Raw genomic sequence first — 123,312 nt, 5'->3', positions numbered from 1 at the left:
TGGTCATCCATTGCATAGTTGGTTACCATACCGATGGCCATTCCTAGTTCGGGGGAGGGTTAGGTTTAGGCATCGGGACGGGACGGGTAGGGGGAAGGTTAAGATACTGATCGACAAGTGTCTGTATCGGGTTGGGTTTGGGATGCTGCCGGTCAGAATCCTGACCGTAGCAGGTAAGCTTCCTAAAACTAACACTGAACTCTTCCCTCGCTAGTGCCTAACACTAACCTCCGATACTTACCTTCGGGATGCCGGTGGTCGGGATACTGGAGCCGGTATCCCGATGCTGGTATCTTGACAGTCTGCATTCCGTACGCCGACTACATTTTGCCTATATCCTAACCCTGTCGGGATTTTGACTACCAGAATCCCGTATCCTATCCCCTGAACATGATTTGGACCAATCGGGAACCTGGCCCAGATGGCTTCTATCCATATGTGCTAAGGGAGCTAAGTTCTGTAATTGATGTGAAGAATTTGGGTTTTGCCAAAGAGTCCTGTGTCCTTCTGACAAGTTTTAGGCGGTATCAATTGCAGGACGAGATTGTAAGCTTGATTCAGAGAAACAGATTCTTCCCACTGCTTGTAACGCACAGAGGATATGCGACAATATGCTAATGTTGCGGATGCCAGGATTTGTATTGAGATGCCCACAGGTGCCATCACACATCCAAGTAACCCCGTACACAGATGTCTATAATCGTCCATCTGAGTAACCCTATGAGCGCGCAGAATGGCTGCATGAGCCGAGACGTGTTTTGTGCATACGGAATCACTGATGCAGGGAGAAACACGCCTGTGGTTTTGGCGGCACACCCTGTGATCTCCACCAAATGGCTCTTAACTGTCAATCACTCTGCAAGTAAGGAGTCGCTGCTTGCGCTAATGGACTTTGATGCACGGAGCAGCTTACCGATAATCGCTCAGCTGCGTTCATATTGGTATTGCGTTCTTCACTGAATCAGGCCCTCTGCCATTTAGAAAAGACAGATGTATTACTTAGTGATGGGTAACATACCGAACAACTACTACGGCACTAATGCATCTCCTCATATTGTACTTAAGCCAATAGGCACTGATGCACTAAATAATCCAGAATGTCCATATGAACTGCACACCAGAGATGTGGATTTGGGTAGAACATCAACAATTCCACAGGAACTGCATGTGCACTTCCCCTTCCAGGCCAGATAAGGTCGCAGCTTGGAGGAGAAGGGCTTCTCTCTCTTTTTAAATGAAATCTACCCGGTACACAAACTCCCTTTGGCTTGTTTACCATACAGAGCAGGCCTGAACACTTGGATAGATGGATGTAAATTGCAGATAGAATGTCACTCCCATTGTGTGCATACTATTGATAATCTGTATGTTACAGAAGGTATATGGTGCAATAGTCCAGCATCCAGAACAGGAGGTGATGCTGCAAAGCTCATGTTTCCAATAAGACAGACCACAGGAGGGATTGCACACAGGGTAAAGACCATTTGTGCTGGTCTTTTTTGGGGACAGGTGGGTACCCTGGTGCATGGCACTGTGGGGACAGGTGAGTATCTGTAAATGACATTGTATAATGTTATTGAAAGTTTATACTATGAAATGACGTCTATGAGGAGAGACAGGAAATATATAAGTCCTGAGGATGGCACAGGAGGTGGGGGTAGAGGGTGAGGGCACCCTCTGCACAGTGTAGGGTAGCAGCCAGCCTGGAGATTGTGCATGTGATGACCCACTCATCGCCTGGGCGCTGAGTACCGTCCCCCATGCGGCATGGACTCTGTAGTAAGTACACCAGCAGCATCACTAAGCACAGCGCCGCCAGCAGGCAGCATACAGCATATATGTGTCACTGTCAGCGCTCTGAGTGCGGGGGCCGTGTCTAATGACCTCAGAATAACACAGTGCTCTTCCACCAATCAGCGAGGGGCTTTGTTATTTTCTTTAGCAATGAGCGAGCAATGACAAGTCGGGCGAGCCAATCATGCGGCGCAGTCTGATGATGACTGGCCAATGAGGGCGAGAGGGGGCGGGGCGATTGGCGCCTGTAGCGTACACTGCATCAGTGTCCGCTCACTCGTCCAGCTGCGGCGGCTTCTTACTGATCCTCTGCTGCAGGATGGCGACAGCGGCGGCCGCAGCCAGCAGCGCGGAGAGGGGAGTGCTGGTGAGTGTCTGTGACCCCCTGGCTGGCTGTGGGTGTATGTGTGTATATATATATATATATATATAAATATTTTGCAGTGGGGCTGCAGATCAGACACCTTGCCTGGGTGAGCTTACACTCTGCCTGGTTGTGCCATGACACCTATGACCTGTATTTGTGCACAGCTGCCTATATGTGTGATTATTACATACCTGCCTGGTTAGTACATATCCTGTTTGGCTATATGTTAGATTGTATATGCATTTTTTTTATTATTGCATTTTAGAAGGAGAGAGAAAAAAAACCCAGCCATCTGCAACGCCTGCTCTTCCATACTGTGACTGTCACACACACACACTAGGTTTACCGGTGGTTGCTTGGCTGCAGTGCAATAGGTTCAGATGACTGCTGCATACCTACACCACATAGTGGCAGCATATGTGTGTGTGCATGTCACACGTGTGGCCGTACACGGCTGAGCTGGTAGCAAGCACTTAGTAAATGAGATGAAGTAGTTGTAGGTTATTCGTGTTAAACTGACGCCAGTACTAGCCGGCGGTGCCACCTCTGTTCTCTCGTAGTAGGTGAGGGTCTTCATCTGGTATGAACCTTCCCATAGATGCCTATCCTGGGTCTGGTGTGGTGGTTGGGGGGGTATACTGGTAGTGCGGGAAGTGGCTGATACACTACCATCACTCCCTGTAGCATACTGTGTCTGGGGTGTGTCCATTCTGTGTATCAGGTGTGTGATGTTTGTGTACATAACATCCCAAACTCCCTGGTAAGGGTCCATCCATGCCTTGGTTCCTGATGCCCCCACGGCTAATGACTATATGAGGAAGTCGCTGCACCCGGTGTGTGCTGGCGGCCGGGCTAGATGCTTATCATTGCAATGACTAGAGGACAGCGGGGCTCAGACTGAGTGGATGCTGCCACCCTGTCGGCAGATGGATGTGTCTCTGGGCTCCTCTTAGCCCATTGTTACTGACCGTGCCATGTATTGATAACCAGCCTCCAGCCAACTGTGCACCCCCCCCCATCCCCCATTGTAGAACCACTTACTTCTGGGTGGCATTCATAGCTGCTGCAGAACGTCTTTACAGGCAGCTGTGGCTAGTTCACTCCGACTGCTGACGCCTGGTTGCTGGGTGGTAGAGAGAATGGTGACTGGATGCTGGGCTCAACACAGGACAACCGGGGGAGGGATTCGAGTCTTGGCTCTTATTTATAGGTTACATAAATACAGGGGCTATTGGTGTCTTGCAGGAATAAGATCTTTAGGCATGCAGATGGTCACTGCTGATGAGAGGATATTACACAATGTACATTGGGCGTCACTGGCCTATATATACAGTGCAATACACACAGATGGACTGGTCCCATCCGGCCATCTGTCCCTTTAAAACCAGTCCTGGCCGATTCACTTATTTCCCATGTGAATCGGATGGAACATTGTTCTCCATTTATCACTGTATACAGCGGTAGGAGTCTCGCTGTGCGTAGATGTCGGTGTCATGTATATTGGTTACGTGCTGTTATATACCCATCTGATAACTTGTATACAGAGGAGCAGAGCGGCATTTGTTACCACTTAGGAGCGTTACTAATTGGGCAAGGCAAAACCCAGGAGTCAGGCGGTCAATGTGCTTTAATTACTCATGTGCTTGTAGTAGTTCCTGATGGGCTCTATAAAAGGATTTTGCTGGCTTCTACATGTGACTGACTGGCTCCCGTTGTCCTTAGCAATGTGTCTGATTTTGAGCAATGGTGGAACTGTACTGTACCCCTGAGATCTGGTGACTGTGGAGGCCATTGGAGTGCACTGAGCTCCCTGTCCCGAGAGGACGTGCGCTGTGTGACATGGCGTGTTCACCTGCGCACACTGCCGTTGAATGATGGGCAGACCGCGGCCATAAATGGATGCACATGATCTGTAACAATACTGAAGTAGGCTGTAGCATTTAAATAATGGCAAGAAAACATATCCCCCCTCACTATTACACCCACCTCACCAGCCTGAATTGCTGACACATGACAACCTTATGCGTGTCGCAGCAGAAATCAATATTTGTCAGACCGGCTGCCATTTGTCCAGTATACATCTGTCTAGTGTTGGTGACCCTGTGCCCACTGTAGCCTCAGTTTCCTGTTCTTAGCTGACAGCAGTGGCACCTTTTGTGGTCTTCAGCTGCTGCAACCCATCCACTTCAAGGTTCCACGTCCCCTGTGTAATGCGATGCTCTTCTGCATACCATGGTATTTGAGTAACTGCCGTCTTCCTATCAGCTTGAACCAGTCTGGCCATTCTACTGCACCCTCTCTTTTAACAACAGAACTGACGCTCACTGGAGGTTTTCTGTTTTGCGCACCACTCTTTAGAGACAGTTGTATATGTGAAATCCCAGGTAATCAGCAGTTTCTGAGATACTCGAAACACTCCTCCTGGCACCAACAGTCATTCCACGTTCAGTGACTTTGAGCACATTTTATTTCCCATTCTGTTGTTTGGGCTGAACAACAACTGAACCTCTTGACCATGACTGCATGGTTTGTTTGTTTTTTTGCATTGCGTTGCTGCCACAGGACTAGCTGATTAGATGTTTGCATTAATCAGCAGGTGTACCCACTAAAGTAGCCTCTAAGCTTGTATGTGTGTGTGTGTGTGTGTAATATATAGCGTTCCCGTTAGGCTGTTTCAGCGGGGCCCTGTGCCCTGCACTCTTTTGGCATCTATTCTACCTGTCAGCAGTGCTTGGGGGCTGCCCGGCATGTCCGTAAGTGCCGGGTACGACCCCAAGAGTGACAAAAAGGTGACTCGTCTTATAGACATGCCCCCTTTTCAATGACCACGCCCCTTTTCAGTTCAGTCGTTCAGTGTAGGGACATCCATCATCCCCGTACATGCTGAACCTGACATGATCGTCAGGTTGACCAGCATGTACGGGCGATGATAGATGTTGGAAACGAGCAGCGGGATCGCGCATGGCTGGACGTTTCCGACCTAAATGTGCCCTATACATGCGAGATTTGCAAGCGATTGCACGATAACGACTCCATTATCGTACAATTGCCTGCAAATATCGCTAAATGGATACCCCCCTTAAGTGAGATGTTCTCTAGTCTGCAAAATCTCTGATATACCTGTGTATTTAGTATTTTATCTTGCTGCTACTTCATTTTTTTTTTTTTTAATTATTTGTTTTAATTTTTTTACAGACTGTTTTCTAAAGATCGATAACTGTAATCTGATTAGAGGATATAGCATTAAATGATTTTTAGTTTCTTTTTATTTTTTAAATTGACTTTTGTAAGTTTTTTTTTTTTTTTTTTTTGGCAAAAAAAAATTGTAAAGTATGTTTGTTTTGGGGGTTTTTTTGCATGTACTTCTTATGTGTTGCCCTTTTATCAATGCCCTATTGTACAGCTAATGCGCATGAAGACAAGTTCAGCAATTAGTGGTATAGTCTGAAATTTTAATTCCAAAGTTTAAAAAAATTTTTTTTTTTTTTTTTTTAGAACTCCATTGTGGGGAGAGAGCCTCCATTGAGTCCTACTACTAGTGCACTTCTTACCTACTAATTAACGAGTCATAGCATTTAAAAGCAAGGTATCAGCATACGAGAGGCCCTAACGTGTAAAATATAGCCCTCGTCCTATCAAATTGTTAGTTAGACTCGCTTCAATAGCGTCTGTGACTGGTACCTCCTTAATGCTTAGTAGGCCAAAGATTTCTAGCCCTCTGCATACACCTGGCACCCTCTGCCAGGGATGTGAGCGGACTGGGATAGCGTTGGTGCCACGCCATCTGACAGGTCTTGGCGTACGTCCTTTTTTTTTTAGGACTTTGCTGTTGAGTGTTTTGTCTTTTCGCTCTGCAGAGTTTTGTTAGTGCTGAGATTTGGCGTCTGTGCTGCTGATCCCTGTAGCAGCTCCTGTTCCGTCTCTGTGGACGGCCAGAGAATTGCTGTTTTTGATGCAGATCTTATATGGAAAACATATGTGGTAAATGTCAGCATTCCCCTTACTCTCCACATGCCTCAGTCACCTGAAAGTAATTCCTGGGTCACGTGTCACATGAGATGGCTTATTGGTGCTTTGTGTTCCTGATCTGTCTTGGTCTAGTCAGGGCTTTATGGAGTGCTGCTTTTGTGGGAGATATATGAAATGTTTACAAAAACTGGCGTTTTGCCTCTTTTTCCCCTTCCTTTCCTGCACTTTAATAGCGTGTCCGATAATCAAAATAAATAGGGTCTTGTACCCACCTCTCTCTGTTTCGCCGTCCTTGCATACAAAGGCTCTTGTTTGGCGTGCCTCCGCCTGAAAAACACTTCACAGGAGCAACTGGTCATTCTAAAACCTACGGCTGTTCTATGGGCTTGCTCCTGGGTCTTGCAAAGTCTATTTATGATAAATGTCCTATCCTAAACCTGAGAGTGCGCTAAGGGCGGTATTCAATTGTTTTAGCGCGCCCGTTCTCCAGTCTAAAGTGACGGGAGATCGCGGGGCGCAGAATGGGTATGAAATACCGCCGGCCGCATGGTTCGAGACTCGTCAGCGTCAGGCCGACATCAGCAGAGTTCCGAGCAGCGGAAGCCCGACAGCGCTGGACATCCCGATCGTGGATAGGTGAGTATTTACTAACCTAACCCCCCCTAACCCTCCTTAGGGGTGCCTAACCCTAACCACCCCCTTCCTCGCTGCCTAAACCGAAGTCCCTCTAAACCTCCCTCCCCCTAGCCTAACCCTCCCGGGGGGGTGCCTCACCCTAAGTCCCCCCCCCCCGGGAGCCCTAACCCTCCCCCCCGCGGCTGTCCGCTCGCGGCGCCCGGCATCACTACGATCGGGATGCCGGGCGCCGGTCTCCCGGCGTCGGGGAAATGCGGGCGTCTACATCTAGACGCCCGCCATTTCAACCTTGCCGGGATATGACAGTCGGGAAGCCGGCTGCCGCGGGGTGCTATTCAATTGTTGCAAAGTGGCCTAGTTCAGCCGCGTAAAGCAACTACCCCCGACCAAAGTGCTGGGCGCGACCGCGAAAAAAGTGATGTTTGTGCGCGCAAACATGTCACTTTTCGCCCATTTCATCTCGCACCCCGCTGGGGCTGCGAGCTGAAATGGTGCGCCGGCAGCTGATTGCGCCCGACAGGAGAAACAATTGAATAGCTCCTGTAGGGGCCTATCCATTAGGCGACCTGAAAAACTGAACAGCTAATGTTCAGTACTTCAGGCCGCCTAGGTGCGGTGCCCGCACTGAACGGCGTTCACTGAACGTCATTCAGTGCAGGAGACCGACCTATTTCTGAACTTGCCGAACCTGACGAGCGTTGTCAGGTTGACGGGCATGTTCCACAGATGGTCGTGGTCGGCAAGGACCCAGCGTCCTTGCCAGCTATCCATTAGATGACTTTCTGAACGTTTCGACCAAAACCTCCTGGTTTTGGATGCATCGTTCACAAAGCAGTCTATTGGATAGGCCCCTTAAGAGACTGGCTAAGCCGTGTCACTGCCGTCTGTCTGGATGTCACTGTTTAGGCCTCATTGTTCCATCATGTTTTATGTAAACACTTGAAGTGTTACTTGGCCCATTTTCCACAGCAGATACAGGATAGAAGGAAACCTGCCCTTTGCATTTGTTGGCTGATTTGATCGTTCGTTTTGCATCTTGCACTTGTGTGGTGGTCGTTCCGTCTCCTATAAATGTGTAATTCGCATCCTATTGTATCACCGCGCCATGTATGACGGAGGTCAATGAAGACAAATTGCAGTTGGATGATCATTGCAGGTCTTCGTGTTCCTGCGGCGTTATCCCAGTCTGTAGATCTACAGATATGTCTGAGGTTGTGTCATAACAACTGGGATTTATGTGTCCTGCAAAACCTGCCTCTTATTGGTGTCTTCTGATTCTTATCTGCAGATATCAATGTGCAAATAAAAAATGTAAAAATAAATCATGTAATAGGTGAAATTGATTTATTGCAATTTTCAAACTTTTTTTTGTGTGTGTTCTTTCTGGATGTCGATTTGCACTCAAGGTGCCTACACACTTGGCGATGTGCTCACGAAACGACATTGGGCACGATTCTATTCTATGCGATGTGAATAGCGCCGGGAGTGAGCTCCCGGAGCTATTCAATACACCGCGCTGACAAGTCCGACTAGGATTTCTTCTCGCATCCCCCCGGGGATGAGAGCAGAAATCCGACAAAAGTCCCGGCGCGAGGCTGTTTTCTGCCCTTAGCGCCGGGAAAACAGCATCGCGCCGGGAAGTTGGGTCGGGGAATGCCCGTCATCGCGCCTTAAACAGGGTGTTTAGTCGCGAGAACGGGCATTCTCCGACTAAACACTGCGCACAATTGAATAGCTCCTGGAGCTATCTCCCGGCGCTATTCGCATCGCATAGACTAGAATCGTGCCCTTTTGTGTCTGATTTCCCCTTGAACTCTCCCCAGCAGCTCCTCGGCAGTCGTGGGCACGATTTGGTGTTAAAAACTGTCCAATGTGACAAACGATCTATCGTACCTCCCAACTATTCCAGCGCATCGTGACTGAGATTGGCAGATCTGCCCTACAGCACAGCAGATCTGAAGATGCGATGTACGACCGGCGGGGACGCTCATCGTGATCGTGAGTGGACACTCACGATTTGGGCATATTTTACGCGATTTGTTGTCACGAAGCGTTGGAATCCGGCAAATCGTGTAAAATATCGCTAAGTGTGTAGGCACCTTCAGACTTTATCTCTTTAGTGGTATCAGAATATTGTGTTTTTTTTAAAAAATTTTAGTCTAGTATAAATTAGAATTGACAACTATAATAATATGGCTATTGTAGAACGTTTCCCTATTTGCAATGGGCACGATTCTATTCTATGCGATGTGAATAGCGCCGGGAGATAGCTCCCAGAGCTATTCAATTGTGCGCAGTGTTTAGTCGGAGAATGCCCTTTCTCGCGACTAAAGACCCTGTTTAAGGCGCGATAACGGGCATTCCCCAACCTAACTTCCCGGCGCTAAGGGCAGATAACAGCCTTGCGCCGGGACTTTTGTCGGATTTCTGCTCTCATCCCCGGGGGGATGAGAGAAGAAATCCTAGTCGGACTTGGCAGCGCGGTGTATTGAATAGCTTCGGGAGCTCACTCCCGGCGCTATTCGCATCGCATAGAATAGAATCGTGCCCTATATTTGAATTTGAACAGTAATGATCGCATCGTGCATCAGCAATTTCCTTTTCTGTGTATAGCAGTTAAAAAATATGAATACAGGTGAAGACGCAAAGGCCTCAGTCTGCTCACTGCCCACACAGTGGGGTGATTGAGATTTTTTGGCTCTGGGTTGGCTGCGAGTGGCGTGTAACCTTGTATAGCTGACACAATACATAGAGGACGATCGCCTGAGTCCCAATTCAATTACCTCTTTTGAAAGAAGTCTTTGTTATATGCTTTAATTATGCAGTATCCTCTGTAAAAAGGTTTGATTGTAAGTAATGGGTCAATGACACAACTACTAGTGAACTTTCGAGCAGTCTAAAAAAGATGTTCCTCTTAAATTAAGCAGGTTAATGGCTGATTGATAAGGAAAAGGGAATTTTTGTTTACCAGTTAAACCCTTTTTTCTGAGTCCGTGGGGGACACTGGGACCATGGTATAGGACAGGGGTGGGCAATTAGCGGCCCTCCAGCTGTTCTAGAACTACACATCCCAATATGCTCTGCCACAGTTTTGCTATTTGGCCATGCTAAAACTGTTGTGGGGCATGCTGGGTTGTGTAGTTCAACAAGCTGGAGGGAGGCTTATTGCCCACCCCTGGTATTGGAGGCGCTGCAGGAGTCTGGGCACCAAAGAGTTAACTTATTTGGAAGCAGCACAGACTCCTCCTCCCCTATACCCCGCCTGAAGCCCGGGAAGCCAGTTAAACTGAGCAAGCCCAAGGAACAGGAACGTAGGAGAGGAGAAGATGGGTACACACGCACATACACACCAACTGGTAAGGGACCGGGTGCCGTAACGGTGAAACCCCCCCCCCCCCCCCCAGCCAGCCAGGGGCGAGAGGGTTGGTGCCCACTGTCCCCCATGGACTCAGAAAAATGGATATAGCAGGAAAGACAAAAATCCTTTTTTTTTTCTTCTTCTTTTTCTTCTTCTTGCTTTCGTCCACTATGTAACACTGGGACCAAGGGACATCCCAAAGCTGTTCCTTCAAGGGATGGCACACTCCTGTGCGCTGCGCTAAGGACCCGAAGCCCAAAAGCCAAATCTGGTGAGGCAAAGGTGTCGGATCTGTAAAACTTAATTAAAGCATTTGCAGAGGACCACGTGGCCGCCCGACAGAGTTGCTCTGCAGAGGCACCATGGCGAGTCACCCACTGCAGGTCCCCATGGACCGTGTGGAATGAGCTGTCACTGAGTTTGGCCTTTTTGTCAAAAGATAAGCCTGGCGAACCGTTGGGCGCAACCAAAGAGCCCAAGTTTGTTTCGAGGCTGGCCAGCCACGCTTGTGGAAGTCATATAGAACGAATAATGAGTCCGTCTTCCGAATGTCTTTGGTCCAGTCGACACAAGTGTGAAGGGCTCGGACCACGTCCAATGTGAGGAGAGAATGACCCAAGTCCGCAGTACCTGAAGCCTAAAGGGACCACAATCTCCTGATTCATGTGAAAACGTCATACCACCTTCAGACGATGGCCCAGGCGGGTATGAAGGACAGTGCGGTCCGAATGGAAAACCAGGAAAGGTGTGCATGGGATAACGCACCCAAGTCCGATACTCTGCGGGCTGAGACAATAGCTAGTAAGAAAAATGCTTTTCTCTACAGCAAGCTTAGATTGACCGAATCCAACGGTTCAAAGGGGGATTGTTGAAGCGCTCTCAACACTAAAGGCAGGTCCCACGGAGTCACCGGGTTGAATCTTGGAAAGGTGGAAAATACATGGATCCCATTATCGTGTATGTTTGCCATACACTATAACACATCCTTGCTGAGGAAGGCTTTCTGGCGTGGATCATGGTCCGGATAACTGAAGTAGAACAACCTTTAGCCCTTAGGATCGAGGTTTCAATAGTCACCCCGTTAAAGCCAGTCTGGCGATATCGACATTGAGGAATAGAAGATCTGCCTGGAGTGGAAGACTCCACGGAGAGACTGTGGATAAACTGTGAAAGTTGTACCAAGCCCTCCTTGGCCAATCCAGAGACACCCTCCTGCTTTAACTTCCGAAGGACCCGGGGGAGAAGAGCAATCGGTGGAAAGATGTAAACGAGTGGGAAGTTCCATGGCACCATGAGCTCGTCCACTAAGAAGGCTCCTGGGTCTCTGGATGATACGGCTGACTTCCTTCACTGGACTTCTGGTGCCTTCCTAATGTTTTATGTAAGCTACTGTCTTTTGCATTGTGTGATTGTATCTTCATCGCCCTGTGTTGAAGAAAGGGCCGTGCCAGACAAAAAGCACTGTAGACCACTCGAAGTTCGAGGATGTTGATCGGTAAACTTGCCTCTTTAGTTATCTACTGTCTCTAAAAGTTGTGACTTCCAGTGATGGCTTCCCAGCCTTGAAGGTTGGCATCCTGGATCATGAACGGACGACCCCTGTTGAGGCTAGATGAGTGGAGCCACCACGGCAGAGAATGGCAGCCATAACAGCCATGAGCTTCGTGAGCACCCGAGGTGCCGTAGACCGTCCAAAAGGCAAGGCCCGAAACTGGATGTGGTCCATCTGTATCACAAAACGCAGAAACCGCTGATGATCATCCCGGATAGGCACATGCAAGTAGGCATCCTGTATGCACAGGGAGGCCATATAATCGGCTGGCTCCATCACTTGTATGATGGAATGGAGTGACTCCATCCTGAATCTGGGGCCTAAGAAACAGGTTAAGTGTCTTCAGGTTGAGGATGAGGCGGAAGGAGCAATCTGTTTTTTGAACAAGGAACAGATTTGAGTAAAAACCTGTCTTTCTTTGGGTAGGAGGAACCAGAACCATCACCATGGAGGCAAAAAGGGCCCTGATGGAAGTTCGGAGGTCGGCTGCCTTGCCGTCATCAATTGGAAACCCGGTGGAAAAACTGAACTGGAGGGCCTTCCTGTTATGAAGCCTCTTACCCAGGTGTCCTATGTTGTTTCCAACCATACGTTGGTGAAGCAAAGAGGGAGGTCCCAGGTGGGGGCCTGTCCTGTCATGCTACTAGTGTATCAGCTGGCTTAGGAGGCTGGCGGCGACCTCACCAAGTTCTGATGGCTTCTGGACTTTTGGTGGAAGAGCCCTAAGCTCTGGAAGAGGGCTGACCTCTGACCTTTTCCCTGTTGGCGAAAGGATCAAAAGGAAAAACCTTTTGGCCTTCGGTGCTGCCAAGGGAAAGCTGACCTAGAAGCCTCTACAGTGGCGAATGATTTTTTTCCACTTCAGTACCAAAGAGAACATCCCCAGAAAAGGGGAGGGCATTCAATGCTGCCTTGGACTCTGTCTGCTCGCCAAGTGCAAAGCCATAATGTTTGTCTAGCTGTCACCGAGGAAGCCGAGACTTTGGAGGATAGAATGCCCGAATCAATGGCGACCTCACCCAGATAAGTTCCGGCCGCCCTGATGTTCTCCGCAATAGAGGTCTGAGCGACAAGCTTCTGAACGGAATCTATGAAATCTGGCCAGCGACCCCAGGCTGGATGCAAAGCCGCACCCGCATTGGCAAAAATGTATTTACGAAAAATTTTCCAGGTTTCTGTCCATGGAGTCCTTGAAGCCACATTGGGAATGGGCAGTGTGGTGGACTTCACTAACCTTGCAATGTGTGCATCTACAGGAGAGGTGGATTTTCATCTTTTACGATCCTCTGGAGGAAAGGATAGAAGGATTAGATCCATCTGGACACCAAGAATTTCGACGTGGGATGCGACAAGGCATCCACCAGAATATCCTTCAGTTGAGCAGATGGAGGGAAAACGGCTTGTTCCTACTTCTTAAGTTTGGAGAGGCATCCGTATCTTTGATAAGTAAGATAGACAACTGCTTTTATCAAGGCCTCCACATTGACCTGTATTAGGTGCTCGTCCTGAGCCGAGGAGGATTCAACATCCGACGTCCGGGACAACTCTCCTTTCTCCGAGGAGTCACCAGACTGGGATTCCTAGCCCAAGTGAAGAGGCATAGAGCCCTCACATCGGGTTGTTTTGCATTTAGCCAAGGGCTCCAGCATATGATGTAGAGAGCTGGAGACCTGCACCAAGCCTTTGACCGACTGGGACAAACCTTGAAACCAAGCAGGCTCGGAGAGGGCTGGCTGTCGATTCATGAGAGTAGGCTGCGAAGAGGTCCATTGCTGTCCCCTGTAGGATGAGAGGACGGGGGGCCCTGGAAGCCCGCCAGCTGAGGCTCCAATTTCCTCATGGCTAGCGACAGGTAGACCGCCCACACAGGTTCTTGTGGGGGGGGGGGGTCACTCATCCTATGTCTCGGCAGAACACTGGGCAGTGTGATCCTGAGCCAAAAATTTTAGTTTTTCCTTACAGGCTTTGCTGGTATAAGGCACTTGAGCACCCCTCTCCCGGGAAGTCTCTGCAGACAGTGGCAGGTGGGGAGTTTGACTGGGGCGGTACACCTGTCAAACCTGTCGTGGAGCAGAGGACATGGTTCCCCTGCAGAAGAACGACACACCATAAATAAAAAGCCGGGTAAACACTAGACGATAGGTCATCCGATCGGGCTGATTGGACGATATATTGTTCACATCGGGAATTATGTACCCAACATAAGTGGCGTGTGGGGGCTAGATCACTTGGAGACCACAAATAAAGGAATAATTGGTCTAGTGATACTAAGTTACTGTATGCCCCAAGTACAGCGTTTCCTGACTACTGACTGAAATATGTAGGCAGTAATGTGGACTATCCTTATTTTCAAAATAAGAAATGGGTATTTTAGGCAGAAAAGTTATCAATACAGATAACTTATGAGAAAAGTACCAAACCGTTTGTCTATATAATACTAGACTAAAGCTGGGTACACACTAGGTGGAACGGCTGACCTATCTGATGCTTAGTAAGTGTATACACACCAATTCGTCTGTCCGATATGCCGGGTTTGACCGCTGAAATGGGCAGGCATTTAAATCGCCCGCCTAGTTGAGCCGTCAATCACCTACGGGTCCCGCAGCACGTGTAAGGGTGATCGGTGGGTCGCCCATACACATCAGCAGATGACAGATGTATCTTTCAGATATGTCTGTGAACGATGTAGTTCAGACATATCTGATGTACACCCCCAGCGATGCACTATAGATAGATATATCACCGTTTGTACGGGCGATATATCTGTGTGTACCCAGCTTGACATGAAAAGGTTAAACTAGTGTAAACTAGCTAGTTAGAGACTACGGCGGGGAGCCCAGGACAGGAACCAGGCAAAGGGTGGGCCTGGAGAGAACGGGGAAAGGAGCTAACCCCAGGGACCTTCCTTTTAATATGTCCCTGTCGCAGCTGCTCCATAGTGGTCTAGCGGCAACACAGACAGGACTTTGCACCTGCCGCCGGGGTGGGCAGCCGCCGACGGCGTTTGCCGCTGAAAGACCAGGCTGTGGCTGCTTCCCTGTATCCAGGAGGTGGTGTCCGGCGGCGCAGACAGAAGGGAGAGCGCGCCGTATGTGGGCGATGGAGCGGTCAGCGGCATCGTATATAATGCTGGCCACTGACAGCCCAAAAGAGAAAAAAAAAAAGTTAACAGGCTAAAAAAAAGTGCCCTCTTCCTTGAGGCACCAAAATGAACTGACTTCCTTGTGCTTCAGGCGGGATATAGGTGAGGAGGATGCTTTCCAAAGAAGTTAACTCTTTGGTGCCCAGGTTCCTTCAGCTACTCCTATACCATGGTCCCAGTGCACGAAAGAAAACTAGACCACGCACCTGGAGGCATGGTAATTTCCTTCTACCCTAGAACTGTCTGTTCCTCAGAGGTCTATTTATTAAAGCCCTCCATATTTATTTATTTGTGTGCACTGTTCTCTGACGCATGTCCAGAGAGAGAACACTCTGCCTACGCTCCGCGAATAGTGCTGCGTTCAGCTCTGCGTCAGCCCCATAGCCGGAAGCTACAACTCTGTTCTCCACGCCTGCACTGATGGGAAAAGTAAAAAGCTTAGAAGCCTCTCAGAGCTTCCCCAGTGAGGCTTTCTCCTACGCCCATCAGCTGTTTAGATGGAATAAGTGACTGCACCAGGCAGGAATCGCTGAACAATGAACCTCCCATTGACGTGCAATGACTCTACTTTTGTTTAGCAAGCAGACCTGTACAATACATATAATTGGTAATTCTCCTTTAGCGTGCTGGGAGAGCAGTGCGTATCCACATGCCACACCTCAATATATAGCTTGTTAGATGTCATGGTCTCGTGATATCCCATCCGCTATAGTGATGACCTGCCCTCCTCATGCAGGTCATCGAAAAGCTTCCATAGGTCTCCGGGCAGATTCCACGCGTCCTTCCTAGATAGCAGAAAGCTGGGGCCGCTTTCTGTGGGACACCACTGTTACCGCAAGGGTGATCAGAAATGTTCTTGCACCCTTACTGTCGAGACTGCGTTGGAGGCACATAACTTGGGTCGCATTCTCCCAAGGCCGCCAGGTCACATTGACCCGTGGAAGGACCCCAAACTATCTGCTCGTCAGCGAGGGAGGTTTTGTTTTTGTGAAGGATGTCCTATGTCAGGGCTCGACAAATCCCAGGGGCCAGGTTGCCATGGCTACTGGATTTTGCAGTGAGGGAGGAAGCAGATCCTCATCAGCTCCGGCGGAGATTCGTGCCTATAGTATTGCGGCGTTCATATCATGCACAGGAGTGCATGTGCTGAGTGTCGACTGCTGTACCTGTGTCCGTCCCGGCCTGTGCTGACGACTCCTCTCCATCCTGTCCTGCTCTGATCCCTGCGGTCTGTCCCAGTCTACGCTGTTCCTCCTGTATGTCCCGGCTGTCTACGGTCTCCTATCTCTGGCTGCATAGAGCTCTCCGTTAGTAGGGTCTATGCGTGGCCAGGGATTGCGGAGCGGCTTCAGAGGGATAGTGGTGTGCCCACGAGGGGAGGGGGGTTTTGTTGTACTTTCTGGCACCATTATTTTTTGTGAAATGTGGTCTGTTATTACTGGAGGGTGGAGCAGGGGAGCTGTGCAGAGCAGTGAGGGGGCCTCCATTTTACTGTATCCATTCAACTGTGACCATTTTGTGGACTAGTATAGTGTGTATAACACACAGAGCTGTGCTCCTTACTCACTCCTGTAACTTTTTTTTGGGGGGGGGGCGGTGGTCTGGCTCCTACACTTTCATCCTGGCTCCTAGATTGTAGAAAAATTTGTCGAGCCCAGTCCTATGTACACTTATACAAGAGTGTAAACAAGATGAGATCACTGTGTCAAAGTCAGTCTCATGGGTATATTGGCAGTCCCATGATGGGTATTGGTTGGTTACCCATCTGTCAGTGTGCTGCCAAGGGCTCAGCCTGCTCTTGGCTCCGCTTGTGGTTTCCTGGGCGTATTTCTGTATCTGCAGTCGGTGGACAGCAGAGGTAACAAACTTCCTGCTTAACCATCATCCTCTTCCTGTACAAGGGTCTTGCCCACTGTTGGTCAATTCTGACTACTGCTCTCTGGTGGGCAGTGCACCCTGCTGATAACCCAGCTGCCACGACTATAATGGGCACTGCCAGTGCTGGAGGAATTTGTACTGCTATATGTGTAAGGGGTGCTTTGCAGCGAGGGGTATATATCACCCATTGAGACGGTCTGAGCACTGCCACCATCTTATACCCGCCCTAGCTTGTGTAGAACGTAGATATTTAGTTGGGTAATTTAAGTGCGTGGATGCTTGAAAATAATATGTAAGCAGACCAGTCCTATCTTTTGTGGACAGACCTATTAATGGAGTCCACTTTGTACCAGTTTATAACTATTGGCCTCACGCCTCAGTGATGTCACCAGTTCCAAGTGAGTTAATAGACCACCGTCTCATAAATGTTGGTTCAGTTCACAAAATAGCTGCAGCCACTCTGCTGTAGGGCATCGATGTGCAATATGGGGCCCTCTAAGTCTTTGCCTGTGGCCCCCAGGTTCTTCCTGCTTTGTCAGATTTGTTTGTTATAGCGTGTGTCCCTTGTCTTTATCTTTTTTATTATTGATTTAAATACCTTTTTAGATTAGGATAATATGTGTCCTTTTTGAAGGTCAGAGGACCACTGGTGGAGGGGATCCAGTCATTCAGTGTACACTGTTCAGTCATGCATGACTGAAGGGTTAAGCCGGGAGCAGGCCTACTGTTTATGTACACATGAGGTGTTGCAGATTTGTCTGGTTATGTCTATACTGTAGTGGAAAAAACACAACCGGCCGAACCAGCGTCTTCATGTGTGGTGAGCGCATAGTGACTATGATCAGCTAGAGGAAGCCTGGCGTTTGAATTCTGATGCCTGGGAAGGGCATCACGGTGGTACAGTGGTTAGCATTACTGCCTGTCTGCCCTGAAAATTTGCAAAACACTCAGAAGTGAGGCGTTGCCTTAAGTTCAGATCTGAGGCTTTACTAAAACTTCTTAAAAGGGGGAATGGAGATGTTGCCCCATGGGCAGCCAATCAGATTCTAGCTATCATTTATCTAGTGCAGCAGTTCTCAAACTGTGGGTCGTGACCCCAAAGTGGGTCGCGGCCATCTCAGCTTGGGGCCGCGACTCACATGGGGTGAGGTTGATGACCCCTCTGAGGAGAGTGAAACCAGTTGAACTGTCTGTTATTTCAGACTCCTCGGATCACTGGCTGAGAGATCCGAGGAGTCATCAGGCAGCCCTGCCCCCACCCCAGTGCTCAGCTTCTCTTTTCCTCCTGCCCAGCAGCAGAAACTGACAAACAGGCAGCAAGCCTCAGCAGCAGACAGACTCAGAGGAGCCAGCTGCCGGACTCTCTCTGCAGTCTGTGCAGATGTTGTTAAGTAAGTGCAGCCTGGGGGACCGCTGCTGCCAGGGTGGGGGGACACAGAATGTGTGTTGATTGCTGTGTAGGGAGAAGAAACTTCCCCAGGAGGAGGAATGAGGGGAGTGCTGAGCACAGACCCTATGGGGTAACAGGGGAGCACACAGTGTGGGAGATGGAGGGAGGGGGGGGACAGAAAAAAACAAATTTATTAAATACCCATTGCCTCCCCCATCATCCACTGCCTCCCCCATGAAACACACTGCACCCTCTGTATTTCTCATCTACTACCTCCCCCTGTCACCCACTGGTTCTCCCTGTTACCCACTGTGTCCTATGTTACCCTTAGCCTCCCACTACCTACCCCGTCACTGACCGTCTTCCCTGCCACCCTTTGCTGCTCCTTGCCACCCACTGCCGCCTCCTGTCACCCACTGCCATCCTCTGCTTCTCCTTGCCACCCACTGCCTCTCAATCACCCACCGACACCCTCTGCCTCCTCGTCACCCTACTTCTCCCTATTACCCACTGCCTCCTATGTCACCTATTGCCTCCCCAGTCACCCACTGTCTCCCCAGTTACTCTCTGCCTCACCTTGCAGGGACAGGGGCTTCCAAAGGAGCTCGTCCCTGCAATGTCTAAATGAAATGATCGCATTAGCGCAGTGGCGTAAGTTCATACCAGATGCCCGGGGGCAAGTTATAATTTGGTGCCCCCCCTAAAACAAAAGGGAAAATAAATGTGGTGCATATCTATCACTTATGCACAAATACACTAATATAGAATAGCCTTAAGTGGGGTGACTGTATTGTGGGCAATAGAGGAGGCGCCTCCATTGTCTCCCATAGTTCTGCCCCTGTATTAGCAGATACCTCACTTCAGTTACCATAGTGCTACTGTGCGTGAGCGGTCTGCTGACCATGCACGTGTGGCAGTCATTCTGCAGTAACTTGCTGGGGTCCTGTAATAATTTTTATTGTTAGACGGGGTCCCAGAGCAAAAAAGTTTTAGAACCCCTGATCTAGTGCATTCTCCATGATGGCTATGATACTATTGGTTGCAGTGAACGTTGTCAGACACTTGTACAATAATACCTAAAACGCTTTGGTTTGGAGAATGGCGCATTTGACATGTATAACAATTAACAAACATTCCCCATCCTCCATGCAAAGCACAAACACACTTAATTACACAAACAAGGCTACTAAAGTATGCGTAGGTCTGTTTTTCTCTTCCACCCCCCAGTCTTTGTGTACAAGCCCCAAATGTAGTCCTTCAGTGCTGCCTCATATGTATCTGCCTTGTATATAATTCCACCATTTTGTCACCATTTCTTTGTGGTAACTTCTCTCACTACCAACGATAGAGAGTGATAACAATGGCAGCGAGGTAGATTTGTGCTGCCAACAGCCTCACAGGAACAATTATATAGCAGCAATACAATGACACTGCGCTCCAGGGAATCCTGGCAACCTGAACAATCCTACACAAACAATGCTTCAACCTGTCTTGGCGCAATCCAAAATCGGGGCATGGCATATAATGTATCCTGAGACGTCTGCAGAGAATATCGCATACAATCATTTAAGCTGGGTACACACTAGACGATATTTTGGACGATTCGATGATTTCCAACGGATCGGAACTTCAAATCGTCCAGTGTGTACGCACTATCGCGCCCTCCCGTGAGTCGGATCTGTTGGTCGGCACTACGCGCTGCTCAGTCTGGGGATGTCGTGAACATCGTGCAGCGTGTACGTAACGTTGCGCGATATATCGTTTGCAAGACTGTGCGCAGTGTGTATGCACTATATATCGTTTGTCCGGGAGTTCGTTGATGATATTGCATCGTTTGCACCTCATCTAATGTGTACCCGTAATATGTTATGTATATTTAGATTCCCAAGAAAGTTTTCAAACTCCTGTATGTAGTAACAAAAGCGGAGACTCGCTTTGTATAATTATATACTTAGCTCATCTAATTCTTCTCTTCTGCTCTATCTGCCTACCAACTGTTGTGCCATTTCCCCTTCAAAACTCATAGGGCTCGATTCTATTCAGCGTGATGTAAATAGCTCCGGGAGTGAGCTCCGGGAGCTATTCAATACACCGCGCTGACAAGTCCGACCTAATGATTTCTTCTCTCATCCCTCCGGGGATGTGAGAAGAAATCCGACAAAAGTCCCGGCGCGAGGCTGTTTTCTGCCCTTAGAGCCGGGAAAACAGCCTCGCGCCGGGAAGTTAGGTCGGGGAATGCCCTTTATCGCGCCTAAACACCCTGTTTAAGGCGCGATAACGAGCCTTCCCCGACCTAACAGCGCAATGAATTGAATCGTGCCCATAGACATCGATTGTCAGCATATTTGCACGCACAATTTAAAACTGCAATAATAAATATAAAACCAGTAGCTTTTTACATTTTAATATTATTGCTGTTTTAAATTCTGCTGGCTGACCCCGCCGGCAGTCGATGGCTTTGAAACCCCGCTGCTATGTCCCTGGTGTATTCCATTGGATTTTGCCTCCTATGCTTAAACCTCTAGATCCGGTGTTAGCGGACCTGTCGTCTTTAGACTGCCAGCACCATCCTATGAGGTCTGCTGTAAGATATTGTACTATTCAACTCCGTATATGGTGGTTATAGGGTTTGGTGAGTTCTCTGAGGCCAGCACCAACCTCTCGGAGCTCCCAAACGCGCTGTGCCGTCAAGTGTTAGAGACAAAGGGGGGTTTTTAAGTACCACGTATATAGAGGTCCTACGGCAGGACTGCTCAGCATTCGACTTTCCTGCTGTTGTGGAACTACACATCCCAGCATGCCCTGCAGCAGTTTTGCTATTAGGGAATGCTAGAGCTGTGGTAGTGCATGCTGGGATGTGTAGTTTCGCAACCTGATACGGAATAGTTGTGATCTCACGCACGACACTGCGGCCTATACCAGCTAATCCAGCTCTCTCCTGCAAAGGCAAACGCAGGATTTCTAGAGGGGTGTTTCCAAATGCTGGATTTTAGAGCGAATGTGGCCAGTCCATGAAGAGGGCATAATTATCACTTATCCAGCTTTAATATGCGCCATACAAAGTGTATTGTGTGTCATAATTCCAGCATATACAGGACCAGCAATCAGTAAGCCATTAGATGCGGCAGTAGGGTCATTCTGCCTGAGCTGAGTGTTTTTATGTCACACGTAGGCACCATTCCAGGGCATGGGAGCAAAGTAATAGTCTGTGGGAGCAGCAGAAGAGCCTAGCACTGCTCTGGCCATGTATGTACATATTGGTCACCTTATGCACTGGATAACCGTATCAATAATTAACCCTATAGATGGTCTATAGCAGTGCAACTCTAATGTTTTCCCGATCTCCTAGTTCAGTAGTTCTCAAATTGGGTCCACAGGATCCCACACCGTTCACGTTTTCCAGGTCACCCAGCAGGTGCACAGGTGTATTTATTACTCACTGACACATATAAAAAAATGTCTGTGAGGAGACCTGGAAAACATGCACTGTTTGGGGTCCTAAGGACCAAGTTTGAGAACCTGTGTCCTAGTTGGTACACAGGTGTAGTCATCACTGGTTGACACATGCTAATAGATCTACAGGTGGTGTAAATTATTTTGTTTGTGATACTGAGGAGAACATGTAGTACTAGTAAAATTGTATTATTATACTATTTCTTTTGTGGTCATGGTATAGACTGGGGTGGGGTTTTCCAGGCAACCGCAACCCCCCCCCCTTGCGTTTGCCTATGTCCTGTGACAATCAATTAAAAACGAGAATCTCTTGCGCTGCTGTCTTGGCCCCTCCCCCTGCCCAAAATCCCGGGTTGCCCTTGCTGTCCCTCTTGCTAATTCAGACCGTGGCTCGTGGTGTCTATAGCATAGGCTGCAGACGTTTTTTTTTTTAATTCTTAGTGTAACCCAGTCATCCAGCACTGTGCAGCCTCAGGCCTAGTGCTCTGACCTCCGGCTATGGTGTGATAACATGATCTTTGTACTAAACCTGCAATCTGCCGTCTCTCTTCTAACAAGATAACCAGCTTCCGCTGCACTCGAGTCGCTGGGACCATAATCTCACTGATCTAAGTCACGAGGAATATATATTGGTGGCTGTTTTATCGCAGAAGACTTGGTAATGCTTAGAGCAGTGGTTTTCATCTCTGTCCTCAGGACCCCACAAAGGTCACGTTTTCCAGGTCACCCAGCAGGTGCACAGGTGTATTCATTACTCAATGACACATTTTAAAAGGTCCACAGGTGGAGCTAATTATTTCTCTTGTGATTCTGTGAGGAGACCTGGAAAACATGCACTGTTTGGGAGTCCTGAAGAACCTTGTGGCTAAGATTCTGCACTGATCCACGCTACTGTGTGTCTTCATTATCCTTTCCCATTGCAGGTATCCTGGGACACAGTTTCCCGGTCACAAACAAAACTGACAACACAATGGTGCTGTAATCTGTTGCTGTGAATCTGTCTATGACCCCCCTCCCTCCCCCAAAACCTGTTTTGTTTTTTTTTGTTCTCCATATTAATCTCCATGTAGACTTGTCTGTTATCCACACTGTGTCTAATTGGCATTAAATTGGCTGTTTCTCTGCCTTTGACCCAATCCGTTACTATCAGGCATTGCCTAAAACACATGAACAATGAATATATTGTTCAGTGTTGGCCTAATATGCCATTGCAACTCTGTATTAAGATCATATTATAGGCATTCTCCATTACAGACCTCACTAGGCCAATGCCCTGATGCAGACCTAGAAGCCGAGCTTTGCCCTTGTGCATAAATCCACCAATACGTGCAAAGCAAGTCTGTCAAAGCTGTTAGTCCTTCGGTGCCTGCTCGGCAAGGGATGCCCCTATACCCTAACATGACAGCTGGCGGCAGATGTGTTAGAGCACACCGAGCATGGGCTCTTTATTTTATTTTTTCTATTCCCTTTGTCTAAGGGGCAGCAGCCAGACATTCGCCCTCTGTGTGCCTGTGTTGCTCTATTGTCCCTTTCGGCAGATTGCCTCCTCCCTTAGACTGTGTATTGCAGTTTGTCTATAAACTCCTTTTTCCCCCCTCATTTCTATGTCTGGGAAGGGAAATGCTCTCTGGGCCCGCCATGACCATGGGTTTGCGGTGGTGAAGGTTTATGCTTGCTCAGAGTTCCCTTGTGCCAGATCAAACACAGGTGCCCTCTGTGCCAGTGTGCAAAGAGAAGGGTCAGTGTCTCTACCCGCCTGTGGCTGCTCCAACTGAGCCCTGCCTGTGCTTGAGCTCACACTCTGGCAGTGTCTGGGCTCTCCTGGATTGGCGTTTCCTATCCATTGCTGCTGCCCTCAAGGAGAACACTGGTAAGAAAACACTGTCTATTTTCATGGCGGCAGGCGCTTCGCTCAGGCCTGTCCTGGGTTCCACCTGTGTAACAGAGGCTGTTGAGCGTTTGGACAGTCCTGCAGGAAGAAGGCCGCAGGTCAGGCAGCCCCAGATAGAAATTGCCTCATACTACCTGGGAGAAGCTGACATAGATGCAGAGTTGTTGGGGGGGCATAGATTTTGATCTCTGCACTCACCGGGGCCTATGGCTGCAGTCTTGGCAGGCTGACACAAACCAAAAGTGGGCCGCTCGTCCCTCCCTCCTGCCACTGCTAGGCCTCAGGACCTCTAACGTTGTTCCCTGCGAAGCTCAGCAAAAACATGAGCAGTCCTGGGCATCTCGCAGTCCATGCCGGGCAGGTCACCCCCCTATGTTTTATGGTCTTGTCCTTGTTAACTGTGGGCAGTGTTCTCTATTCTGTCCCTTTTTTATATTCTCCGCCAACGTCCTTTTGGGCACTGTTGGCTAAAAGCTGGATGGCGAGGCAGACAATCGACTATAGACTGAGAAGAGCCAAAGTTAATGCTGTGACTATGGAATTGCCCAGGCTGCTCGTGTCACTTACCATCCCTAGTGTTCCGTTTTCCTCCTATGGAATTTATTTTTTAGTAGGGTAAAAAGCTTATGCATAATACACCAATCTTCCCACTACCTCCCCCCCTGGTGACGCACAAAGGGTAAATGTTCTATGCTGCGGTTATTCAAAGCCACCGATTATCAGCAGCTTTGGCTGATTTAAAACGGCGACAGAAATTAATGCTAAACAGGCTGGATTTAGCTTTAATTCCTGTTGCCGTTTTAAAACAATTGGTCAAAGCCGCCAATCACTGTTTGTTTTTTTTTTTTTTGTTTTTTTTTAAACTGCGGTGTAGTAAATTTAGGCAATAATGATTTGAATGAATCTCTGATAACGGGTGGGTGAGTATTTATACTTTATTTTTTTTTTTTCTTGAAAAATCTATCCATTTATTTTTGTCGGAGAGTCTCTTGCTCCTTTCCAGCGCTGATCCGCCTACTGACGCCTGAGATTAGATGCTTTTCATCACTCAATTTACTGTCAACACAGAGCCTATGTACAAACACTGCTCTCCCTGCAAGGGAATGTGGCCTGTTCATACTGACTAAGTCTGGGTTACCGGGTGTCCTCCCAGAGGCCCTGCTTAAAGCCAAAATAATGACCTTCTCATGGCTCCAGTTACAGACTCTCTGGCCTCATGCGAGACGGCTTCCGGACTATAGACAGAGACAGTAATTAGTTAGACAATGTCTAGATAGACACCAGGTGTTAGACAGTTAATAGTTAGACAAGGATAAAAGTTCGACACAGACAAAAGTTGGACACAATAAAGTTGAAGGGGGAGTATCCACTAGACGATTAAGTTGAACGATAACGATCGTTCGATCATTTGCAAATCGTTTGTAAAAGTGTCTAAAACGAGCAGCGATGCGCGTGCCCACTGGTCGTTTAGACATCTATCATCGGGCAAACATGCTGGACAACCTGACGATAACATCAGGTTGAGCATGTTTCCAGATGATTGATTGACCCTGAACTGAACGACTGCTCATTCAGTGCAGGCTCATCACACGACTGACAAACGATTGATCGATTACCATGTCGTAATCGTGCAGTCATTTTCAGATCTTGTAGTGGATTACCCCCATTTAGACATGTAAAAAGATCGTCTGGGTTAAAAGTTCGATATGAAAAAGATCGACACAAAAATGGTCGACACATTTTAAAAAAAATTTTAGGGTTAGGCACCAGGAGGGGAGGGTTTGAGTTAGGCACCAAGGGGAGGGTTAGGGTGAAGATTAGGGCTAAAAAAAAAAAAATTGTCGAACTTTTGATCCTGTCGAACTTTTTACATGTCTAACTTTAGTGTGTCTGACTTTTGTTTGTGTCTAACTTTTTTCCCTGTCGTAACTATTGACTGTCTAACATCTGGTGTCTATCTAGACATTGTCTAACTATTGACTGTCTATATCTTATACCACACCCGTATGAGACTGCTGAGATATAGAACACAGTTCCCTGTCTCTGCAACATGTTCCTATGAAAGGAATAACTCGCGATACATTCACCTTACACTAGATATGCATACAGCCGATGCAGACCACTCAGTATTCTGGAGGTGATCATAGAGCAGATGGGGCCTTATCTAGAGTTAGGCGCAAATACAACGAAGGCAGCAAATTTGCACCTGAATAAAGCACGTTGCCATTTTATTTCTTTCTCCTGATTGCACACAGCTTTATTTTACAGTTGAGCTAGGACACCCTTTTGGAACGTCATGGTTGGCACAAGCATATATATCTTCTAGGTCGTACGTGAGTAGTGTACATGGACGCAGGTGTAGTGAACGCTGTCCGCTTGCCATAAGCCTTTTCCTGTTGGCAGTAGGCTACCATAGCCGACGCTGCTAAAATTTACTCTGATACGTCCGGAGAGTCCTGTCGTGTGAGCGTGTTTGGAATTCCTCCTCCTCAGACGATTCTTTTGCACCGGGACCTCTCTAGGGGTTGTGGCTGGCATCTTGGCAATGATGGGTTGGGTTTAGCGTGGCAAGGCAGCAGCAGCAGAACAGTGAGCGTGGCTGCTGAAGTTGTCTCTGGAAATGTATGGAGTTTCTGCATATAGCAACAAAAAAAAACCCCTGCAGGTAATCCTGTGTACCTTCTATATGCAAGCCTTGTCATGCTAGACAATTTGTACGTGTGTTATCTCTCTGCGGCTAATCCAGTATATCAGCACGCCGCCTTTATGAATATTGCTCATGAACGTGGCAGGTGGCACAGTAGTAGGCCCCCCCTTTAGGCGCAATGCTTCTAACCTGTGTGACGCAACTATGGGAAAGTAAAGGAGGGGATTATAGCGTGTATGATGCTGAAACTTTTTTTTTTTTACATTGATGTCCGCCTGGGAATGTGGAGCTGTGCTCTGGCGCTAAGGGAGATAGTGACGGCAATGTCGTTACATAATTCAGGCAAGGCTTAGGGCGTGCTTAAGATCATTTAAATAGTTAAACGCTCCCCTCTTCCCCGTTGCCCCAATGAGAAGAGGGGACGTTTCATGAAATCCTCCAAATTGCTGTCTCTCTGCAGGGGCACTAGATGGTCTAAATGTCTCTTATTCAGGGTTTTAATGTTGATGATTTAGGGGTCTGCCGGCGTTTTTTCCTATTGCGATCACTGGAAATGATTGTGAAGCGCTTCAGTGATGTCACTGGTTCCTAGTGAATTGATTTGGTTACAGTGAATGTTGGCCCAGCCCAGAAAATGGCTGCCTCCGCTGCTGTCTACAAAGCCTTTTCTCTTTACTGACCGTCGGTTAATTGGTAACTCTTGTCCATTTTGTGATAAAACGGTAATGTTATTGCGCAGCGTCAGTTGCGTCCTGATACTCACCCGCCCTGTCCTCCATCTTGCAGGAAGAAGAGTTCCGATGGCTTCTGAAGGAAGAAGTACACTCTGTTTTGAAGCAGCTGAAGGATATCCTGAAGGTCAGTACGTGATTCGCTTGATTTTCTCTCACTGACTGATCTATTGTTTAAGAATGCCAAATGTCCAGCGTCCCAGCACAAGATGGTGGAACTCTTGGCCTGATTCAGAGCCGGACGCTCTGACAGAGCGCTCGCTCTGAATCGGGGCCGTCCCTCTGTATTTTTAGAGCGGCCTCCTGGCCGCTCGCATAGCTGTGGGTGACCACCCACAGCTATAGTGAGCGGCCAGGAAGATGGTCGCGATGGTCAAGACCATCGCGACCATCGGGCTTGCGACGAGACCCTTGTGGTAGGGTCTCGTTCCCGCAAGTCCTAGAGTGCTTTCGGCTCTATCAGAGCCGAAAGCACTCCCACTGACATCACTTGTGATGTCAGTGGGGCCGGCCCCAGACGGTAGGCGTTCCCATGGGAACGCCTACGTCTGGCCAGGCACGCCCCCGGGCCGCCCACCAAAGGGGGCGTGCTGTCACTCAACATCGACAGGACGCCCCCTTTGGTACGAGACCCGGAGCGACGGCTTGCCCGTCGCTATCCGGGTCTCGCACATGCGCACGACGGAGCCGGCTCCGTCGTGCGCATTCGCACTGGGCCAACATCGACCCGCTTGCGAGCGCTCAGCGCTCGCGAGCGGGTCTGAATCAGGCCCTCTGTCCAATGTTAATGAGCATCATGATACTGCTTACATAACCACGCCCCTAAAGGCGATGGGTATTTGACGTCGACCCCTTCCTCAGTGGAGCTTAAGCTGGATACACACTATGCGGTCCGGCTTACAATATATTGTCGTAGCGGATCGGAACGATATATTGTACGAATCGTGCACCTGATGACCGGTCATCGCATCGTCCCACCTATAAGGATGCCATGAATGACGCCAAGCTGCTGACTGCGGAGTGTAACGATATATCGCACTGTTGTACACTGGATTGTGTAGTGTGTGAAAGCAGCACGATGTATCATTACTTTGCGTCGTTCTGTTGCTGGGTGCGCACATCGTCTAGTGTGTACCCAACTTTAGTGTCATGTGCCTACCGTGGGAGTAAACCCATGGACATACACTTATGCAGATAGCGTCCTGGTCAGGGTCTAGCCCAAGGCCGCAGCGCTCAGCACTGTGATGCGGAGTCTCGGACCATTTCTTACTGACCGCCGGTGTGTTAATGTGTTTTGCCTTACACAGGAAGCTTCCCGTAGCTTCTCACTCCCCAGCGTAACAGCAGATGGCGCCACCAAGCAGGAGAAGTTTGTGCTGGGAAGCTCCAGGTAAGTGTTGCAGCCTGATAGGGATCAGTAACCTCCAGTTAATAAGTGCCTGCTCGCAGTGATTAGTTAATAATTTGCAGCAGGCTGAATAATGGTATGCTACTTAGGGTGGCTTACTCTAACATGCCTTTTTCAGATGGGTCAGTCTTTTTAGTTTGTTACACTTACGATCCCTATTCATATCCTTATTTACTGCAATCCCACCAGGCATGTATATGTTGTAAGTTGGATACCTGGCTCTAAATGTTAAACATATATTCTATTTTAGACTTTGGATCGGAGGCTCATCTTAAACATCTTTTGATTCAGATAAGATCCTCAAAGATTTATTAGAGAATGTTAACAGCTGGGAATAAATTGTCCGGAATGCCTGAGACTTTGGGTTTTCCTTATACGTTATTTTGAGCACAATTAAACCACTTCCTGGTCTCTCCCACATTGTGTGTGTGTGTGTGTGTGTGTGTGTGTATTCAGTTAGCGACGATTCTGTCGGAACCTCACCTGCCAATCCTTTGCCGGATCTTAAGGCAGGAAAACCTTCCATGTGTTCGCACGCCTCCCTTAAAGGCGCAAGGTTTCCCTATCGCACAGCTGGAAATGTGGGCAGCCGCAATAAGCATGGAACCCTCTCTGCCCATTCAACTTCCCCGTGGTCTGGTTTATTAGTATTGCACATATTCACAGTCAACCAATCGGAACATTTCATTGTCTAACTTGCACTAGTCTGAGATAAAAGCTGATTGGTTGCTATTGTAGCAAATATCCTTGGCCGCCTCCTTTATTAGGCAGGGATTAACAGTAACATTTATGTCGCAGCGTGACTGTTTCCCGACCGCTGAAATTCTTGCGTTAGTGTAAATAAATAAATGTTGTTTTCCCACTCACAGCTGCTAATCCAATCGGCCAGTACCAGCTGACTAGTTAATTCTCTAAATGGACCCAAAAGATTGTTGGATTGCGCTTCAGAGTGAAGCTTAATAAAATATACTACAATGTAATAACCACTTGATTTTGAAACAAAATATTTAGACAAAGCTTCTCTTAGTACTACTATAAATATGTTATGTTTTACTGAGTCAGGACATCCTTTTGTCAACCGGTTTCGCTTCCTTCAGGGACCTTTATCAAGATATGTCTTGATAGAGCTCCCAGAAGGAAGCGAAACCGGTCGACAAAAGGATAATAGTGCCCGCAGACTGCATCCAGGCAATCCAGATATACCTGCTCTGTCACATTGTGTGGACCTGTACCATTTGGAGGACTTGGTTTTACCAAGGTCCATCAGCGTGCATCCAGTATCAAGTGGCTATTACCGACAGTAACCAGATGCAAGTGATCCCCACGGGGGGGGGACCCGGTGCAATCAGTGCCGGGATTCCGCACCAGCCGCTGCAACCAGAGACACTGTGGTTCCCCAGACTCAGGAGGAGAGCCATACAGCGGAGATGCCCTGCCGCCATCCTCCACAGGTTATACGGGGAGGCAGACACTAATGATAGCTTTTCCATTGTATCCCATACACTTAAGCTAAAGGAATCCCAATTTGTGCTTTTCAACTTGCCGGTGAGCATTGCACACTATGGACCTGATTCAGTCCCGCTCGCTAAGGCGCGAACGCTCACTTCCAGGCGATTTTTGCTCAGTGCGCATGCGTATAATTCGCACTGTGCGTGCGCAAGCCAGTCTTTGCGATCTGTTTTTGGTTGCACGTAAGCCACTATCAGGTCGCTACTTTGAGTGACAGCGCCGTTTGTGGGGGGTATCTGGGGAAGGTGCTTGTAAACGGGGGAGTGGTGTTGTGGACGCAGGTGTGTCAGGCCGCCAAAACACCGTTTAAAGGGCGTGCATAATCATCAAAGTAGCGTCATTGTACACGTCACCTGCATGTATTTCAGCCAGCACTGATCGCTGTGCTTGCTACGGGGAAAGGCAACCCCAAGGGCTGCGAGCAGCTCCGATGGCTCTCGATGGTCCCGATTAATCCTACAATTCCTGGAGATGACGTGTGTTGCAAGTGGCAAGGGGGCGTCTTCAGACACTTGCGAGCGCACTTTCTACTTCAGGGTCCATAGGGGGTCCACAGGGTTGACCTTAGGTTGGGAACCAAATCCGGGCACCACGCAGTTAAAGCTTTTAGCTCCCAGGATGCACTTGGGTCCACTCTCCCTATAACCCCACCCCCAGCCAGAGGCACCTCAGTTTAAGTTGTGCCCGGCCGGAGTCGGGTCACCGTTTAGTGCAGTGGGGAGCTGATTAGCAGCCCCTAAGCTATATATTTTTTTCTAAGTACAGAGTTTTTTATTTTTACTTTGGACTTTCAGAGCGGCAGCGTCGGACTGTCCATAGGACGTCTAAGCTGCCGCTCCGTCACCCCGCCGGCGCTGAGACGCCAGTACAGATCTGGGGATCTCAGCGGGACCCCAGAGTCTGTACTAGCCGGACTCTGCGGGCGCCCAGGACTGCTGCCGGATCTATGGGGAGCAGGTAAGGTCGCAGATCACCGCTTGCGGTGATCCGCGCATTTAATATGCAGTCCTGTGCCTCCGGTCTCTGGGGACAGACTGGAGGCGCCGGCAGTGGCGGCGGGCCCTCCATACCCCGTGTGTCCACTAGACCACCAGGGACTTACTGATCGGCGCTGGGAGCCGGCGTCCCGGGAGGTTAATAGCCGGCCAGGGGAGGAAGCATTCCCTGTTACAGCGGCTCCTCCCCTCAGCTCAGCGCGCCTTTCAGTATGTATAGTCTGGCGTCGCTGAGCTGCTTCCTCCGCGGGCCACGCTTCTTCTGAGGTCTCCAGCGGCCATTTTCTTGTGGTGCAGCAGCAGAGCTCCGGAGATGGCAGGGAGTCCAGTCCCCCTGCGTACCTCACCATCAGGTCAGTGTACACAGCGCTGTAGCCTTCCCAGACACTGAATCTGGGTAAGTTGAATGCAGTGTAATAGTGCAATATATTATATGACATGTTTATGTATATATGTATATATCTGCATGGTATGTGACTTATGCTAGTGCTGACTGTCTGTATTTAATTCTCTCACTTGTCAGTGTATATCTATCCCTTTTCTTTATCTGCCCTAATACAGCTGTACTTAGGGTGGTTCTGAGACCTCACATTTATATTCTCGTTGATATTTGTGAGGTTTGTCACAAACTGTTGCGTGCTGCACGTTGCATACGCTGAAAATGGGTCCCTGCGGCTAATTTTAGCATCAGTCAGGACCAGTATAGCACTGCTTGATATTTCCGCCAAGATTGGTCAGATATGTCTGACCAGGAGATAAGTGCGTTATACGGCACCCATTTTTGCTATCCTGCAAGTCATGTGCTGCAGGTGTTAGTGCGGAGGATTTAACTCATAAAGGGTTCTGTGTGTGGCGTCATCTGGTGCCGGCCCCTTTCACGACCCCCTTGGGCGGTTTGTTTTCTCGGGATCCTCTTAATTGCGGATCGCCGGGCGGGCCCCATTGTGGTACCTCACCTGGGGGTTACTTCACCATGCTGCCCTTTTCATCTCAGGGTATCTCGCAGTTTCTTGCACTCTTCCCCTGTGACACAGGCTACCGCTCCCTGCAGGGGTTTTTCGCAGTATATGAATTCCCCCTGGTGCCAAAATAGTCTGTCATTCCCCTTTGCAGGGATTACCACAGCCACCCTGGGTGGTGTCGTTTTCTACGAAACGCAAATTGGCGTGGTTGGCGCCCTGTGGTTACTTCCCAGTTGGCTCTGCGTGAACTGGATACTGTTTTGGGCTCTTTCCCTCTTACACGGGGGGAAGCCTATTTCAAGTATTATTATCCCTGCTTTAGGGCTGGTGGCAGGTCCATTCTGGTTAGAGTGAATGTTGACCTGCACCTGTATCATACACCATCAGTATTGCGTGCCTTCTGGTTCCCTGTTGCTGACTAGCGGGGGGATCGCATGGCGGGACTCTGGCTGTTGTCAGTTATGAGGTATTACAACAGTGTTTGGCCTCCTGTCCCAAATTCCCTGAGGGTCATCACGAGCCCCTCATGGGGTGGATGGGCGTGTTACTCGTCGGATTACAGACGTTACTACGCATCCCATTCCTGCGTGGTCGGATTCTTCTGATCCGTAGGTGGTAACTCTGCCTGAAATCAGTATACTCGCTTTCAGGGGTTGTTACCCATCCTACCAGGGCTATAGCATGGTTGGTTAATACTATTGCATACTGAGCTGATGCATTTGTAATGTTTTTGCCCACCAACACGTCTGAGGTTCAAATGTATTTGGTCGCTCACGTAATATATGCAGTTGTCATAGGTGGACATGCCTATATTGGATACCAGTCTCCTAACTTTCAGAGTTCCAGCTGCGACTGTATCCTCCGTAATACCCTATAGCTGCGCTCTGGGAATGCAGAGGTGCAGATACCATCTATAGGGTAGATCTGGTTGGGTCCTGACCTTGACAGTGGCAGTACAAATTTCCCGCCTTCAGCTATGTCCACTACAGGGCTTCAGACTAAGTCTATTAAGTCTTTTTGTCCTCTGGGTCAGCCTAAAGGTCTGTTTCTTCAACCGAGCAGGCCTGGACTGCCAGCCGATCCTGCTTCTGAACCTACGGATATATCATCAGCATGACGAGACAGGCCTACCACTGGGGGATGGCGATTTTCTCAGTTCGCCCGGTACTAGTGTCAAGTTGCCGTGGCTACGTGGGTAGGAGGGTACGCCCTCTTTGCTCAGGCGGCCTATTTCCAGGTGATGGTGCGCAGGCCCTTATTCGGACCCGAACAGGGCCTTACAAATCCAGAAAGCTATACAGTTGTTGGGGTAAGCGGAGCTAATTGGGCCATCCCCGCTTTCTCAGCGAGGGATTGGTTGTTCTGCTTTCTTTCTGGTGCGGTGGCTGAATGGTCCTCTTTGGCCTACTCTCTGTCTCTATTCCCTGAACCAGTTCCTAAAGCTACCTGGGCTCAGGAGGCAATCCCTATGCTCCATCATACTATGTTTGGACCCTGGGGACTTTATGGTATCACTGGATATACAGGACGCGTGCCTACGGGTACTTACAGAGACCTTGCCTCAGCATGGACTGAGGTTTGCTGTATCACAACACTTACGGTTTTTCGGGCTCTGCCTGTTGGGACTGCTCTCAGCCCCACAGGGGTTTACCAGCGTTCTAGATTTTCTGACAGTTCTCCTGTTCAGTATATCCCAATGCTCCTCTACCTGGATGGCCTCCTGCTCTTAGCAGGATCGCCGGGGTACTTTACAGCCGGGTCAGGTTGACTGTGGCTTCTTCAGGGTGCAGACGTTTAATCAATAGGGAATAAGTCCTCCCTGCATCCCTCTCTGGGTATTCTTCACCTAGGAGCCCTGCTGGATTCTCAGAAGCTGAGAATTCTTCTGCCGTAAGACGGCATCTCCACTCTTCCATTAGGAGTACATGGATGTCTGCGCAGTCGACATATGTCTTTGCACTCTGGGATGCATGGTTCACTATTCAGTGTCTGCCTTTGGAAGGGTGGAATGGACTTAGTTCCATTCCAGGCCTTTCCATAATTGGCTTATCTCCAGATGGAACAAGTTTTTTCTGTCTGATCACTGCCCCGGAGGCAAGTCGGTCCCTTTTCGGGTGACTATGACCATCTCGTCCAGGGTATTCTTTGCTAAGGACAGTATCTGGTTCGCATCCATTTCAGTGCAATTGGATGTCTGTCGATTCCACCCTGTCAATTAACTTGTTGGAACTTTAGCCTGTCTTGGGCCTTCACTCTGGCATAGCCCTTGTTTCCCGGTGAACCTGAAAAAGTTCAGTCCGACAGGGTCAGAACAGTGGCTTCCTTTTTAGCAATACTGTTCGTTGGGTGGCAATGTCAGGTATGTCATACATTCGGACATTGTCTGAGGGTCTCCTCCCGACCATCTCGACAGTGTTCATTTCAGTTGCTCTCCATTGGGAAGCGGGAGTCCTCAGCCGTCACGACGTGCATCCCGGGGACTAGTCTCTTCCCCAAGAGAGGTCTCATTTCCTGGTGAGCAGGGGGGGGGGGGCCCTCCTGAGGTGACACTCATGGCCTTCTGACTCTATCACACTATGGTGTTACGTTCCAACGCTGGGGATTCTGAAGCAACCTTCAGTGACTCTTTGTCGGTGAAGTGGTTCTTCCAATTTGCGTACCTGTGTTCTCCAATCTCCATTCTTCCTCAAGGGAAGTGTTTCAATCGAGACAGAGATGCTTTCCTGCTGGTGGCTCCTGATTGCCCCAGATGTCAGGGGTACTTGGTTTTTCGGAGTCTCTCCATCGATACTCCATTCCTGATGCTTCACTGCCCAGACCTGTTGTCTCAGGGTCCTGGGGTTTGCCTTGGACCTGGGTCGTTTGTCTTTGACTACGTCCCTACAGTGGTCTTACGGCTTCCCTGGCTTTGTCATCGTTGGAATGATTAGAGCACATGGATCAGCTTTTGCTGGGACCTACCACAAACTGTGGCAGCCATAATTCTTATGGTATTATACCTATCGATACGATCCTCTGGTGTCCAGGATTTCCAGATATTCTGGCATTCCTTCCGGCTGGCTTGGGTTTCACCCTCGGCCTGGCCTTCCTGACAGGGCAGATCTCTACACTGTCAGTATGATTAGGATATGGAATTGCTCCGCTCTGATATCCAGTTCATCCTTTGGAGTGTTTTCTGGATTATGCCTCCATTTGTCCTCCCTAGAGACTCCTTGGGAGTTAGTAGTGGTTCTTCGTTAACTCCGGGGAAAGTTAATGGAACCGCTGGTTGTGATAGCCATTACATGGTCTATTGCTTTGGCTTTCTCTCTTTTTCTATCAGGGAGTTTATATCAACCAGGTGAGTGTCGGAATTGGGAGCGTTCTCAGGTGGCTCCCTCTTCTGGAGGGCATCTTGTCAGGGTGTGAGTTGCTCTCACCCTGTGTTTCTTCTTAGTAATTTTCAGGTTCCATATTATTCTGGAACTTATGGTGCGGCCATTCAGTCCCCAGTCCTCTCGGCTGGTGTGGCCTCATTGACTGTGGTCCGGCCTCTGTGGATTTATGTGATCCATTCAAGTTCCTGACGGAAATCGGACTCCTTATTGGTGGTCTGAGATTTCTGGTTTTAACAGGAAAGGATGGCCGGCCTATGGCCATATGTTGGCTGGACGGCCTCGTATGTCTTCTTCAGGGGCCTACCCATGGGTAGGCCTTTCTGTTGTTGCTGCTTGTTTTTTCTCGGGCCATGTAACCCTCGTGGGTGGCTCGCTGTGGCGCCTTAGCTGGTTTGCCTTGCTAGGTGGCCACGTGGTCTTCTGTCCACACCTTTTTAAGGTTCTAGGCATTGTTTTCCTTTGCCTCTCAGGATGCTTCCTTTTTGGCGGCGGATTCTCCTCTCAGCACAGGAGCGTCCCCGCCCTTAGTTGAACTGCTTTGGGACATCCCCAAGGTCAACCCTGTGGACCCCCTATGGACCCTGAAGTAGAAAACAAGAGATATGGTAAGAACTTACCTTTGTTATATCTGTTTCTACGAAGTCCATAGGGTCCACAGGGCGCCCGCCCTGACGCACCTGGCTTCAAATGGGCTGTGTGACTGGTCACCGGTTTTCCGTCTCCCATTTCTGTGAGTATGGTTATCGAGTGTTCCAGTTTTCTCTCTTTTTCTCTCCTCCTCCGGCCTTTGGCTACTTACAAACTGAGATGCCTCTGGCTGGGGGTGGGGTTATAGGGAGAGTGGACCCAAGTGCATCCTGGGAGCTAAAAGCTTTAACTGCGTGGTGCCCGGATTTGGTTCCCAACCTAAGGTCAACCCTGTGGACCCTATGGACTTCGTAGAAACAGAGATAACAAAGGTAAGTTCTTACCATATCTCTTGTTTTGCCGTAGCTCGCTAAAATATAGTGGCGTTCTTATGCAACGCACTGCGAGCACTTCATTTAAATTTCCGGTCCCCTTTTGCCAGCGAGCGGCCGCAACTTGCGAGCGGGTCTGAATGAACTCCTATATGTACACAACTAAACTATACAGGAGACTGTGACTAATTGCATTTCATTAGTGAGCATTTATACTCCAGTTACCTGGTTCCATATTTTACATCGTTTTATACAAGGACCGATTTAAGTCCAAGGGACAATGGGGGAGATGTATGAAGCCCAGAAACTGTATCAGCGCATGTATGTGCGCTGATACCGCTTCTCCCCGATGTATGATCAGGGGTCTGGGCGGTAAATGACAGGGGCGCTGTGCGCCCCTGTCATTATCGGCGCTCCTATCTATAAGATAGCAGCGCCGACGGCAGGGCCATGTACGAACGGTCATAACGCATGACCGTTCGGCCGGCTGTTGCTGTCGTTATCGACAGCTACAGCCTGGCGTTAGCCTATCCCCACAGCAGGGACTGCGCTGTCCCTGCTGCGGCGTCTGCCGGCTCCAGGGCTCCACGCGGGGATCTCGCGATACTTGCGAGATCCCGCGCATGCTCAGTGGAGCCGGCCGGGAGAGCGACACAGGGCACCAGCACTAGGCTGATGCGCTGCTGTCTCTAGCGGGTAGCGCCGGAGGGAGGAGTTAACGCTCCCTCTCTCCGGCCGATGAGATGTTTATACATCTCATCGGTAGTGCTTCCTGCTTCGCCTCGGTAAAGAGGCGAAGCGGGAAGCATTCTAGCGGCACTTAACGTGCCGCTATAATACATCTACCCCACTATGTTATACATGTATGTTTTATTGGGGTAGATGTATTATAGCGGCACTACCGAGGCGAAGCAGGAAGCACTACCAATGAGATGTAAGAACATCTCATCGGCCGGAGAGGGGGAGCGTTAACTCCCCCCTCCGGCGCTACCCGCTAGAGACGGCAGCGCATCAGCCTAGTGCTGGTGCCCTGTGTCGCTCTCCCGGCCGGCTCCACTGAGCATGCGCGGGATCTCGCAAGTATCGCGAATCCCCGCATGGAGCCCTGGAGCCGGCAGCCACCGCAGCAGGGACAGCGCTGTCCCTGCTGTGGGGATAGGCTAACGCCAGGCTGTAGCTGTCGATAACGACAGCTACAGCCGGCCGAACGGTCATGCGTTATGACCGTTCGTACATGGCCCTGCTATCTTATAGATAGCAGCGCCGATAATGACGGGCGCGCAGCGCCCCTGTCATTTACCTCCCAGACCCCCGATCATACATCGGGGAGAAGCGGTATCAGCGCACATAACGTGCGCTAATACCGTTTCTGGGCTTCGTACATCTCCCCCATCATGTGGTAGATTTGTTATTTCATGTGTGTCAAAATTGCTAATTTTTGATTGTGTATTAAATTTGTTATATTTTACTAAGAGAAGCTTTGTCTAAATATTTTGTTTCAAAGTCCAGTGGTTATTACATTGTAGTAACTTTTATTAAGCTTCGCTCTGAAGCGCAATCCAACAATCTTTTGGGTCTATTTGGCTGTGTGTAACCAGTGCCAGAAAGGCAGCAGTTACTTCATTACAAGTTTCCCAGATATCTTTAGTCTCTTGTTAACTCTGACAGTGGTGGAAGTACAAAGTCCGCATTATCTTTGGTCTAAGCTTGGATAACCTTTTTAGCTTTTGCTGCTTAACAGCTAAAAATTCCAAAGTAATTAAGAAGTTTTGAGCCATAAAAGGATTAGCGAAGGCTTACTACACTGATACATTAGTCCTATTATTTACTGGACCGTCTGTGTGCACTATATAAACTACATTAGCCAGCTCGGAGTACTGTGCACAGTGAGCCGGTCCATAAACCCTGCCAGGTCCATCTTCCAGCGTAGGAGTAGATCCTATTGCTATAGCCTCCTCTTTCCTACTCCTGAGATTTGATGGAAAAATTATTAGAATAATACAAAGAAGATACTTATAAACATCTTCATTGTTTATTGTAATCATTTAGTATAGTTGACAGTCACCAGCTTAGTGGAGCTCCCTGGGACTGCAGGGAGACGAGAGATGAGGCAGCAACAGCTCAGCCTCGCTTCTCTATAGTCAGACACTGCTTGCAGAGTTGGGGGCGGGGCCACACCATGGACAGTAATCTGCACAGAAAGAAAGCTAATGGAGGCATGCCTCTGAGTATGGGGGGGCGTGCCTTGAGCACTGATGGACACTTTGGATGTGTCATGTGACCAGTAAGTGCACTGCAGTGTTCAGATCAGAACTCTGGGCCTGATTCAGAGCCACTCGTAAGCGGCAGCTCGTTTGCTCCGAGCGATGTTTGCCCAACTGCGCATGCGTACGGATCGTTATACGCATGCGCGAACCAGTCAGTGCGGCCGAAATTCATGTGCTCGCAAAATAGCGAATGCCTGCTAATTTGAGTGACAGAATGAGGCGTATGTGGGCGGTAACAGGGGAAGGTGCTTGAAAACGGGGAGTGGAGATCAGAACGCAGGCGTGCTTAAAGGTCAAAACGGGCGTTTTATGGGTGTGCATAATTAATACAGCAGCGTCATTGACCACATCACTGGGTTATTTTTAAGCCAGAACTGCTCGCAAAATTGTGGTAGCAAAAACCAACCACAAGAATAGCGAGCAGTTCATACGCTGGTCGATGTACTCGATTAATCTAATAAATAGCAGACATGACGTAGGATGCGAGCGGCCAGGGGGCGTAGTTTCCCAAAAAACGACCGCAAGTTTCGTACGCTCGTTCAGACCTAGAGGTATGAACAGACCGCAAACAGCGAACGGTTCATTTGAATAGCCACCCCTATTTTCAGGACGAGCGAGCGCTAATTGCGTCCGGCTCTGAATCAGGCCCTCAGTCAGCAGCAGCAAAAGAAGACAGTGATGCAGGTAGGAGAATCAATGGACACTGAAACTTAGTGTAGTGAGGGGAGAGTTAAAGTGAGTAAGGGGTGAGAAAGGCTCCCAGCACTCAGACCCATCTCCATGTGTGCCTCCCCATCCATTGACCTCACCACACGTCACTGGTGTATATAGTGCTTAGGTTTATACAGTATACATGTACTATAGTTCTGATGGAAGGTGGCCTGGACTGACACTCATCATTCTCCCTTGGCAGCACAGATCCGGTGAAAGGAGAGCTGACGTTACAAGGAGACACCCTGTGCCAGGCTGTGAGTATCTTCACCAGCGGGTAGGAGTTATGACCTGAGCCTTGTTAGCACTTTTGTGTTGTATTGGAGAATCCCTGCTCTGTTTGCTCTTCTATCACAGTAATGCTGCATAAATAAAGGCTGTTCAGGGCAGCATTAGGTTTCACCCTGATAAAAATAGTTCTTAGAAATAAATTTATAAACCTATATAAAAGGACAGGAATTGTAAAAATGCTAAAATAAAAATAAAACTGCTTTATGGATATTATTCAATGCTTTGACTGGAAAGTCTGTAGCGTTCCCATAAACGGCTATAAGGTGTCGTCCTGCATAACATCAAACGCCAGCAGCTGCCTAGTCATTGGTGTACACAGAGTATAGGAGCACTTAGCTCAGGCTATTATCTCTTTACATTAGGGATAGTAAATGACTATTATCGGTGTATTGGGGTATAAGTGTATTTCGGCGCAGTTTATTAGGTCACAGCTCTGCAAGCATCAGGTCATGGCTCCACTTTCCTGGGGAACCCTGTGTGGACCCTTGTCCCTCTATGACTGCGGTTCTGTCACCCTCTGCTCAGAGGAGAAGGCTCGTCCGTAGCAACGGAGAGCTCTGTACAGAGGTCTCTGCCATAACCGCCAGCACCGGCATCTGATAGACCTCCCGGCATGCTGAGCGCGCGCCCGGCATCAGCTGATGGAGCGGGCTTAGGCCTCGCGGTGGCAGAAACCGACACTGAGCACAACAATAGGAATGCTGAGGAGGAGCGTGGAGGCAAATGAGAGGTGGAGGGTTCTGGTAATGGACGGGGCTAATTATGGAGGGAGTGAATGATGGGATAATGATGCTGAATAGAAGGGTTACTTCATGCATGGGTTTACTGAAGGTTGGGTAATTATTATGATGAAGGGGATATAATGGAGACAGGATGCAATGGTGATGAAGATGAGGGCTTATGGGGAGGGGGAGGGGGATGGGTGGGGTGTGATAAGCTGGGAAGTGTGGGGGATGAGAGGTGAGGTGAGAGGGGGTGCTTTCAGATATCTATATATCTGTTTAGAAAAATTAGGCTGTCTCCTAGATCGTAATAACCATGTCAGGCTCGATTATTACTTTTCACACCCGGTTTCTCTTAAGGACGGTTTCCCAGTCTGTAGTAAACGTCTTCCCTTTGTGTTACATCCTGCTCCACTGCTCGGCTGATCCCAATCTTCTCCACGTTGGAAATGTTTTACAATCGTGTTCGCCGCAGTTGTCCAGAGTATGTTATGTGTCTCCGGGCACCGTATATAACTGGTGTCTCCCGTGTCGTCTTGCAGGAGGTGAACCTGAAAGTGGCGAGGACCAGTCAGCTCCTTCACTTCGCTTTCCGGGATGACAAGCAGTGGAAGATGCAGCAGGTAAAATCAGGATCACGGATCCCTCCCGTAGTTACTGGAACGGGTCAGGCAAGGTTGTAAACGGCTAATCCTGGCCTAGGGGGCAGTGGCCATATTTGGCTATGGACGAACAAGATTCCTCATACGTCTGCTGTCAGGCTTATTGCAGCTACGTCTGCTGTCAGGCTTATTGCAGCTTTGCAGTTAATGTCCTGGGCTGACTTAAGGTGCGTACACACTGTACGATTAAAATGCAGGATATTAACGATAACGTTCATACCGTGAATTTTTCAGTGCCTCCAAACCACCAACGACCTGCAATGCGCGGGCACGTATGGACGATAACTATATTATCCATCACCCGTGCATGCAGGACAACCTGGTCGATATTGACAAGACTACTATCGTTGGCCATCGGTGGTGTGCTGGATTATCGATCATCCAGCACACCTGGGATCTCGTTCAACGATATCGTTATCGTTGACGATCGTCCCGTGGGTATGCACCATTAGTCTGTGGGATTGGTTAGAACACCTGTGTTCAACAGTTGAAAACAGATGTTCACCGGATGGGTTCCCAGCAGCCCCCAGCCCATGTACCCTCTCCATCTACATATGAGCGGCCAATTCCTCCTGTTGGATGTACGGAGCGTGGAGCTGTCCCTACCCCGACACTATAGCCTTTTAAAAGATCTATATAGATAAAAATAGTCAAGAATATCCTAAATAAAATGTAGCATTACAGTTGCCTGCAGCTATTATTATGGTCATTGTTAACTTTTTTCTACTTCAGGGTCCATAGGGTATCCACAGGATACCTTGGGGTATAGGTGTGACGTCAGTCGCAGGGCACCAAAGAGTTAAGCTTTCAGCCTCCCAGGATGCACTAGGTCCCCCTCCTATACCCCGCCCCCGGGCCAAGGCACCTCAGTTTAGTTTGGTGCCCGGCCGGAGTCGGGTGCACCTGTTGGAGTGGGGGCTAGAAGAGCCCCTGAAGCTTTTTCTTCATGCAGCTGTGGCTGCACATCTGGATGAACAGCATGGACAGTCAGTCCTGACGTCCATGCTGTCTTCCCTACACCCCGCCGGTACCAGAACGCCGGTACTGATCCGGGGATGCTGGTGGGCGTCTGGGGTCACAGCTAGCGGTGACCCCAGATGCTCCGGACCATGGCCGGATTCAAGGGGGACAGAGGTAAGCAGCGGGGTCCCGCGGTGGGTCCCCGCTGATCACATGGTCCTAAGTCCCCAGGCAGGGGGCTCCCTGGGGACTGGCTGCAGCGTGGAGCCAGGCGACCAACCTGCGCTTCCACTACCCCCTGGGACAGCGGACCGCAGCAGAGCGGTAGCGCTGCGGCGTCCCAGGGGTTAAATGCATGCCAGGGGAGCGCGCCTTCCCTGTCTCACAGCCGGCGCCTCCCCCGCTGCACACAGCCCTCTCTGCACTGTGCTGACTGGTCCTGTGTAAGCGCTCCTCCCCCAGGCCAGCTTCTCTCTGCTCCTCGGCGGCCATCTTCTCTGCAACGCATGGTGAACGCTGCTGGAAGTCTGGAAGGAAGCATCGTGGTCTGGGTCCCCCCGCATACCTCTCCTCCGCTGTGGCTCAGGTCTGTGTATGCAGCGCTGTGTCCTACCAGGCCCTGTGTCTGTGTAGTTGAGTGATCAGCGCTGTTAGTGCAGGAATTGTTATTTCTCTGCATTGTATGTGACTGTGCTAGCGCTGCCTGTAACTATTCTTCTCTAAAACTGTCAGCTTTATTACTGTCCCTGTTCTTTCTGCTAAAGCCCTTGCGGTGCGGTGCTGCAGGGTGGTCTCTCGCCTATTTAATACTTAATTGGTGAGAGAGGTCACATACGTGGTGCCATCATGTCTGAAAGTGATTTTCCCCTCCGGCTACAGTGTACCACGTGCAAAGTACCGTTAGCGGAGGGGGAGGGTAGCGCGGAGGGCCTTTGCCGGCAGTGTTTGTCCATGGCGCGGCCTATTACGGTTACAGCACCGGTACAGGAGCCGCCCTGGGCTTGTTTCGCTCAGGCGTTAACAGCTTTAGTGGGCCAGTTAGCTCCGCAGCCCGCGTTTACTCCGATGGGTTTGTCCCAGCAGTCTGTGGTGTCGTCACCCATGCAGGGGTTCCCACGACAATTGGTGGTACCCCACAGTCTCCCTATTTCCCCGCTCCCGGGTTCTCAGGAGCCAGCGTGGGTTAACTCCCTGACGAGTTCTTTACAGCACTTGTCGGATGTGTTGCAAGGGGAGTCTGTGATGCGGCCTCATAAAAGGCCGGTGGCATCCCTGTCCGCTCCTTATGAGGATGACGAAGGGACGTCTGATGATGGGGAGATTCTGGATCCTTACGATCAGGAACCTTTCCATACTAAGGACGCTGATGCTAAGTCCAAAGTATATATTCCTGGACTTATTCGGGCGGTCCGCACAGCCTTGGTGATTGAGGACGAAGTTCCCCCAGCGGCTAAATCTAAGTATGCCTTTTTCAAAGATGTGAAGGGCGATGCCACAGTCTTTCCTCTTTCGGGTCAGTTGGTGGACCATTTAGAGGAGGCGTGGAAACAACCTGGCAAAAGATACCAGCCGCAGAGACGCCTGGCGGTGGCTTATCCGTTCGCGGATAATTATTTTGCTAAGTGTGAATCCCCTCCACAGGTGGATTCTCACGTGACCCGTCTTGTACGTAGTGCCACATTGCCGATGCCATCCATGTCCTCCCTTAAGGATGCTACGGACCGCAAGGTAGAAATCTGCCTGAAGTCCGCTTATTCCCTTGCAGGGGGGGCAGCACGGCCGGCTATGGCCATTTGCTGGGTTGCCAGAGCGATGGAGCGCTGGGCGGATTCATTAGAGACTTCTTTTGAATCCGACTGTCCGGCCGAACAAGCGGAGTTGTTTGGCAATCTCCGTGATTCGGCCACCTACATCAACGAGGCGGCTCTAGACATTAGTACTCTGGTGTCTAGAATTTCTTCAGCAGCGGTAGCTGCTCGTCGCACCTTGTGGCTGCGATCCTGGAAGGCGGACGCAGATCCAAGAAAGGTCTGGAAGCGTTGCCGTTTACCAGAGAAGTTCTCTTCGGTCCGGATCTGGATAAGATTGTGGCCACGCTGGCGGCAGCCAAATCTGCTTGTCTCCCGTCGGCCGCTGCTCCTTCTGGTTCTGGACCATCGTCCTTTCGGTCATCTAGGGCCCAGGGCAGGCCCAAACCACAGTCGTTTCCTCGACAGGCTGGCCCTAAGAAATCGGTCAAGCCCCGGAAACAGGCATGGAGTACCAGACGTCCGGCCCCCAAGCCAGATGACAAGCCTGCGGCCTGACGGTCCGGGTCTCCCCTTGGGGGATCCCAGGGTGGGAGGCCGCCTGCTGCAGTTCTCCCGGTGTTGGGCGTTCACTACGACAGACACTTGGGTTCTGGAGGTGGTCTCTCACGGGTACGCCCTCTCCTTCCGGCACAGACCCCCGGCTCGATTCTTCACCACGGGTCTACCATCAGACCGGAACAAGGCTACGGAGCTGCGGAAGGTATTGCACACTATGCTCCAGGCTGGAGTTATAGTGCCTGTTCCATTCTCCCAGAGGGGCCAGGGTTTCTATTCAAATCTATTTTTGGTACAGAAACCCAATGGGTCATATCGTCCGATTCTCAACCTCAAAGCACTCAACAAGTCTTTGCGGGTCCCGAAGTTTCGGATGGAGACCCTACGGTCCATCATTCTGGCGCTGGAACCTGGGGACTACATGGTGTCATTGGACATACAGGACGCTATGGCGGTCATGGCGGCTTCTCTGCGGCTGCAAGGAGTCCGCATGTTGCCGTACTTGGACGACCTGTTATTGGTGGCAGGATCTCCAGAGCTCCTGTTACACCACTTGGACCTGACCATTGCACTGCTGCAACGGCACGGCTGGCTAATCAACTGGCAGAAGTCCACTCTAATCCCGTCTCGGAGGATTCTGCATCTTGGAGCCTTATTGGACTCGGGACAGCAAAGGATCTTCGTGACGGAGGACAAGATCTCTGCTTTACAGTCAAGGGTGCGCAGTTGTCTGCACAGCCGCCGGGTGTCCTTACACTCGGCGATGAGGTTACTGGGCTCCATGGTGTCGGTGTTCGACATGGTGGAATACGCCCAGTTTCACTCCAGACCTCTGCAGCACCTGATCCTGTCCAAGTGGAACGGGCTGCCTCAGTCTCTGAAGTTCCAGACGATTGTGCTCACCCCGGAGGTTCGCCTGTCCCTTGCGTGGTGGTTACAGACGACCCACCTCAACAAGGGACGTCCGTTCTGGGTTCCAAATTGGGTCCTGTTGACAACGGACGCCAGTCTTCGGGGCTGGGGAGCAGTTTCGGGTCCACACTTGTTCCAGGGCAGGTGGACACCGACAGAAGCGGAGCTTCCAATAAATATCTTGGAACTCCGTGCGGTTTTCAATGCTCTCCTGCAGGCACAGCGGTTTCTCCAGGGTCACCCGGTGCAGGTCCAGTCGGACAATGCTACCACCGTGGCCTACATAAACAGGCAAGGAGGAACTCGCAGTCGGGCGGCTCTCGTAGAGGTCTCTCGGATCCTGGTTTGGGCGGAGCGCAATCTTCCGGCCATATCAGCGGTCTTCATCCCGGGAGTGCTAAATTGGGAGGCGGACTTTCTAAGTCGCCAGGACGTTCATCCAGGGGAATGGTCCCTGCACCCGGACGTTTTTCAACTACTGGTGGACAGGTGGGGTCTTCCAGAAATCGACCTCATGGCGTCTCTGGTGGATGCTCTGTCCGTCCGGTGGACGTTCAGGTTCGCATACCTGTTCCCTCCGGTCTCCCTTCCACGGGTAATCCGGAAATTCAAACAGGAAGGAGGGACGCTCCTGTTGATAGCTCCCGCGTGGCCCAGACGGCACTGGTTCTCAGACCTTCAGGGTCTGTCCGTGGACAGTCCTCTGCGGTTGCCGCTACGACCGGACCTTCTGTCTCAGGGTCCTTGTCTTCACCCGGACCTGACTCGGCTGTCTTTGGCGGCGTGGCTGTTGAGACGGCCATGCTGAGGTCCTGGGGGTTTGCCAGCTCTGTGGTGCGTACCATGTTACGAGCTCGGAAACCGTCTTCCGCGAGGATATACCATCGCGTGTGGCATACGTTCTTCCAGTGGTGTCGACCGAGAGGTTATGCACCGCGGGAGTTTCGTCTGTCTCGGATTCTCGCCTTCCTGCAAGCGGGACTAGATCATGGGCTTCGCCTTGCTTCTTTGAAGGTACAGGTTTCGGCCCTATCTGTCTGGTTTCACCGTAGGATTGCTACAATCCCGGATGTGCGCACCTTTATGCAAGGTGTTCTCCGTATTCAGCCGCCCTTTGTTCCACCTGTGGCGCCTTGGGATTTGGCTGTGGTCCTGAGGGCTCTCCAAGGACCGCCGTTTGAACCACTGGGCTCAGTGGATATTAAATGGCTAACAGCTAAGACTGTTTTCCTTCTGGCCGTTGCTTCAGCCAGACGTGTTTCTGAGTTAGGGGCTCTTTCTTGTAGACCCCCTTTCTTGGTTTTTCATGGGAACAGGGCAGTGCTCCGCACTCGGCCCGAGTTTCTTCCCAAAGTTGTTTCCCAGTTTCATGTTAACGAGGAAATAGTTGTTCCGGCCTTTAACTCACCGGGTCTTTCCGTGGGTGAGGCCTCTTTGGATGTTGTGCGGGCCTTAAGGACTTATGTTGACCGCACTTCTTTGTTTAGGAAGTCGGACGCTTTGTTGTCCTCTATGGCTTCTGTAAAAAGGGTTGGCCTGCTTCAAAGCAAACTTTGGCAGCCTGGATCCGTATGGCTATTTCTGAAGCTTATCTTCATGAAGGCCTACCGGTCCCTCCTTCTCTGAAGGCTCATTCCACTAGGTCTGTGGGTCCTTCGTGGGCAGCTCGACGTGGTGCCTCGGCAGTTCAGATCTGCAAGGCTGCTACGTGGTCTTCTGTCCATACCTTCGTGAGGTATTACAGGTTTGACACCTTCGCCTCTCAGGATGCTTCCTTCGGGCGGCGGATTCTCCTTTCTGCACAGGAGCGTCCCCACCCTTAAAGGATACTGCTTTGGGACATCCCCAAGGTATCCTGTGGATACCCTATGGACCCTGAAGTAGAAAATATGAGATATGGTAAGAACTTACCCTTGTTATCTCTATTTCTACGAAGTCCATAGGGTTCCACAGGACTCCCGCCCTGTCGCACCTGTGCTGCAGATGGGCTTTGCTCTGGTCACCGGTTTTCCGTCTCCCTCTGGTGAGAATTTGATTCTTGTATGTGTCCAGATCTTTGTTCTCTCTCTTCCTTCTCCTCCTCCGGCCTATGGCTTGGTAACTAACTGAGGTGCCTTGGCCCGGGGGCGGGGTATAGGAGGGGGACCTAGTGCATCCTGGGAGGCTGAAAGCTTAACTCTTTGGTGCCCTGCGACTGACGTCACACCTATACCCCAAGGTATCCTGTGGAACCCTATGGACTTCGTAGAAATAGAGATAACAAGGGTAAGTTCTTACCATATCTCATATTATATAGCACCACAAGTGCTGTACAGAGAATATGTGATTATTCCTAAACGGCCCTGCACCATTGAAGCTTACAGTCTAAATTCCCATATACGTATACACAGCAGCCAGCCTACCAGTATGCTTTTGGAGTGTGGGAGAAAATCTGAGTACCCGGAAAACATACAAGCTCCACACATATAGGTCCCTGGTTGTAACTCCAAAATCAGTGTTGAGATGTGGCTATGCTAACCACTGTGCCACCTATAAATATTCTCTGCACGTAAGGGGCTACTGACAAGTACGTCGATGGCGAAACAGGGTAACTATACATGTACTGGCAGATCATACCGGAATCACCAGCTGTCTGATAGGGTGTGCTCTCTGTATTCTAGATATGTAGATGGACTCTGTAGATAAATATTTCCTGTAACAAGCAGGACTAGAATGGACAGTAAGATGGCCAAAAGCACAGCTAGGATATCTGCTCCTATGTTGGCTTCCTTTTATTATTTTTTGGTTTTCCTTACCTAGAAGTGTGGGGATATCTATAGCAGTGCTGTCTCGTGTATGTATTACAGAGGTCACTATTATTGCATGTGATTAGTGGGCTTGTTAGGTTAGCTTAGTGATGCGGGTGAGAAATGACTGCACACTCCATAGAAATCGGGGGCTTGGCTGAAGCCACCTCCTGATTGGTCGAGAGCAGCAGTTGGGTGGAGCTACAATTTGTACCAGCCCAGCTAGGAAGTTTAGTGGAGGGGCCGGGACAGGTAAAACCTAGTGTTGGTTACGGGGGAGAATCTCCAGGAATGATTATTAAAATGAGAGAGATGGTAAGAACTTACCCTTGTTATCTCTTTCTTCGAAGTCCATAGGGTCCACAGGGTTGATCTTGGGGTATAGGTTGGGAACCAAATCCGGGCACCACGCAGTTAAAGCTTTCAGCTTCCATGATGCACTGGGTCCACTCTCCCTATAACCCCGCCCCCAAGCCAGAGGCACCTCAATTTGTAAGTAGCCAAAGGCCGGAGGAGGAGGAAAGAAAGAAAGAGAGAGAAGACTGGAACACTCAAGAACCATACTCACAGAGAAGGAGACGGGAAACCGGTGACCAGTAACACAGCCCATATGAAGCCAGGTGCGTCAGGGCGGGTGCCCTGTGGACCTTATGGATTTTGAAGAAAGAGAGCTAACAAGGGTAAGGTCTTACCATATCTTTTTCTTCTGCAGGGTCCATAGGGGGTCCACAGGGTTGACCATGGAGATGTCCTAAATCAGTCCTTATAAGGGTGGGGATGCTTCTGTGATGAGAGGAGAATCCGTCGCCCAAATGAATGCATCCTGAGAAGCAAAGGAGTCCAATGTATAGAACCTAAGAAAGGTGTGGACAGAAGACCACGTGGCCACCTTGCAAGGTAGAACAGCCGAGGGGCCCACAGCCCGAGTAGAATAAGCATTAACAGAAAAGCCTTCCTATGTGTAGGCCCCTGAGATAGACATACGAAGCCATCTAGCCAATGTCTGTTTATCGGCTGGCCATCCTCCTGTGAAATCTGTAGACCACAAATAAAGTCTGATGTCCTGAAGGAATTTGAACGGACCACGTAAATCTGGAGAAGCCAGACCACAGTCAGTGAGGCCACCCCAGCCCCAGAGGGCTGGAGACTGAAATGTCGGTACAATAAGTTCCTGAATAATATGGAGTTAAAAAGCACTTTAGGACGAAATACAGGGCAAGTGCGACTCACAACCCTGTCTTAGTGAAATATCCAGAAAAGGGAGCCACATGAGAACGCTCTCAATTCCGACACACGCCATAAGAAAGAGTCTAAGCTATAAACCACGTAAGGGCTATAAAGACTAGTGGAGGGCACGAAGAACCACTGCCAAATCCCAAGGAAGCCCTAGGGGGGATAAAGGGAGGTAGAATCCAGAAAACACCTTGAAGGAGGGTCTGGATACCCGAGAGTGGAGCAATTCCACATCCGAATCATAGTGACTGTTCAGAGACCCGCTCTTACAGGAAGGTTAGGTGGAGGGCTAGACCCAAGTCAGCTGGATGGAACGCCAGAACTTCTGGAAATCCTAAACACCTGAGGATCGTAGCTACAGGTACGATACCATAAGAATTATGTATGCCACATTCTGTGGTGGATCCCAGCAAAAGCTGGCCTACGCGCGCTAAACATCCTGATGATGACAGAGCCAGAGAAGCCTTAGGACCACAGTAGGGACAAAGTCAAAGACAAACGATCTTGGTTCAGGGAAAGGTAAGGACCCCGAGACAGCAGGTCCGAATATTGAGGCAGCAGGAACGGAGTGTCGATGGAGAGACTCCGAAGATCTAAGTGTCAGTCTGGAACCACCAGCAGTACAGTACCTCTGTCTCGCTCAAACTTCCGAAGAATTCGAGGGAAATCGGAGGAAACGTACACAAATTGGAAGGTCCACTTCACTGACAAACAGTCACTGAAGGTTGCTTCAGTACCCCTAGTGCTGGACTGTAACACCGGTAGTCTGTGATAGAGTCAGAAGGCCATGGGATCACCTCAGGGAGGCCCCCTCTGCTCACCAGGAGTTGAAACCTCTCTTGGAGAAGAGACCAGTCCCTGGGATGCACGTCGTAACGACTGAAGAAAGTCCACTTCCCAATGGAGAACTCCCGGGATGAACACTGCAGAGATGGCCGGGAGGAGACCCTTTGGTCTATGTCAGAATGTGTGACATTCCTGCCATTGCTGCCCAACTCCGAGTGTCTCCTAGATGTAAGCCACTGTTGTGACATTGTCGGACTGAACCTTTACAGGTTTACCGTGAAGTATGTGTTAGGCCAGAGCGAGGGCCCAAGACAGCTTGAAGTTCCAATAAGTTGATTGGTAGGGTGGAACCGACAATCGTCCAACTGCCCCGAAAGGAGTGCGGACCGGTCACTGCGCCCCAGAGACTGGCGTCCGTTCTAAGGATTACCCTAGATAAGATGGCCATAGTCACCCAGATAGAGACAGACTCACCTCCGGAGAGAGCATCATTGTTTGAACAGTGATCCGATGGAGAAACCCGTTCCATCTGGAGAGGATCAATTCTTGCAAAGGCCTGGAATGGAACTGAGCATATTTCACCCTTTCGAAGGTAGACACCCTGGATTCCAGAACCCGCATTACTGAGTGTAATGACACTTGTTGACCGTGGAGACATTTGCACACTCGTAGTTGAAGAGTGGAGATCTTGTGTGACGTCAGAAGGATTCTTCGATTCTGAGAGTCCAGCAGGGCTCCCAGATGAATCATACCCTGTGAGGGATTCAGGGAGGACTTTTTCCCAGTTGATTAGCCATTCGTGCTTGTGAAGGAAAGCAATGGTTAGCTGGAGATGGCTTTAAAGTACCTAGGTGATCCTGCTAAGAGCAGAAGGCCATCCAGATACAGGAGTAGTCGGATACCCTGAACAGGCGGGCTGTCATAAAAGCCATAAATCTGGTAAACTCCGGTGGGGCTGTGGACAGTCCAAAGGGCAGAGCCCGAAAATTGGAAGTGTTGCTGTGGCACAGTAAACCTGAGCTAACGCTGATGAGAGGGCTCTATAGGTACCTGTAGGTACGCATCCTGAGTATCCAGCGATACCATAAAGTCCCAAGTTTCCATAGCTCGGATGATGGAGCGTAGGGGTTCCCTCCTGAACCTAGCCACCTTTAGGAATTGGTTCAGGGATTGGAAATAGAGGATAGGCCAATGAGGACCATTCGGCCTCTGCACCAGAAAGAAAGTAGATTAACCAGTCCATCGCTGAGACAGTGGGGCTGGCATAATTACCCCTGCTTACCGCAAGGACTGTATAGTTTTTTTGATTTGTAAGGCCTTGTTTGGGTCTGAAGAAGGGCCTGTGTAGCAAAACATGTGGGGAGGCTGTCTGAGCAATGAGAGGGCGTACCCATGAGAGACTTCAACTCTTACCCCAGCATCCGTGGTGACTTGACACCAGCACTGGGCGAACTGAAAAAGTAGGTGTATCACTCTGGGATCCCCCAGATGAAGACCTGTCCCCTCAGGCTGAAGGTTTATCCTTAGGTTTAGAAGCAGGGCGCTGGATGTCCAGGTCCGCTCGGTAACGGGCATGGCGGCCCTCGTGGAGGCCGACAGCCTAAGAAAAGACTGGCCTTTAGGCTGTCCCTGAGGACAAAAAGACTCTCAACAGATTTAGTCCGAGGCCTCGGAGTGGGAGTAGCTGAAGGCGGAAATTTGCTGAGTGATACTTCATCTTTGGTCCTCACCTTGACAAGATTGTAGCAACGTTAGATCTCCCCAATATAGGGTATCCATTTTAAGGCCTATATCGGAGTCCACCTCTGTCTTCCATGGGCGCAGCCATAGGGTATGGCTGCGGACGCAGTCGCAGCCGAAACCCTGAAGGCTAGGAGACTGGCATCCAATGTTGTTACTCTAACATATGAAACTGCATTTTAAATGTGAGCAACAAAAGACATCTGATCCCCAGAAGTTTTTGAGGGAAAAAGGTCTCCAAATGCAGCAGCCCAGGACTCAATAGCATTAGCCACCCATGCGATAGCCATGGTTGGACAGGCAACAGCCCCTGAAAGCGAGTATATTGATTTCAGGCACAGTTACCACCTACGGATCCGTAGAATCTGTCAGGGCAGGGATGGGTGGAGTAGTAGTGCTCTTAATCAGACGAGTAACATGAGAATCCACCCCAGGAGGTGATCCCTATTACTTGTAATGACCCTCAGGGAATGGGTAACATGAAGCCCAACGCTTTTGTGGTACCTCTTATCTGGCGATTTCCAGACCCCCGTCATGTGATCCACCCGCTGGCCAGAGAGGGGGAAAAACAGCCAGAGACACTTTAATGCTTAAACTGAGGGTGATTTGATTTATGTGCAGGTCCAGCATCAAAGCAGGGATAAAAATACTTATACATCATCCAGGGCACCCTTGGCTGGCGATCTGTGTTAGACAGCAGTGCAGACTGGGAAGTAACCACCGGGCGTTTATTACGCCATTTTGTGTTTCGTAGAAACGACGTCCACCCAGGGTGGCTGTTGTGGTAATTCCTGCAAGGGAAATGACAGACTGTTGTGGTATCTGAGGGAATTTGAAAAACCCCGGTAGGGAGCTATAGTCTGTGTCACAGGGGTATACAACAAGAACTGAGAAATACCCTGAAGGGTAGCATGTTGAAGCAACCCCAAGTGGGCTACAACTATGGGGGCCGCCAGGCGATCCTCAATGGAGGCCGGCACCTCATACATAACCCTTTCCAAGTCAAATCCTCCGTACTCACACCTGCAGCACATGACTTGCAGGATAGCAAAAATGGGTGCAGTATCGTGCTCTATTTCCTGGTCAGACATATCTGACTAACCACCATCGTGGAAATATCAAGTGGCGCTATGCTGGTCCTGACTAACGCTAAGATTAGCTGCAGGGAACCATTATCGGCGTATTCAACACACAGTTCCATCTAAAATATGGCAACGTACAGTATGTGACAAATCTCACAAATATTGACAAGTATATACATGTGAGGTCTCAGAAGCACCCTAAGTACACCTGTATTAGGACAGATTGTAAAGAAAAGGGATAGATATACACTGACAGGTGAGAGAATAAAGCACAGACAGTCAGCACTAGCATAAGTCACATACAATGCAGAAATAAATATATATATAACATAATATACTGCAAAAGTCACAACATTCAACTGCCCTGATTCAGTGTATGGGAAGGCTATAGCGCTGTGTACACTGACCTAAATGGTGAGGTATGCAGTCCCCCTGACTCACTGTCATCCTAGGAGTTCTCTGCTGCACCATAGAGGAAAATGGCCGTCCGGAGACCTCGGAGGGAGCAGCTCATGGACACCAGACCTTGCGCTGGAAAGGCTCACTGAGCTGGGAGGAGCCGCTAGACAGGGAAGGCTGCTTCCCCTGGCTAGCAATTAACCCCCGGGATGCCGGTTCCCGCTGCCGGCAATAACTCCCTGGTGGTCTAGCGGTCTCACGGGGTATTCCTCTGCAGAGGGGGAGCCCGCCGCTGCTGCTAGCGCCTCCGGTCTGTCCCCGGAGGCAGGAGACTGCAGGATACACAGGCGCGATCTTACCTGTCCCCGTCGATCTGGCTGCAGCCTTGGGATACCTCCAGAGCCCGGCTAGTACAGACCCTGGGGTCCTGCCACGATCCCCAGATCTGTACTGACGTTGCGGCGCCGGCGGGGTGTAGGAGCGGCAGCTTGGACGTCCAATGGGCAGTCTGATGCTGCCGCTCTGAAGAGTTCCAAAATAAAAATTTATCAAACTCAAATAAATAAAAGCTTTGGGGCTGTTAATCAGCCCCCCTGCACATAAAGCTGACCTGACTCCGGCCGGGCACCAACTAAAACTGAGGTGCCTCTGGCTTGGGGACGGGATTATAGGGAGAGTGGACCCAGTGCATCCTGGGAGCTGAAAGCTTTAACTGCGTGGTGCCCGGATTTGGTTCCCAAGGTCAACCCTGTGGACCCTGAAGAAATACAAATTTTAATTATACTGTATGTGTTGTAACTTCAGAAGAAATGAAATATTCATCATTAACCTTTATGCCTCTAATTACTGTAGCTGGTTTGTGTGGTGCCACGGTGCTCGGCAGCACTGAACATTTGGGAAAACGGGACATAAATTAAATAGGGACTGTACATGGGAGACTAAATAAACGCAGACATGAAACAAAGGATAGGATAGGCCCTGATCGCATTCAAAGACCCTCACGCCGGCCCTGTTATAAATTGTAGTGTCCCATTATCTCAATCTGACCTGCCCAGTGTCTTCTATCACCCGAGGAGAGTAGTATAAACAAAACTTCTACTCCTTGTATTGTCCAGATCCAGGACGCCAGGAATCATGTGAATCAGGCTATTTATCTGCTCACCAACAGGGGTGAGAACTACTCTTTCCAAACCGGGGCTGAGGTGCTTAAGGTGAGACGTGTAATAATTTTCATACATGTATATTTATCTTTTATTTTATTTTTTTCTGCTCTTGAGGCCGCATAGGTGTCTTTAAACATGCATGGGTCTTTATTTTCCCTGATTATTCAGTTCCCAATTTCACCAAAGGGTTTTTATTCTTCTTCGTCCAGCACAGACATGGTTGAATAAAAATATTTAGTCAGGTGACCTCTACATCCTCGAAGGCCATTGGCCGCATCTCTCCCCCCGCAGTCTTAATCAGAATTACAGCCAAAGCTACGACCCCTGTCTAATGCTGTGGGGTTTCCTCTCTGCAGCTGATGGACGCTGTAATGCTGCAACTAACAAGAGCTCGAAATCGCCTCACAACCCCAGCGACCATGACCTTGCCCGAGGTGGCCACAAGTGGACTCACGGTAAAAAAATGGCAGCATGTTTTTGTGCAGTGGGGAGACTAGACAGAATCCCAGCCCTGCCTAAATCAGGACTGTTGGGGGAGGTATGTGTGGAGAATGGGTGGGGCTGTATTGGCACAGTGGCGGCCATTTTGTGCCTGTGGTGTCACTAGCTCCTACGGAATTGAATGTGTTACATAAAGACATTTTCTTAATGTAGCCCAAGTTGATGTCCACTGTGTTTTACTCTTACAATAAATCTGTAACTCTTCCATTTATGCTGGTGCAGCTATTGATTTCTATATATCATATCTGTATGTTGAGGTGACAGAATACTGTCTCCATACGGCTTACTGGACTCTTTGTAATCCTTTCAGAAAATGTTCACGCCGACGCTCTCCTCGGACGTTCTCCTCAACTTCTATGTGAATGTGAATAAGCTCTGTTTACTGGTCTATCAGCTACATGCCCTGCAACCCAACTCCACCAAGGTGGGAGATCGTCCTGGATGGTTCAGTAAATTCAGTTTGTACGCAGAGCGCAGAGTACGGCTGCCCTGCAGTGTGATTGTGATGACTAATTACGCCAGTGGTGGGCAACGGGTGAATCCTCCACAAATGACCACTACCAGGCTGCTGCCTATCTAACTTACACTCTGCCCCCCGGAGGATAAGACACGAACTGCGGAGGTCAGGCAGCGCACCAAAGGAGGGGGGATTGCGGTGCGCCCTTCCGCCTCCCTCTGCGGGCAGGATGGAACTGTATAAGTGGGGTCATTTCTGAGGTTTGGCCTCTTGCAGCAAAAATTAGATATGATTCCGTAGACAGATATTTTCCAATGCAGAGGTAGGCAACCTGTAGCGCTGTAGCTGATGTGGAACTACAAGTCCCAGCAGGAGGTTATACTGTGGCATGTAACCGAGCAGCCTGAGAGCCTTCACTGGGAACCACGTTTATATGCTTTAGATCACAGGTTCTCAAACTCGATCCTCAGGACCACAAACAGTGCATGTTTTCCAGGTATCTTTACAGAATTACAAGTGAAATAATTAGTTCCACCTGTGGATCTTTCAAAATGTGTCAGTGAGTAATGAATACACCTGTGCACCTGCTGGGTGATCTGCAAAACATGAAGTGTGTGGGGTCCTGAGGGCCGAGTTTGAGAACCACTGCTTTAGATACAAGATCTAAAGCGCGCAACCAGTAATAGTACATGTCTAGCTTTGGGCTGTTGTGACATGCTGTGGCATTCGGGGGGTCTGAGGGTGTGTGGAGCTATTTTGGGGCAAGGGGGGGATGAGCGCTGTGGCTGTTCCAAAGTCGATTTCTGGCTGTTTTTTGTTAATCCTAAGGGTAATGTATCCCACTCTGAAGTCTGTAATAACATTTTATCTCTTGGTCAATGAGACTATTGACCTTTATTGCAGGAAGCTTAATGTGGCTGATAAAGGATAATCGCTTGAAGTTAGGCAGATAACAGGGTTAAACACACTTCTTCAGCAGTCGGGGGTCACAGATGTTGTTCTATGCTCCACCCCTAGGTGGCAGGATTCCTTCTGCTGTCTTGCTCCTAAATTAGGTCCTTTTTTTTTTTTTTTTTTTTTTTCCCTCTGACCTTGTGCCATACTTTTGGGAAAACAAGTCTATTTCCATGGGGCTGAATGTCTTAATTTTTGTTCTATATTCCCCCCCCACCTATATAGTCTATTTGGTAAGGAAGAGATGGCATGGATACCGAACATTCAGTTGTATATATAGATACTGAATATTTAACTAATCATTGGCTATTTTTTGTCTGCTCCATTCCCAGAATTTCCGTCCAGCTGGTAGCTCTGTCCTGCATAATCCCGGAGCCATGTTGTGAGTAAATACATAGAACTACCTGTGTAAATGTACTGTATATAAAGACTACAACAGAGACCAGTCATCTAAGACCAGATACCTGTCCTGACTCTGTACTACACCAGTCATCTGCCACTGGTACCTCACTGCCCTGACTCTGTATTACACTGACTTGTAAGATGTCACTGGTACCTCCCTGCCCTGACTCTGTATTACACTGACTTGTAAGCTGTCACTGGTACCTCCCTGCCCTGACTCTGTATTACACTGTGACCTGTAATATGATACTGGTACCTCACTGCCCTGACTCTGTATTACACCACAGTGACCTGTCATCTGTCACTGGTACCTCACTGCCCTGACTCTGTATTACACTGACTTGTAAGATGTCACTGGTACCTCCCTGCCCTGACTCTGTATTACAATGACTTGTAAGATGTCACTGGTACCTCCCTGCCCTGACTCTGTATTACACTGACTTGTAAGCTGTCACTGGTACCTCCCTGCCCTGACTCTGTATTACACTGTGACCTGTAATATGATACTGGTACCTCACTGCCCTGACTCTGTATTACACCACAGTGACCTGTCATCTGTCACTGGTACCTCACTGCCCTGACTCTGTATTACACCACAGTGACCTGTAATCGGCCACAGGTACCTCACTGCCCTGACTCTGTATTACACCACAGTGACCTGTAATCACACTGGTACCTCACTGCCCTGACTCTGTATTACACCACAGTGACCTGTAATCGGCCACAGGTACCTCACTGCCCTGACTCTGTATTACACTGACCTGTAATCTGACACTGGTACCTCACTGCCCTGACTCAGATACAGGTTACTGTGGTGTAATACAGAGTCAGGGCAGTGAGGTACCAGTATCAGATTACAGGTCACTGTGGTGTAATACAGACACTGGTACCTCACTGCCCTGACTCTATATTACACCACAGTGACCTGTAATCTGCCACTGGTACCTCACTGCCCTGACTCTGTATTACACCACAGTGACCTGTAATCCGACACTGGTACCTCACTGCCCTGACTCTGTATTACACTGTGACCTGTAATCTGACACTGGTACCTCACTGCTCTGACTGTGTACTACACTACAGTGATAACTCGCCCATATGATTCTGTACTACAGTGATACCTCACCCACCTGTGACCTGTAATATAATCGGGCAGGAATGTGTGGGGATCCCTGAGTCTTAGTGATAAGATTTGTGTACAGACTCACGGTTTGACCTCTGACATTCCATGATTATGGTTTGGTTTTTATCCCAACAGTGAGTTGAACAACCAGCGTTTTGAAGTCAGTAGTGTACATAAAGTGGAGTGTGTGGTTCCGTGGCTGAATGATGCGCTGGTCTTCTTCACCGTGTCTCTTCAGCTCTGTCAGCAACTGAAGGACAAAGTAAGTCTGCGTCATCCGTAGTCACTGCGAGCCTACTGCCATTCTCAAAAGGAACCACAAGCGCTGACAGGAAGCAGCTGGTATAGAGGGTGTCAGCCTCTTATGATAACAACAATATATAATACAAAGTTACCAGCGCTAAATAGTCATAAAATAGTATAATAAAAGTGGATGGTTGAATGAAAAATCACATATTTAATATCACATACTAAAAATATAAAATCACCACAGGTGAACCAATAACAGAAATGAACAATAGATGTATATATTGTGACCTATAGCTCATGGAATGAAAGTCCTGGAGAATCAAGATCTCCGTATTAATGTGGACTACAACTTCCCTTTAAGGCAATATGGATTTACCGGATCCAAGTGTGATGGATGTCACACAATCCCTGGGCAGCGTAATTTGCACAGATAGGGTTAATGTGTACTCCACCTTCTCACAGATAATAAGTCCCTTAGCAGCGTTCTAGTTGCATAAGAATGGGTTCTTGTAAAATGTCCGGATCTCCTTTGTTCCTGCCAATTCCAAGGGAAAAAGGGTCTAAGGGCCTGATTCAGACCCACTCGCGAGCGGCTGTCCGCTCGCAAGTGGGTCGATGGTCTGCACTGCGCACAACGGAGGGAGCTCCGTCGTGCGCATGCGCGAGACGCGACGAGTTAAGGACTTTCCTTCGCTCGTAGTGTCTGATCAAAGGGGGCGTGCTGTCGATGTTGATAGCACGCCCCCTTTGGTGGGCGTGCCGGGGGCGTGCCTGCCAGACGGAGGCGTTCCCAAGGGAACGCCTACCGTCAGAAGCCGGCCCCACTGACATCACTAGTGATGTCAGTGGGAGTGATTTTGGCTCTGATAGAGCCAAAATCACTCCGGGCCTTGCGGTTGAGAAGCTCAACCGCAGGCTTCGGCTCGCAGTGGCGATGGTCAAGACCATCGCGACCATCCTGCACGCTCGTATATGCTGTGGGTGGTGACCCACAGCTATACGAGCGTCCAGGAGGACGCTCCATAATTATGGAGGTGGGCCCTGATTCAGAGCGAGCGCTCTGGTCAGAGCGTCCGGCTCTGAATCAGGGCCTAAGTCCACAAAGTAGGTATCCACAAACTTCCAGAGCTTGGTCAGCATAGACAAATGGCGCTCAACGCGTTTCGCTGGATGTATTATTGCCCAGCTTCCTCAGGAGCACATGGTTAAATGAACATCCATGGCTTGTATACATACCTGATCTAATCTGATCTATTGTTAACACCTGTGTACAATTACATTTAATAGACAAAAGCAAGAAAAAAAACATCCACTTTATAATATAAAAACCCTTAGTTTATTCTAGGCAATCCTATTATATCTCGCATAATAATTAAATAATAAACATCAGACAAAAATATTGTGAAGAAAGACAAACCTCTAATGATGTATAATATTAAAGCTTTCAGAAGTCCCGTCCACATTTAGTTCCGATCACGTGACCCGGAACTCCATATGACCCTTTCCTATAGCGCAGCAACAATCACATGTTCACTACGTCATGTTTCTTATGGACCACTAAACAAGGTTTTGACAGTAGCATATACAAGGGATCTTCTGTAAAGTCATTGCATATAATTCAAACCACTCATAGGTCTATAGGTCGTCCTCTTAAGACGATACCTCCGTCTGTCAGATGTCCCGTCCACGTGATTCTCTCTGATCACGTGACCCGGAACTCCGCACGGTTTTCTATTGCCCGACATTCACATTCATCTATTAACTGTGTCACATAATCAGAGGGCCAATGAAAAAGATGATTAGAATAACCTATCCAAGAGCTCTTCTACATCATCTGGTCATTAGAATATGAATCATGGCTACTCATTGGTCCGGGATCGTTGTCATGGAACCCGAGAGGTAAATCCATGTTGCCTTAAAGGGAAGTTGTAGTCCACATAAATACGGAGATCTTGATTCTCCAGGACTTTCAATCCATGAGATATAGGTCACAATATATACATCTATTGTTCATTTCCGTTATTGGTTCACCTGTGGTGATTTTATATTTTTAGTATGTGATATTAAATATGTGATTTTTCATTCAACCATCCACTTTTATTATACTATTTTATGACTATTTAGCGCTGGTAACTTTGTTTTATATACTGCCATTCTCAGTCTGACCACTGGAGGCACCATTCCTGCTATGCTTAGTTCAAGCAGGAATATGGCTGCTGTCGTTTACCGCAGTGTGTGTTGACAGTCCACAGGTCCGAGCTGCGAAATCCTAATATACACTATTCTGAATTATCTCAGTGTTGGCACACTTTTTTTTTTTTTTAATCAAGAAATATTTAATAGAACACCATTTTCCCTGCACTATCCCCAAAAATAAAAGTAGCATGGTCGATGTTGACCTGATCGGTGTAACATTTCATAAGCGCACCTCTTTATTCTCGGTTTTTATTTGTACCTTTGTACACAAACGGGGCATTGTGTGCTTATCGGTTTGTTAAAAGGCTTCAGTAACCGGCACCTAAAGGAAGCAGCCATTTTGTGAGAGATTGGCGGGAAAGCAACCTGCCTGTTTTCTAGGAACTAATGATGTCACTGAGGTGTGGGGATGGTGCTGTGGTGCCGGTATCTCGTGATGTCACTGGCTTCTAGTAAATTTACAGGGACGTCTGTTCATGCGTATTGGCTCAGTCTCGTTTAGCATTAAAATTAGAACCTGCTTGAAGAGACCATTTGGCACCTAGGCAGAACCACGCTGTGCTACGGAGGGCACATTTTCTGTGCGCTAACAGACTTAGATTTGGAAGGGGGGGGTCCAGTATGACTCAAATTGCAGTGTAAATATTAAACTGTCTGGGATTCGTGTGCATCCTATAAACGCAGGCGGCATTTTCCCTGCACGCAACAAAATCTGTGCCACTATTCAGACACAACGTTCTTTCCTTTACAGATCTCCATTTTCTCCAGTTACTGGAACTTCAGGCCATAGTAAGCCTGTCATCCTTAGTACTGTGCCTCCACTCAAGTACGGTCCTCAACAGCGAAGCATTGAGACATCTCATATGGGTGTGGATGTCTGTACCGAGCATGGACAATGTCACATGGTGACCTCGCTAATGGAGGGGGCTTTTCATGTCCTGCAGGAAATAGGTCTCCTAGGGTCCATGCCCCACTGACACAGCACATTCCGTTCATGGATAATGGAATACGGGAACTTCAGTCATAATGCATGAATGTTGTTATTTTGCTGTATATTTGGCATGTAGTCCTTCCCTTGAATGGATAGTCTGTGTGTCCTTCGCGAAATGGATGGAACCACGTGGGCATTAGTTGCCTATTTAGGAGGATGATCATGATGCGGTTTTCTTGATATTGTTTGTATGATGACGACCAAACAAGCAAGCATGGACCATATGTAACCATACTCTACACATCCATTCCGTCTTTGGGCGAAGACCAGCACCTCCATCTCCAGTTTGCATCTGATGCTCCGATCTCTGTGTAAACCACTAAGTTACCTCCTGGAAGGTAAAAAGTCCTGATTTTATCCCTGTGTTTTGGATTGTATCTCTCTAATATTATGTACAGTAGGGTATTTAAGCATATAGACATTAATCTAAGGTGATTTGTATTTGCCTAAATCTTCGGATTGATGATATACGGATCTTAGACGACGAACCAGATATTCCTAATAAATAACCGGTGTCTCACCTGTCCAATACTGAGTGAGGACCCTCCTTTATAACTATATTTAGAAGAGACCATCACAGTAAAAAGATTTAATACCTAGAAAGTAATCGCAATCCAGTTAGCTGTTTAGATGCACAACGCATATATTTATTAGCAGGAGTGCCAGTTCCTCTGTCGCTGCAAATCACGTTTAAATTGCATAAATGTGTTCAATGCAAACAGTGTGGTATAATTATGTGGAAAAATGTGAAGGGGGTCACTTTAACTTGACTTTCCTACAGTATATAGTTACTTAGTCACTAGAAAAATCATGTGCACTACATATTAGTTTCACTAAATATTTAAAGTGGAAGAACAGATGCTAGACACTTACAGGCTATTGATTTTTGGATCTGTAAAGATGAAACTGCAGTTAGCTTGTTCTGCCACAAGATGGCACTACAATATTGTAGCTTTTTTTTCATGTTTTGTATGGTGTGAATTAATCAGTACTCGGAGTGGACTGATTGTCAGAGAAACCCATTTTAAAGCTGGGTTCACACTGGGTCGAATGTACTGGGCTTGACAGCTCAAATGGGTGGGCATTTAAATCACCCGCCCAGTTGAGCTGTCAATTACCTCCGGATCCCGCAGCATCGGCGGGTATCTTTGATATGTCGGCCATCTGCTGTGCTGCACAGCAGATCGACTATGTCTGTGAACGACATCGTTTACAGACATATCCGCAGTACACAGTAGATGCACAATAGATAGATATATCGCTCTTTCAATGGAATGGGCGATATATCTATCAGTGGTGTACTCAGCTTAAGATCTGCACTTTTAACTGGGTGTTGCCGTTTTCACCTTACATCAAATTTGTTATTTTTTTACCTCTTTATATTCTTTATCTGTCATCATTGAATTGCTGTAACTGCCAGGTAATGCGAAACATTCTAGAATTGTTTTGTATGTAAGCGCCAGGAACAAACTGACTCTAATACTGTACTGCTGGATTACGTCAGTGCTTTCTGTAATAGCTTTGACTGACCTTTTCTATTCAGGGAGCGTATTTTGTGTTCTTCCAATGTAAGTGTACTAGAAATGTTTTGAAATAAAAACAAGTGTGTCCAATTAAAGGCTTCTGTGTAAAGTTGTCTCTGTCTTTCTATATCACCTCCTCCCACATTCTGAACAATTAGTGCCGCTTCAGGCCGCTATCTCCTAGACTCATTACCGTCACACACGTCGGTCTATTTCAGCCACACTGGAATTGAATGCGCAGCGCTGGAAGATACATTTTGCCAAGCGTTTTATAAATGAAAGCTTTTTCCAAAGGCTATGGAACATTAAACTTAACTCGGTTACAATAGTAGATGTGAGCGACAGATATATTTAGGAAATTGGCCCTGACTGTATTAAGCAGTGGCCTAAACAATTGTGCTAGCTAATGTTGTGTGTGTTACAGATGTGCTGTATGGTGGTTCTACATCTAATAAGACTAGCAAAAGGTGAAATTGTAATAATATAATGGGATGTAGGTGATGAAACCATATGAATAGATGAGGTGAGAGTAATGATAGCCGTGTCACAAATTTCTAGTAAAATGAGTACGGTGGCATAGGAAAAGACTAACTAACTTACAAATGATATAGATAGAAGTAAATAATAAGAGTAATACAAATTTGTGCTGCCGTGATCTTTGCAGTGACGCGTTTCGCCAAAAATTATTTCTGAGATCAGGATTGTTTCACTGTCATTTATAATTAACCTATTCTAACTCAACCCATTTCACAATTATATTTAAAGCATCACTTGTCTGATATTTGGGACCAATCAGAAGAAAGTAAACCGATGTAAGACGTTTTTGAAGATATTCTGAAATCGCACTCCCATGGTTTATACATACGGTTGTTAAAAGGTTAAGATACTTTGAGTTTGTATAGTTTGAATTGATTTTTTAACAGCAAGCAATTGTAGGACTCGGGTGTCCTGATGGGAGCAGCGTGTTGTCTAATGAAGTCATTGAATTATGGATTCATTTAAATGACACATTTTCTGCTCCTTGCAGTGCCTCTCTGCTTGTCTTCATGTTTTATTTTGCACTTCTCAAGCAGCAGGCTCTCCCGATGTCCATGCCTGAAACTAATCAGCGACTGCTTACTGCAAACTCTGATCTGCTGCTCCGTGTAACAGGTGCGGAGTCTAATCAGAGCGTAGGAAGAGGCTCAGACGCGTCCCTTAGAGTTCAGGAATTGTTGCCGGGGAAGCTGGCGTTTCTGCACCAGTTTCTAGAAATGTAAAATAAAAAGCAGAATCTTGCAAAAACGTAAATAAGTGTCGACAATTTCCATGTCGGTGTGAAGGTCCGATGCTAAATTGATCAGGTATAAAATATTCATCCGCCGGTCCATCTGATTATGCTCCGGGGGATCTCTGAGGTGTTTTGCGTGTAAGAAATAGTATGCCACCAACATTGCGCTAACCAGCATAGTATACAGTAGGTTTTGGCAGATTATGAGGTGACTACAAGGTAATAACTCCCTAGTGAGTAGAGTATGTGGTGGAACAGGCCGTTTAGCTAAGACGGGACGGGACGTTCCTGCTATAGAAACTTGGAGTTCCAATGTGGCTTTACCAGAGCATGGAAATCCATTCCCCAGTGTATTCGTAAATTAGCATTTTGTGGAATGGTCAGATTAAAGCTGACGATGGTGAATTTGGTGAAGGGCTGGGGGATCACTAGAAGCAAAGTTCTTGGAGCGGAACACCGCAAATTTTGTGACCAAATGTAGAACAAGAACAGAATGGTTTTGAAAATGTTGCTCATCTCTTGTTATTACCTACACCAACAGCCAGAACGTATGTAACAATATATCCCATATTCGATTACGTGGAAGGGTTACCCCCAATGAAGAAGAATTTGTATGGGATATTGCCTATTCAGCAATTATGGTGGCGGTACTTGTACCACGATGCCTGTTTATTTATTACCAGCTATTTATATAGTGCACGCATATTCCGCAGCGCTTTACAGAGAATATTTGACCATCACATCCATCCCTGCCTCAGTGGAGCTTACACTCTATGTTCCCTACCATATGCTCACACACGGGTTCATTTCTTTTTTTTTTTTGGGGGGGGGGGGGGGGCAGTTAACCTACCTGTATAGTTTTTGGAGTTATGTTATTGCATCTCAAGATGACATTAAAAGTAAACTAGTATTTTGAGCTTGTCAGGTGTCGGGTCGCTGGTTATTGTGCAGGCATTTCATCCAAACACCCGGATGACCATACAAAAAGAATGTGAGGTGGGGCGGGCACAGTCACTTACACAGCGAGCATTGCAGCAATACAGGGTGTGTGGAATTGAGGACAAGGTGGGGTGGGCACAGACACTTGCATAGCGGTTGCTGCAGTAATACAGGGGGGGGGTACAAATATTCATTGGTGTGCCTAGGAGGCAGTATGGAAACAATTAGGGAGGGGGCTGGGCCTTAACTGTGGAGACAAAATGCTTGATACATGTATAATGGACATACAGTGAAAAGTGTGGAGAAGTTGCCCGTAGCAACCAATCGGCTCCTTCCTATTTTATAGACTGTACTTTATAGATACTACTTCAAAGCTGATTGGTTGCTATGGGCAACTTCTCTACTGGTCCACTTCTCCACGCTTTTCACTGTTTGATACATAAACCCCCCATATATATTCTGTTATATAATGGACTTAAATTTTGTCTCCACAGATACAGATATAGCCACAGTCATCGTTGCCACGATGCGCACGCACATAATCGCGCAGCTCTCGGTTTTGTACGAGATTTTAAAAAACTGTCCCTTTACCAGTGCCGGGGGAACAGCTCTCCGTCTCGCAGCCTCCTCATCGGGAGTGTTGCTAATGGAATGGTTTGTGTACATTTTTTTTGTGCGGTGTCTCACAGTATACATAGCGCCTGACGCAGCTTTACAAAATAAACAATACGCAACAGTAGTAAAGCGGTCAACAAGATTAAAACATTCTGATTAAGGTGCCTGTCCCCAAACAGCTTACCGTCCAAATGAATTGTTCCTATAAAGGCAGCCAAGTACCAGCTATTCAATCAGTGTTAGCAGCAGTTGCCAGGGGTAATCTCTTGCCTTCTTCTTCCTGGCGCTGACCTACCTGAAGTTGGTAACCAATTCCATAAACTCCAGTTCTAGCTGGCATCGCATTGCATCACGGCTAGGTGACACAGACCGTGTGGAAGTGGCCGGTTAATCTATGGCTGCTGGCACCGATCACAGCAGGAAAAGGATTTTATTTTCGATGTTACAAAAGACGGGAGATAAACAGTCTAAAGATTACTTTACAATGAGGTCTCCATTACTGTACAACCATGATGTCGTAACTTGTAGTAACTGAATAACTTCCCTGCTCTATACAAGCTTGCAGTTGTTTCAGAACGGTCACTTGCTGCTTTTATTTTTTTTTAGTTTAAATCCCTACCATAATAGTCCCAATAAGTAAATTCACTGATTTAATTGTTAATATTAAGGCTTACAATATAATAAAAATACGGTCTGCATTTTGTTTAAAACGGAAGGGAGTTATCTCAAAATCACAGGAAGAAAAAAAAAAAAAAACTTTATTGCTTTACAAACAAAACAAAAAATGTCTGCGTGTAGGTCCCCAACCTGGGACTACGCGCAGAGCCACACATGCTTTCACGCTGCAGCAAATAAAAAACTGCTGTATACCTAAGTTTTCAGTACGCCACAAGCTTTGCGTTTACCATCCAGCACGTTCATGTACCTGAAGAAGTCGCCAGTGACCCATGAAACGCGTAATACTTTGGCAACTGGAATTGCTATATGCCTATAAGATGTTATCTGCTCCAAATATCCTTATTTCTGCATAAATAAACATATTTGAAAGAGATCAACATTCAGGGGACTAGTTACCATCCACTATCATTGGACTATCTGTCCTACTATAAAGAGACAGACCTAGAACATTGGAATTCGTACAGTGAATATTTGTCTAGTGAATCTTATGCAACGTCTTTTAAATCAAAGGGGTCAATCCAATTAGGTGCGAATTGCGAGTAGCGAGTTTGTTTCTTGAATCTCGCAGACTTCTCATGAATGCGCGCTCCCGGGAATTCTCCAATCTAATTAAAAATATCCGTTTGTGGTACTTGCAGCGGAGGGGTGCGAATTGACTGCCAAACGCGATGTGAGAGAAGTGCATGAAAAAGTGGTGAGACCATCCTGAAACCCCCCAAAATTGATAATTTCGTTAGCTGGACCGTATAGAAAGCTGTTTTTGGGCATTAGAAAGCTACTAAAGGTTTTTGAATGGTGTAAAAAAAAATGATAAAAACCAAACGTTTTTGTTTAATCGCAAACGAATTAAACGAAAAATGCAAAAAAGAAAGTAGGAAAAAAGGTGATTTGGGGGCACCTTGAAAAATTTGTAAAAAAACAATATATTAAATTTGGGGTGTCTAACCTAAAGTAAAAGCTGATTTTGGGGTAATTTAAGGACATATTTTTTTTTCTACACCAAAAATAACATGCAATTATTGGACTAGTTAAGCTAAGTGGAAGCTTCCAATGGCCTAATTAGTCATTAAGGGGGGGAGGGGGGGTACAGCAAGGTGTCCTGACATTTTAACCTTGAAATAAAAATGTTCCTTTCCATCTCTGCGAATGGAAAAGTGAGAATTTGCTGGTTCAGTGCGGGTTGCTAATTGGAGTGCAACATTTAATTCGCTATGCAAATTCGTAGAGAAAACAGCAACTCGCACTTAACTGGATTGACCCCAAAGTGTTTTATAGTTGCAATCCACCAATGCAGAATAATAGCTGAAGGGGCCAGGGGCATTTCTACTGAGGAGGGGGCCTGTATGAAGTCTCCGACATGGGCCCCCTCCTCTCCCTCTGGTGGCCGACAGCGCACTGAGCTGGGCGACTAGCTCTGCAATTATAGACTCTGGGCACTAGAGTGTGCCCTGGAGTCTATAGCGCATGCACAAGTCACCGGGAAAATGGCCGCGGTGGTCATTTTCCCTGTACTGCGCATGCGCAAACGTCGGGAAAATGGCCGCAGTGGAAATTTTCCAGCTGTTTTTACAACGCTGCCCCCCCGCGCGCCAGCGTGGGACTCCAGAGAGGTAAGTATACTATGGGTGCGGGGCGGGGCCTCCCTGGACCCAGGGGCCCGTGTGCCCTGGACACCCTGCACCCATTATAGATACATCCCTGGAAGGGACATAGACACATTATATGGCATAGATTACAGATCTACTTAGATGTTATAACAGGTTCTCCCAGTTACAATGTCTGAATGAATAACTAATCTATTAATTCTTATACTGGGAAACTTTGCCTTATGTCTGCAAATCTCTAACTATTGTGACATAACCTGATTGGTCAAGCTATTCTCTGTAAATAGGTACATTTTACAAGCTGTTAAACCCAATTATTTGATAACATAATATTTTATAATGCCTATATTTGTGGATTTTTCACTATTGTAATTGACCCTGGTGTCTTTTTTGCAAACAGCTCCTTCTCCCAGTAACATGCGGTGAGGTCAGTGACCGGGGAGGCACATATGTTAAAAACACTATTTTTATATCAAAACTCTGGAGCATGACAGGGATTATGACAGGGGAGGCTCTGCCTCCATGACTGCACGTCCCTGCCTTCTCCATGTGTCACTAAATCTTTCACCAGACATACATACAAATGTGTTTTCAACATGCTGCTGATTTAATCCGTAGTAGACTCCCAAACAAAAAGGAGATTCATTCTATAACACAAGCGCCATTTTAGTCGTATCAAAATATAGAACTAACTTTAAACCAGATTAAAAAAAAATAAATAAATCCTTTGTAATAAAATTTTTGGATCCGTCCCCCAACACTATTTCTAACAAATCTAATCCAACATGGGAGTCTAAAGGTGCATATCCACTACACGAGAGTGGAACGACTGTACGATTACAACATCGTAATCGCTCATCATCCTGTGCAGTGGATAATGTGCTCACACTGAACCATATGTTGTTCAGAGCAGACACCCTCCCTCATCCCCGAACATGCACAACCTGACGATCTCATCAGGTTGGCCTGCATGTTCAGGTGATGACAACTGCCGCCAACGACCAGCGGGAGCGCACATCGCTGGTCGTTGCCGGCATAATTGCTGCACGATTAATGAACGATAACTATGTCATGACGTTCAATCGCTCATTTTTCTTGTGTAGTGGATACGTGCCTTACCAGCTAAATAGGGGCTACCTAAGTAAGGAATGGCTTTTTGTGAGTGTCCCAGTTTTCTGTTACAAATAATAATGACACATGGTAGATAAATTACTAATAATCAGCGAGCATCTTGGGCACTCTCTCCATTTCCGAAAGGTACAACTGCAGGAAGGAAACTTGTTGGATAGGTTTTCCTGAACGAGCACCTTGGGAGCAGGGGTTTTGGAGCATTTCAGCTTTGTGGTGTCTTATTGGCTATTGGAACCACTGGGATGTTTGCGCCCAATGACAATCACTATAATTCATACAGGCAGCGTGTTGGGTTAAGCCTAAACTCCAGTGAGATCGGGTATGTTTTATAGAGCTCCATAACACCAGATTTAATGCCTGTTGAGTGGTTTACTTAAGGGTTTTTTTCCCCACCCAAATCTGAAATATAAATGCAAATAAAAAATAAAATCTATAAATTTAGCACCACCAGCCTATAGACCGCCGGTGGTTTAAAAGTACAGGTAGCGTACTGACGATCTGCCTGCGGGAGCGAGGATAGCTTTGTTGAAGCACAGCAGACCTCTGCGTTCCCAGTGGATGGGTGAGATACCGGACCCCCGGTAAGTAATAGACCATATTCATGTTTCATTTGTGAAACACCAACCGAAGCTATAGTGGGAGGAGTTACCCTCTAAATTTAGGTTCCACGTCTATGACAAAAACCGATAGACCATTTAGGTGAAACATAGTTTATTTACAAAATGTTATGAATAATCTAGGATATTTCACATTGTGATTAAATAATGTTAGATTTTTCACACTTATTGCAAAAAGAGAGCATTGTTTTTTAAATACATTCTTAAATAGCTGAATAAGATTTCATTAGTATTCTGTAATTTTTCAAGAAACATTGATTTGATGCCTTATCAATATACTGATTTATTCATTTGTCTAAAATGTGCTTTGTTTAACCAATAGAAAAGCAAATCACTAGAAATCCAGCAGCATTATCACGTTTTGCAAATACATGCACTTCAGTTGTGACTGCCGACGTCTACATTGGAATTAGGGCCAGGCAGGAAAATATTTGAATATAATATATTATAAAAAGTATTTTATATCTACTTAACGAGCAGCTATCAGAATACTATTGCAGAAGTTCTATTATTCTCGCTGAGAAGAATAATGTATGTAGCTCAGCAATATTCTTCATTTAATCAAATGGACTTCGTTATGGCTGATGAAAATGGAGGACCTAGAGAGATTCTATTTCATTGGCTCCTCAAGCTGTCCGTCAAAAGCAGAGGTCGTTAGGGCTACGGCTCCATGGCAAGGTTATCAACTCCCACTTTCTGTGTGTATTTTTTCTGCGGAAATAAGCAAGAGACAGTACATTTTACCTCAAATAAGTGTTTCTGGTAAATAATGATCACAGTGCAGTCAGCGCGCCCACCGATGACTTAGGGGGTCTATTTACTAAGCAGTGTTAGGAGACAGAGTGAAAAGTGATAAGGTACCAGCCAATCAGCTCCTAACTGCCATCTCACAGGCTGTGTTTGAAAAATGACAGGAGCTGATTGGCTGGTACCTTATCACTTTTCACTCTGTCTCCTAACACTGCTTAGTAAATAGACCCCATAATAATATTTTGCTCTGAATAAATGATAACCCAGCGGACCCCTTTCAGACTGCTGAATCACATATATAGGAGACCAAGTTATATGTAAACTGCTTAAGGCCAGACACCACCTGGTATTTTATCTATGGAAGTCCGAATGGCCCAGCCAATCACCTGACTTGAATCCAATTGAAAATCTATGGAAAGAACTAAAGATCAGAGTTAATAGAAGAGGCCGCACGGAACCTTCAAGATTTGTGTGGAAGAATGGGCCAAAATCACCCCCGAGCAATGCATGCGACTAGTTTCTCCATACAGGAGGCGCCTTGAAGCTGTCATTACCAACAAAGGCTTTTGTACGAAGTATTACATACACTTCAGTAAGCACGTTCAATACTTTATCCCTGTGTCATGTCACATTATTACACATAACTTCATATATGGACATCTATGGTTTGATTTCTTTGCGTGTGTGGATTGCATGGGCTGTTGCTGACATTTGGTGAAGATTTCATTACAATAGCCCCATTACATGTATATATACTGAGAAAAATGTTGATGTCTTCAATAATTATTTTACTCGCTGTATAAGCAAGCCGTTACCGCAGGTAGTAAGTACTCTGTGTTTCAGGTTACAGGCCTTTCCTAGTCCTTTAAACGGTGAAGTACCTTTTGTTATTTTATGATCTAATACAGTTATCTATCTTTTTTGATAAGAGGTTAATTTTTCTAATCCAGAGATTACTAGGTGTCTCCTGTTATCTTTCAGAGATTAGCACTAGGCCTCTAAATATGACACAAATTAATCTATTGGCAAATACCTTGATAACAGTTAAGGTGCATTGTGTCATTGTTTAGTTATGTGTAGGGAACACTGGGCGGGACCACTGAGCATCGGTCAGGAAACAGGACGTCCGATGTGTCTAGGAAAAAATGTTCATGTTTTCCATAGGCGTGTTTATATTACTTTCACAATTGTTTATTCGAAATAACTTGGGTTGTAGGTTTAGTGATGATGGTTAGTTTAGGTTTTTATTCTTTCTAAGGGGCCATTTTATTAGCAATGTTTTTGCAGGTGAAATACCTTTTCTTTTCTTTTTTTCTTTCTATCTAAACAACTCGCTGTCCTGTTATAGCCAGAGGTGGGGCTGCAGCGTGGTCCAAAATTCAAATGGGGAGTCACACCAAATGCTGCCAAACATCACCGGCCGTTGGTGTGGCTCCCCTATATGAATTTAAAAAAAAAATGCTTTTATTCTTTTGGTTAAAGCATCTTTTATGGTTTAAAATGTTTTGGGTTTTTTTTTGTTTTGTTTTTTTTAATAAATACACTAGCACCCTAGGTATGTGCATGTTTTCTATGTCCCCATTCGGCTGTGGGCAGAAGAGCGTTGTGTTACCTTATTGACGGGGGAATCGCAGTCACAACAGCAGCAGCAGAAACATCGGATGAGAACCAGGACAACCAACAGCAGTATCAGCCCTGTAGGGAGATAACAGACTGGTTTATATGCAGTCATGTTAATGCTGGGACATAACCCGTCACCTTGTCATCAGCTAGTCAGATCTGTGGTCAGATTGCCCAAACATGCCCATGGCAGGATGCATTACTGATCCAGTCTTTCATGACTGGTCAGCATAGCATGAGGGGCAGATGTCCTCAGGGATCACGGTCTGGTGGTTGCTGTATAGCACTATGTCCTATGTACAAGTACGGCTGTCTAACATTTATTTAATGTCGGGTGGTGACCTTGGCTGCAGGACCTAAGAAGAGCAATGAGGTTATAGAGTAGTTTATCCCTCAACACCGTTCCTTTAGCCCCGATAATCAGAATGGTTTTGGCTGCAGGTTTGACATATTAACTTTAATTTAGGACCATAAAGTTATAAAGGAAACATAAAAAGAAAAGCTCTTAGCACCTCATTCTGGTTATTTGTAAATAGAACAGATAAAGATTTGATATTCTTATGTATATATTAATATGAAGCATCTACCTCACATGGTGCGTTTAGCGAGGTGTTATAAGGGGATCAGTATGATTTACCGCCGGTCGCAAATGTCGACAGCGGAAGCCCGGCAGTGAGATCCTGACAGGTAAGTATTTTTCTCTATTTAGTAACCTAACTCTCCCTTAGGGGTTCCTAACCCCCCCCCCGAGAGTCTAAGCCTCTAAGTTCCTAAACCTAACCCCCCATTCCCCGCAGCCTAACACTAAGTCTCCCGGGGGGTGCCTAACCCGCCCCTTCCCCTAGCCCAGTGGTTCTCAACCTTGGTCCTCAGGACTCCACACAGGTCACGTTTTCCAGGTCACCCAGCAGGGGCACAGGTGTCCTCATTACTCACTGACACATTTTAAAAGATCCACAGGTGGTGCTAATTGTTGCACTTGTCATTCTGTGAGGAGACCTGGAAAACATGCACTATTTGGGGTCCTGAGGACCGAGTTTGAGAACCTGTGCCCTCGCCTAACCTTGACATCCCGGGGGGGTGCCTACCCCTCAGTCCCCCCTGGGAGCCCCTAACCTAAACACCCCCCCCCTGCGGCTGCCCGCGCCCGGCTTACCTTCGATCGGTAAGACGGGTGTCGGGCTCCCGGCATACGTCTAATGACAGGCGTCGTGATTTCGACGCTGGTCATTAGACACTTGGGTCGGCTTTTAGACCGTCTGCATCCCGTTATAAGAGGCTGCAGAGTCCTCGAGCATAAAATCCAGGCCCCAGCCTGTACTTTGAGTCTCCATTTACATCTTTTTAGTTGCAGCCAGCCCCCAATAATAAAGAATCCTTATTTGGCTAAATGTATTATTACTGAGTCACTAGGACAGAGGCTCTAACAGGAGGCCGTCCCTGCCATCCGTACAAGTGAAGCCATCGCAACCGCAACCACTTTCTATTTAGGCCAGCTGCGCATGCGCCAAAGTCTGTGGGGCGTAGCCCATAGGTTACAACAGGCTAACGCCATCTAAAGATGGCTTTGGCCATTCCGGGGCCTAGTTCCGGAAGGCGAAGGCAAATCTGACCGCTTCACAGCCACCAAAGAAACTTATGGCGGCTGCTGTCAGAATTGAAGGTCCCTCCATGGCACATTACGTTGATACTTAATATTTGCTGGTATCCCCCGAAAACAGGTGTTTTGGGGGCAAGGGCGTATTTATAATGGGTGCGGGGCACACCGGCCCAGGGGGGGCCCGCACCGCACACTCTGCCCCCATAGCATTACTTACCTCCCCGGAGTCCCACGTCGGCGCAGGGGCTGGCGCTGTAAAATGACTGGAAAATGGCCGACGCAGCCATTTTCCCGGTGACCTACGCATCCTCTATAGACTCTGGGGGCACTCTAGTGCCCAGAGTCTATAACTGCGCTGCCGGCCACCGGACCGAGAGGAGTGGGCCCGTGTCGGAGACTGCACACAGGCCCCCTCCTCTATAGAAACGCCCCTGTTTGGGGGGGGGGTGTCCCACAACTATTTTTTGATACATAGGCCCCTTATTTGCCCTGTTGGTGGCGCAGTTGGGCGTGGTGCAGCTAGCTGCAAGGTGTGGGGGGGGTGATCACACCGCCCCCACCCACCTATTGGGGAGAGTAGCCGTCATTATCCGCGCATATTTGCACCAGCCCTGTCCGCCTGAAAGCCGACAGATCTTTACAGCAATTCTGTCAACAAGCCCAGAGCACACTTACCTTAGGTGCAAACACTTAGGAGTCTATTTACTAAGCAGTGTTAGGAGAAGTGAAAAGTGATAAGGTGCCAGCCAATCAGCTCCCAACTGTCATTTTTCAAACAGCCTGTGAGATGACAGGAGCTGATTGGCTGGCACCTTATCACTTTTCACTCTACACTTTTCACTTCTCCTAACACTGCTTAGTAAATATACCCCTTAGTAACACCAGATAAGTTGCAAGGGTAGATCCAACGGATGGGCACAGAATTCTGAATCGCCCACTATTGCTGTAAGTTGCGTGCCCATGCCAAGTCTGCTAAAAAATGTCGAGATCCCTACGCAGGCAGAATTGCGCGCAGCTAAGAATTAGGCTCCGAGTATTTTAGGAGAATAACCGAAACCATGAAAGTAATAAAAGAGGTTGGTCCTGTACTGGCAGTAGGGCACCGATAGCATTTTGGTGAGTAGCTTCATAAACCAGAATATGTTCATCTACATACAGCATGCCAAGCTGGTGCAAATGCCGAAATAATGTGGCATAGGGACAGTTAGGACTCAAAGGCAATGCAATTTGGATCTATATGGGCTGTGAGACATCCAAATGGCTCGGGAACACTTGTAATGGCGGCACATGGTGAGTGCAATATTACTCTTCTTATCTTGCACCCCCATAGGGTTGTGCATTAAAATAGGTGTATTTGGGCAGCAGTAAATATTGGCAATGTGCACTGACGCACATCGCGACCTAGCATCACTCCGATGACTCCCATGCACCTTGAGGGCAGCCATTTTGTAGCTTGGGACAGTGTTCAGTCTGCCAATCAAAGCACCTCATGGATTGGTGATGTCAGCAGTTCCTAGTGAAGCGATTGGCCGCATTCTCAGGATCTTTATCAAGTTCACAACATGGCAGCCTCCAGTGCGTGTAGGGGGGTGGGTGAAAAGGAACAGTAAACAAGAATAGAAAATGGCTGATCTTATTCAAGAAATTCTTATTTTATGAAATGAAAACTAGCTAACATATAGCTTCAAGCTGACACTTACTGCCTTGTTGGGTGCCTCAAATGTCACTAGGAAATGGGCAGGCCACATTACCATTAATATAATATAATTTATTTAATTATTGATAGTTACCTATATAGTGCACACATATTAAACACAGTGCTTTTACAGAGAATATATGGCCATTCACATCAGTCCCTGCCCCAGACTAAGGTCACTTTTTGTGGGAAGCCAATTGACCTACCAGTATATGTTTGATTTGTGGGAGTTAGAGCTGTGGTGGGAATCGGACCCAAGACCTCGGTGCTGTGATACAACCGTTACGCCATTACCAACCGTGCTGCTCCTAATCTGGCTTTTACACTACAAAATGGCTGCCTCTACTACCCCGTTAGTTGCTTCTGAGATGTCACTATTAAAAGGATCGTTTACATTACCATTAATATGGCCCCATACTACAAAATGGCTCCCTCTCCTGCCTCATGAAGTGCTTGATGATGTCACCAGTTCCTTGGGAATTGGTAGCTGCATTTTCATTAGCCAAGTTTTTATTTTCACAGCGCAGAACCGTTCAGCACTGTGATTTCTGTCCATGGAAAAATGCTGACAAAGTAACGAGGTTGGACATTTTAATTGAATCTTCCAAAACTGCTCTCTGAGAAAGTCTCTGCATTGAAACGTCAGAGATGATTAATTAATAGTCCTCTTAAAATGCAGAGTTAAATTGACCCCATACTGAGGGCCATCTGGTGTTTTCTAAAAATAAAAACTTACATTTATGGATATGTGAGTATGTCTGTGACAGATGGAAACTCCTACTCCTCTCCATAGACACCTACTTTGAGTAACATTTTGCTATGTACCTCTGTATATATGCAGAGTTTATTTCTTTACATTTGTGCGACGGGGAAACCCTTAAGGGGCAAGTTTGTGCCTCTCCCCTGCAGAAGCTCTTTGAAACAAATCTTAACTGCCTGAAAACTGCATAAAAATAATAGAATGAACTAGGGATGTGCAGGCTCGGATAGGTTCGAGTTTGCACGTGGAGTTCGGATTTTTCCCTCCAAAAAAACGGAACTCAGAAAGAGGCAAAACGTCATCTTACATGGACGAACATCATCATTCCTGGACTTGCGAGCCTGCTCATCCCTAGAATGAACAGACTCTGGATCCCACCATTGAGTTAAAGCAGCTTTTAAAATATAAAAATATGACACAACCTTTTTCTCGTGCGTTTACTGGGGGGGGGAGAATAGATTTAACAGACCGATGGGCAATGCATCAAAAGTGTATGGAAAATGCATTTATAAATACATAATCTATATGTGTTTGCAGAGCATATTGGACCCCACGTGTTCCAACCCTTACCCAGGATGCAGTCCGCTTCCCGACGTGGGGGATGGCGGTGGTCTGAATACCAGTATCCCGACCTCCAGCAAGGTAAGTATCGTGGTGTTAGGGGGAGATTAGGGTTAGGTAGCGGGGTTAGGTTTATGCATTAACGGGAGGGTTAAGGTTAGGCACTCCTGGTAGGGAGTGTTAGGATTAGGGTGCGGGGAGGAGGAGGAGGTTAGGTTTAGGCACTGGGGAGAGGGTGTTAGGTTTAGGGTGCGGGGAGAGGGAGATTAGGTTAGGCATCGGGGAGGGAGGATTAGGGTAGGGGTTAGAAAAATACTTATCTATATTCCGTATGGGTGTCGGGATTTCATACCCAACCGTTCTACCCATTTAGAATTCAGGGTTAAAGAGGAGACTGGTGGGTGAGGAGGGAATGGATGTCCATAATTGGGGTGACATTTTGAGCTGGAAAGGGATGACCATCTTTACATGCCAGCTCATTCCTGTCTATAGGCACCAGCTTTACTCACCACAGTCACATCACCGTATCTAGCTGAATTTGATGGCTGAGCTACAGGTCTGGAAGAGGACTGGGCAAGGGGAAATGTGAAAGTACGAGTGTTGGGCCATTGTACTTCCAATGCTCAGATCCCAGGGCTGTAACTAGCAGGCGGGCAAGCGGTGCCGCAGCCTAGGGCGCAGAACCTAGGGGATGACACCGTTGCACCCCTGTGGCACCTGCATTCCAGACTCCCCTCTTCCAGGCACCCTGCAGCCTACAAAGCCCACCGGAGAGCCACCAGAGCATCCTTAGGACTCTATGGGGTCTATGTACTAAGCAGTGTTAGGAGACAGAGTGAAAAGTGATAAGGTGCCAGCCAATCAGCTCCCGACTGTCATCTCACAGGCTGTGTTTGAAAAATGACAGTTGGGAGCTGATTGGCTGGCACCTTATCACTTTTCACTCTGTCTCCTAACACTGCTTAGTAACTAGACCCCTATGCTTGGTCCCCTACTTCCTCATCCCGATGGCACTGACATCTCACCAGGATGCCACGTTTGGGATCGGGGCCGACACAGGGCAGTGGATCGCCCTCCATATAGGCTACTCCCTGCTGAAATCACAGGGATATTAGAAGTCACCTAGGAATTCTGTAATCAAGCAGCCTTGTGCCTTTATGCCTGTCACAGAAATCTATGGTCACTTCTATTGTCCAAAAATAACTTACAGCAAATTTTCCAACATAAACCAGCGATGACATCAGAACTTGATAAGATAGATTATTTACAGTAGTTTATACTAGAGATGAGCGGTTCGGTTTTATTCGGTTCTTTCCGCCAAATTAGCGCAAGTTTAGATTTATCTCATTGGCTATCCAAAAAGCGTGATAGCCGGATAGCCGATAAGATTTGTTTTTCAGAAACCGAACTTCACCGAGTAAAACCGAACTGATCATCTCTAGTTTATACACATAATAACATCACTTGTGTCACCTTTATGGTACAATTGTGTACGACAACTTCACATCTCTGCATTGTAATGACATTAAAGGAAATTGTACACAACTCCCTAAGTATTGTCACTTTACGCGTTTTGTCAGATTAAAGCGTCTGCTCCCAATTGTGAAGTGCAGCAAAGTATGTCGGGGCTATATTGTAAAGGTTTTAGTAGACCTGGACTATTTTCAAAGTACCACTGACTCTAGTAGCCATTGAGTGTTAAGGGTCTGATTCTGCAAGGATCGCTATTCTGCTAGAACGCACGCACCGCAGTTGCTAATATTAGCGGTGAAATGCAAATGTTTGCGATCACATCTTACCATAAGGACACCCACTTCCCCTTACTCACATCCGTGTACTTAGGCAACATAGCGAAATAATCGGTAACATCGGACCCATACGCACAGTTAAGGCAGGTCAGACCTCACTCAGGGACTGCTAACTTCAGAACATGCTGAGCCCTCAGGCTGCGTATGGTGTTGCAGTGGATAATTTATGCATGCCCTTGCAACAGCGTTGCAAAGCACTGGCACTCCCGCGTTCGCCCAGCCACCCCCCAGTCTCCACCCACAAACGGCACTTCCTGTCAATGTGCTCGGGGTCTGCGTAGCCTCTGCAAACGCATTTCCCATGGCAATTGCTAGTACACGCACGGCGATGCATGAGCAATGCGAATTTATTGACCGATTGCGTGCGTCTTTGCTACTGCGATCCTTGCTGAATCAGGCCCACAGTTTGTAACACGGAAGAATAAAGTTGATCTTTGCATTATGCCCTGATGAAACCTGCAAAACATTAAAATTACTAAATCTCACCAATGAATGCAAAAAAAATGGCGGCGGCTGCGATATCCCAGTCCGACTGGAACATCTGTTTGGTAGCGATACGGCCCAGGACATCGTTCCACTGATTTTCCAGCTGCTGCGCAATGTTGGCGGTTGACATATTGGGGCAAGGGTGGTAGTGTTCTCCTCCACCCAGTCACTCTTCTATGAAAACAAAGACAGAATGTTACAATCACATAATTACTAGGTATTTCCCCAAAATAACGGATAAAGACAAATGTGTTTCTATCGTACGTTTTTTTTAATTATTATTATTATATGAGAAAATGACGGAATTTGTATGAGCGCAACACTTCATTGTGCACCAAAGGTGTTTTGTTTGTTTGTTTTTAAATCTTATTTTAAAGGTGCATAATAATCGCATAAAGAGATATAATTTGTATTAAAACAAACAAAAGAAACTAAAATATAAATTTTGTTGAAACAACTAAACTTTATTGTTAAAACAATACAAACGTAGGACGGATTTGCTGTCATAATCTGTTTCTGCAGCTTACTGTCCTAGTGAATGAGAATCCTCTCAGCGAGTATTATGGACATAACGATCTCAATCGCCTCATTCATTTACTGACAAAGCCAATGCTTATTCAGTGTATTAAACATGAGCGGTGGGGACATTGGGCCTCATCCAGAGATGGATGCAAAGCAGATGTTTACGCAGTTGAGCAATTATCGGTGATCCGATCATGAGTCACACTGCGCATACGTCGACTTTCATTACCGTCGACTGTCGCTGCGAGTATTTTCCCGCAGTGTCATTGACACTCAGGGACCGTTTGTGGCTATGGGGAGCGGCAGCTCACGCAGGTGTGCTGTGACCGTTTTCAGGGTCTGCGACTGCCATCCCGCATACAGTTAAAATGTCTCCGGAGTCTCTCTTCCTGCAGGCATTCTGCTTGACCATCTGGTTATTCAGGAGATCAACCGAGCTGCGTCTTTATACACGCGGTTGCTTGGGTTGCAGCTCCGACAGTTGTATATTCTCGCACAGTTGCTGCATATAAATTTGCAGCTGCGGCTTCAATTAGCGTCCATCTCTGAATCCTAAAGGATCCCCCCTTCCCAGGGTCCCCCGTGGCTCGTGCATGCGCTGGCCAATGGCCGCATAGGTACAGAAGAACTCCCGCCTCATAAACCCACAAGTCCTCACACTTCAAAGGAAATCTCTTATCAGGAGAGCTGCCCTTTGCTTAAATCTTCACGCCTATGGCATTATGTATAAAAATGAGGGAAAAGGGGAAATTGGGAAAAAGATTCTGCACAAGAGATTTATTAATTACTGTTGATGTAAATGTAAATTACCAACTATAAATGCAAGTCACTTAGGGGCCTATTCATCAACACTAAAATAACGTTTTTAAGGACATTTTCCTTAAATAACGTTATTTTGGTATTCATGAACAGACTTAACACAGGAGATATCACAGATATCTCTTGCTAAGTTCCCCTGCGTTCATTTCCACACTCCCCATACATTAGTACATTAGTACATTAGTATGGGGATGTGGAAATTATGGTATTCATCAAATTCCGAAAATTATAAATTTTCGGAATTTGATGCAGTTACTATTCGCCACTGTGAGGTGGCGAATAGCAGGTGAAACTTACTTGTATCAGCGTGCGCAGGTCCCCCGACGAGTCCCTCCGGCGCTCTGCTCCGGAGGCTGGTCTGTCATGTGTGCTCCCCAGCAGAGCACAAGAAAGTTTAGAAAAAGAAAAAAAATATATATTTTTTTTCTAATCTGTCATGTGGTCTGCTGGGAAACCACATGACAGACCAGCAGGACGGAGCCGGAGGCTGCTGCGCGGACAGGTAAGTCGGGGGGGGGGGGAAGGTGAGCGGAGGGGGGGTACGAAACTTAACGCATCTGTAGGCAGTGCTGCGCATGCGCTGGTTTTACAGATGTAACAGCGCATGCGCAGCACTGTTTCCAGATGCGATAAGGTAGTGTAGAGAGGGAAAAGTATCTATTTCCCGAAAAGCTGTCATCGCAAAAATGACAGCTTTTCGGAATAGATACTTATGGAGAGGTGGAATGATGAATTCCACCTATAATTAGCTAGAACTCCATGAGAGTTCTAAAGCTAATTATCTCCATTGAATTTTTACGCTTAATGAATAGGCCCCTTTGAGTAAAAAACTCTTTTCATAATTAAAGTGGTTGGCGGTGCTCCCAAAAGTCAAATATTCCAAAACAGAAAAAATATTCCCTGCACAGGCAGGCTGTTTGCTGCGGCACTCTTTAATAATTATATGAAAAATAATGATATGATGAGTTCTAATAAAACAACAATTTTAATGATTCACTCGTTAAAATATTAATGCTACGAGCACTATTTTACAAGACAAGACAAAAGACAAACATTAAACATATCATAATTAAGATTAAAATGGTAAATCCTGTCTGAAGAATACAATACTCTTATTGCAGGAAATTTAATGGGCGAAAATATAAATCAATCTCTCATAAAGAGAGATAAAGGTGGCTGGCAGATACAGACAAGGTACGTATAAACAGATAAAACCAAATAAGCAAGTTGTTCCTTGCTAATAATGACCAACACTGCCTATATATTCAGCATGAACACCTGTAGTTACTGGGCTAACACTGTGATGTAAACCACAAATTATGCCCAACTGTTTCTGAATAATAGGCTGAAATACCTCAATGTTATAATACACAGTTGGGTTAATACTCAGTGCTGTAAAGCTACTAATTAAACCTTGCGGCCAATGTATAATCAAATTAACATAATACCTTTATATTCAGCATAAACAATTGTAGTTTCTGGGCTGACGTTATAACGTAAACCACATAATATGCCCAACTGTTTCTGAATAGTAAGTTGAAATGCCACAATGTCATGAAAATACAATTGGGTTAATATTCAGTACTATAAAGGTACTAATTTGAACCTTGCAGCCAATATATAATCCAATTAACATAATGTGCAACAGTAATTAGGTCACATATATTCAGTGCATGTCAAAAAGAAATATTTCTTAAAATTGTGCATTGATGTAAATAATATCATAGATCAACACTTGGTTGCCATTAAAGGTAGGTATAAATTCCAAATATCAACCATATATCTGATAAACACATTTATGTATAATGCAAAAGGAGTTTTTTGGCTGAAAGAAGGAAAGTAGGCACCTGAGATTACTCTCCACTTCTGCTTTCACTCAGGGTAAGTGCAAGCCGAGTGATGAGAGAGTGGGGAGTTTAGTGTCCATAGAAACAACAGGGTGGTGGTATATGTTAAAGATCCGTGGGTGTTAGATGGGCTCTGTTACCAAAGCATTGCAGAACCCCAAATGCGCCCCAGACCAGTCAATGTACCACCAGAGGGGATAGAAAGGTACCTGTACATTCATGTGTTGCCTGCAAGTAGGAGATAGTCTGTGCTGCCCTTAGCCGCCTGATCAGCTGTAGAAGAAATCTGCAGCAAACAAGTGTATGCTGTAAGGCGTCTGTAGCGTGTAGCACAGTGGCGATCACGTGACGGCGGTCAGCTGATCGGGCCTAGGATGACGCGCGTTTCGCCCGAAGCAAATGTATTAGCAAACGCCAATATGCATGCCATCATTGGCGGGCGGCATCTCTTCCAAAATGCCATGCTTGATGCATCCCGCCCAGAATATGATTGGTTGCTGTGGGTAACATCAGCACTTTTTTATCTTTATAAGCTCTAGTAAATCGAGCCCTTGGAACGCTGCAGATTGATTCCATCCCTTTGGCCAATCACGTCGCCCTCTGTTTTCAATGCTACATTTAGAACCAAAACCGGCATAACCACAAAGTGTACAGGTAAAAGGGGGGAGGCGGAGTTGGACCGGGGCCCCTCCAACAAGCCCGGGTCCAGGTAATTAGTACTCGCCCCCCTCTCTTGGCGACCCTGCTGGTTAGTGCTGGAAAACAATAGGTCAAGGAATGGGTAACATGGATTATTTTTAAGTTTAAGGGGTCTATTTACTAACAAGTGTTAGGAGACAGAGGAGCTCATTCAGACCCGCTCGCAAGTTGCGGCCACTCGCTGGCAAAAAGGGTCCGGAAATTTAAGCGAAGTGCTCCCAGTGCGTCGCGTAAGGACACCCACTATGTTTTAGCGAGCTACGGCAAAGTGCGCCCGCAAGTGTATATAGACGCCCCCATGCCACTCGCAACACACGTCATCTCCGGGAACTGTAGGATTATTTGGGACCATCGAGAGCCATCGGAGCTGCTCGCAGCCCTTGAGGAAGCCTTAACCCGCCGCAAGCACTGTAAGTCTGCGCAGGCGTCATAGGAGGCCATTGTTCAGACAGAGAAATTACATGTGCCATTCGGCTGCTGCAAGTATCGATGACGCATCCAAAGACACATCGAAGCGGATTTCCACATGCGCAAATCGCTGCAAGAGGACGTCTCCGTTTTATAGAAACCAGTTGTGGCATTAGCATAACGACGCAGGTGCGTCTCCCTGCACGTCTGAATTAGGCGCTATATATATATGTTTGTTGAAGTGATCTCTTCTGCTTTTTTTTTAATTATTTTTATAATTTTGAATTTTTCTTAATTTAAGGATCTAAGAGGTTTTGAGATTACCATGAGAGAAAAAAAAGGGGGCAGACTAGATGGACCAAGTGGTACTTATCTGCCGTCAAATTCTACGTTTCTATGTTATTAGAATTCTTTTAATACTGAGCGCGGGATGAATCATCCGTACAAATGCGGTAAAAGCTCTGAAAACGGCTGTTTTTGGAGGTTTACCTCAATACCTATGACTCCGCATGTATGTATTAAAAAAGAGATCAGCAGCATATAACAGATATCTGCTACAGGCCCGTGGCACAGCCGTCCCCACAGCATTCTATGGGCTGCAATGTGCCTGTATGCAGCAAGTTTTTCCAGAACTTTTGCCCGTTCAGCAATGAGGCTTCTTACCGCAATGAGGGCCTGATTCAGACCCGCTCGCGAGTGCATAGCGCTCGCAAGCGGGTCTATGGTGGGCCATTGCATACGCGCGAGCCCCGGAGTGAGTGAGATGTTGATCGACAGCTCGCCCCGTTAAGTAGGCGGGGAGGGGGGGTGGCTGGACAAACGGAGGCATTCCCGAAGGAACGCCTGCCATTTGTGGGCGGCCCTACTGACATCACCAGTGATGTCAGTAGTGGATTTCCTGCTCTATTAGAGCAGGAAGTACACTCGGGCTTGCGAGACATGAGACCCTACCACAAGGGTCTCCTCGCAAGCCCGATAATCGCGACCATCGCCAGGCCACCCGCTAAGCTGCCGCCCACAGCTTAGCGAGCGGCCGGGTTTAAAAAAAAAAAAAAAACGCCCTGATTCAGAGCATGCGCTTGCAAATAGCGAGCGCCTCTGAATCAGGGCCTGAGTCCCCAGAGAGGAATCCCTTTCTTTCCCCCTGCGGCTTGTGCATGCACTGGCCGAGGGCTCCCAGGTCATAAACCTGGGAGTCAGTATCCCGCTGGGACGGCTCTAAATCAGATGCGCTGTCCCAGGAGATAAGTAATTAAGCATAAAGCTGGTTTGCATGCAATAGGGGCTGGGATGTGTCGCATAGCATGTGCCCTACCTGATACACCCTGCCCTGAATCTTATTTGTTACATTATCAGAAAGGAAAATGTATTACTTTGTATGTCTGCTAACGAGTTATTATTTCTCCAGGAAATAACACTGTTTCTGATTCATTCTTCCTTAAATGAATGCTGCTAATTGTACCTTTTGCCTATGATATAGGAGTATTTACACCAGGAGATAGGACTGTGCTGTTATCTAATACTAGCTGCTGCCCGTGGCTTGGCCGATTATGAAATCGCTTCTGCCAGTGTTTTTTTGTCTGAGGTGTTCTAGTCGTATGGCTTTGTATAGGGGCCCTGTCGCGGGAGTGGCCCATGTGACCAGCGGCGCTACACAGACTGGTGGCAGCAGCCCCTTCACCCACCACTCACACCAATGTCCAGGGGCGTTTTAAGAGAGGAGGCGGACCGTATGCTTTCACCGTGCAGGGCCCCTCCTCTCTCCCCGGCGGCCGGCAGCTGACTGACGCGGATGGCCTGCTACCGTAGAAGTAGTAAACTCTGAGTGTGCCCGGGGTCTACTGCGCATGCGGAAAAATGGTCGCGGCGGCCATTTTCCCGTGTTCTGTTCAGTGCTGACACCCGAATCTGAACCACGGACAGGTGAGTTTTTAAATAATATGGGTGCAGAGTGTGCGGTGTGGGGCCCCCCTGGACCTGGGGGCCCGTGTGCCCCGCACACCCTGCACCCGTTATAGATACGCCACTGCCAATGTCACTGTGTGCCCTGTGTACAGACTGCTATGTAGCCTCTCCTATTCACCCACCACTCACACCAATGTCACTGTGTGCCCTGTGCACAGACTGCTATGTAGCCTCTCCTATTCACCCAGCACTCACACCAATGTCACTGTGTGCCCTGTGCACAGACTGCTATGTAGCCTCTCCTATTCACCCACCACTCACACCAATGTCACTGTGTGCCCTGTGCACAGACTGCTATGTAACCTCTCCTATTCACCCACCACTCAGACCAATGTCACTGTGTGCCCTGTGCACAGGCTGCTATGTAACCTGTCCTATTCACCCACCACTCACACCAATGTCACTGTGTGCCCTGTGCACAGACTGCTATGTAACCTCTCCTATTCACCTACCACTCACACCAATGTCACTGTGTGCCCTGTGCACAGACTGCTATGTAACCTCTCCTATTCACCCACCACTCACACCAATGTCACTGTGTGCCCTATGCACAGACTGCTATGTAACCTCCTATTCACCCACCACTCACACCAATGTCACTGAGTGCCCTGTGCACAGACTGCTATGTAGCCTATCCTATTCACCCACCACTCACACCTAAGTCACTGTGTGCCCTGTGCACAGACTGCTATGTAACCTCTCCTATTCACCCACCACTCACACCAATGTCACTGTGTGCCCTGTGCACAGACTGCTATGTAACCTCTCCTATTCACCCACCACTCACACCAATGTCACTGTGTGCCCTGTGCACAGACTGCTATGTAGCCTCTACTCTTCATGTGACCGCGGGCCCAAAGCACCTCTCCCCCCTTACCGCCCCACCTATCTCTTCCGTTGATGATGTCAATATATTTTGTTTTAGTTATTGCTCAGATTTAACTTGACGGATGGAGAGGAAACAAAGTGCAGGTTATTTCCAGGAGTTTCCACTACACAATGATGCAGTTGTCATGAATATCGGCTCACAAGTTTTTACGCCAACTTGGAACAGACAGTCACAACGTTTTTATTATATTACTATAGATAACAGGCAGACATAACATTCTTATTATATTAGTATAGATTGATGTAGTGAAATAAAAGGAAGCGCGTCTGTCTGTCTGAATGCCGTTTCATGGGCGTGCATAAATTAGCCGCTGCGATTGCCTACGCAGCATGAGACCACTCAGCGTGTGAGGAGACTCTGCAGTGTCTGCGGCTGGTCAGACCTGGTATAAATGCTACGTGACTGCCCGATGTGTGTTGATGGTACCGATGTTTACACAGAAGAGCGACATTGGACGGATATGAGAAGGCAGCAGTCGGCGTCTTTATGTCGGCTGTGCGTTGGCAGGCATTCGCATATTTTAGCAATTGTGATCCATAGGAGGTTGCAATTGTGTTTGCATTTGCCTCCGCTGCTGAATCAGGCCCTCTATTCCCAAATAAATTCTCATTTATCTAGCACCTTCTAGAAGATACCTGGAATCTGATTGGTTGCTATGGGCAACGTCACTTCTTAATAGAACTCCCATCTTAGTAAATTTACCCCTTGTTGTGTTAGCCTGTGAGCAGAGCTTTCCTATCACTCGTCTCTCTGTTAAAACCTACTCTTGTATTATTACTGTGTTTGTCCCCATTATAAATTGGTACGAGTATGCAGGCGTCAAACACATAAATGTTTATAATAAGAATAACATGCGTCTCTTTATGCAAATACGTGGGGAGAGCGGAAATGTAACAGGCTTGGAACACTCCCTGATGTACAGTGTAATCTGCTTGTTTTGTGCTCAGTTATTTATTGAAAGCAATCTCCAGGGCACCAGCAAACATACAGTGTGCTCACACCCACTAACTATTTCCTGAGCACCGAGCCTCTAATTCTCCAGCCTCTACGCAATCATATCTATGTGTAGAGGACTTAAGCACAACACGTCTTGGTGGACCATGGGGCACTACAATCCCCATCATGTAATGTTTCATCCCTTGTAGTAACTAATATTCATTACAAAGACCTGTTTATTTATAAGGAATAAAGCACAGTCTAGCATAAATGATAGAGGATAGGAAGCCTCATTCCTCAGTGATGTAGTTGGTTCAAAATTAATAGATTAGTAGTCTCATCCCTCCCTCAGTGATGTTACCAGTTCCTACTGAATAGATACAGTACAAAGCCTCATGCCTCAGTGATGTCACTGTTTCCTAGTGATTAGATAGGCAGCCTCATGCCTCAGTGAGGTCACTGGTTCCTACTAAAAAGATAGGCAACCTCATGTCTCAGTGATGTCACTGGTTCCTATTGAATAGATAGGCAGTATCATGTCTCAGATGTCACTGGTTCCTAGTGAATAGATAGGCAGTCTCATGTCTCAGTGATGTCACTGGTTCCTAGTGAATAGATAGACAGTATCATGTCTCTGATGTCACTGCTTCCTAGTGAATAGATAGGCAGTCTCATGTCTCAGTGATGTTACTGGGTACTAGTGAATAGATAGGCAGTATCATGTCTCAGTGATGTCACTGATTCCTAGTGAATAGATAGGAAGCCTCATGTCTCTGATGTCACTGGTTCCTAGTGAATAGATAGGCAGTCTCATGTCTCTGATGTCACTGGTTCCTAGTGAATAGATAGGCAGTCTCATGTCTCTGATGTCACTGGTTCCTAGTGAATAGATAGGCAGTCTCGTGTCTCAGTGATGTCACTGGTTCCTAGTGAATAGATAGGCAGTCTCATGTCTCTGATGTCACTGGTTCCTAGTGAATAGATAGGCAGTCTCGTGTCTCAGTGATGTCACTGGTTCCTAGTGAATAGATAGGCAGTCTCATGTCTCTGATGTCACTGGTTCCTAGTGAATAAATAGGCAGTCTCGTGTCTCAGTGATGTTACTGGGTACTAGTGAATAGATAGGCAGTCTCATGTCTCAGTGATGTCACTGATTCCTAGTGAATAGATAGGCAGTCTCATGTCTCTGATGTCACTGGTTCCTAGTGAATAGATAGGCAGTCTCATGTCTCAGTGATGTTACTGCGTACTAGTGAATAGATAGGCAGTCTCATGTCTCAGTGATGTTACTGGTTCCTAATCATGTGAGAGGTTGCTAAATGCCTCATTGATGTCACTAGTTCCTAGTGAATAGATAGAAAGCCTCATGCCTCATTGATGTCACTGTTCCTAGTGAATAGATAGAAAGCCTCATGCCTCAGTGATGTCACTGGTTCTCAGTGAATAGATAGAGAGCCTCATGCCTCATTGATGTCACTGTTCCTAGTGAATAGATAGAAAGCCTCATGCCTCAGTGATGTCACTGGTTCTTAGTGAACAGATAGAGAGCCTCATGCCTCAGTGATGACACTGGTTCTTTTAGTATAGATCGGATGCTTCATGCTTCATTGATGTTACCGGTTTCCAGGAATCATTTGTTAAGAGCTGGGACTGCAGCTAAAGATCATGGACAGAGGAGATTCAGCTATGTACGTATATAACGGCTGTCTGCACTGTGCACGGGGGATGTGTCATTCATAATAATATACAGGGTGGGAGTGATTATACTACATGTAGGAAGCAGATAGGGACGTAATCACTGTATTCATAGTCAGATCCATAAAGGTACATGGAATAGACTTATATAGCATGGAAGAGAAACGGGGTGTATGACAGGCAATACATATAGCTTACGGTCTGGCTATATATATAAGAATATATAAATATAATAATAAAAGTAATGAGTAATACCTTTGCACAGGTCCGTTCTCTGCAGCCTGGCTCTTCCTGCTTCCTGCACTATTGCTGGGTGTGGGCTTGGCATGTCTGGACGCCCAGGTGTGGGGACTGGCCTGGTTACCTGTGGAGGAGGCGGGGCCACAGGTGACAACAAGGAAGTGACTGTCACTGCTGCGATTTGCATACAGCTTAAAGCTTTCCCCTGCTGCCTGAGCATTGCCATTACCAGTGCTTTAACCCCTCGTGTGCCGCCAGCTCCACGTAACACATGAGACATGCTATATAAAGGCGAATGTGTCCATAGACAGGCCCCGCACCTGTAGTCGCCATCTTTTCTGGATACCTTTTACGTTTCTGTCCTATTGATAACATCAGCATTGTCATCCCATTGTGACTCGTCAGGCCAGATGGTTTAGGCTGCTGGAAAAAAGAATGAATGGCTATAGGTTTATTTATACTTTGCAGTCTCTAGATGAACATGGTGTCTGTCCACAGTGTCTGTGAATGTCACATAGATCCAGCAATTACATTCATTTCCATGTCACAGTCTTCCTTTATCATCCCTCCTCTGCTCAGTCCTAATGGGTGACTCTGTGCTCACTTGTCACAAGAGCTGACACTCGCCTGCTACCTGTAGCAGCTACAGTTTTCTGTGCTTCTCTCCTCCTGATCGGTGGCCTTTGGGCAACTGAATTTCTTTCTGCTAACCCCACCGGCGGGGGCTTCACATTGATAGGGGTCAGTGACTCGATCTCACCCCGGGCTCGCACATTTTTGCTTGAAGCCTATGGGGCTGCGAACAGAAATGAGCTAGTCTGGAGGTACCATAAGTGTGGCATAGTAACAGCAGCACCTACCCGTGGGGGCGAGAACATCTCTCCTAATTGGGTTGACACCATAATGTCTCCTAGCCAGATCGGGTACTCCCATGGTAGGTGATACACTGGATCCCCCCTCTAACAAAGCTCTCAAATCTCTGGGTGCTCTCCTGGATTCTCTGAAGAGCAGAACACCTTCCCACATCCCACCCATTGCCCTAGTGAATCCCGGGCAGTGTCGGACTGGGACATGAAGGGCCCACCGGGGGAATGCAGTGATAGGGGCACATGCTTAAAGAGTGTGGTTATCCACCATAGGGGGTGTGGCCAGCCACCACAGATGCTTGGCTAACTAATGGGCAAATCTTGGTGTAGTTTTTCTATAGAAGGAACCCAAGTCCCCATGCTGATCAGTGTTCATGGTAACAGAGCATCTAATAGAGTAACAATCTATAATTTGAGGTCTGGAACCTGACACCTAGAGGAGGGGGATGGGCTCACATACAGTGGGGCCCACCGAGGATTTCCCCTGCACCCCTGTGGGCCAGTCCAACCCTGATCCCGAGGTCATGATGTCACAAATTGCGTCACTGAGTACCCTGCACTTGCTACTTGGATGGATCTTTCTCTCTTGGGATATTGCTGAGGGAAGGTCCCAAAAGTAAGCAAGTATGTGCTACCCCCGTGCGTCCCTCATTGTCTCCCACTGAGCTTTTGGCTGCCACTTCATATTTAACTACACCACAAGGAGCCGCTACACCTGCAATGTACATTTTTGTCTCCTACTTTGCCCGTGTACATATCTGCAGTAGCTTATGCAAAGGATGAGCAGGATAAACATTAAATGATTTTCCCGGCTTTCAATATGCACAGCTGCAAAGGCAATTATAAGGTTAATGGTTTAGCCAGCTGTACCACCACTGTTGATTGCATACATTATCACAGTAAATAAATTATGCCTAATATCTGTATATTGAATTTCCTTACTGCAGCCCCGATACCGTCCGCTTTTAACAACTTCATCAAGGCAGCCTCCAGCCGGGACTGATGCAAATATTTCAGCTAAAAACTAGAAATCAATCCAAACTACATTCTGTATATGCAGAAATGAATAAAGTACTGGGTCTAACACAAAGCAGCAAGGCAACCATGTATTCACGATACATCACAGTCATAGAGACTGCGCCACCAAGCACAGAGCGCAAAAAGAACGCTTCTAAAACTGAGGAGATAAAGCATACTTGCCAACTCTCCCTCATTGTCAGGATGACTCCCTCACATATAGCCTCAATCTCCCTGACTCCCTGAAGAGTCTACCAATCTCACTCATTGCACCTTACCCCCATTATGAGGCTGTTATATAAACAAAAAGAGATATATAAATTCAAATTGGATCATTAGTATAATTTCCCTGCATTGGGTATAAGGCACAATGATCCCTATGGCTACATGCATTTTCTGGAAAGTATCAATGGGCACGATTCACTTGAGCGCGATGTGAATAGCGTCGGGAGATAGCTCCCGGAGCTATTCAATTCATCGTGATGTTAGGTCGGGGAAGACTCGTTCTCACGTCTTAAACAGTGTGTTTAGGCGCGATAACGGGCATTCCCCGACCTATCTTCCCGGCGCGAGGCTGTTTTCCCGACGCTAAGGGCAGAAAACAGCCTCGCGCCGGGACTTTTGTTGGATTTCTGCTCTCATCCCCGGGGGGGATGCGAGAAGAAATCATTAGTCGGACTTGGCAGCGCGGTGTATTGAATAGCTCCGGGAGCTCACTCCCAGCGCTATTCACATCGCGTTGAATAGAATCGTGCCCTATGTGTTTTCATCAACAAATAGATCTTACTAACTGCTTTGGGGATCGTTATATTTGCATGTAAGTAAATGTTGTGACACGCCCCTCAGATGTAGCAGTACACGCCCACTTTACCACTGGGCCATACATGCCTACCCTCCCGGTTTTCGCGGGAGGCTCCCTATTTTTCGGGTAACCCCCCGCACCCTCGGAAGGGTAGGCATTTCTCCCGCATTCTGCCCACTTCCTAGTGAAGTGGGCAGAATTAGGAGAATACCCGCGGCAATCGCGGGTCTCCGTGAAGGGGGCGGGGGCTTAAGCTGTGATTCTGCATGAATCACAGCATTTGGCCCCGCCCCCTATGTAAATTGTGCCCAATCGCGACAATTTTACCGTGAGGGGCGGGGCTTAATGACGCGAATCATCAAGCCCCGCCCCCGTGGGCCCCCCTGCTGCATCTCTTACCCGGGCTTCTCCCGGGAAGAGAATGTTAAAGGTAGGCAACCCTGCACTGGGCTCATAGGTGCTGCTTTCACAATCTCCCTGAAATGCATTTTCAAAAGTAGGCAAGTATGAGATAAAGGGGTCTAGTTACTAAGCAGTGTTAGGAGACAGAGTGAAAAGTGATAAGGTGCCAGCCAATCAGCTCCCAACTGTCATCTCACAGGCTGTGTTTGAAAAATGACAGTTGGGAATTGATTGGCTGGTACCTTATCACTTTTCACTCTGTCTCCTAACACTGCTTAGTAACTAGACCCCAAAGTACCAACCAATCTGCTCCTTTACAGACTGAGGGCCTGATTCAGGTTGGATTGCAAGGCTGCGTTCGTACGCAGCCAGCCGATGTTTCCATCCTGCGTATGCGTATAAGATGCAGTGCGCGTGCGCGAACTGGCCACTGCGATCAGGAAGCGATTGCAGTGAGCGCGCAGAGTCTTCACACAGTGACAGGAAGTGACTGTTTGAGGGAGGGTGGTCAGAGAAATGCAGGTGTGCCTGGGCGTTTAAATGCCGTTAAAGGGGCGTGCATAATTAAGCCCCTGCGAAACCATACGCTGGCAGAGGTCTAGATGGTGGCGGGAAGTTTAGTAGTTTGTGCGGTAGGGTCAGATCAGCCACAACTGTGCGGATGGGTCCGATGTTACCGATGTTTTTGCAGACTTGCGGATGCGTGTTATGGGAAGTGGACGGCTTTACACAGTGATGGGCGTCTTGGTATAGAGCTGCGGTTGCCGTGCGACTGCATTCATTAGCATATTTTCGCAGTGAGCGGGGTGCGTGCGAACGCAGCCTTGCGACCTAACCTGAACCAGGCCCTAAGCTCTGGAAAGTGATCAAATTGGAAAGTGTTTAAAAAATGACAGGAGCTGATTGGTTGGTAGTTTATAACTTTCCAATTTATCACTTTCTAGAGCTTAGTACATCTAGTGTTTTTTGTTCTCTGGAAATTCCACATATCACACTATACCGTTCCTTGGCCCTCATTCAGAGCCGTTCGCTATTTGCGGTCGTTCGTTTAAAAACAAGGGGTGGCTATTCAAATGATCCGTACGCACATTGCAGTCTGTTCACACCTCTAAGTCTGAACGAACGAGCAAAACATACGCTCGTTTATTTGTTAAAAACGCCCCCTGGCCGCTCGCATCCTACGTCATGTCCGCTATTTATTAGATTAATCGAGTACATCGACAAGGGTATGAACTGCTCGCTATTCTTGTGGTTGGTGTTTGCTACCACAAATTTGCGAGCAGTTCTGGCTCTAAAATAACCCAGTGACGTGATCAATGACGCTGCTGTTTTAAATATACACACCCATAAAACGCCCGTTTTGACCTTTAAGCACGCCTGCGTTCGGATCTCCACTCCCCATTTTCAAGCACCTTCCCCTGTTACCACCCACATACGCCTCATTCTGTCACTCAAAATAGCAGGCACTCGCTATATAGCGTACAAACGATTTTCGGCCGCACTGACTGGTTCGCGCATGCGTACTAAAAAGCGTACGCATGCGCAGATGTGCAAACATCGCTCGGAACGAGCGTACTGCCGCTAACGAGCGGCTCTGAATGAGGGCCCTTGTCCCTGTAAGTGTTTATGCAGTGTCAGAAATGACCACACAAACGTTTTTTGTTATACTTTAAATAGTACAGCATGAATGGCCGAATTTAAATTTAATGACATTTCTCAATTTTCGCAGCGAGCGGGGTGCATGCGAACGCAGCCTTGCGAACCAACCTGAATCAGGCCCTGAGGCCCAGATTTGTCAATGAGTGATATTCTTGTTATTACTCATTCCTAATCTTATGCCTCTTTTATACCAAAGTTCCGGGTTTGACCCGGGGGGGTTAGAACAGAGTTCCAATCCGGATCAGATCCGGAACTTACCCCTTTCATACTGCAGCGCCGACCCAGGATATTCCCGAGTCTGCGCCGTTCAATCCGGAGCCGGGTTTGCAGTGACCCGGCTCTTCCGGCGTTGCAGTGGACGCTTGGAGATGATGTCATTGGTACTATTGGTTGGTACTTTTATTTCTCTCCACTTTATCTCTCTCCAAGGCTTAGTGCATCTCCCCCTGAGTCACAGAAAGGGAAGTGGCAGAACCCTCCGGGGGTAAGGAGACAATTTGGTGAGTGAACAGGATCTTCACTATTATCTATTGATCATTTCGGTATTGGCACAGAGCTAAGAATAGACAATTGCCTGGAGGTCTCTTTACTACTATGATTAGTTTTATATAATTACAGGACATGTAATCAGCATCTGATGAGCTGATCGACTCCAACAGAAGTGTCCCAATTAGCAATCAATGAGCTTGTCAATCCCATTTTGTGCTTGAACACTGTTTGGTGGACATGCCCCCTACCCCCGATCCCCCATACAGGCTGTCATTATGGACTGCACTGGACTTTGGCCTCAACATGTGGAAGAAGGTTCTGGAAGCCACCATGGTGGTTGTATGCGGTCGTACACCTGCCTTATTGACGTTACCTTCTTTACATACCCCCGTTGTGTTTTAGAATTCTAAAATTGCATTACAAGGATACACAACAATGGGACACACACATGTATATATCCGAGAGTGTTCTATAATGTGGGAAGTATCAGGGGTTTGGCGCATAGTTAGATTCAGCCTCTTTGCCCTGCTTATGAGCCCCCTGGATCTCTGCTAGATTTATCCATACCCTTATATACATATAAACGCATTAGAAGATGGCCTCAACTGCATAAACATCCACTGATATAAAAGAAGATATATGAAAGGAATAAGCTACATGGATAGATAAAGTCACTGCTAGCACATTTATCCCCGCACAACGGAATTTGTCCATGTGAACCCGCCATTGGTCTGGGTGCGCTGTTGAAGTGCCACTGCTCTGGTTTTTTTTACAATGGGGGAGGGGGGGTGTTGACCAATAATCCAGTTTTCTATTATTGGGATGATAACATCAGTACATATGCCCAGTGCTGTAAAGATCCACCCATTTGTCATTCCTGCCAAGTGAACAGGTCCAACAGGGAATCCCGATCAGAAGTGTGTTGGATGCATCGTGCCTGACACAGTGGTGGACGCAGACTTGACCACGGCAGCATCTATTGGTGGTCGCCCGCCTTCAACTTTACAGAAATGCCGCTACAAAGTCCTTCCTTGGTGTACATCTGTGGGTATGACTGTGCAAGGACTGAGGTGCCCACTGTCAGCGTCTGTACAGGCTGTAATACCACCTGGCGTGTCTTTAGAGTCCGGCCTCCAAGGTGGATGATTGAGCGTCTGTGTGCGCAAACGCTTCAGCTACACGTCCGCGACACTTCCGTAACGCGTCCATAAGACGGATCACCTCCCAGTCGCCGTCCAGCACTTTTCCAAGACCTCCCTGCTACCATGCATCGCAACAGCGCCTTCATGTGTGCAGTCTGTGTAATGCATGCACCATAGGAGCACTTATGGATTTTCTCACACGCGCAGTAGCAAAAAAAAAAAAAAACAACTCAACTCCACCAACATCGGCATCGCCTGCATCTCTGAATCAGGCCTATAATCACTGCAAAGTGCTGCAGATGACATCTAAAATTATCTTAGTGGACATGGAAACTGCAGCATGTCTGGGCCATTGTATTAGCCTTACGTCATTATCAGTGACAATCCAGTGTTTGGGACGTTTCTTGGACAAAAAGCTTGACAGCATTCTTCTACCTGTCCCGATTGTCCACCCTTGCCTAGGAGATATTAGAAGGTAGGTAGAGGTTGACTACAAGAAAAGTTTGGTCATCGTTCAGTTACCATAAGATTGCAGCAGAAAACCAGACACATAATGTGATGTGTTCAGTCTACATTTACTTTTGGTATTTTTTTCCTTCCTTGGTTTCAGATTTAGACTTTAGCAGTGAATCGGTCAAACCTAGAAGCCAGCTGGACCCTTAGGAGAATGGGCAAGAAGGCCTGGCATGTGGTATGTAACTAACTCCTTCTAGGATTCCGCTACTACATTGGAAGAGATGGCGGACAGCAGCTTCTTACTTGGACGCCCTTCAAAAGTTTTGTTCCTCAGCAGAGAATGGTGAGCACTGTGGCCAGCCACGGAATGTGACCCTATTGGTGGGCAAGAGGCCACTCCATATAACTCTGCGGTGACATGTGAGGACATAAACACTGCCACGCGGGTTCAGAGGAGTGCCATGGTCTAAGCCGAGGAGGCTGAGAATGAGGACTTGTTAAGGCCAGGCCTAGAAGAGTGGGGGTGAGAGGGGTAGTGATTATGGGGCAGGTGTGGTTGGGGGTTCATCCCCATGTAGGTGATATGAGACGGTGTCCACAGTGCTTTTCACCATGCCCTGTTTGATTTGTTGTATCAATGATGTTTAACAGAAAATACAGTTCGGAATCAGCCTTTGATAGTTTTCAAATTACTTTTATTGACTATTTAAATAAAGACATTTCTACAGCAAAGACTTCCATCCCCGAGATGTATTGATTTCCTGGCAGCTCTTCTCAGTATAATGATTAGGAATAATGTCTCATGGATCCCTGCTGTCCTTTACTGTTACTTGTTCTCGTCTAAGCCATCGCTGGACGCTCTGCACATCATTAGCAAATGACCAGCCAAGGCCACCCCTTGGTCCCCAGTGCATAAAGTCATAAAGAGCAGAGGTAATTAGAGTTTGGTGCGGCCCTCGGAGCATCCTGCTGAGTTCTCCAAACTTTGTCCAGTTCCTCTGGGGATTTCTCTGTCATTATTTAAAATGTTATTATAGAACACAAGCAGGGACGGAGGAACAAGGTAAGCCCCAATAAGAGCGTACTGAGGGCAATATGCCACTGTAACAACCTGCCAGCCCCGCTATGCTGCCATATTTTTTTCTGTGTGTTGGTAGGTGGCGTTCCACAGTCTGGGGTTAATTCTGCGCTGGATGCATCAGTTAAAATGGACGCATATTTTGAACCAAATGCGCATGCATGAATTAGAAAGATGGACATACACATGCATCGCACGATGCATCCGAAATAGCAGTGTCACGACCCTGTCTAGTTGTCACCTTTTTGCCTTGGGACTTACCCCTGTCAGCTGTCCCATGGATCTGTGTTTGTAGTTCTCCTGGGGGATCTGCTCTGACTTCTCTATGCATTCCTGTCACAGTGATTATTGCACCTGGTCTCTCCTCTGTCTGTGAGCACTGCTAGCCCTGATTGGAATCACAGGTGTGGTTCTGATTCTCAGTGGTGCAGAGATGAATACTCCCTCTGCATGTTGTGCCTTCCACCACTCAGAATGCTACTACCAGACCACCTGTCCGTATCCACCAATTGCTGCCAGACCCAGGGTATATGTTTCCTACCCTGATAGCATTCTGGGCCTGAACATCTCGTCTTCCCGTGGTGTATGGTTCATGCTGTTTCTGCATTTCAAGTGTATCCCTGAAACCTGCTACAGCAACCCCCGGTGCTTCCAGAAAACCTGCTACAGCTAAACCTGGCAATCCAGTAAACCTGCTGACAGCAACCCCTGGTGCATCCTGAAAACCTGCTACAGTAATACCTGGCATCCAGTCGTCCTGTTACAGCAATACCTGGCCTGTGCTCTGCTGCTAGTCCTACTCCTGGTTGGTCCCTGGCACTCTGTAAACCTGCATTGTGTCACCCTGCCTTGCTTCCTGCTGTGGTCAACTCCTGCTCCTTTTACCTACCTACTCCCTCCCTGAACCTAAAATTCCCAAACCTACCCATTCCTTCCTGAAACCTGTTATTCCCAATTATCCAATCCAGCCTGCACCTGAGTTCCAGCCGTTGTCATAGAAATTCCAGATTACCTTGTTTAGCCCTCGTCTCAGCATTACCTGACTTCCCTTCAGCCATTGTCACATTATTCCAGTCCAGAGTCAAGTTCCAAGCTCATCAGTTCAATTCAACAAGTCCTCCTGCCGGTCCCAGTCCGGTCCCTACAGTTCCTGTCATTTATCATCAAAGGCAGTTTTCACTGCTACACAAGTCTTGTAAATCGAGCTATCTACATCACCTGTGGTTCCAGTCATGCCGGCCTCCGTTGAAACCCGATCACCACCTGAGACAGGTAACTCGCAGGCACCAATTGTGACAAGCAGGTAGGTGCGTCTGTGTCCAATCATGTGTGTACGGAGACTAACGTGAAACAGGCATTCCTGGGTGGCAAGTACCCTGGGCCGTAGAGAACGACCACGGGCCACGATCCTGAGAGAGGGCATGGCCAATCCAGGGAAGCGTGGCTTTTGCTCCTTTTTTTAAAAAAGCCTTGTCCTCAGCAGCGGGTCCCCATAGGAACCCGCTGCTGAGGGAGGTTTTTTTTTTTTTAAAGCATAGGGAGGGCACAGGAGGTATGTGGGGGTAGCAGATGTGCCAAGTGGGGCTTCAAATCACGTGCGCCAAACCCAGACAGGAGGCACCGGAGAAGAACCCAGCACTGGCCCTGCACACAAGTTATCATCTATAGGTCAAAGCCCATTAACATAAATATCAGTATAATCAGTGAGTTCTGTCTTCATTACTTTACTGTTCATTTTGAGAACTTATGCATCATAAGGAATAATGTACCCGATGCTGTAATTACTGCAGATATTAGAGGTCACCTAACATTCTACCAATTTCACTATGATCGCATAACACCTTGGTGACTTCTAATATCTCTAGAATTTACAGCAGAGGTGCATTATCCCCTAATCTACTATATACAAAAAAATAAATTAAACATACACTTATTAACATTTACATAATGTGCATTGAAGTTGGGCTCAGTACAGTATGCTAGTGATTTGAATTATTCTAGGAAAGCTTAATTTCATGAATCAAGGGGAATGTATTAATGTATAAAATACAACAGGTGGCGCTGTGCTATTCAAAATGTATGTACAGTACAGTACAGGATGTCACATTAATCTCAGCTCCTGTAATAGAGTAAAAGAGGCACTTTCTGCTGGTCAATTAGATGGACAGATTTTACCACAATTGTAAAGCGCAACGGAATATGCTGCGCTATATAAGAAACTGTTAATAAATAAATACCCAGTGTAAGAGCCAGAGAAAAGTGTCTCTTTATCTGCAATATAGATTTAATGCTAAAATAGGGACTAAACTTTTGTTACAAGCACTGAATATGGAAAATGATAATGTGCAATAGGAATATGATGTATAAGCACAGACCACCGCTGCTACAGATCAGAATCTGCATGCTGGCTAGAGGCGTCTAAGAGCTTATGGACATCATGTCCAGGGCCGTGACTAGGGTAGTGTGACCAGTGCCATGGCACAGGGCACCACAGGGCAGGGGGCACTGTTTGGGCCTGTCAATTTTCTGTTTATGATCATTCTCACTTGTAGCTTCCTCTTCTTTTATCCCCAGCATCTCCTGGCCGCCCCTATCTCTTCCCTGACCCTTTCCCATGAGGCCATGGCCCTATTTCAGGTGCATTATCTTATGTCCCTATTTGAAAAAAGGGGGGGGGGGCAATGCTCTTTCCAGCACAGAGCACCAAAAAGTCTAGTTACGGCTCTGATCGTTTCTATAGGTAACCCAGAGATTTCAGCAGTTTATTACAGGAATTTACGTCAAATTCATCAAGAGCAATTGTTGCTAGGGGCTTATCATGACACATCATTTTATGGAGAACCTGTATTTGTATAACACCAACGTACTACACAACGTTTTACAGAGAATGCTCAGTCATTCACATAAGGTCCTGCTGGGCGCAGGGTCCGGGGGTTTAGACACCAGTGGGCCTGAAGCCATATCTCCCAATTTAGATAAGGCAAATCAGATTTGAGTGCACTGTCCCCGGCGTTTCGTGAAACAGCACATTTGTCTGGAAGTTGGGCGCTAGTGACAATTTATAGGTGCTTTTAGGTGAAAGGGGGGAGATGACCGTGCCCCCCTCAGCACGGCAGTGTGGTAACATTGTTGTCCTGATTACTCCCAAGGAAAATGTTGTGGTGTATGGTGAAACCGGTATGTCTATAAGGGGGAGAGGTATGATACCATTGATCACCCTCTCCTACTGCGCACCCTTCAGCCTATGGGCCTGTCGCACACCGTCCTTTCTTGGTTCACCTCCTACCTTGCTGACTGCTCCTTCATCTCTACCTCTGGTTCCACCTCACCCCCGATCCATCCTTCCCATGGGCGCTCTCCAGGGTTCTGTCCTTGGCCCTCTACTCTTTTCCCTGTGCACCTCCTCTCTGGGTGAACTCATCAGTTCCTTTGGCCTCCAGTATCACCTCTATGCTGATGACACTTAACTCTACCTCTCCTGATCTCTCCCCTCCTCTATTGTGTCTCCATTTGTCTTTCTGCCATCTTCTGGAGGTCTGAGCGCTCTCTCAAAACCCACGTTCATAAAAGCATATCCGTCCGGTCCACCACTTAAGCATGTCACCACGTAGTCTACCTCACTCTCTTGCACTCTCCTGCTTCCTGCCCTTAACTCCCCTTACACTGGCTCACTCCTTATGTCTTCTCCCTTCCCTTTAGAATGTAAGCTCCCATGAGCAGGGCCCTCCTCCCTCCTGTTCCCAATAGTTATCACTCTTGCACACCAGCCACACTGTACACCTCCTCCTTGGGCTCTCTGCCCCTGGACTCCATCCCTTTGCAGTTTTTGTTTTTTCAGACGAGGTAGACTCGTTATCTGTGCCCACGCTATTAGGTACGCTGAGCCATTGCACCCCTTGCATCAATGGCTGTGTTCTGTCTTATCGCTTTGCCCTCTGTACGACGCTGCGGACCACTTGTGGTGCCCTATAAAATAAAGTTTAATAATAAATAACTATCTAATATATCAGCAGGAACATTACAGAAACAAACAGCAGAGACTCCACGTAGGATTCACAGAAAAACAGCTGTTCGACGTTCCGGGAATTAAACACGAGTGTCAGATCACGTCAAGAATACGTTGAAATAATTAGCAGATGTCTGCTATGAAGAGCTGATCAGGGAGTACAGGGGATAATGTTTGATTGCTGAAAACTCAGCTCCGGGAAGCTGGGTCATTATTTAAACGTGTGACAAGTAATAAGGGAGAGCTGATGTCTCAGAGGTACGAGCCGCACTCAGCGAGACTTATAGGTAATAGATAAATCCATATCACAGGACTGAGGATGGGAGCGATGAGACCAGAGCCGGCTCTGATAATGAAGGCCTGGCAGGTGTTTCGTTGTATTTCTTCACATTGTCTTTTATTGCTGCTAATTACTCCGCAGTCCTCTTCTAGATTTAATAAGATCTCCATTGGCTTATTGCTAATCAAATACCTTAAATATCCTTACTTAACTTATCTATTAAATAAAGAGATGGACACCATAACAGCTTGGATAGAAGGTCACAGCTTTTATTTCTGAATTAATTAATTCACCTAACCACGGTGGCCAGGAGATGCTGCATACTCAGTTCTAGCCTTCAAGTTGGAGACACACACGGGGAACGACTGAAACGCTCCTCCTAAAGACGCACTTACGTTGCGAAGGTCTCGCCTCCCTCCTGGGCCAGTCTACTCCGAGCGCTTCCGTACAAAAGCGTTCGGGTCCCCTCGTACGAGAAGGACAGACTCGTCATGTTACATCGAGGTCCAGCGCCCTCACAACGTTCTCTTGCGCCACAATAAAGCCACTGAGATGCAGCGTTCTCCCACCAAAGCCAGACTCAAATTGAGACTGGCCCGCCACCTAGAGAAAAAACCCACTAATCCAAAAGGCAAGCAAATCCTTAATAACAAACCTAAACCCAAATTATTAAAATGAACACCGTATGGACGAAAAATTCCGGCTAAGTCCGAACCCTAAAAGCTATGCCTGACTACCAAGCCACCAAAGGACAGAACATGCGTATTCAAAGCACCAGTCGCGGCACTATTTCAGACCAGACAATGCGCACATCCGGCCACAACAAACGCACTGCATTCACCAACTCTCTCAGCCGAAAAGACAACTCTAACCTTTCATCTTACAAAGATCATTCCCACCAACATGCAGGACCAACCAATCAGGCATCCCCCATTTCGCTGCAGACTCTACCAATAAACCTTGAACGGATGCGCACAGCAGGCCATGCACACCTATCCAGCGAACATGCCTACCACCCAACAACAAACTGGCACATCTAACCAAACATGACGTTCAGCTCAGAAAATATAGGAATGGCCGACCAGCCAAACCTGCTCTTCTCCAAAGTCTTTCCACTGTAAGGAAAGAACACCTTAACCGTGAGCCACCGCACCAAAACCAAGCTGTACACAACACAATTAACACAAAGCAACTAAACTAGCAGGGATGCAATGGGGGAAACAGGTAACCCGAGTGAAGAAGAAAACCCAAAAAACCTTCCCCGTGAACCAAGTTGGGCCAGATAATGGTCCCCGGGAGGAAAAATTAAAAAATCCCTTCACACCCCCACTTATTGAATGCTAACCATTCGATAACTGGCGGGTAAACAGCGTTTTCGGGTTGGCGCAGGAGCGCACCTAAAGCTTGTCACAGCGAACAGAAGATATAAATGCAGAGTACCTCCACCTCCCAACCCTTTGAATATCTCCGCTGGATGCTCCCGCTAATGCTGCACTACCAGCGGCAGCAATCTGAAAGGAATGGGCCCCGCAACTAGCGCTATCTAAACCTACCAAGCAAATTGACTTTTGGAAAGAGGGACAAATTTTTACGCCCCAACCATTGGGCACCGCCTGTCGTACCACCAGCCATATACAATGCGGCAAGTCGCACCGGGCAAACAGAGGAGTCACCCCATTTAAGCAAGGTAACACACCTGGCCCGGCCTAACTGATTAGTCTTGGAAAACTGAAGTTTGCACAAAACGGATGACTCCTGAAACATGATGACTCCCCTCATGAACCCTGTGGTCACCGGGGTCTTACTGGAAGCTACAATCTCACTGACCCTAAAAGCCCTGCAAAAGCCAAATGAAAAAGCGGGGCCTTGAAAGAATCTGAAGCCACACTGTCCATCACACCCAGCAAGCGAACACGGAGATTGAGCTCGATAGGCCTGCGGGAGTCAGTCCTGGTGGGTAACTCCTCGGCCCACCTTTAAGGGCTTAAGAAGGGAGGAATGATTTATTGGGATCTGGTAAACCCCTTAATTTACTGAAAAAGAAAATCCCCGCCAGGGCCGAAGGCCACGGAACCCTTGGAGCGAGCATGCTGTTGGTGCCCCCAAACGAACCTAGCCATAAACCCTGAGGAACCTGAGGAAGACTCACCCGGCTGGGGGCTTTGCGAACAGAAAGCCTGCCTGCCCTAAACGCCGCAGGATAAGCCATCCGAGTTGCTGAAGCCAGCGACCTCTATGCTAGGCCCATATTCCGGCCTGATGAAAGGAGGGCAAGAAAACCCAACTGTAGAAGCTGCCGGTGCCAGCAAACGGAAACGGGCAAATTGGAATCTGGACAATGAATCAGCAATCGTATTATGCAGCTCAGAGACGAGGTGCGTGCAAAACCCGAATGTTGGCCTTTTAGCAATCGCACTAGCAAACTAAATGCTGACTAGCCAAACGCTCCCTCCATAGCTAAAATGCTACTACAATAGGGAAAAGTTTCAATCAAAAGAAAATTGCCAGTAAGGCCCTCCAAATGCCACTCAGGAGGCCAGAGCGCTGTGCACCACTCCCCGTTAAAAAAGGCCCAAAACTAGAGAAACCAGACGCATCGGTGAAAAGCTGCAAAGAAGCATTCGCCACAGGAGCAGAGGGCCAAATGCGTTCACCATTAAAATGAACCAGAAAACTGGACCAAGGACCTCATTCAGAGCCGCTCGCTATTTGCGGTCATTCGTTTAAAAAAAAAAAAAGGGGTGGCTATTCAAATGAACCGTTCGCACTTTGCGGTCTGTTCACCCCTCTAAGTCTGAACGAGCGAGCAAAACTTGCAGTCGAAATGTTGAAAAATACGCCCCCTGGCCGCTCGCATCATACGTCATGTCCGCTATTTATTAGATTAATCGAGTACATCGAACAGCGTATGAACTGCTCGCTATTCTTGTGATTGGTTTTTTCAACCGCTATTTTGCGAGTAGTTCTGACTAAAAAAAAACCAAGTGACGTGGTCGCTGACGCTGCTGTATTAATTATGCACACCCATAAAACGCCTGTTTTGACCTTTAAGCACGCCTGCATTCTGAATTCCACTCCCCGTTTTCAAGCACCTTCCCCTGTTACCACCCACATACGCCTCCTCCTGTCACTCAAAATAGCAGACATTCGCTATTTTGCGAACAAACGATTTTCGGCCGCACTGACTGGTTCGCGCATGCGTATTACAATCCGTACGCATGCGCAGTTGTGCGAACATCGCTCAGTGTGAACGAGCGGCCGCTTACGAGCGGCTCTGAATCAGGCCCCAAGTTCGAAGACCCTCCTTAATCTCAGAAGACAAATGAACGAAGTGATGAGGCTGGCTCACCCTTGCCGTGGACTTTCTACAAAAAACCCGCCCCATGGGGATAATGCGCTAGGCAAAATTAAATGAACCAAGCAAAGGCTGAACTGCGCGCAATTTAACACTAACTGTTCCTAAACAAACCGCAATCTGATAAAGCAAATTATTTACTTTGTTATGCGTAAAGGATAAAAATAATAAATAAAATGAAATAAAAATTAGACGATATAACCTTCGGCAAACAACAACGACTAGAAACCACGCCTAGCTAAGTGCCCAGATACCACCATATGAATATAAAATATCTGACGAAATGCACTACCGAAACACCCGAAATCTGAAAGGAGGGGGAAAACACAAACATAGTCCCCCCTGGCCCTATAAAGAGAAATGTGGTATAAATAATGTGCAACATGGGACCGGCAATGCCAGGGTAAATGCACAAGCGTAAAAGTAAGTAAAGCTCTCAAAATAGGGTCAGGAGCAAAAAAGAATCAACAAATACACCAGGTGCCAATGAAACTATATAGCGCATGCCTACAGATGGAAGGTAACAACCGGAATACCGATAACATCTAGCCTTGTAAACAAAATACCTGAATCAAAACGAATCGTCCACAAGACCTCAACAAACAGGCCGGCTCTGGTATGACGTAATTCACAGGAAAAAAACGTAGAACCAAGGTAAATATTGAAATAAACAGATACCACCCCAGGGCCTAAAAAAGATGACTACACACAAAAAAGAATTAACAGTTTCTGCAGGGAGGGCAAGAGAAAAACGGGCCCTAAAACCTACCCAACAAACTCAGTGCCGACAGCAACCCACCAAACCACCAAGGCTTCCTAAATTAAGTGACCCCGAATGGTAAATTGCAACCAACCAGGCACCCCCTCCAAGGATATTGTACAAATGGAATAGCCTCCCATTGGAGGTGGTAGAGGCTAAGGCATCATAGCAATTAACACATGCATGGGATAGACCTAAGGGAATACTTCAGAAAAAGTAAGGATAATAAGGGTTGAGGTAACACTATGTGAAAAATTGGGGCAGACTAGATGGGCCAAATGGTACCAACTGTAGGCAAACTATGGCCCTCATTCAGACCTGGACGCAATTAGCGCTCGCTCGTCCTGAAAATAGGGGTGGCTATTCAAATGAACCGTTCGCTGTTTGCGGTCTGTTCACGCCTCTAGGTCTGAACGAGCGTACAAAACTTGCGGTCGTTTTTTGGGAAACTACGCCCCCTGGCCGCTCGCATCCTACGTCATGTCCGCTATTTATTAGATTAATCGAGTACATTGAACAGGGTATGAACTGCTCGCTATTCTTGTGGTCGGTTTTTGCTACCACAATTTTGCGAGCAGTTCTGGATATAAAATAATCCAGTGACGTGGTCAATGACGCTGCTGTATTAATTATGCACACCCTTAAAACGCCCGTTTTGACCTTTAAGCACGCCTGCGTTCGGATCTCCACTCCCCGTTTTCAAGCACCTTCCCCCGTTACCACCCACATACGCCTCATTCTGTCACTCAAAATAGCAGGCATTCGCTATTTAGCGAACAAACTATTTTCTGCCGCACTGACTGGTTCGCGCATGCGTATAACGATCCGTACGCATGCGCAGTTGGGCAAACATCGCTCGGAGCGAACGAGCGGCCGCTTACGAGCGGCTCTGAATCTGGCCCTATATTTCTATGTATCTAACTTGCGAGAAAAAAGGGGAGAAAAAACACTTTCAGGGTACCATTACAACCAATCGGGCAGCTAATCCCAAACTAATGTGAGACTGGCCTGACAAGCGCCATGGGACTATCCCCACACCCATGCCATGTGAAACAACCAGACGCGCTGCTATGAAATGGACTCCCGGGGGCATAAACGGCAATAACTATGAATTAAGGAACCAAATAGAATTAGTTAAACAAGTTTGCAAGAAAACCACATATAAACCTAAGCAAATGTTCTCATGCCCACTCTTGCGTAACCCCTAAAGGACCGCTGCAATGTCACAATTTACAAAGCCCGCCTCCATCTAAGGCTCCACAGTCTGAGAAGCCATTGCCCCCGACCCTAGCACCTGACTTTCGGACCACCATCGCGCAAACCCCCTAATAAGCTTGCGGAAAACGCTTGGGGGAACTAGACAAGCGAGAGCTGTAACAGAGTCAGGATGAGGAAAAAAAAATCCATCCATACTCACCACCACCAGAAGGCACGGGAACTGTGTCATCTACGACGTCACCTGGAGGAGCCATCGGATCGTAACCCAGGGTCATCTCGTCGCGCACTGGAACAGCAGCCGCACAACTACTGCATCATCTTGAGGAACCACAGCTGAGTTCAGCAGACCTGTAACAGCACCCAGATGAAGAACTGAATCACCGGAAGCTTCACGCATAGGGACCGCCGGAGCGATCCCCGGGTCTACCTCGACGCGCACAGGAACGCGAACCGCGACAGACCCCACGACAGTCGGGATGATTGAAGCCACCATCAAATCTGGAACTGGAACAGAAGCGTGAGGAGCCGACACAGCAACTGGTTGAACAAAGGACAGGGGGGTGGGACGACAGGGTAGGGGGTGTGGAAGGGTTGACAATAGAAGGAGGGGGGGCTGAGAAACAGCAGGGATGGAAAAAGGAGGAATAGGCAAAGGAGGTGCAGAAAAAGAAACAAAGGCATTGGGGGGGCAGGAACGGGGGGCACGAAACCAGGGATGAATGAACAAATTGGGGGAGGGAGGATGATGCATGAAAAGGGGGGGGAGGGGGTAAAGTGTGCCAGGGGGAAAAGCTGAGAAAAGAGGAAAGCTGCTAATAGGGATAGCCGGGGGAAAAAGATGGTGATGCATATGGGGGATAAGCAGGCAAAAAGGGGCAGAGGAAAAGTGGGTGAGAACATAGGTGGAGCAGGCCCAGCGCCTAAAAGAAGGCAGGGACCACCAAGGAAAGGAGGCAGAGGGGTGAACTGGCAGATGTGCTGGCAGGCACTGAACCTGCCAGCCAAGGAACAGGCTGGGTTGGCGCAGGAGACAGGAGCGATGCCTGTCAGCCTGCGCGCTGTTAAAGGAGACTTGCGGGCGGTGGGCGGGGCTGGATCCCACTCTTGAAGTGGGATCCAAGAAGGCCGCCGCCGATAATATGGCAGCCGGGCCCGCCGCACAGACGGGCCACAGCACCATGTACGGGGGAGACAAGCAACCCCCGACTCAGTCAGACCGGCGGGGGCGGCGGGCGCTGAAGGGGCGGGGCTTGCGGGAGTTTGCGCCAACCGGAGCGGAGTGTGAATCAGCGGGGGAAGTGGGAGCGCCCGCTACATCATTCACACCAGGGGAAACCGGAGGGCAGAGCAGGAGGTGAGCAGAGGAGAAGCGAGGGGGGGGTGGAAAAAGGGAGGAGGGAGAACGTGCGGCCAGGGGAGACGGCAGGGAAATCCTGAGTGAATGAGAAAACTCAGCTAGGGGGGGGGGGGGGAAAAGAATGAAGCTGAATAAAACCATGCAGCACAGGGTGTGATACTCATCAGTCCTCCAGAATCAACAAAGAGGCAGATCACATGCACAACCACCTCTTTTATACCTTTAGTCACAGGCACACCCAGAAATCACAGCATTGGTCAGCTAAACCACCTGACCACCAAACCAACTTAATCTGCCTAGTAACAAGGCTGTCAAGACAGCCGATCAGCAAAAACCCCAGGATTCTTATTTCACTCATGTTTAGGCAACCTTCGTTTTCTATTAAAGCAAATTATTTTCAGATCCTTGAAGACACTTTGTCTTGCCAGCATTAAGCCCCCATCCTCCATTATGGAGAAACATAGTGCAGAGACTGCAGGGAACCTTGGGTTGCTCTGGGGCTTCAGTACACACACTAGGTCTTCCTCGTTAAAATGTAAAGGATAACGCACGCGTTTTCATATTTGTTATCATGTTATTCTGTCTTCTATGCTGTCTGTATTAGGGTTTAGAGCGCGGTTTGTGACCTATATGACTAAACATGCTTGAGTTACACAGGCCGGTAATAACACAACGCTATCCCACCAAAGCCGGCAACACATAACCAGGATCCCAACTGGCCCATCACTCACTGTACATTTTTTATGCCCAAACTGAAGATACTGATGGCGTCATGTTAAATCAATGAAATTTGAGGTCCAGAGTCGTGCATAAATGGGACAATCAGTGGGAGCTTCCAGTTTAGCTAGCCGCCATTTTGTTTGCTTTAGCTTCTGAGTTAGCAAAACTATAATTAACGGGGATTTGTGAGGCAGGTACCAAAGGCTGCTAATTAGTTATATCTCTGGTCCAGCCTCTGAGGACCCATGGCCCTACCCACTACTTATATCATTCATCCCACAAGGAGTGGCTAACTTTCTCTTCCTTAGCAGGCATATATATACTAGATAGAGATAGATAGATAGATAGATAGATAGAGACACACACTCATGCTCATTCTTATAAATGGGCGAGATGTACTAAAGCTGAAAATGCGGTAAAGGGGTTTTACTGCATTCCCCAACTAAGCACCGGAATGCAATGGGTAACTCCACCTTCAGGTAACGTTACCCAATAGCAGCCTATGGGCTTCTTATTGAGATGCTCCCCCATGGGAGGGATCCGAACGTGAGCCACTTCATGTTCTTCATGAATAGACCCCATAATGAAGATGCTAATAATTATACACATTAAAAGTTGTCTGTGTAAGGAAAGAAAGCCAGTGTGACAATAAATGTATAAAAATACAATTTTATGTAAAGAGTATTTGTATTATATTTATCATGTATAAAATCATAGAAAACAAACTTATTACAACATGTTTAAAATAAATCCCTTACAGAAGAGGTACAGTATACAGGAGAGAGAATGCGGTTATAACTGATGTCTTGAATGAAGGATAATAGTTACCATTAGGCCTAGTAAATCCATGATTATAATACCTCACGGGTAGGTTAATTCGGAACAAATAGGCCCAAAAATAGATAATATGCGGCAGTGTAGGGTAAACTCCATAGCGAAATAACAAATCGTTATCTTTACTTACAGTACTTGAAACAAGAAATCCTCCAGGGCCTCGTAGATAAATACACTCCGTACGTCTAATCACCCATGTAGTTATCACATGCATCCAAACATGTGGGGTCGATGTATCAGGCCTCCTCCTTATTAATCACATAGGCGCGTTTCGTCTCTAGCTATGAGACTTTTTTTCCAATATAGCAGACAGCCATAGCTGGCAATATCTATGAGTGATTGGAGGCATTGGATTGGAGGCGAGTGATTGGATTCGGGACACGCTTATTTATTGCTGCATAAAAAAAATTTATCTTTATTTCTGCCATTAAATAATCATCCTTAATGCCGCAGATTGATAAATAGGCCCCATACATGATCAGAAGCACAATAGGCAGACAGGGTATTATCTTAGCACCCACTGGTGTATGGCAGGGAGGGGGTCTTGCTCAGTAATGTAATCATCTGTAAGACCGAGGCAGAGGGTTTATCTGCAGCCAGACCCCACCAGCCCTCCATTTAATAATCATTGCCTTATTTGTACCACATTTCGCTTTATCTATCTTGCACATAAATCTTAATAAAAATAGTTTTTCTGTTGATTTCAGTCCCTTCTTTCCATACTAATTCCTCTTTTCATTCTATTGTGTGTGTTCTTTTGTAATCCTCTTTATCTCTGTCACATGCTGCCTCCACTCTATCTCCCCCCCTCATCTCCCCAATCACTTCATTATGCTGAAGAGAATAGGGTATTACTATTTATTATTATATGTCATTACGGGATATAGATAAATATCCCAGATGTCGGGATGCATCCCAACAGCCAGCATACCTACAGTAAGTATTCGGGATAGGGGGAGGGTTAGGGTTAAGGGCTAGGCACTAGGGGTAGGGATAGGGTCTGCGCGGGGGGGGGCTAAGTTGAGGCTGCGGGGGGGGGTTAGGTTTAGGGTGCTGGGAGGGTTAGGTTTAGGGGTAGGGTTAGGATACTTACCTCTAGGTAGAGATGTGCGCTGACCCCCGTATTTTGGTTTTGGATCAGTATTAACTTTGGACTTTGACAAAACCGCCCTCATGGGATTTGGTTTTGAATCTGTATTTTTTTTCCAAAAAATTATAAAAACAGCTAAATTAAAATTTTTGTTCCTACAGTATTATTAACCTCAATAATATTAATTTCCAGTAATTTCCAGTCAATTTTGTACTTCACAGCTCACAATGTTGTTTTCATACAGTTTAGGCCAAAGGGTTGCACCGAGCTAGCTGGCCGACTAAGCTAAGCGACACCAGTGGGCGGCACAAACATGTGGTGTTCAACTTCCAATATGGCACATCTAGGAAACAGAGAGTGGCTCTGCAGTGGAAGACAGGAAGGCAGTTTAATATAAACAATATGATGCTATAGAATGTTTTCATTAATCAAGATCAGAGGCCCGAGAGCAGTGCATGGATATGGAGGTGGAGTATGTAGTGGAAGCAGGGGGCGTATCTATAATGGGTGCAGGGTGTGCGGGGAACACGGGCCCCGCACCGCACCCCCTGCACCCATAGAACTACTCACCTCTCCGTAGTCCCACGTCAGCACGGCGGTCCGGCGCTGTAAAAACGACTGGAAAGTGGCCATTTTCCCATCATTTGCGCATGCGCAGTACAGGGAAAATGGCCACCGCGGCGGTGACCAGCGCTTCCTCTATAGACTCTGGGTGCACTCTAGTACCCAGAGTCGATAACTACGGCGCTGGCCGCGCACATCTCAGTGCGCTGCCGGCCGCCGGACAGAGAGGAGGGGGCCCGTGTCGGAGACTGCACATGGGCCCCCTCCTCTCTAGAAATGCCCCTGAGTGGAAAAGAGATTGATTGATTGAGTAATTGATTGATTGACTAATCATTATTTTATTACTGCTATAACAAAAAAACAGGCAGAGAAGTGGAAAATACTATTAAAAACAACCTCCCAAATTGGATGTAAGTGGTGTGTAACTGATTGAGGGGCCTATTCATCGTTACTAAAAAAAAAATCGATGGAGGTAATTAGGTTTAGCACTCGCATGGAGTTCTACCTAATTACCGGAGGAATTCATCATTCCTCCTCCCCATAAGTATCTATTCTGAAGAGCTGTCATTTTTGTGATGACAGCTTTCAGGAAATACTTTTCACTATCTGCTCCAACTTACCGCAGCTGTAATCAGTGCTGCGCATGCACAGTTACATTAACAAACACAGCGCATGCACTGATTACAGCTGCGGTAATTCTGTGTCCGCAGGCGGACTTAACACAGGAGATCTCAGTGATATCTCCTGAGTTAAGTGTGTTAGTGAATGCTAAAAAAAAATGTTAATTAAGGAAAATGTCTTTAAAACCGTTGTTTTAGTGTTGATGAATAGGTCCCTGATTAATTGATTAATTAATAATTGATTGATTAATCAAATTAAATTTAAGGCCACAAAAGATTACATTGTCTGTAGGCAAAGATTTCTCACAAGGCTAGGAAGAAATGAAACTCCAAATCAGCCTATCGTATACTAAAAATAAACCAGAGGAGACTGACCTGCTGGCCATACTCCCCCTCCCCTCGTCCCCATTTGGGTAACACACCCCGGTAGTACATTTTTAAACTTCAGAAGCCCATAAAAGATTACATTGTCAGTAACCAAGGATTCCTCACAAGGGTTGAAAGAGAAGCTAAGAAATGTAATAGTTGCAGCTAACTCCAAATCAGCCTATCATATACTAAAAACAGACAAGCCTGCTGCCCATAGTACCCCCTCCCTAATTGGGTGACACCCCCCTACACCTCTGTAGTACATTTATGAACACCAGAGAGTCTGAGAGATAATACACACAATAAAAGACAAAAAAAAAAACCTGGCCACCAACTGCAACACACAGGCCCTGATTCAGAGCCGGACGCTCTGACAGAGCGCTCGCTCTGAATCAGGGCTGGTCTCTTTTTTTTTTAAGAACAGCCTCCTGGCCGCTCGCATAGCTGTGGGTGACCACCCACAGCTATAGCGAGCGGCCAGGAAGATGGTCGCGATGGTCAAGACCATCGCTACCATCGGGCTTGCGACGAGACCCTTGTGGTAGGGTCTCATGGCCACCAGCCCCGGAGAGATTTCGGCTCTAACAGAGCCGAAATCTCTCCCACTGATATCACTCGTGATGTCAGTGGGGCCACCCCCAAACGGAGGCGTTCACATGGGAACGCCTCCGTTTGGGCAGCCACTCCCCCGGCCCGCCCACCAAAGGGGGCGAGCTGTCGCTCAACATCGACAGCTCGCCCCCTTTGTTGCGAGACCCGGAGCGACGGAGTGCCCGTCGTGCGCATGCGCACTGGTCCACCATCAACCCAGTTGCGAGCGCACAGTGCTTGCGACTGGGTATGAATCAGGCCCTCAGCTCACACTGCGAGGAGACACGGCGCTTATATATATGGGAACAAAAAACGCACAGATCTAGTACAAACAATAGGAGAAAATATTTTTTTCACCTTTTTAAATTTGCAGCCTAGGTGACACTGCGCCGGCAGCCACATCGCTTATATGTACGTGAACAAAAAACGCACCAGGGTACAGCGCACAGACGTAGTACAGACAACAGAAGAATTTCTATTAATACTTTTTTTAATTCGCAGCTCAGCTAACACTGCGTGTAGTCACAGCACCTATATGTACAGTACGTGAACAAAAACACACTGGGGGAAGCACACAGGGGGGCACAGGGAGTGGTTGGACACAGCAGCAGCCACTGGACACCGGGACTGGAGTGGACACAGCACAACAGCAGCCACTGAAGGTGGAGAGGATGGACACAGCAGCCACTGAAGGTGGAGAGGATGGACACAGCAGCCACTGGAGGTGGAGAGGATGGACACAGCAGCCACTGGTGGTGGAGAGGATGGACACAGCAGCCACTGAAGGTGGAGAGGATGGACACAGCAGCCACTGGTGGTGGAGAGGATGGACACAGCAGCCACTGGTGGTGGAGAGGATGGACACAGCAGCCACTGAAGGTGGAGAGGATGGACACAGCAGCCACTGAAGGTGGAGAGGATGGACACAGCAGCCACTGAAGGTGGAGAGGATGGACACAGCAGCCACTGGACAGAGGGAGTGGATGGACACAGCAGCCACTGGTGGTGGAGAGGATGGACACAGCAGCCACTGGAGGTGGAGATGATGGACACAGCAGCCACTGGTGGTGGAGAGGATGGACACAGCAGCCACTGGAGGTGGAGAGGATGGACACAGCAGCCACTGGACAGAGGGAGTGGATGGACACAGCAGCAGCCACTGGACACAGGGACTGGAGACAGTACAGCAGCAGCCCCTGGAGGTTGAGCGGATGGACGCAGCACAGCAGCCACTGGACACGTTAGCATAGACTGGAGTCAGTGTGAAATGGCGCCAGTATCACCTTGGGAGCGACTTATACAGAATCCAAAACCTGCAAGAATTCGACTCCGGAATGATGACGTTTTGTCTTGATTTGGAATCTGAGCAAGGGGGGAACACCAGAGCCACTGCTCAGGTGTCGGTATCCTATCCCTGTCAGGATGCTGGCATTGAGATTCTGACTGCCAGGATCCTGAGTGTTGGCATCCCGTACCCAACCCACTATTACACCTCTGTAATAATAAGTTGTGCTGTTACATTTCTGCAGTTTGGGCACATGCAGCAGCTGCCAACTGTCCCTGTTATCCACAAGAAGACTCCGAGCTGTCTGTGGAAGCTTCTTTTCCCCAAACCTTCACAGCAGCGGGAGTTGAGCAGTTCCAGATGCATTTTGCAGCTATCTGGTTTCAGGGTGGGTGGCCATTTTGTAGACGTGATGTACCGGCAATCCTAATTTTCCATTTTTGCATTTCCATTCCACACTGCACCTTTTCCATCAGTTGTAGTCTATGGGCAGCACTTGGTCGACGACCACCATTTTCCAATAGTGAAACCTGCAAGAGTTTGTCAACATTTCCTGCATCTCTAGTGATTGGAGCCATTTTTCTCACCTTCTAGAACCTATCCGGTAGCTGCATCAACCAACCAGATGGCCGACTTCTCACATGTCATCCTGTCTTCTGTCATTATACAGTCATTCTCCAAGTTGTAACTGGGCACTTGGATAATCTATATACTAGGTTTAGAGCATAGCAAGACTTGATAGTTACAACCATGTGTATTCCCTGGTATCCTGGATTAAACAATGTGCCATGGTTGTTGACTTTTTGGCAGGTCTTCGAAGTGGGCAGTGTGAGGTGTGTGACAATGCGATTTTATTATCGTGGGGCCACAATAATACAATTTAGTACAAGTCGCATCATCAACCTACCCGGACCACCCACTTCACTCGGAAAGAGAGCACCAGAGAGCAGCCGCCGATGGTCCCAGGAGTCTTGCCCACTTTCCCGGCATCCTGGAGAGCCACCCACGATTCTGGAGTATCCCGGAAGTTCTGGAGAGTAGGCAAGATTGCAATGTGCATTTTGTTGAACTGGCATCAGGTTTGGAACACTACATGGATGGGGCCCAACTTAAAATTTGAGCTGGGGACACGATAATTATTATTATTATTATTATCATTTATTTATATGGCGCCACAAGTGTTCCGCAGCGCCTTACAAAGTACATAGACAAAAAAGTAACCATTGACTTACAATACAATACAATACAGGACATGGATAAACATTGCTATATTAGTGACATTAACGCCCGCATAAGCAGCCAAGTGTTGGTTGCCCTAGTGGCTAGTAAGAGATAAATTAAATTACAGTAGGGAGAAGCACAAGAGGGTAGAGGGCCCTGCTCGAAAGAGCTTACATTCTTTATAATGTAGCCCGTCCTCCACAGCCCCTGCTCATCTCTTCTGGGCATGCATAAGGGCCAGTGCAATGCGCCATTAAGCCCTCTTTCGCCTGCACTGCGCTAGTTCTGAGGAGATAGTGGGTGCAGGCAATGGTGGAACTTCTGGTGTTGCAGGTTGTGTGGTGTCTGTATGCCCCTCTCTGGGCCTCGTAGCTACTGCCACTGGTTGGCATTAGTCCCTAGGAGCTAACACACAGACCACGACATCACCAACAGATACGGCATATTCCTTACAACTAAACCTAGTGGTATTACTGCATGACTAACCCCAGTGTATAATCTCATTCTCCTGTCACATTTACCAGCCCCCTTCCATTATTTTATTGTGCCCCCCCCATCATTCACCCACCACCTCCCTCCCACAACCCTCATGTTCTCTCTCCCAGTGAACATTATCAGACATGAGATTATTAGTCTTATTCATTGACTTCTGTCCTCCTCATCTCCCTCTGGCATTAATCTATAATTGATCTCGGTGTTTAGGCTCTGTCTGTCTTCCACCTTTCTGCTCCGCTGATATAATCAGGTGTAGCCGCCGTAACCCTCAATGCTGCCTCGCAGCGCCCCAGACCTGGGCCCGGCTGACACTTATCCTGCTGGTATATTCATAAGGCTTATTCTATACCGGTGACTGGGCTATACAGCCTTACACCGTACGCTACAGAAATACTTCAATAAGAAACCTTGTGTGGTTTTATTTTTTTCATTCAGCATTTTCTTAGTAAGTAAATGTACATGTTTTATAGTGATTTCATTAATGAGGCGTGTGGTGTCAGGCAACAAAATCACATAAAGTACAATTAAATCATATGAAGTCTATTAAAGTCGTGTTTTATTGTGGCGTTAATAAAGCCACACCCACTTGTATTCATTGTTATTGTTATTGGCTCCACAATGCCTAACGGTGGGAAAAAAAACAGGGACATTCAGAAAACAAGCACATACAAGGTAGAACGAATTTGTGCAGCTGGGAAGACAAGAAGGATGTGACAGAAATGTTCTATTTGTTATTCATCTAATGTATCCTAAATTCTCTCATATGCTAAATGCATAGGGGCATATTAATTAACTCTGCCTTTAAAATATGCAGAAGCTGCTGTTTACACATGACTAAAGGTGCCCGTCCACTAGAAGGCATGAAAACGGCTGCACGATTACGACATTGTAAATCGTGCAGTCGTTTGTCAGTCTGTGATGAGCCTGCACTGAGCGAGCAGTCATTTGTCAGTCTGTGATGAGCCTGCACTGAGCGAGCAGTCATTTGTCAGTCTGTGATGAGCCTGCACTGAACGAGCAGTCATTTGTCAGTCTGTGATGAGCCTGCACTGAGCGAGCAGTCATTTGTCAGTCTGTGATGAGCCTGCACTGAGCGAGCAGTCATTTGTCAGTCTGTGATGAGCCTGCACTGAGCGAGCAGTCATTTGTCAGTCTGTGATGAGCCTGCACTGAGCGAGCAGTCATTTGTCAGTCTGTGATGAGCCTGCACTGAGCGAGCAGTCATTTGTCAGTCTGTGATGAGCCTGCACTGAGCGAGCAGTCGTTCAGTGTAGGCATAATCAATCATCTGCAAACATGCTGAATCTGACTTTATCGTCAGGTTGTCCAGCATGTTTGCCAGATGATAGATGTCTAAACGACCAGCGGGAGCACGCATCACTGGTCATTTTAGACATGTTTGCAGTCGATTTGCAAACGATTTATGAATGATAGGTTTCTATGGGGGTTGTAAAGCTGTCAGACTAAAAATGTGGATTGCGGTAAATATGCCACTTAGGGGGAGATGTACCAAGCCATGTAGATAGATAGAGAAAGTGGAGAAGTTATCCAAAACAACCAATCAGCTTCTATCTGTCATTTTTCACAATCTACGAAATGTCAGAAGCTGATTGGTTGTTTTGGGCAACTACTTCACTTTATCTCTCTCCAAGGCCCCATCAATATCGTAATGCTGCCCATCCACTAGCAGACCATAGAAACGACAGCATGATTACGACATTGACAAGCAGTCGTTCAGTGCAGGCTCATCAATCATCTGGCAACTGTCGAAGCCGGATAATTGGCTGAGACAGGATCGGTTTAAAATTAGATCGGGACGATGCCATTTTTGTGAATTGCAATAAGACGCCATTTTGCGACTGGCCGGCCAGCGCCATTTTAGTGAATCTCGCCACTATAAGTACATACGGCGATGCTATTATTTAGCGTCGTGCGATTCCAACGCAATAGAAAGAAGTGAAAAGTCCTCACCATACAAATACAGACAGTCACTAAAACATATAAAATGATTAACCCTGCAAAACACGTACCATGGTGTACTCCAAAAACACATAGTCGCACAGCGCTAACTAGTGTCTTTTTTTAATTCCCCAATACTTACACACTGCCCACTTACATAAAAGGTTCCATAACATTAAAGTGTAATATTCAAGGTATATTCAGTAATTATTAATGTTGTGAAATAAAGATTATTTAATATCTAAGGTTTAGTACATGGTAAGCAGACCGTGTTTGGTGTTGTACTGATCCACTGTGTCTCAACAGATTTCCAGTATCATCGGTGAGAAGATCGCAACATGTGTCTGCAAATTATGGACTATAGAGAGTTAAACATTAAAATTTACTCTGTAATGTTAGCAGCTTAGATTTATTATGTAGCGGGGAAAAGGACACAAAGGGCTGTTGGAGGCTGACCTGTGTCCATTGACCTATTAACTATCCTGTAACAGAAGCACCATGAATGAGAACCAATGGAATTATGCCAATCTGTTCTATTGTATTGCCTATCCCTGTAAGAGTATATATGCGCGCTCTCTGAACTCAGCCGAGAGTCTTCTTGCTGTGCTGTTGACGGAGGTTTCTATTGCTGATGCCGGTATCTGGGTCCAGAGCGCGTGCTTATGTAATGACTGTACCTTGGGTCTGTATGATTTACCTACACTAATTGTATTTAGATCACAGCGTGTAACCATCTGTTTTTATATTGAGTAATATCTTTTTGTGCTTTGGAACCACACTCAAAGTCTGAAAGCATTTATTTCTTGTGCGACTCATAACGCTGAATAGCGACAATTTTAGAAGGTATAGGCAGGAATCGATTGTTAGAAGGTATAGACAGGCAGGAATCGATAGTTGGGGGCTCGCAGTGTGAAATCACGCTACTGGTCACTAGGTAACACTCGGTAGCGATTTCTCAGCAAAAGGGTGGAGGCACCATAGCAGGAAAACGCATTGTGCCTTCGAAATCTGCGAGAGTCTGCTACCCATTATTGTGACTTTAGGAGCACTGATTAAGAATCCAGGGACGAGGGAGGAAAAAGTTTGTTTTCCTTCATCGATAGTTTTTTGTGTGTTAAAAAGGGGAATTCGCATTATTGTGTATGCGACTAGTTGCACAATAGCGTATACGTAATTCCCGGTATTGCTGCCACATGTTTTAAACAAAGCCGTTGAGAGTGCATTGATAGCATTGTTGTAAGCATCTTGATCAGTTTTGCCATAGTCTGGGAAAACGTGTATTTTTCTGTGCAGAAAAAGGGTGTGTAACAGTGAGTATTTGTTGGTAGGGGTAACATGTTCCCTAGTTAAGGGTATCGTAGGACCCTTAAGTACTAGGTGCAGGGGTTGGGCTAGTAGCTCTGTAGTAAATACCATTCTATACACATAAGCAGGTGTAGTTGTTGTCTTTGTTGTAGGTTCGGCTCTCAGTGTGATTACAGTATTCAGTGATCAGTTAGGGTTATTTGAGCATTGTATTTGAACCGCACAGTTTTGGCTAAATTGTGATTGTGAACTGGGTAGAGGGTGGACGAAATCACTGAAAAGGGTAGGTGTTATTGGAATGCCTACATGCTAGCAGTTGAAAGGTAGTCAAAAATGGAATAGGTTAGTGGAAGCATCTAAATTTTCTTCCATAGGTGAGTGGAGGCATCTAGACTTTTCTTCCATAGGTGAGTGGAGGCATCTAGACTATTCTTCCATAGGTTTGTGGGCCCGTCCTGTTAAGACATCCACAGGTAAGTGAAAGTATCTTGATTGTCTTTCACCAGTTTAAATCTCCATTGAAAAGTTTAGGGTTCTCCCAGAATGGGGGCCAAGCAAATGGTAGAGATGTTAGATGATGTGCTACTGTTGGAAGCGCTGCTTGGATTGGCACGGCATATTATGAATACTAAGGGCCTGATTCAGACCCGCTCGCGAGCGCTATGCGCTTGCAAGCGGGCCGATGGTGGCCCAGTGCGCATGCGCACGACGGAGCCGGCTCCGTCATTCGCATGCGCGAGACCCGGATAGTGACGGGCAAACCATCACTCCAGGTCTCGCTCCAAAGGGGGCGTGCTGTCGATATTGAGTGACAGCACGCCCCCTTTGGTGGGCGGGCCGGGGGAGTGGCTGCCCAAACTGAGGCATTCCCATGTGAATGCCTCCGTTCGGGGGCGGCCCCACTTGCATCACGAGTGATGTCAGTGGGCGAGAGTTCGGCTCTGTTCGAGCCGAAATCTCTCTGGGCTTGCGGCCATGAGACCCTACCACAAGGGTCTCGTCGCAAGCCCGATGGTCGCGATGGTCTTGACCATCGCGACCATCTTCCTGGTCGCTCGCTATAGCTGTGGGTGGTCACCCACAGCTATGCGAGTGGCCAGAGGGCCGCTCTTAAAATAAAAAAAGACCGTCCCTGATTCAGAGTGAGCGTCCGGCTCTGAATCAGGGCCAAAGTTCGGTGCTTATGCAACTAGGTACTGTGATGTATGGTTTAAAATGACGATGAAGAGTGTTAGACCTTTCCCCAGAATTGGTAGTTTTGATAAGGAGGTATTGAACAATATCCGAGAGAACATCTGCATGGTGCGTTCTCGAATGAAAAAGGTAAAATATAACGAGTGTTTAAAGTTATGGCAGCATGAGGTGGATGCGTGGCTTAAAGGTGTGCACGCGACGCAAACTAGCGTCACAAGCACATTACAGGAGAGTGCACCCGCAGCGCTAAACTGCGGTGCGTGTGCGCCTCGAAATAGCGCGCACGTGCAGCAAGGTAGCATTGTGGAAGGTATTGCCAGTGGTTCACGCGCACCCCCTCCGCCCTATGCAGATGGAGGTGCAGATACAGTTGTTGTAAAAACCCATAGAAATGTAACAAGTACCCTCTCTTAAGTAACCATAAGGAAAATGTTTATGATGTGGATGATGAGCCTATTGTTATGTCTGCCATTTCCCATGCTGTACACATGTTAGATGCTCCACCACGGCAAGCACAAGTGGTGCTGCCATCTTCATCAGTGATAGTACAGGAAGTGTTAACATCCCCTGCACCCGTACAGGAAGTTGTTAACCCTATACGTAGCAGTAATAAACTCAATCCCCAGCCAGGTAACAAGGTCAAAAGTAGCAGTGCGGCCAGTCTGCATCCACATCCGGACAGTAACTGTTCCGAATGGGAATGCGGATGCGAACGGTGTAGTGCCCACAAGGGAGGTAGCAATGCATTGTCCTTGGACAAGAACGGAGCTAAATTCCATAATGAATGATTTCCCCGATCCTAAAAAGGAATTAGCCAAATGCCAAAGATTTTTGAAAAATTTGGGTAGTGCTCACGAGCCAACCAATGAAGATCGGCGAGTGGTGTTAAGGGCTTGTCTTCCACACAATACTAATGTGAAAAAGTTTATCACGGATTGTGTATTGGATAGTGACGTTCCCATAACAGACGAAAGTAACCAAGGTAACATTACCCGCATAATAACTCAATTGGGTGTATATTTTCCAGTAGTAGTTAACTGGAGCAAACTTTTCACTATGAAACAAAAAGAGAGTGACTCTGCAGAGGATTATTGTAACCGAGCTCTGCAGGCTATCACCCAGTACACTGGGATAGAGGATATTAAAGAAAGCACTCATCACAGGGGAATGATCATCACTGTACTTATGGATGGTCTAAAAGAGAATCTAAAGACCGGAGTTCAGACCTCACTACCTGGCTGGAGAGGAGTTACTGTAGACACCCTCATAGAATCCGCTATTGAACATGATAAGAACATTCTTAAAAAGAGAGAGACCCAGAGCAAGAAGCTAATGGCTGTTAGTATTCAATCTCTAGAAGGAATGACTATAACATCACAGCCAGCGGACACACATGCACCTGCACATCTACACGTTCTCACCAATCCTGCACCACCACAAACATAACCCTACCCCACTTATCACACACAGCCACAAAATCCATACTATCCACAACCATCCTATTACCCTCAAACTCCTTGTCCACACCCTCAAACTTTCCCTACCGCTCAACCCACACAACAACCCTTTCCCCCACCCCACTCACGAAGGTGCTTCAACTGCAACCAAGTGGGACATATAAGTAGGAACTGCAAGGTGAAGAGGGCAGGACCCCCTAACCAGGGAGTACCTGGATATCCTCATCATAAGGGATATACACAGAGTACAGGGAATTTCCAGCAGTCACCAGCTCCAGTTGTAGCCGTAAATGCTGTATTGGAGGGTGAGAGTCAACGATAGGGGTCAGGTCATACCTGTAGTCTACAGATAGTCAGGTTAACGGGAAGTACTAGGGAAGAACCGGTGATGATGGTTGATGTAGCTGGTACTAAATATCCTTTTCTTGTAGACACAGGGGTGACCAGGTCAGTGATAAAATCTCCCGCTAACTTACAGGTGACCAGTGAGACAGTACCAGCAATGGGTGTAACGGGCAAAGTGCAACATTATCCTTTAACAAAATCCACAGAGGTCACTATCGGGCCATTGCATACCAGGCATTCTTTTCTCATGGCAGCAGCGGCTCCTACTAACCCACTGGGAAGGGATTTGTTATGTAAGATGGGATGTGTCATATATTGTACCCCTGATGGTATATTTCTAGATATCCCAGAGAGAGTTGCGCACGAGGTGAGGGATATGTTGGATACTCCCCAAAGGATAATGTATCACTCTAATGGTACAGGTAAAAATCCATCTCAGGTAGATCAAATGCTATCCCAAATTCCAGATTCACTTTGGACCAAGCATGGACAGGACACTGGATTAATGGCAAACGTAAGTCCCATAATGGTAAATCTAAAAAGTGGTAGGCAAGCTCCTAAAATTCCTCAGTACCCATTAAGACAGGAGGTAGAATTAGGGGTTTATCCCATAATTGAGCGATTGTTACAGCAGGGAGTTTTAGTCCGTACAGCAAGTGTAGCCAACAGTCCCATCTTTCCTGTGAAGAAGAGTGGTGGGAGGGGTTATATGCTCGTACAAGACCTTAGAAGGGTTAATAAGGTGGTAGAGAGCCAATTTCCCATAGTGCCGAATCCAGGTGTCATTCTTATGCAGATCCCACCCAATGCAACCCATTTCACTGTCATTGACCTCTGTTCTGCTTTCTTGTCTGTACCTCTTCATCCTGACTGTCAGTACCTATTCACCTTTACATACAGGGGTGTACAATACACATGGACATGATTGCCCCAGGGTTTCATAGACAGCCCCAGTATCTTTTCCCAGGCCTTACACGACTATTCTAATCCAATATGTGGATGATTTATTGTTATGTTCTGATTCGTTTATGTCATGTTTAAATGATACTAAACTTTTATTACTTCATCTCTCACAACCAGGACACAAGGTTGCTAAGGGCAAACTACAGCCATGCCAGTGCAGGGTTCAATATTTGGGAAACTTCCTAACCCAGGGGTTACAACATCTCACAAATGACAGAATCCAGGCCATACAGAACATGACACTGCCGCAGAACCAACAGCAAATTCGTACCTTCTTGGGAATGTGTGGATACTGCAGACTGTGGATCCCAGGTTTTTCTATTTTGGCCTTGCCATTACAGGAATTAGTCTCTTCCTCAAAGCTCGATCGTGTCATACACACAGAGGAATCAGAGCAGGCTTTCCTTTTCTTAAGGATAGTCTGACAAGAGCACCTGCATTGGGAATACCTGACTATGAAAAACCCTTTGATTCGTATTGTACGGAAGCTGAGGGCTGTGCAGCAGGTGTCCTAACACAAAAACATGGTGATGCCAGTAGGCCCATAGCATACTACAGTGCACAATTGGACACTGTGGCAAGATCACACCCAACGTGTTTAAGAAGTGTAGCAGCAACTGCTCTATTGGTCAGTAAGAGTGAGGATGTGGTACTAGGCCATGATATGATTGTCTATACTCCCCATGCTGTATCTGCTTTGCTAAACTCTGCCCAAACCAGACATGTCTCCTCAGCTAGATTCACAAAATGGGAACTGGCCTTAATAGCACCTGCAAACATCACCATCAAAAGGTGCAGTACGTTAAATCCAGCTACGTATTTAC

The 123,312-nt window shown here is 47.4% G+C and overlaps 2 protein-coding genes across 2 annotated transcripts; one reads left to right on the top strand and one right to left on the bottom strand.

Annotated features, from left to right (window-relative positions):
- Positions 1-2,023: 2,023 nt before the first annotated feature.
- On the top strand, positions 2,024-62,533 carry ROGDI (rogdi atypical leucine zipper). The gene is made up of 11 exons (XM_088464640.1): positions 2,024-2,161; positions 26,864-26,935; positions 28,116-28,198; positions 39,199-39,253; positions 40,552-40,632; positions 53,991-54,086; positions 54,395-54,493; positions 54,850-54,963; positions 56,283-56,332; positions 57,611-57,737; positions 60,672-62,533. The coding sequence occupies exons 1-11, from the start codon at positions 2,114-2,116 to the stop codon at positions 60,708-60,710; spliced, it is 864 nt and encodes a 287-aa protein (XP_088320766.1). The 5' UTR covers positions 2,024-2,113; the 3' UTR covers positions 60,711-62,533.
- A 6,850-nt stretch (positions 62,534-69,383) lies between these two features.
- On the bottom strand, positions 69,384-88,695 carry SMIM22 (small integral membrane protein 22). Its single transcript, XM_088464920.1, has 4 exons — positions 88,605-88,695; positions 78,570-78,743; positions 71,651-71,733; positions 69,384-69,999 (listed from the first exon to the last, which is right to left on the bottom strand). The coding sequence occupies exons 2-4, from the start codon at positions 78,697-78,699 to the stop codon at positions 69,949-69,951; spliced, it is 264 nt and encodes an 87-aa protein (XP_088321046.1). The 5' UTR covers positions 78,700-78,743; positions 88,605-88,695; the 3' UTR covers positions 69,384-69,948.
- Between the last annotated feature and the right edge of the window lie 34,617 nt (positions 88,696-123,312).

The sequence above is a fragment of the Taudactylus pleione genome, unplaced genomic scaffold (genome assembly GCF_031769625.1).
Source record: "Taudactylus pleione unplaced genomic scaffold, aTauple2 ptg000061l, whole genome shotgun sequence".
Classification (NCBI taxonomy): domain Eukaryota; kingdom Metazoa; phylum Chordata; class Amphibia; order Anura; family Myobatrachidae; genus Taudactylus; species Taudactylus pleione.
This window is presented reverse-complemented; position numbering and strand designations above follow the sequence as displayed.

Bases quoted from the DNA above. Each gene is read 5' to 3' on its own strand.
- ROGDI (XM_088464640.1), top strand. From the start codon at position 2,114: ATGGCGACAGCGGCGGCCGCAGCCAGCAGCGCGGAGAGGGGAGTGCTG. The intron at 2,162-26,863 runs GTGAGTGTCTGT...TCCATCTTGCAG, and splicing joins GCGCGGAGAGGGGAGTGCTG to GAAGAAGAGTTCCGATGGCT. The intron at 26,936-28,115 runs GTCAGTACGTGA...TGCCTTACACAG, and splicing joins AGCTGAAGGATATCCTGAAG to GAAGCTTCCCGTAGCTTCTC.
- SMIM22 (XM_088464920.1), bottom strand. From the start codon at position 78,699: ATGTCAACCGCCAACATTGCGCAGCAGCTGGAAAATCAGTGGAACGAT. The intron at 71,734-78,569 runs GTGAGATTTAGT...ATCTCCCTACAG, and splicing joins CATTTTTTTTGCATTCATTG to GGCTGATACTGCTGTTGGTT. The intron at 70,000-71,650 runs GTAACACAACGC...TTATTTCCGCAG, and splicing joins GCGATTCCCCCGTCAATAAG to AAAAAATACACACAGAAAGT.